Consider the following 144,179-nt stretch of genomic DNA (forward strand, 5'->3'; position numbering starts at 1 on the left):
AGAATCTCTATACCCTGTGTAACCTCAAAAGGTCCTTGCCACTTGCAGAGTAATTTGGAGGCGGACAATAGGAGTAATACCAGGACCTTATCTCCCGGTTCGAATATTCACAATTGCGCTCCCCTGTTATATCCCCTGTTATATCTGATGCTCTTGAGCCTGAAGCAAATGTTCACATACAAAGTGAGTGTAGCTTTTCTCGCTGGTCCAACATGTATTGAATTTCATTTTTAGTTTGGCTTGGACTCCAAGCCATGCCTCCCAAGTTATCTTTAACAGGTCCAAAATGACAAGGGGCCTTCGCCAATACAATAACTCAAAGGGGGAAAACCCTATGGAGGCATGGGGAATCTCTCTTATGGCAAATAACAGGGGGCCAATTAGCTTATCCCAATTTTGGATATTGGAGGAAACAAACTTGCCGCTCCACTAGCCCATCGCTTTGAGGGTGGTCAGCGCTGGTTCTAATAGACCTGACGTCAAACAATTTGTAGAGATCTTTCAGTGTCTGTGACATGTGCCTTGATCAGTAAGAATCAAAAAGAAAAAAGAAACTGCGCCTCCGCTCTCTGACAACAACGGTAGGAGGCGCAACACCCACTAGTCCACCGGCCAGTTGCACACCCTGGCCGTCTGTTTTACAAGTTCCAGGAACACCTCCAGGTCGTCCTCCGGCCCCACCTTCTGTAGTCTGATGTGGGCCAGGGGTAGGGTCAAGGTAGGGACCAGTTGTTCTTTCAATCAGCACCTCCGTTATGAGGACTTATGACAGCCTGTGATGCCAAGATAGCCTAGGTTGCCTGCTGCTGACTGTCCTGTAGGCTGTGGAGAGCTTGATGCTGTGATACCTGCATCAGCACTAACTGCTCCACCATTTGAACTAGTGGAGAAGGTTCCATCCTCTGAGTTCTCTTCCATCCTGGGTTTGGGCACCAAAATGTCACATGCAGTGACACAAGCCTGGGCAGACAGAAATGATGGACACAGGGAGGTAGGAAGAATGTCAGTTTTCACTGTTTTATTTACAATGCAGAGTGGGGAAGGGAGAGAACATATTATAAAAAAGTCTCCAACTTTAACCCTCACGGGATTGAGGTCAAAATAACAAACTAAAATTAAAAAACTAAAAAAAAGGCAAACCACATTTTTCAGCTCTGTAGCTTCTCCAGTCTTTAGTATATACTACTCTACCTCTCATACAGCAGTTTCCCGGTCTCATCCTCCCACCGTGGAAAGAAGCACACATTTATAAGCCCCTAAACTGATTCCTAATGTAGTCCATGTTTACTTAACCAGTTGGCATGGTCCTCGGATTACCCTGACTCCTTAACGTACACCGAGCCCCACTTGCCACAACCACCTTCAGCAGCAATAATTGCAACCAAAAGCTTCCTATAATTTGATGTTTGTTTTTTTACACCACTGTGGAAGAATCTTAGCCCACCAAGTTTTGCAGAACTGATTTAATTCTGACAAATTTGTAGGTTTTCGAGTATTAACTACTTTTTTCAGGTTCAGCTAGATCAACATCAATCAGAACTTTGACCACTCAAATTCTATATTTTATCACTCGTTGGGCCACTCAAAAATGTAGAAATAAAATAGTTATGTTTCAGCCATTCAGATGTGAACTTGTTTTGGATTATAATCTTGCTACATAACCCAATTACACTTCCGCTTCAGCTGACATTAGCAGCTGACATTCAGCTGACTGGACATTGTCCTTCATTTTGGCAGAGAGCAGAATTCACGGTAATTAAATTGTGACAAATCAGCAAAGCATCTCCATATCATCACACCGCCACCGTGTTTTGACTGTTGGTATGGTGTTAACCATTATGTCACTATGTAAAAATGCTCTACAGCAGACATAATGAGACCTGCATTGTCCAAAAAGTTCAATTTTTGACTCATCTATCCATAGAACATTGGGGATCATTCAGGTGTTTTTATGGTTTGTTTTTTTCAAAATGTGAGATGAGCGTCAATGTTTCTCTTGGTTAGCCTGCCACTCACCCATGAATCCCATTTTGCCCAGTCTCTTTCTCAGAGTCTTGAAAACTGACCATTGGCTGAGGATAGATAGGCCTGAAGGTCTTTTGATGTTCTTCTGGGATCTTTTGTGACTTCCTGGATGAGTTGCTGCTGGGCCCTTGGAGAAATTCTGGTGGGCTGGCCACTTCTTGGAAGAATCACCATTGTTCCAAGTGTGATACGGGCATTCTGTATATGGGGCACCTTAGTGGTAGAGCTTGGTAGGAAGGTAGCTTAGCCTAGTTTCATAACTGAATGATCAGAGTTAGCCACTTCAGGGAGAGAACATCAACTGAAACTGAGTTAAAGCTTTGGGACAGAAACAACATTTTATTCTGTACACTGATAATTATACAGTGCTAACCGTCTCCTTCTTTGTTTCTTTTTCCTCCCCCACCCACCCTGTTCCTCCTCTTGTTCAAGCCCATGCTTCGACACATCCTGAAGCTGTAGATGCATCAGCCCGCCCCTTTGACTTGTATATTCTACATCCCTACTTTCTACTTTACCTGCCGACTTTAATACCTCAACTGTTACACTCTCAATGTATTGGATTTGCTTGACAGATGTCTTACATTTCTGTTCTACATTTATACCTTGCCGGATACAGGTGGATGGGCTCCCCTTCTATAGCTGCATTCATCCCGAGATTTCTTCCCATTGTGGAGTTTTTTCTCACCACCATTTTAGGGTTTTTCTCCCCACTGGATAGTTCCAAAGCAGTTCATGCTTGTCAACCTACCAATTTTTCTGAGTTCTGCAAAGACGAGTGGGCTATTTCCTCCACAGTGATGTGAAAGACAGATATCATCAAATTATAGGATGGGTTTAGTTGCAATTATTTGCATCTAAAGGTGATGCAACCACTTATTACATTTAAGGAGGGAATTACTTTTTCACAAGGGTGATTTGGGTGTTTGATAGCATTTCCATAAAATACATTTTTATATATTTTTATTTTTTAATATATTTTTAACATTGCTTTGTGTTTACTTAGTTTCCCTTGTCTAATACAACATTTTGTCTAAAGATCTGAAATCTTTCAGAGTGACAAATACACAATATGCAACAGAGGAAATCAGGAAGGGAGCAAAAAGTTTTCCATGGCACTGTACAATCAAAAATTATTTAAAAAAATGTTTAATAAAAATGCACACCGCTTTATATCCCTCACTGAAATGCATCATTATATACAAGATGCATCATGATTCGCACTGAAATCATACACATTTCACAGCATTCGTTCCATATCTCACACAGCACATAACGAAGCCGCTGATTCAATAACCTTTGCTGTTGTGCATCACACCATTTCTGCAAAATTGACTTGACATTTCTGAGCTAATTTGAATCCATTTCACTGAGTGGAAATCACTCGCCCATGTGGGCCCCATGAGCAAAAGAAGCGGATAAAATGGAAGCAAGCCGCCCTCTGTCATCCACCCTTCCATTTCTCAGAAAACTTTATTGACTCCTGCGAAAAAAAAATCAGTGGAAATCAAGATGTGATGATGTTGGTGAGGTGCACAGGCTCACTGGGGCTCAAAGCTGCCGGTACGGCTAGTACCTCTTGGGATTCTATAGCCTCATCCATGTCTTTTTGAAAATGATGTGTCTCTAAACAGTGACTGTGGCTCAGCCTTTCAGTATATGATATTATCCGGCTTTTTGCTATACCAGCTAAAAGTATAAACTCCAAATTAATTGTGCTGTCCTGGTAGACACAACTGTGCCATTTATTTTTAGTTGTTCTCTGAAAAAACACATACCCTTATGTCAGTGGATTTCTTATAATAGAATTCCTTTTTCCAATCTTACAATTGCCTCAGTGCCTTTCAATGAATATATCCATGATTTACACAGATATCTTACCAGATATAATCAGAATTTCTTGCTTGTAGAGGGATGTTATGTTTGTCATACAAACAAATAAATAAAATACATTTCCGAAATAAGCTTCATTTCTGTAACATTTCAGTTGCAGTGCACTTTGCTGACACAAAAACAACTGAAAGCAGCTCCTTGCATAAGGCATCATAATAAATTTAATGAGCTTTACAACAGATGTGTTTCACTGGTTTAGAAAACAACGAGGACTGTGAGTCAGTCACCACTTTTGATTCCTTTACTCCGGAGAAAATAGGTGTAAGCCACAGGGTGCAAGGCTGTGCTGAATCAAGGCGTGATCTAGATATGGTTGTGTGTGTGTGTGTGTGTGTGTGTGTGCGTGTGTGTGTGTGAGAGAGAGAGAGAGAGAGAGAGAGATGAAGTTGTGACAGTCTCGTGAGCCGAGTCCTGGCCAGTGAGGTGTGATGTGTTTTGGGCACACGGCTCCATTTAATTGGCACTGACTGTGTGACGCAGCATGCGCAGCGACCCAGAGAACCCCAACACTGTGTGTCACTGACCCCCTCCCCTCCACATCTCCCACCTCCCTCACTCCCCTCCTCTCCACACCCCGCCTCCCCTCCCAACCCACCTCCCTACCCCCGTACCCAGCCCCGCCTCCCGTGTATGGAGGAAAATCAAAGTACAGACCAACAGAAGTCCCCCAGACTGTGTACAGAAGCCTCTGCGCCACATACGGGTGAAGTGGATAAAAGTAACTGATGGAAAAGACCGTGCCCACTTCACCAGCAGGGACCCCACTTGTGCTGGCGTTCGGCCCTTTGTCTCGAACAGATGGAAATGGGGCTAGCGAAAGAGAGAGAGAGAGTGAGAGAGAGGGCAAGAAAGAAGGAGAAAGAGAGGAGAAAAGAGACAGAAAAGAGAGTCAATCTGTTCTAAATAACTTGCGCATTGAAACCAGTGTGCTCCTTAGAATTTGTCAGCCCATGTGTTTCCCAGTCCCATTCATTCACAGGCTGGGACCATCTGTAGCCTATGGGGGTCCAGGGGAGGGCCCATCATATGGGAGTGCATAATGCACTTATGCTCATGTTCAAATATTGCTTATACGGGTTTAGCCGTTTGGAAAGGTTTGTACATTTTACATTCACTGGAAGCAGACACATTTTGAGCAACAGGGGTATTTTTAAATACACAATAGATATTATTATATGAATTTTGATTCATTTGAAAGATTTTTTATTTTAATTGATTTATCTTTTTTGTTGTCCTAAAGTATTAAGTTAGAACTAAGTACCGTGCATTAACTGGATAATGTAGCGCTTTTATCTGGCTTATTTGATTATATTTATGACGAACGAAAGCGCAGAATGTGCAGATTTATAAATAAATAAAATATATATATATTTAAAAAAACATAAATCGCGTGTCTACGGCGAGGAATCCATCCATCCGTAGACCCCGGCTGAATGACCCCTAGGCCGAACCTTGCACATTTTGCACAGTGGTTGTATTAAATACATAAAAAAAACTGATCAAGAAAAATTGCCTGCAGTACAGTTGCCGCACGTGCCCGTATTTGTTGGCGTGCTTGTTGAGAACTTGAATTTGACTAGACTTCAGTGTTTAGCAGATTTATTTCGCTACTGTTAAATGGAAGCGGCAGCATTACTAAAGCCCCATACAAGCTCGACGAAAATGTCAATGTCTTGTTTACGAAGGGTATGCCCTTACTATGACCATTAACTAAGCGCAACTGCCGAAAACTTCTGTGCACGGCAAGTTGCTTATGAGGTGTTGTACGGCTGCCCTCTGTTGGACGCCAAGAAAAACGTATAAATAATAGTTAGTTTATGGTATATTCAATAAAATTAGAATATCAGATTATGATAGTTCAAAATAATAATAATAATAATAATAATAATAATAATAATAATAATAATAATAAGAAGAAGAAGAAGAAGAAGAAGAAGAAGAAGAAGAAGAAGAAGAAGAATTGTGCACGAGAAATTTAAAAAACATCACACAAAACTAAAATATGTGTGCACAGAGATATTAGAACAGAGATAAACGGAATCCCTGGAAATATACTGCAATACATAGACATAGACCCAAGGGGGCGTATTATCCTTGTATATAAGGAATTGTAAGTAGATCGCACTCTTTGCTACAATAGAAGTGATTCTGCATTTAATACATTATTAATCAATCAATAAAACGTGTATTATATACCGTATTTCTACAAAGAATTTGTTACAATACACTTCACAGCATACCCTGGCCTAAAATCTCCCAAAGCAATCCAATGGCGACAGTGACAAAGACATGTAAGAAGAATTCTTAGAGGAAACCAGACTGAGTAGGTGGGATGGGGGTGCATTCTCCTTTGGCTGGCTCGGGGTGTGGGTTCACAAGTACTAAGTCAGTGAGTTCTGGATAGGTTGTATGAAGCATTCCAAGGTAGTGGTCCAGGATGGGGTGGCAGGCTGGGGTGGGGGATACACAAGGGGACAGACCGCAGACTTGGGGGGTGACTCTGGAAAGGGGGGAATTTCTCCACTGGTGAGAGTGGTAAACAAAGAAAAGGGAGTTAGGGGAGAGCTATATGGCTAGCAAACGAAGATACAGAGAGGAGTGTGGGCAACATCGACACTTACCAAGGGGGTTTCCTACAGCAGCAAAACTACTAGGTCAGACGCAGAGAATCCACAAAGGCATAAGCAGGGCAAGAAACCTACCCACCACCCAAGAGCCTGTCTGTGAAAAAGAGGTCAGAACTGTTGAGATCTGACATAAGTAAAGTTTGTTACCCCATAATACACAAAGCGTGTTTCTCCAGCACTCTATCTAGACTGTAAAGGTGCGTTTTTAATATGGACTTAAATATGGAGACTATGTTTGATTACCTCAGATGTTTCACGAGGTGATTATACAAATGTAAGGGTTTTTTGACAATGCACAAGATACGAAAGACAGAATGTGCCGTTATTGTACCTACAGTGGGCTCAAGAATTATTGGCACACTTGATAAATATGCACAGAGAATGCTGTAAACTAAGAAATAATACAGTTGTTGACAAACATGTGCGAAGTGCTTTATTAATGATTCAATGGATTCAAAGTTCAAAAATTATTCCAAAAAATATATATTTCCCCCAAAAAGAGATTCCACAATTATTGCACCGCTGGTTTAATATAGTCTCACCATTCCTCCAAGCAGAACTTTTCAGAATCATTGATACCCTTGGGATACCCCCTCCTCAGTTCAGACCACAGGGTTTTTATGGAATTTAAGTGAAAATGCCTGTTGAAGAACATAGTTGCTGTTTTTACTTGACCATTTCTGTGTGTATTTTGATGTGTGTTTGGAGTCATTGTCCTCCTGGACAATCTACCTACCACCAAGTCTCAGCTTCCTGGAAGAGGCAGACCAGATTCAGATTTTCGGCCAAGATTTCCTGGACTTTGTTGACTTCATTGTGCCATTGATCTTAAATAATGACCCTAGACCACTGACAGCAAAACATTTTCAAAACATCAATGAAACATGTCGATGGTGTGTATATCCAAAATATTCAATTGATGTTTTGATCTCATCTGACCATAGCACTCTCTTCCAGTCATAATTCCAATGAGGTTTGGCAAACTACAGATGCTTGGTTTTGTTTATTGCACAAGATGCATCTTCTACCTGGCAAGTTTGCAACCATTCCATGTTTGCAACCAACCATGTTTTATAATTGCCCTTACAGTGCTAAGTGGTATGTTTACCCGTTTGTATTTTTTTGTACCCAGTACCATTGACAAAGGGATTTAGCATGCTTGTTACCTCATTTCTATACTCTAGTAAAGCAGGAAGAGATGGAATGACACAATATAGTTCCCTTTGACCAAGATTAACTATCCGTCCATCCATCCATTATCTGAACCCGCTTATCCTGAACAGGGTCGCAGGGGGGCTGAAGCCTATCCCAGCATACATTGGGCGAAAGGCAGGAATACACCCTGGACAGGTCGCCAGTCCATCGCAGGGCACACACACCATTCACTCACACACTCATACCTACGGGCAATTTAGACTCTCCAATCAGCCTAACCTGCATATCTTTGGACTGTGGGAGGAAACCGGAGTACCCGGAGGAAACCCACGCAGACATGGGGAGAACATGCAAACTCCGCACAGAGAGGCCCCGGCCGACGGGGATTCGAACCCAGGACCTCCTTGCTGTGAGGTGCAAGATTAACTAAATTAAGTAAAAAATGATTTTATTTACAGAGATTACTAAATAAAAAGCATTGAAACATGAGAGTAAATGTATTGAAATAAAAGTAAATCATTTCCCCATATGTTTCAACATAAAATATAGATCATTATCCATGTTGTTTATTATATGCAACCTTTTTTTATTTTTCTTAAGGGTGCCAATATTTCTGGAGCCCACTGTATTTCATACAAGAATAAAACATGGATTAATGCCGTTGCTTAGCCTGAATGATCTGTTCTTCCCCAGCTTACCTACAAAAAATCATCAGACCCTACACCCCTGCCAGACCTCTTCGTTCAGCCTCCAAAGGCCGCTTGGCACCTCCCCCTCTCCGAACCTCCACCTCACGCTCACGACTACTGTCTGTTCTGGCTCCATGGTGGTGGAACGAACTCCCCGTTGAGGTCAGAACTGTAGAATCTCTCCCCACCCTCAAGCGCAAACTGAAGACGCACCTCTTCAAGCAGCACCTATCCCCATCCCTCCCTACCTCCCTGTGAACCTTAATTGTTGTCTTTGTGATTTACGTTGTGTTTCGGTATTTTTAGTTGGCTAGGTAAGCCGTATTTGGATAGTTAAGTTTGGTCACTTCTGCTTTTTTGTTGTTTATTTGTCGTTTAATTTGAAAAAAAAAAAAAAAAATGTATTATTTTTTTTTTAAATAGGCCCTGGTCCTTATCTTTGTTGTACGGGTAGCAATTGAAATTGTACTTCCCTCTATGGTCTTTCAGCACACTTATCCCTGGTTATGGGTATGCACTTTGTTGTACGTCGCTCTGGATAAGAGCGTCTGCCAAATGCCAATAATTTAATGTAATGTAATGTTCTTGTGGGTAAAATTCTGTTTTAATTTCCCAAGAATTCAATGATCTGCATATGGTATATAATCTTGGATAGTATTCATCAATGAAGCCCTCAGCTAACACAAAAACGGCAGGTTACCAAACATAGATTTCTCTCAGATCCAGTGAAGCAATTAAGTAGTGCACAAAACATGGCCACTGTGGTGTGATTTGGCAATTACACACAGAAATGCACTGAACTGCTGTGTGAATTAGACATTAGGAGTTCAGTTTTGGCACACACACACACACACACACGGTTCTCTGTGTGCATGAGTGGGGAGGGGGAGTGAGCAACAGACAGGACCCGATCTTTGACTTTGCTTACATGGGTTGGTGCTCACTGTCAATACTGTACATCCTTATGTCTGTTCCACACATATGGGCAAGCACAAACACGCATAAAATATCAAGATACAATGTGAAAGAGCATTATTGTGTATATTGTGATGCAGGACTGTGGGTGACCACTGGTCACATGGTTAACAGATCAGCAAAACTAAATGGAAAGGTTGGCTTGCAGCCATGCATTAACCAAAAATGTCAAACAGAAAGAGAATGAAACAAAAAAAGGCCAATCTGGCAATCCGAAAGTTCAGATAATTCACAAAACTGCATAAGACATAATCACCCTTCCGCATTGCCCGTGTACGCACACACAACAGCTGCCCCCCAAAAACCCAACCACCCCTAGGCCTGGCCTCTTATATAACCCAAGAAATAGGTATTTGGCCACAGCTACTGTGATTTCAAGGAATCACAGCTGTGGCCATACCAGTAGGTGGGGCTAGTGCTGCCCCCGGTTTACCTTCCTACCTTTTCAAATATGGTCTCAAGGAATCACTGTGCAAGTTTTATTTTTATTTTTTATTTTAATCTGGATATGATTAAGCACAATTTTAACGATATTCACCATCTTCACGCTTTTAAATTTCAGTGACCAGATTTTCATACTTTCAGCAATGACCTGTTACTCCATAAATGAACAAAGTGATTATGAAGTTAATTAAATTAAAGTCCAATTAAGACAAACAAAACAACAACTTATGTGTTCTAATACATTAGAAACAAACAAAAGAAATTGCATCACATTACACAATTAATTCAGACAAACTTAACAGACTCCTGCACTAGCTGTCTTTTTCCTCCAAGGTAAATCTGTCTTCTCTGAGTCTTGTTAATTCTATTTTATATTAGCAATCCGCCAAGGGGCAAATGCAGGTGGCTATAAAGGGAATGGGAGATGAGTGTGTTGTTCTGAGAACATTACAGTAGATAGAGAGGCTCTGTGCATTATTACCCATCCAGACAGGTGAGCCTTCAGATAAACATTTATTTACATTCCCTGGGCAGGCACCTGTGAGCCCGCTGCCACTCATAACTGACTCACTTTAACTACACTCCCCTATCTCTGAGGGACAAGTCTGATAGGAGCCTGATTTCAAACACTGATTCTTTTTTCTTACACTGTATTAAAGTAAACGCACATCTAGCAGTAAGTGCCTTCCCCTTTAACTGTCTTTGTTGTGTAATACAGCTACTACATGATGTGAACATCAATGGCCAGCGAGACCAAAAATTGGATCACATGCTAATAGGTAAAAAATAGTTCATAATCATATTAATACCTGAATTTCTCAAACCATCATGTGCAGGCCAGTGTGTCTGTGTCTACATGTTTGTTGGCTTGTGTGTGTGTGAGAGAGAGAGAGAAAGGTAGAGAGATGGTGTGTAGATGTGTGCCTCTGTGATAGTGTCTGCTTGTGTGTGTATGTGTGTGTCTGTGAGTGTGTGTGTGTGTGTGTGTTGTGCATGTGCGTGTGTCTGTGCATGTGTGTGTGTGTGTGTGTGTGTTTGTGCATGTGCCTGTGCGTGTGTGTGTGTGTGTGTTTGTGCATGTGTGTGTGTGTGTGTGTGTGTGTGTGTTTGTGCATGTGCATGGGTGTGTGTGTGTGTTTGTGCATGTGCCTGTGCGTGTGCATGTGCGTGTGCATGTTTTGGGGACGGGTGGTCTGCTGACTCCTTCATCTTGTGCAGGTCCTGCCCCTCTCTCCCCCATATCCAGCCCCGCAGCTGGGTTTCTTTCGCCCCATTAAATGAGCCTCCTCTCGATCCTCTCCACCATCACCACATGCCCTGTCATGCTCGCACTGGCTGGGACACCGTCCAGCAGTTTCAGTATGCGGGAGCTCTCGTTGCCTCTCATTGCCTGTCAGCCCACTCCGACTCAGGCAGCTAACATGTGCTGCCTCTCCCTTTTACTGCATCATTTCAGCCCGTTGCTCCACCAGCAAAAAAAAAAAACAGCAATTAAAAAATCCTGATTCCATTCGATGTCAGGGCACCAGTGTCACCAGCGTAGTAGTTGGGGAAATTAATTTACTCTGCAAGTCAGATTTTAATTTCAAATGTCACTGCTGCTGCACCCTAGAAGCATGGCTTTTAACCACACTCACTTCAGTAAATATCCTTCTGTCTCATAGCGATATAGAAACGCATATGTACATTTCATAAAACAAAAACATTCTGAGAACCAATGTGGAAAATAAATGGCAATAATGAACACAGCAGTCTGAGCAGCACAAGTACTTTATTATCTGTCAAGTCCACAACAACCCAGACACTGCCCCTCTATATTTTACCCAGCAGGTTAATGGATGGGGGACGGATCAGATTTGTGCCTGGATAGTAACTGTTTATGGCCAAGGTCATGGAGGGAGAGAGCCTGACCTTGTTTGATTATAATTTCTTGTCACGACAGCAAAACAATTGGGGAGATTTATTTATTCATTCATTCATTTATTAATAAATTCATTCATTTATTTTGCAGGCAAATGTGAAACCAAGCCAATAAAAATGTAATTTTATCGAATAAAAGTGTTCACCTGCTCAGGGATTACATATGAAAACAAGCTTGGTAGCTACACCTGGCACTTTAACCTGCATTTGCGAAAATGTTGATTAGTGTGCATTATCCGTGTCAAAAAAAGATGGGATAGTCTGCAACATGAATATATGGTTAAATCCTGTTGACAGCTAACCCCCCCTCCTGGAACTAATGAATCAACAATTCTGCCTTCCGTTTTCTGTTCGAGCCGCCGGTGCCACTTCAAAGTGCTGGCATACGGCTTTCGTACTGTCTCTGAACTTGATAGCACTTTAAATCAAATCACAATACGCATTGACAGTGGTTGGAGATTCATCGCGACATCGCGGTGATAATTACGACAATGAAATTGGAATCATCAGCGTAAAATCTAGGCGTCGCTGACAAATCACAGCATAGCGTCTATAACCGCAATGGTTACATTTTATAGGCTACTCCGTCCATCAGTCCAGATGCGTTGTTCTTGTTCATATGCACTTAAAGGAAGTTGTCTATACCTCAATATTAAGAATATCCTTTCCATCTACCTCACTCACCATTGGGACTTTTAAGAACAAAGGTATCGGGTAAAATTGTGTTGAAATCCACATTTACCCCCAAATTTCAATTAAACGTATACGCACCCAGACCTGGGATTAAATGCTAAATGGGGATTCACACCCCTTTATCAAAAATCAAACTCTATAGCCTAAACAAGACAGAATAAAACAGAATCCTGAGGGATGAGCACAGGAATGACAGGGTGAAATTAATTACAGTGACAATAATCCACATTGAATAGGCGATTCCGTAATTGTGGCGCGGTAAACCCTACGCGGTTTCCCCCTAGCGCGACTGGCCCGCACTACACCCTTCTGCTGCCACTTCAACAGCACTGCATGTGCTGCCCCCTCTGATTTCTCCCGAACGAGGGATTCCTACGGCTGCTTTCCGGGTTAGTTTATATCCTGCGCGCTTAAAGCTGCTCAATGTAAATTATAGCTATACGTGAAATACATCTATGGGAATGTTGGCGTCGTAAGAGTAGGTTTTCTCAAGGATTCGCAAGTTTCCGCAGAGCGTATGTGTTTTACGATCGGTAAGTAGACTATCGGTTATTTTCTGTCAGTGTGAAAGCAAGCCCGTTCTTTACAATGTGTGAGAGTAAAGTTCTTAGCCAGGTTCTGCTTCATGGTTTCCCCTTGGTCTACAGGCGTTTCGTTCTGCTTTTGTTTCTCATTTAGCCTCTATTTCTCTTTGACATTTTAAATTGAACTTTCCAAACGACCTCAGAGTAAAAACAATCTCATCTGTGGTTTAAAGCTACGGTTTTATTATTTTGAATTGAACGGTTCATGCTGAACATATTTGAATTTGTGTGGTACACTCTAAATTTCTCCACACTAAAATAAACGGCTTCAATGTAATAACTTACTGCAAATAGCTACAGGCTACGCCTCAGTTAAATCTAAATAAAAATACAATGTTTCTGTTTTGAATGCTCGCCATTGTGAGTGTTGGTCTGATTTTACCTTATTTTTGATGCACGAAGGAATGCACTAGCCACAGTTCTGAAACGTGCACTTCGCTGGGTTATTTCTCAGCCTGTGATGTTCGTGCAGAGCTACACTCGGGTATAGCTAGTGTTTGCCCATTTGCTGTGGATCTACATAATAATTTCAACACGCAGGACTACATTCGTAAGGTGAAGCGTTGTAGCATGTTGCAGTTCAATGCCTGCATTTCTCCGGCTGGAGAGCTGCGTATGTCTCCCTTTGAACATGGTGCCATTGTTTTATAGGCGTCTTTCCTTCGCCTTTACCGGTTGGTCTCGGGGGCAGAGTAGGGGGTTCTGTTGTCATACTGTTACTATAGAGCAGATAAGGGCAATAGAGGCCCTACACAGACCAGGGACTTTCCTACTTCGAGACGCCATTTGGGATAGGAAGGCTACAGGTAGGATGGGAGTGATTCAGAATTTTGGAAAATGCACATAGACCTAAATAAAACATGCCGTTTGGTAACCGGCGAGCGGTAATCCGTGATTTGTGTCATTCGTTGCATTTACTGGAAACATCTTTTTGATCCTTCTGTAAAAGTGTTATGATTCAGGCATTTGGCCATCAATAAAGTTAACATTAACCGTGTATGTAATTTTCGTCATCTAGTTAACCGCCTATTTTTAAACCTGAACACCCGTACAAACGTGTGGAAGATAGCCTATGCTTTCTTAGTTCGGAGCACGTTTTTCAAGTTTTGTGAAACGAGAGTATTTTCAAGTGAAGGGTCTGCTCCTTATATTAATACTGTCATGAATGTCAAGTATTACAATACATTTCTGTGTATAATTTGTGCCAACTTCTGCTCTCAATTATTTAATTAGCTAAATTATATCAGACTTGTGTATATGCACCAGCTGCAGCTGCAGACTGCTAGTGTGTCCTAAAGATTTTACTGTGTTCAAGTACAGAAGTGAACCAACATAGTTTCTAGAGCTGTCAGAAAAATAAATTAAGGTAATTGGTTCGAACAAAAACCCCTGCTTTAAAGCAGTCAGCTCAAACTCAGTGCTGTAGAGGGTGGTTTCTTCCTTCATCAAATCTGGATTATTTAATTAGTTCAATTATTTTCTGAATTAGGACTGTTGGTTTGCACATAATTTATATGAAGTGAAATGTGTTATTTGTGTTGTCTAAATAACAACTGTTGCTTATATTCTGTGCTTGAATGCAATTACATGCATATGGGTGGATGAGTAATTGGAATAAATTAAGGTAGCACTAATTGGTTGGAATGAAAACCTACATACACATGGCCATTTGTTGCAATGCATTTCAGACCACTGCTTTAAAGGGTTAAAAAAAGGTCAAGAGCACTTCTCTATTTAGGCTGCAGTGTAAGCTATTGTATGACCAGTTTCATATACAATACCCCTACTCCTGTTGTGTCAAGGTCTAATAGCTCTTTTTATTTGTTGAATTTTTTCACCATTTTTTCACCCTCTATGTTCATTTGAATTTGAGGAATTGGTTCATTTGTATCTGACACATATTTGGTGAAAATGCTGTTATGAATTTATATTGTTCATAGTTTATAAAGACATTTGTCCTCCAATGATACATTTTGGTGCTAGCTATTTGCTTGTTGCTGTTAGACATCGTTGTGTGAATTGTCACATTCCATTGTGATGACAGAATTAAGATACACCACTTAACAAAGAAATGAAATCCAGTAAAATAATACAAATAAATAGATAGGTTTTGCTTTCAGCATTTTTTGTGGGGAGGAGGGCAGGAAGTCTATTGCAGTTCTAATTGAGTTAATGAACCCGTCTAATTTTAACCTCTCCCGCTGCTCTGGGTTCTGCTTCATTGAGTATCATTTGATGGAAAGAAAGCCTAATGACTGTGCCAGAACTGAGCGAAAAACAGCGTTTTCTGTGAAGGCACGTCAAGCCACATCACACGTCCGTTTCTGTCAGCACATGCTGCCAAGGATGTGCCCCCCCCCCCCCTAAGAAAACCCTCTGTCCGTGTGTAAACGTCTTCCTGGCTTTTTACTTCCCTCCCTTTGGGGGGGGTCTGCCGGAGAAATTGTTCTGGGGAATCAGTGGATTATGAAATGACTCTTTGTAAAACATGTGCATCCAGTTAATGAAGAGAATGAGGTTGACGGAAGAAGGGGGGGAAACAAGGCTGTCAGCAGTCCTGGTGGCATGAATTATTCAACACTGTCATTTCGTACCTTTTTGTCTGCGCTAAAATCGTCATTCATAACACTAAGAGAATATTATTGAAGGTAATATCAGCCTTATGCTTTTGTGTCAGCGGCACTGAAACTCCACAGCGCCTTCTGTTCTAAATAGTCTGCACATGATATTTCCCGCGTCTTAAACTGTGGTTAAAAGTGCAAAGCTAGTCTTTAACGGGTTTAGTCTGTGACTTGCAACTCGCTGGCAGATCATTTTCTCCTACAAGATCCTATACCCACCGACCCCTTCACACAGTTAGATAAAACGATCACTTTATCTTTTATCCTTCGACAGTCTGACTGACAGGTTGCATGGCAGACTTTTCTCTACATAAATATGCATGAAGGGACACACACACACACACATTTATTTTGTTATCAGTTATCTTTTAAAGTCTTCCTGTGTCGATAAAAGGCCTGCAAATTACAGTGGTCTGCAAAGCACCCAGAGTGTAGCGTAGTGTTACAGGACGGACAACACGCACAGCCTGCTCACTCTGAAGTGTTAGCAAATAGCAATTAATTCTAGGGTCATTTTCAGCTCTGCCTCTACAAGGCTAGGCCATCAATTGGTTTACCTGCTCTATGTACGGTAGGCAGATTGTTGGTAATGAGATGGTTGGTTGGTGTTGTGTTCCATACCATTATTTTTTAATTTGTTTGTGGGTATTTTTCCCTCATGCTGAGTGAGGATGACCACACTCCCACTTTTCCTTTCTCTGTGAAGCGTTCCGGCAGGGCGTGGGTGTGTTTGTCGTTGTTACAGCGTCTGTTGCGTGTTCGGTGGGGGGGTTTGCTTTCATCACTGAGGCAGTTTGGCACGCTGCGGTCTCCAGTGCCGTCAGGAGCCGAGTCAGGGGGTGGGGGGCTGAGTTCACGCCAGGCTGAGATTAAATTCACTGATAAGCATGTTCACAGAAGGACTGACCACCACTTGACCCCGGCCGCTTGGCATCATGGTCGGTTTGAGGTGAGCACAAGCATAAACACGGTGCTGAATGGCTTTTTGTCACCAGACTAACACAGAGACGCCGGCGCTGCTTAGAAACCTGTCTGGTGCAGAGGACAGATGCTTGACCTTGTGTGGGGTGGAGGCCGCGGGCGGATGTGGGGAATGGAAGGAAATGGAAGGAAATGGGCAGTCGCCCTCCAATGATTTTTATGATTCATCCAGGAGGCTATGACTGCTCTAAACGCACTCCTTGTGTTTCTCAGTTCAATTTCTCTGAGCGATTCCCAAAGATTGTGTTCAGCACAAAGAAATTGGACTTGGGTGTCTGGAAAGATTCTGTCACTGTTGTTGATACTGGAGTTCTGCTGATTTGTAGTGCATACTGGATTCTGCATTGTTCACACAAGGGGTCCATGGCTGTTAGAAAAGCAATACCTGGTTCAAGAGTAACTCACCCCCCCCCCCCCCCCCTCTTCCACACATGGAGACAAAGACACAGACAGACAGGCAGACAGACACAAACACGCACACAGGCACACACACACACACAGCTTGTCGGGGTTTCACAACTGAAACCTTTTTCCTGAACCAAAAAGGAATGACAAATGTTTTTTTTCTCTTAGAAATGATTTGTAGAAATCTAGTGCTGTCAATGCAATATGTATGTAGTGTACATTTAATTATAAACAATTTGTGTGAGTGTAATCTGAAAGGTGATATATATTCACCCAGGGAATTATGGGTATCCAATTGAGCAGAAAGCCCAGTGTCGGCAGTTTGTCCATGTGACTGAAAGCAGAGATCTACTCCTCAAGTAGAAAGCTTCTCTCACCATTATTGTTTGCACTGCCTCCATAGATACACGTTTGGTAAGAGGGTATCTGAAAATGTCACTGGCTTAGATAAAGGTCAATGGCATCATGGGTAATCACACATTAATGCACGGTTCAGCGCATCATCAGCTTCCCATCAACTGGTGTAAAATCCCTCTCCCTGTGGCCACAAGCTTCCTCGCTGTCACTTGAGCTAAAAGAGGAGCGAGATGGCTGAACATCCTGGACAAATGCTGATTCGGAAAACAAGCCCGGGAGGAAATTGTCCACTCGATGATTGCCCCTATTGAAACTCTTAAGAGAGGCCATTTTATGATGGCCCCATATCTTCTGGACTTTCTCTGGTCTTCTGGGCCATGTCTTCTAATCCTCACTGGTTTTTAAGCATTTGCTGACCACAAAATGTGTAAGTGTCAAGTCAACTCTAAATAGAGTTTATTTGAGTCAAGTATAGAGACTGCGTATATACGTTATTATATTTGAAGTACATTTAAATTCCTAGGCCTCTAGTTGGAACCCCCTGGGCGCACACACACACACACACACACACACACACTCACACACACACACACTCACACACACACAGAATCAGTAGGTACAGTGATGGAATGCAAACACGATTGATGGGATGATACCAGGGGATAGTCCGTAGTCAGGGGAGCAGAACTCTGTGAAACCATTCATTTCTAAATAAACAAACGTCCATCACGTAAAGCAGTCACCTGTGGCGAGGGATGGATTATTTCTGCTATACGTGTGACAGAGCACCCATGCCCTGCAATCATAGGCAGTCACAGACGTGTGCTCTCATTACCTTTTAAAAATGAAATGGGTAGTTTCTTGTGTGAACTACATAGACATGGGTGTACAGAGGCACATGCACTGCACATCTGGATGAGTGGGTGCATCTGGGGTAAGCCCTTCTTTCGAACGACGTGGCTGTGGGCTTGTTTTGAAAGTAAACCGAAGGCTAGCCCTGGGGGAGAACTTTAAATACCCTGGCTGTTGACCACTGAGTTCACCAATTTGTCAGCTTTTCTTAAAAGATTTTTTGTTTTGTATCGAGAGACTCACTTACTTGATAAAGACCAGTCTGGGATAGGTGCTTGGAGAACATGTAGCTTAAGCAGTCATTAACAGGAATGAATTTGAATGCTGTTTTGAGGATGGGAAGAAGGAATATACAGACCTATGTACTGCTACCACAGTGTGGGAACAGAAGAGCTGAGGGGCTATGGACCTGCACTCAGAGAGCAGCCCTTGTCAGCTCATGGGTCCTCTGAACTGACTCAAAGGAATATGCTCTACGTGTAAAGCAAGAAAAAGAGATTGTTCAATAATTCATCTGTAACTGAATTTGGTTGAATTTAGTTTTTCCTGTAAGGGGGGTTTATATCAGGTGTGTGTGTGTGTGTGTGTGTGTGTGTGTGTGTGTGTGTGTGTGTGTGTGTGTGCGCATTTTGTCTGTATGCGTGCTTGTATATGAAGTGTATACCGAGTAACCTTTCAGTCATACTGTAGCTGTGATGGTGGAGTTTTGCAATATAGTCCTGACTTAAGTCATGGAGGGGTCTCAGTGTGTAGACACCAGCACAGAGTGGGTGAATGGTAATGTACCTTAGGAGTCTAGGTAAGACATAAATGTGCTCCTGATAGATACCCTGTCCACATTTTGCCCTGAAGATTACACTTATTTCACCACCACTCAAAAAGCATTACATTATTAATTGCAAACAATTTCTGGACTTTGGTAGTGATGCGTATAACACACCATGTGTTTCAAACCATGTAAATCCTCTTTTTAATTTGAGCGTGATTTAGCATCTCCTTGGTATGCAACTAGATGAGGCCTGGCGGTCCAGAGCTCCAGTATGCCAGAGCCCTCATTTGGGCCCAAAGCTGTGATCCTGTTCCTTGGAGCCAGATCCCAAAGATCCTTGATGGGTTTAAATTCCAGGGACTGTGATGGCCAACTCCATCAATTTGTAGTTATACTACACAACCGTCCTTTCAAAGTTTTGTGTCTGTGGATTCATTCTTTTTTCAGAGGTGTATCTGCAGATTATGGCATACGTTTACGTCCAGTGGATGTGTGGCGGAAAATGTGTGACTATTGGTGCAAGACCACAGCAGCCAAGAATCAGCCATTCAATATTTATTGTTTTGTAGTGCCTTTTACAGGCAAGAGTAATGTTCCATTAGCACTCTTTGGAATGTGTTGCGATCGCACTCTCCGGAGTGTGTACCGATCACACTCTTCAGAGTGTTCTACACCATTGTATCTGGCCTGCAGCTTTCATGGTAGATCAGTGGTCAGCTTTGCTTTCTTTTTTTATTAGTTTTCCTCTTGTTATCCAGGAACAGGGAAGTGATGTCACGCTCTTGCTGTTTCCAAGGCAATGGGGTGCCCCTGAGAATAGCTGGTGCATGCTGTTGTTAAAATCTGATGGGAAGGGTTGTGGTTTGGGTCTGGGGCTTTGGAGAACTTGAGTGCATGTAGATATTTTAATTCTGGATTTTGCTGATGAAGGTTTTGGGTTGTGGAGGGAATGCCCTTAAATGTATAAATTGCATTGAACATCCCAAAGTCAATGTACAAGGCAATTTATTGGTTTCTGTCATGTCTTTAAAGGGACCATTCATTTTCTTTAAAATATTTTTGTAGTTTTCTGTGTGTTTTCAGTTCACCCAAACTGGTTTTGTGAGCAATGAAGAATAGATACTTTATATAGTATGTAAAGAATAGTTTCTGTAAACCTGCTGGCTTTATAGTGGCTGGAAACTTCAGAAACTTTAGACAGTATAAAATAAATTGTACATTGTACACAAAATGGGCCAATGTATAGGTAAATAAAAAGGTCAAACACTCAATCTGAAATGATAAATGCGGCAAAAGATTTTTGAGGCTTTCTGTGGGACTAAGGGCGTCAGAACAAAAAATGTTCATCTTAACTGTTTTGTCCGTCATACTTGGATCTGAATTTGTTCAATATTTACATTTGTTGCACAATCTAAAAATATGCTCAGCTAAGTCCGGCATAGGTGATGTGTGTTCACGTTGATACATGTTTTATTTGTTGACATTAATCATATCCCCTAAAGCAGTAGTTCCAAAACCAGATGTAACTGTCCTTCACCCAGTTGGTGAAATATGTGTAATAAGTCTGACCGTGCACACATATTAACAGACGTAACCATAAGACCAGGTGTACATACGGCTGGTGCAACCAGCCTCAGTGCTGCTACTGAATGATTTTTAGACTGCCCAGTGCTTAAAGGTGTGGAGCCAGGTACTTGATTGACCAGAGGAGGCACTCTAATGCAATCACTCCTGAAATTTGTTAATGGAAAAGCCCTCATTCCTCACTTCCTGTGCGTGTTGTGTGTGGTGTGTGTGATGTGTGTGTGGTGTGTGAGTTGTGTGTTTTCTGTGTTGTGTATGGTGTGTGCATTGTGTGTGTTTTCTGTGTTTTCTGTGTTGTGTATGGTGTGTGCATTGTGTGTGTTTTCTGTGTTGTGTATGGTGTGTGCGTTGTGTGCCTTGTGTGTGTTTTCTGTGTTGTGTATGGTGTGTGCGTTGTGTGTGTTTTCTGTGTTGTGTATGGTGTGTGCGTTGTGTGTGTTTTCTGTGTTGTGTGTGGTGTGTGCGTTGTGTGTGTTTTCTGTGTTGTGTATGGTGTGTGCGTTGTGCGTGTGTGGGCTATTTTAAAAGGGGAATGGGACGATGCAGGGCCTGCTCCGGACTGTCCGTACATTTCTGCTCTATGTCTCCATGGCACCCCGAGGGCCCGTTGCTGTGGCGGATTCATGTCGTATTGTTGTGCACCCGTGTGCATAATCTTAATCTTGTTATTTCAGTGGGCTTGGATATCTTTTGCCCCCTGCCCCCTCGCTCTTGCTCACTCACTCTCTCACTCTCGCTCTCTTTCTCTCTCATGCTAAAGCAACAGCTATCAAGCATTTTACGCTCCATTTCAGGATGTCCTCAATACTACGTCTTTTTTTCCCGCGCATCCTTCCTTTCGTTCTTTTTCTGCCGTTACTCATAGATGCGCACCGTATATCAGCCCTCTGGTCTCCTCTGAGTGCTGGCTGAACTCTACATTTTTTGAGTGTATAAGTAGGAGGCCTTTTTAAAATTGATTAGATGTGCCTGCCTGACCATTCTTCTAGCTGTGCCTGACCCCTCAGTAACAAAAGTTTTATAAGACCGGAGATGGTCTGTGTGGTTCCGTAGAGAGCCAGAAATACCCAGAAAGAATGCATTTTTTTCAGGAGACGGCAGAATGAAACCACAGTAGAACTCCTGTGTAAACCCTGGAATCGGAACAATGCGTTTTATGTCTCGGGTTGCCGTGACGATACCCATCTGTGTACTTTTTTTTTTTTTTTTTTTTTTTTCGAAAACCTGCCTGAATCTCATTTGGTGGGTCTACGTCAAGCTCTGCTGTCCAGACGTGGTTGTGATACAACTGGGCTGGAATGCAGCTAGTGGTGATTACCAGTTGATAAGGGTGAGCAGAGGATGGAGGTGGGGGAGGGGTGCTTTACGTTTGCCTAACCATTAGCATAGCTTCCTTTCAGGCACTGGGATTTGATTAATGACTCACAGAGGGTAGTTTATCCCTGAGATATATTAACTTAATGATGATATTAATGAGTCATAAAACAGGCAAGTGTTTAGACAGTATATGCTGTTAAGGATGAATGTTGAATGGGGATTTCTGGTGTTTGGTTTTAGTGATATTTCCTATATCCTTCCTATATCCTCCTCCTGACTACTGATCTTCGGTCAGCGGTCTGAACTCTGTACTCTGTGGTCCATTTCTTGCTGTGTTCAGCTTCTGTTTTTCTAATAGATGCATTTTATCTGTGGAGCATGTGACCTGTTTAGTCCTCGCTTGGGTGGGAGTTAGGGGTGAGGTCGGTAAGGGTGTGAGTGTGTGAGTGTGTGACTGTGTGAGTGTGTGACTGTGTGACTGTGTGACTGTGTGACTGTGTGACTGTGTGAGTGTGTGACTGTGTGACTGTGTGACTGTGTGACTGTGTGACTGTGTGACTGTGTGACTGTGTGCCTCTGCTTGGCACTTACCCAGGGCTCACTGGGGAGAACCAGGGAGGGGCACTGTGGGCAGCATCTGGTACACTTCGCTCTAGAGAGATATGGAACGGTTTCAAGGATTACAACAATGCCATCCCCCTTTGTTTTATTTAGCTTTGTTTTCCCTCTCCACTGAACAAGGATAACTGGAAAATGGGCTGAAAGCACTGGAATGGGAAAGGATGTTTGTCTCTGATGCAGTTGGGTTGGAATGTGACCACATGTCATAGTTCTTCCCTGTCAAGAAGATCTGTTCTTAAGGAGCCGTCATCAAGTCACTCTCGGCACAGCCCTGAGCACCTGTAGCATTGTTCCAGTGACTGCGTGCAGGTCTGACATGTTGTGGTCCAACAGTGTGTGCCCTGGGGGTTTGTTTGGTGGGTCGTCAGGGTAAATGGTGGCCTCTCGCAACCCCCAAAAAAACACGCTCGGGCAAGACTGAGGCAGCCATCTCTCACAACCATACAAATCCCCCCCCCCCCCTCCCATAAGCACAGGGGTTTGGTTACCCATGACACTTTTGGTTGAGGCCGGGTCAGTTCAGTCCACTTTTGGACCACGTCGTCACAGAGTGTAATGAGATTTGGCTTGCTGATTTGATTTTATAAGAACCCCCTGGAAATGAAATTACATTTGTGTGATTGTTAATCTGGCATTATGGACTAACAATATTTGGACATATTAGCAGGACTCCATGACTTTAAATTCAGTTACTACAGATCATAGTGAAATTATTTGGATATTATTTTAAATTATATCTTTTCCAGTTCTATATTTTATGTTCACCCCCAAAATTGGTGAGCAAGCTGTGAGAGATTGTTATCTTGAAAATTGATCTGCAAAAATATATTTAAAAATGGATCATGTTGAGCCGCGGTGGTGCAACAGGCTAAGATGCAGCAGACTTGCAGTTGCAGTTTGCTGCAGTTGCACACCGGGGACCGGGGTTCGATTCTCGGTTCTGCCAAAAGCCAAGTTTGGCCGGCTCACGTGGGGCAGCAATAATTGGCTCGCTGCTCCAGAGGGAGGGACTTGGCAGGGTTATTAGATCGCCGCACAATAAGCACCTCGGGCGCCTCGGAATCACGGCAACGGGCACGACACGAGACGGCTTGAAGAAGGCGTGTCGCTCTCATTTGGGCCGCCGAGGGACGGGGTACGGGTGGTACATCTAATACGACTACCTCCAATTGAATCAGACGAGGTACAATTGGCTACCAAATTGGGAGAAAAATTGAAAAATCTGGAAAAAAATTTTAATAAAAAAAATGGATCATGTTTTCCAAGGTTAGGTTATACTGTCATCAGCACTCCCAGAAAATGCAATATTGAGTTTTTTAGTCATTGCTGAGATACCACTTCAGATAATTAATGATATCACATCATTAATTTCTCACAGTGCTGTTGTACATTAGTTAATGATTAATGCTAGCAGAGCCGGGCATAGTAGTCAGGCGCAAGCGAAATTACAACGCCTTCTTGATGGGCCATTTAAAATGATACAAGATACATTTCTCCATGACCTATAGTGATGGAGATATGGCAAGTGAAAGTCGTGGAGTCAGGCTAATTAGGCCAAAATAATTGTTTCTCCTGACAAATTTTTCTGTTGACATCAATGGAAAAAAATATTCAGGAGAAACAATTTTCGTATCTACTACATATCCGGCAGCAGCAGCATGGTGGTTTGAGTGTCTTTTGACACCTCAGAACCTTGATGACTTTTTAGCCAACAAATGTGTTCCATACTGTATCAGCATAATGTATAGTTGAATCTAGTCAACCCCCCCAATTCCCATATAGCATAGCATGCAAAGGATATGCAACAAAATACTGAACATGACTACTTTCATTCACATAACATTGCTGTGTCCCAAAATGGGGGGGTCTATGTATAAGCACTGCTGGAATTTCTACATGGTGAAACCAAAATGTATAGAAAGATGCCCTTTATTAAAATCGGTCAATGTGCACTTTAACCACATGTGATTTTTAAAAATAACAAATCTCAAATTAATGAATTATCGGTCTTTGTAGCAAACATTATGGAGGGCATTGCAAGCATCCAAGACGTGTGTAATTTTGGCTGCAGGGGTTTCTTATAAGACAAAATGATCTCATTGAAATCTGTGATGATGCGGTCCAAAAGTGTTGAATTGACTCAGACATACCCTTATGTATGTATCTCTCACTGCATTCCTCCTGTGTGAATATAGTGGAAAAAATACAAAAGCTTAAAAGAAAAAGGCCAAGACTCAACCTATACTTGTCCTTAACTTTTCCCTGGATTCAATAAGATATTAGCCAACCCTGTTTGTGAAGGTAAAAGTGACACTTAAGACAAAGTCATAGATAGATGTTGGTTGACTCCGGGTCACAGTACCTCGAGAGATAACAGCAGTTTATTTGCCACTGGAAAGTAACTTGTGAAAGCTGTTTGTCGTGTATTATACTGTACATGCTGTATATCCTCCATTAGAGGATAGTCTTTTATAAGCCTCTGCATCCAACCCACTGGAAACTGCCAGGGTGATGAACCCAGAGCATGTGCTGGTTTTTATTTTCATCTTAACTCATCTCTATCTGTATCCCTCTCTGCTTTCCTGTGAATAAAGTGAAAAAATACAAAAGAACAGAAGGTTGTCTACTCTTCTTAAACAAAAAAAATAAAAAGACACTTGTCCTTAGTTTCCCTTATCCTCCTCTGCATCCAACCCATAGAAAACTGCTGGGTTGATGAACCCATATTGTCTGCTGGTTTTTATTTTTATCTTAAAATCACTTGTCAATTCAGCCGATACAGGTTCAGCTTTGTTAATCGATCATTCATGTGCTTAGTAACAATGAAAACCAGCAGGACTCCGTAGGCCTCCAGAACCAGGACTAGGTACAGCTGAGGTCACAGAGCAGTCATGGCAAAAATAATGGAAAACCTGAAGAAAGTGGAGGAAATTGGAGAGTTAAAAAAAAGTTCATTAAAAATAGCTCTAGCGAATTCGCTTTAGCTAATCAACTATATTATGGTCAATCAAGTTATTTGGCTATATAACTAAGATATGATAGTCGACCACAAACGATGAAACTGTTACTTACAGTTTGAGACAAATCAAGGTTTAGCTAAACATGCATGATTGTAGCTGCCGAAATTGCTCTCCAGACAAGCGATCACTGAAAGTCTGTATACTATTGCTCATTATACAAGCGAATACTACATATCTAGTTATAAAATGATACCAGTGCGTTATCAGTAGCTACAAGCTACTAGCTATTAGCTATTAGTTAGCTTGCTGAATTGACAAATATCCACCTACAGTCAGGTCCATAAATATTGGGACATCGACACAATTCTCATCTTTTTGGCTCTATGCACCACCACAATGGATTTGAAATGAAACAAACAAGATGTGCTTTAACTGCAGACTTTCAGCTTTAATTAGAGGGTATTTACATCCAAATCAGGTGAACGGTGTAGAAATTACAACAGTTTGTATATGTGCCTCCCACTTTTTAAGGGACCAAAAGTAATGGGACAAACTAACAATCATAAATCAAACTTTCACTTTTAATACTTGGTTGCAAATCCTTTGCAATCAATTACAGCCTGAAGTCTGGAAAGCATAGACGTCACCAGACGCTGGGTTTCATCCCTGGTGATGCTCTGCCAGGCCTCTACTGCAACTGTCTTCAGTTCCTGCTTGTTCTTGGGGCATTTTCCCTTTAGTTTTGTCTTCAGCAAGTGAAATGCCTGTTCAATTGGATTCAGGTCAGGTGATTGACTTGGCCATTGCATAACATTCCACTTCTTTGCCTTAAAAAACTCTTTGGTTGCTTTCGCGGTATGCTTCGGGTCATTGTCCATCTGCACTGTGAAGCGCTGTCCAATGAGTTCTGAAGCATTTGGCTGAATATGAGCAGATAATATTTCCCGAAACACTTCAGAATTCATCCTGCTGCTTTTGTCAGCAGTCACATCATCAATAAATACAAGGGAACCAGTTCCATTGGCAGCCATACATGCCCACGCCATTACACTACCACCACCATGCTTCACTGATGAGGTGGTATGTTTTGGATCATGAGCAGTTCCTTCTCCATACTCTTCTCTTCCCATCATTCTGGTACAAGTTGATCTTTGTCTCATCTGTCCATAGGATGTTGTTCCAGAACTGTAAAGGCTTTTTTAGATGTTTTTGGCAAACTCTAATCTGGTCTTCCTGTTTTTGAGGCTCACCAATGGTTTACATCTTGTGGTGAACCCTCTGTATTCACTCTGGTGAAGTCTTCTCTTGATTGTTGACTTTGACACACATACACCTACCTCCTGGAGAGTGTTCTTGATCTGGCCAACTGTTGTGAAGGGGTTTTTCTTCACCAGGGAAAGAATTCTTCTGTCATCCACCACAGTTGTTTTCCGTGGTCTTCCGGGTCTTTTGGTGTTACTGAGCGTTCTTTCTTTTTAAGAATGTTCCAAACAGTTGATTTGGCCACACCTAATGTTTTTGCTATCTCTCTGATGGGTTTGTTTTGATTTTTCAGCCTAATGATGGCTTGCTTCACTGATAGTGACAGCTCTTTGGATCTCATATTGAGAGTTGACAGCAACAGATTCCAAATGCAAATAGCACACTTGAAATGAACTCTAGACCTTGTATCTGCTCCTTGTAAATGAGGTAATGAGGGAATAACACACACCTGGCCATGGAACAGCTGAGCAGCCAATTGTCCCATTACTTTTGGTCCCTTAAAAAGTGGGAGGCACTTATAGAAACTGTTGTAATTCCTACACCGTTCACCTGATTTGGATGTAAATACCCTCAAATTAAAGCTGAAAGTCTGCAGTTAAAGCATATCTTGTTCGTTTCATTTCAAATCCATTGTGGTGGTGTATAGAGCCAAAAAGAGGAGAATTGTGTCGATGTCCCAATATTTATGGACCTGACTGTATAAAGGAACAACGCCTTCACAATTATGTTGCAACGCTCGCTACTATGTTTGTATTGTCTCAGGTGGATATTTGTAAATTCGTTGAGCTAACTATGGCTAATTTGCTTGTTGCTACGGATAGCAAACTGGTATTGTTTTTTAACTAGATATGTAGTCTTGGATAATAAGCAATAGTATACAGAGTTTCAGTGATTGCTTGTCTGGAGTGCTCGGTTTGGTCTTTGATGGAGTGCCTCTTATCACTGAATGTTACTGTAACGGGGAAGGGGTGCTGGGCATCAAACTTTTTGCATAACATCTCATTTCAATTACAGACAAAAGTGAAAATCTTGATCCCAGTGTGTTTAAGAATCTGTATAGGCCTACCTTGTCACACTTCACTTCTACTTGCATTTGTCAGTATTGTTACAATCTGTATGCCTATACAAATAACACTGTAGACTACATTAAGGTTGATTGTTATCATCCTGCCTAAAATCACAGAAAGCACTAAAAACAATGGAAAACATGGAATTGTAAAAAATGGGGGAAGTCACAGAAATTGGAAAAAAGATGGGAAAACTAATGGAACTCACAGAAAATCACAGAATCCGTGACAAACACCCAGCCTTTACCATAGGTCAACGCTGTACTCATTTGCTGCACTGTATTCCCAGTCAACCTCTATAATGTACAGGTATGGTGAAGATTGAATATGGAGGTGCGGAAATTGTATTTCTGCTGGGATTAACATTGAACCTGCATTCTGGTCCACTGCTCTTATTGTGTGTGGGCTGTGGAGATGTCGCTTTTGTAATGTCTCCCTTGGGAGAGTTGTGGAAGGAGCTTTCTCAACCGAGGACAAATAGTGAACTGAACCTCAAGGTTTTGTGCAGACGCACTCAGGCCTTATGAACATGAATTGTTTGGCCCACGTTTGTTTTTTCTAATCCGCTCACAAGCGTCTATTTGTCCTCGTCTTAAAGCCATTGCTCCCGTTCTTTTCGTTTCCTGCAGACGACGGTTCCCTGCTTTGTGCGTGTGTCTCTGGGGGGCTGTTGAATCCTTTCCGGGGAATCTCTTCTCACAAGGGACCGGGCTTCCAGTCCCCACTGTTCTCAAAGCCGTACATCACCTGCAGTCTCATGCTCCCCCCACACAGGCCCTTTGTGTGCACGGTCTGTCATTCTACGGGCGTCCTGCTGTTTCTGTTTTCTAAAGACGTCAGCTCGTACTTTGGTGGCCCGCTACGTGTGAAGGAAGCCGATGCAGGAATGGGGCCTTTTTTGTTTGACATTTTCCCACTGCACTGCAAAAAAAAAAACCCACACAAACAACTCTGAACAAGTCCAGAAGCTTCAGAGGGACACAGAGGAGCGCTCCAGCTTTTATTCCAAACCCTGTGAGCTCAAAAACGTCTCTTGGTGAAATGCTGTTTGTATTTTTTTGTGGAATGAAGCATTGGGGGGTCTGCTGGGGCTATGAGCGTGTGTCTGACTCTCTAATCCTTTACATTAGAGTGTGTCTGTGCTCAGCTCCATCACCCAAGAGTTCACAGCAAAGTGTTTCAGGATTTAGCTTTCTGCCACACCCTCCTTTATCAACCCTTTTCCTCTACAGATCAGCACACCATTATAGATCAGGACACTGCTCTATAGATCAGCGCTCTGCAATACAGATCAGCACACTGCTCTACAGATCAGCTCACTGCGCTACAGATCAGCTCACGGCACTCCCGTTCAGAAAGAACACTGCTCTACAGATGAGCACATAGCATTACAGAACCGTAAAATGCACTACATTATTTTGCACTACACTCCACTCCTGTACTGGACGTTGCTGCTCCACTACATTGAAGCTTTGCCGGGAGAGCAGCACTGCAGATGTAACTGTCAGAGCTCTACACAGTGCGCATATGACGGGTGAGATTTGTTTCTCTGTTCCACGCGTCTGACAGAGGATCCTTCAGGAAGGTGGAACCGGCTCTGTATCACAGCGTGAAATCGCATTTCTTGTGTCAAAGGAGCTAGTGAGCGGGGCAGAGAGAGAGGTTGTTTTTTTATATATTTTATAGGGGGTTGGTAGGATGTTAGGAGTCCTACTGTTCTTGTAGTTGTATAATTCTTTTGGGCGAGGGAACATTGATATTCTACATGACGGCAGGGCTGTTAAAATCAAAAGCAGGAGCTGCTCCTGTTCTGGGATGTGTAGGGCACCTTTATATGGTAGCAGGATTGAAGTATTTCTACAGTAGCAGGGTACATGACTTGGGGAGATCGGTTTTACTCTGCACTGGATTGTATTTAGGCGGGAACACTCTCCTCTCTCTCTCTCTCTCTCTCTCTCTCTCTCTCTCTCTCTCTCTCTCTCTCTCTCTCTCTCTCTCTCTCTCTCTCTCTCTCTCTCTCTCTCTCTCTCTCTCTCTCTCTCTCTCTCTCTCTCTCTCTCTCTCTCTCTCTCTCTCTCTCTCTCTCTCTCTCTCTCTCGGGCGGTGAATGTCATGACCAGTGATCACTGTGTTATTGAAAATGCATCCGGTCTAATAATAAACTCCAGGAAAATCGGGCGTGTCCAGAGGATTGTTCCGGGGCAGTCCGCGATGTCGGCGCCTCTTCATTAGCAGTCGTTAACTTCTGTCTGATGAAGTGACTCGACTGGCCATCACTGTCCCTGATACAGCTCCAGGCTTACGGCCAAAACACATCATCCGTGAAAAACTGCAGTGGGAAATGCGAAACATCCTAGGAGATTCAGGGAGGAGGCCGACCACAGGATTTACATAATTTTGGCATGAGAAATTTTAATCTCAGTGACCAGTGGGTCATTAATAAGCGTTATACTATTTGGATAATCCTTCAGAGCCACTAGAAGAGGCAGGCAGACGTGCCACCTAACCAAACGCATAGGGACGTCCGTAGAGATGGAAGGTCATGGAAAGTGCTTAAAAGTCAGGGATAGCTGCCTAATTAAAAAGCCTTATTAATGCATCCTTACTTTTGCTACAGTTATGTCACTCATGATAAGTCTTGAAATATCAGGGTGGTCATCGTGCTGGGGTTTACTAGTTTTATGTCAGTCATAAGAGTGATGCCCTATAGCCAATTTTTGCCATGACCATTGTGCCAAAAATAAAACCTCATACACATCCATTATCAGTTCATGGAAAATAACCTTTCAGTGGACTTAAAAATAATAAGGAACACAGGGCAATGGACAAATGTGCTGTGCTAGGAACGTTTCCCTTAATTTCAGGGAATGCTCCGGGGACCCATCATGTTACTGGGGCTGCCTGTATGTGTTGATGTGCATCTGCTGTCCATCTTTCTTCCTTTTCCTTTTCCAACCAGAAACAAATAAAAAAAACTACAAGATGCAGAACATACGGTCACACTGACCTCTGCCTCCATCGCTTTTGAACCGAGCCAGCCCATGTGCCACTCAGCCTTGTGGCTGCAGCTCACAGGGTTTTCTGTTCATCCGTGAGCTAGGGCTGCCCTGAGCTTTCCTCTCGTTCTGACACCATTATGTCATCTGTTAATGAAAAGTCTGGCCTTTTCCAGAGGCACCATGGGGTGGTTGAGGGACTAAACCAGTTCTGGTAGCAGATTTAACAGCACTGACCAGGGCGCATATCTCTCACATGGTAGCTCTTAGATGCTAAGACGAGCAGATTTTTCTCTGGTCATTCAGTTTTACATCTCAAAAGTGCATAAGCTTATCCACGCTGGTGCTTTAATTGTGATCCTGCAGAAATGACTTGTTTCTGGTGCCTGTGATTATAGATGTTTTTCAGTTGTTCTTGAAGAATGAAATATTCCTTCGCAAAATGAATGCAAACCCCCTCTGCGTATACCATGCAAGTTTGGTCCATATTGCTAAAATGGTGGATGCGACGTGGACACATCATTTATGCTACAATTGTTCAAGATGCCAAAACACCAGCAAAGTGTTCTACGTCTGGCACTTAGGTTGTCATTGTCGAGTGGCTCCTGGAGAGCACTTCTGATATGAGTTTTATTTGATGAAGTCCCTCATTCCACTTCCTGTCCTCTCCCCACCAGCTCTGGCTCTCTTCTGTTTTACCTCGGGATCAGACTTAATAATAATAATAATTATAATAATAATAATAATTATTATTATTATTATAATATTAAACTTATTACACGCCTTTCATTGAGTGAACAATCTCAAAGCACTACATACAATATAATAGAGACAGGAAGATCAATAGATTTTATTTTCAAAAAATGATTGAAAAGCAAATAATAATAAAACAACAGTTTTAATTAAACACATTCCTAAAAAGATGTGTTTTAAGCGCAGATTAAAAATTGTTCAGAGTCTGATGAGCTCTTATACCCCATTCTGACCAATGATCTGTGCATCCATCCAGGGTAAGATGGCAGCTGTGTGGAGTCCAAACTCTGTAGAAGGAACAGGGTTTGCTCATTTCCGCTTGTACAGCACGGAGTCACCTGACCTTCCTTCTCATACGCAGCAGGGAATGGCAGTTGGCAGAACAAGACTGCATGTATGATGTGTGGAGCGTTCTGGCGGGAGCATAATGGGCTAGCATCACAGTTCCACAAAACACACATGTAATGTCAATTTGGTTTACAAAGAAGGACGTATTTAGAAGTACCTGCATAAATAGTGGAGTTAAGCATGCAGGCATCGTGTTGGTGTTTCTGCAGGTGTCTGCAGGTATTGTGTGGGTGGGTAAAGTGCTAATATTGGTCTGACCTATGTGGTGTGTACATGAGGAAGAAATTTCCCACAAATGCCAGCTGTTCGCTAAATGGCCGCCTACACACCTCTGTTTGACCGGTGATTTTTTTTTTTGTTTTTGTTTTTTCAGCAAAAATTATGTTAACGGAACAATTTGTCTCCCCCCTAGCCGGCTACTTCTCGCAACTGGCTGGCTGCTCAAAAATTTTGGGAACACCCTGAAGAACATTATTCCGCTCTTTCTGCAGCAGGGGAATGAGATCACACAGAAGTTGAAGGGGGTCTACCCTTCTGCTGCTGTAGCCTATCCACTTAGGAGGTTTGACACATTGTGTGTTCAGAGTTGCTCTTCTGCATACCACTGTTGTAATGTGTGGTTATTTGCGTCCACTGACCTCTCTCATTAACAAAAAATTGTTTTACGGAGAACTGCTGCTCAATGGATGTTTCCCAGGAGTTCCCAGGATACTCAAACTGCCCTGTCTGGCAACAACAATCATTCCACAGTCAAAGTCACTTAGATCACATTTCTTCCCCATTCTGACATTTGGCCTGAAAAACAGCTGAACCTCTTGCCCATGTCTGTTCGTATGCATTTAGTTTCTGCCACATGGTTGGTTGATTACATATTTGCATTAACAAGCTGGTGTACTGGTCTACCTGTGGGGTTAAGTGAGTGTATAATTTGCCACCCCTTCTCCATTTTGACAGGTTGATGTTTTCTCACGGGGAGCCTCCAGGGTTGAGTGCAACGTAGAACCCTAGCAGCACACTCTCCGCCAATCTCCTTCCGGAGCTCCGCCCCCCGCCGATAAGACCGCCCACAAGCTCCCCCTGCGTCTGCCAGGCGCCAGGCCCAGCGACAGACACGCCCTCGGCCAATCGTGGGGCAGGACGGCATCACCATGGACACGGAGTCAACCTACTCTGGCTATTCTTATTATTCTGGCCGATCTAAGGGTTCACACCGCCATGGGTAAGTCCCTCTCCTGACCTTTTCCATCACCTCTCCTTCTCCCTTTCTCTCAGTCTGTCTCATACTCTCTCTCCCTCTGTCTTTCTCCCCCTCCCAATCTCACTCTCAGTCTGCATCTCTGTCTGGCAGTGTTGTAATTTGTCTATCATTAGCAGAATTACGATGGCAGACAGGTTCAGGAAAGGAGCACAACACTCTGAAGTTGTCATGGCGACGATGCTTCCGTTTGTTAAGCTTTGTGGTCAGCACTGCTGGCTGCCACACACCTGTCCGTAGATGTCCCCTCCAGCCAATCGTGAGCGGGTTCTACCACACGGGGCTGGTTGACACACAGCGACACCCCAAACCCCGGATGTAGCCCCTCTCCTCTCACTTGTTGGAAAGTCAGCAGTTGCACTTGATTGGTCACCACCCCCTCCCCTCTTACCAGAGAGTGTGGATAGATTTTGGTGAGGGACCGGAGTGTGTGCAGTTCAAACTTTATATCGAGTAACAGTGGGGTTGGACCGCTCTCTCTACAGCTACTGTTTCAAGGTCACTCTCGAACCCTCTAATACCACTGGCAGAGGACGTCTGGTCCCCACACCACAGACCCTGGTCCTCACATCACCACAGAAACAGAGGAAGTGTCTGGTTTCCCTGCAGAGTCTCTGGTGTACCTCGATCCCGAGAACAAATGGAATTATGTCCAGGGCTTGCGATGGGGTGGAGGTGGGGGGGTTCAGGGTAATCCATTTAGTTGGACGGTGACATGCACGAGTAAGAGCCTCTAGGTTTGCATTGTGAACTAATTTGTGGGCCAGAGGGACTCACACACACACACACTGTCTTCTGTTTGAAGCTGCTGTCTACTTCTGGGTTTTCCACTTTTATTCCTTTATTCCTTTTTTTAATGTATTCTTGGGGGAAATGAAGTGAGATTACAGGTTTGCCCACATGCTGCACGTCAAAAGAAATGCTTTCTTGGCCATTTCACATCAGTGAACAGCAAACGGGAATAATTCAAACACTCACTTTCCATGCTCATAGTGCTGTAGTAATGTGTTTATCTTAGCACACTGCTTTTACATGGAAAAGCGTCACAAACGTGCTGATACAGAAGGGTATGTCAGCTTAATTCAGCTCTGATGTCGTTATAACCAACCCCTTTAGGCCTAAGGATGTGTGTGTCTCAGGTCTGGTTGTCAAAATGGTACGGTGTAACAAATATTCACTGCCTGTCAAAAGTTTAGGGACAGTGACACGTTTTTTTTGAATGTGTACTACAGTACTTTGAAACAATGAATATGAGGTTAAAGTGCAGCCTGTCAGCTTTAATCTGAGGGGATTTGCATCCATATTGAGTGATCCTTGTAGAACGTACTGGCCTTTTTATAAATAGTCATTTCAGGGGACCGAATGTAATTGGACTAATTAACATAATCTTAAAGTCATATTTAGTATCTGCCTGCAAATCCTTTGCATTCAGTGACTGCCTGTAATTGATTGACATCACCAGACGCTGGATATCTTCACTGCTGGTGTTCCTGTTTGTCATGGGGTCTATTTGCTGTCAATCATGTTTCCAGCAGGAAACACTGGGTCAGGACAGGTGATTGACTTGACCCGTCAAGAACATTCGACTAAAACACCTTGGTTGCTTTAGCAGTATGTTTGGGTCACTGCCCGTCAAAAGTTTAATATTCATCGAATTGCTATTTTTTCATGTATTTTTCTTTTTTACAGACTCTAACCTCTCCTGTTCTTGAGGCAAGCCACAGAAAAGCTAACTTTGGATGTATCAGAATGAATTGTTTTGTACATTGCTAAGAAGAAAGAATGCACTGGTGAGCATCGTGACAACCTTGTAGACCATGGAAGACCACTGTAGATTGACTTTTAATTGTGATAATATCATTTGTTTGCATCTTGCAGCAAACCCTCTGAGATCATGCAGGTGTAGTCTTCACTTTATCGTAGTCTTTGAAACATCTATACTACATCTGTTGCCAAAGGGTTTAAAAGTCAATCTACAGTGGTCTTCCATGGTCTACAAGGTTGTTACAATGCTCACCAGTGCATTCTTTCTTCTTGGCAATATACAAAACAATTGATTCTGATGCATCCAACATGTTAGCTCTGTCTCTGATCGACTTATTCAGATTTTTCTGTGGCTTGTTTACTGGCATTGTTGAGAGACATACTCCAAATGCGAATGCCACACAATCAAATCTCGACCTACAGCATTCTTAGCTTTCTTGTGCATAAACGAATGATGCAGGCACACAGTTGGCCAAGAAACAGCTGAGCAGCCAATTGCCCAATTAATTTACTCCTGTAAAATGGGGGACTATTCACTATATACAAATGGCTGTAATTCCTAATTCCTACCTATTCACTCACATGAAAGCTGACAGTCTGCATTTTATCCTCAAATCCAATGTGCTGGAATACAGAGCCAAAGCAACAAAAAAAAGAATTCACTCTCCGCAAACTTCTAATGGACAGTGTTTGTGTACATGGAGCATGTACAAGCAAGGCTTAAACAAGAGCAAGGCAGCATATCCCATTTAAACAGCAGGAAGGTGTGTTGACTCATCTCTGCTGCAGGAAACCCTGTCTGGCCAGCTCAGTCTTCAGGTGCCTAGGGCTGTATTATCTTCTCTCCATATTTACTGCAGTTTGATTATGTTATGGACATGCGAGCATAAAGGAAAACTTACAGGAAGCGTGGATGTTTTCATTTTTGGAGGCTTTCCAAACAATGTTTTCTCTCTTTAAATGGGGGAGGCTGCTAGACTGTCACTAGTTTTATGTTGAACAGAGCTTATGTGTGTGTATGTGTGTGTATGTGTGTGTGTGTGTGTGTGGGCCCGGGGCGTGGGTGTGCATCTGTATTGATCTCCTCTAGATGCTCTTCAGCCCAAGTCCTTGTCAGGCTGATAAGGTCACACTCTCTGGGATGTGTAGTTCACTGTGAAACCGGCTGCACATCGCAGATGCCTTTGAAGAACAGTCTGAATCGTTTCATTCGGCTCCTGTGGGTATGCTAGGAAGAAAGAATATGTGTGATAGAGGAGCTTTTTGCATTGTGAGAAATAGCATGTAAAAATGTCAAATATTCACATGCATATTTCTGTTCACGGGCATACGAATGCCTGATTAACTGGATTTTAAAAAGTGGGGTTATGCGCTAGAACCCTCAGTGAGAGGTCTCGTGAACGTCTGCATTGTATTGATAATTATTGGATACTGAAATGGCACATTAGCTGGTGCTCAAGTGGAAAATTAGGTCTTGATTTTTTGAATGCCAATGAACTATCGTTGGACTAGCCGTGAATGGGGGCTCAAACAAATTAACGAAGTGTGCTCTGTTGTAATCCCTTTTTCTGGAACAGCTAGGGCAGAGGAGGTCCCAGTGCCCTACCCTCTGCATAGACTGAGCAGCGGCTTTGAATCCATTTGGATAACTTCCACCGTGTTCTGGCTTTTCTGTGTGTGTGTCTATGTCTGTGTGTGTTTGTGGGTGTGTGTCTATGTCTGTGTGTGTGTGTGTGTGTGGGGGGGGGTGTGTGCGTGTGTGCGTGTGTGCGTGTGTGCGTGTGTGCATGTGTGCGTGCGTGCGTGTGTGCGTGCGTGCGTGTACGTTCAGTGTTCAACTGCGTGATAGACTGACTCACTCAGCTGACTAAGTGTTGTGCTTTGTGCGTTTCGCCTGACAGCAGCATTATCAGTTGGGGAAGACAGATTAGGCTGAAGCCCCTCACAGATAATGGGCTCGTGTTCACACCTTTCACTCGCTAAACGCCAGCTTTCTCACACTCCCTTTGTGCGACAAAGCTAACGGCCTGTGTTGCGATTGGCTGCCAGAAAGGAAGTGGTGCACTCTGTATACATCCCATCCAGGACATTTTGTAGAATGTCTAATCATTAAAACCAGGTTAAGATAAGATATTCCTTTATTGATCTCCTGAGGGGAAATTCACACGACACAGGCACAGCAGCATAACAGTACATTTAAGAAAGAAAAACGGCTACATAATGGTAATAAATAAAGTGTAGTAAGAAATTGTATATCCAGTGCTTAGTGCCATGATGAAGTGCAAAACTAATAATAATAAATAAATAGACAAAGTGACGTGGTTGTAGGAAAGTGGCATATGCATTGTCCATGAGTTATGTACTATCAATGTACAGCAATAAAGTGATTGAACTGTTACGGAGAATGTGGGGGAAGAGGGCTGTTATGGAACTGATGGCTGCTTAGGTGGATTACTTCTATGTTTTAGAGTCAGTTCCTATCTGTCCTTGGCAGGGTAGAATTTTGAGTGTGGAGTATGACGCCATGAAGATATTTAGAAGTTTGTTACTTTTTCTGTTACAGGGACAGTAAAATATGGACATTTTGGATGATGGGTTAGTTCTAGGTTTGAGGAGCACAGTGTGATCCCCGGCTGGGAACTAGAGCAGCGATTAGAGGGGCAGTGATCTGGCGCCGAAAGTCCGAGTGGGGCTCGGGCTCCCCATCCCGCAGGTGTACAGAGGAGGAGATTTCCGCTCTGCAACCCGATACGGACGAGTGCCTGCTTCGCAAATAAAGGGCGGTATTGTAATGTTTGAGGGCCTGTGCCATGGAGGGGTGTCTGCAGGATGTCGTGCCTGCCTAGGTATGTCGGTTACCTGATGGTCTCGCACCAAGCCAAAATTTTCCATACCCTCCCCCCTGCAGAGAAAAATTTTTAGACCTTGTGCTTTCAAAAAAGAGAGAAATGCTTTCCAAAATGACATGTCTTGTGTGCCTAAAAAATGTGGTGTCGAGAGAGAGAGAGCGAGAGAGCGAGAGAGCGAGAGAGAGAGAGAGAGAGAGAGAGAGCTATTGAGTAGTATAACACTCTCGCTCCGTCTGACCCAAAGGAGTGTGCTTAAAATGTTGTACACTGAGACGCTGGTTCAGTTCTGAAGCATTTAGCATTAGTGTTCACTGTTTTTTTGTTTTGTTTTGCTTTAAACAATCCTCCATCTCTCCCTTTTCTCCCAACATTCTCTGAATGTGCCACTGTGGCACACCCACCCAAATAGCTTTGCAGCGAAAGTGCTGCGAGCACAGATCAGATGAGAGGCGTATCTCTCTCAATGACACCGGATGAAACAGGATGTGCTGTATGGCCTGTTCCCTTCATTACATATTCTTATGTTGTTCTAATAGCTTTTAAAACACTACTCCACACAGCATTCTAAACACTACTCCACATAACATTCTAAACACTGCGCCACATAACATTCTAAACACTGCGCCACATAACATTCTAAACACTGCGCCACATAACATTCTAAACACTACTCCACACAGCATTCTAAACACTACTCCACATAACATTCTAAACTCTACTCCACACAGCATTCTAAACACTACTCCACATAACATTCTAAACACTGCTCCACATAACATTCTAAACACTACTCCACATAACATTCTAAACACTACTCCACACAGCATTCTAAACACTGCTCCACATAACATTCTAAACACTACTCCACACAGCATTCTAAAGACTGCTCCACAGAATATTCTAGACACTGCTCCACACACCATTATGAACACTACTCCACACAGCATTCTAAACACTACTCCACATAACATTCTAAACTCTACTCCACATAACATTCTAAACACTGCGCCACATAACATTCTAAACACTACTCCACACAGCATTCTAAACACTACTCCACATAACATTCTAAACTCTACTCCACATAACATTCTAAACACTGCTCCACATAACATTCTAAACACTACTCCACACAGCATTCTAAACACTGCTCCACATAACATTCTAAACACTACTCCACACAGCATTCTAAAGACTGCTCCACAGAATATTCTAGACACTGCTCCACACACCATTATGAACACTACTCCACACAGCATTCTAAACACTACTCCACATAACATTCTAAACACTACTCCACACAGCATTCTAAAGACTGCTCCACAGAATATTCTAGACACTGCTCCACACAGCATTATGAACACTACTCCACACAGCATTCTAAACACTACTCCACATAACATTCTAAACACTACTCCACACAGCATTCTAAACACTACTCCACACAGCATTCTAAACACTACTCCACACAGCATTCTAAACACTACTCCACATAACATTCTAAACACTACTCCACACAGCATTCTAAAGACTACTCCACAGAACATTCTAAACACTACTCCACACAGCATTCTAAACACTACTCCACACAGCATTCTAAACACTACTCCACATAACATTCTAAACACTACTCCACACAGCATTCTAAAGACTACTCCACAGAACATTCTAAACACTACTCCACACAGCATTCTAAACACTACTCCACAGAACATTCTAAACACTACTCCACACAGCATTCTAAACACTACTCCACACAGCATTCTAAACACTACTCCACACAGCATTCTAAACACTACTCCACATAACATTCTAAACACTACTCCACACAGCATTCTAAAGACTACTCCACAGAACATTCTAAACACTACTCCACACAGCATTCTAAACACTACTCCACATAACATTCTAAACACTACTCCACACAGCATTCTAAACACTGCTCCACATAACATTCTAAACACTACTCCACACAGCATTCTAAAGACTGCTCCACAGAATATTCTAGACACTGCTCCACACACCATTATGAACACTACTCCACACAGCATTCTAAACACTACTCCACATAACATTCTAAACTCTACTCCACATAACATTCTAAACACTGCGCCACATAACATTCTAAACTCTACTCCACATAACATTCTAAACACTGCTCCACATAACATTCTAAACACTACTCCACACAGCATTCTAAACACTGCTCCACATAACATTCTAAACACTACTCCACACAGCATTCTAAAGACTGCTCCACAGAATATTCTAGACACTGCTCCACACACCATTATGAACACTACTCCACACAGCATTCTAAACACTACTCCACATAACATTCTAAACACTACTCCACACAGCATTCTAAAGACTGCTCCACAGAATATTCTAGACACTGCTCCACACAGCATTCTAAACACTACTCCACATAACATTCTAAACACTACTCCACACAGCATTCTAAACACTACTCCACACAGCATTCTAAACACTACTCCACATAACATTCTAAACACTACTCCACACAGCATTCTAAAGACTACTCCACAGAACATTCTAAACACTACTCCACACAGCATTCTAAACACTACTCCACACAGCATTCTAAACACTACTCCACATAACATTCTAAACACTACTCCACACAGCATTCTAAAGACTACTCCACAGAACATTCTAAACACTACTCCACACAGCATTCTAAACACTACTCCACATAACATTCTAAACACTACTCCACATAACATTCTAAACACTGCGCCACATAACATTCTAAACACTACTCCACAGAACTTTATAACTGCCGCTCTGCAGCCCCACTTATAGTATCATAACCTCTTTTGCACTCTTTTATAACCGCCCTTTCAGTCTGTGTCATAATCATTTTCATAACCACTGCTCCACTGTCATTCATGTTAAGGGATGAGTGCACATAGCCGAGCATCGCAGAGGGCCTTGGGGGATGTGTTCTGAATGGTGACCCTGATCACTAGTCCCCCATATATACCCAATCACTACTGACTAACTGTGCCCAGTCTGTTATCATCATTATTTCAATTATCATAGCTAAAATAACAGCAGTCAGTATAATGGCACTCATAATTTATTCTTAGCTCTTGCTCACATATATTAACTCCACTTGTGTGGTTTCACTGTGTTGCGGACATGTAGCTGACGATTGGGCTGATGCTGTTAATGTGTAGCACAAATAACCACACATTACAACAGTGGTATACAGAAGAGCATCACTGAACACACAACGCATCAACCTCTTAAGTGGATAGACTACAGCAAAATAAATCTAATAAATACCTAATTAAGGTAATAAATACTCATAAATAAAGTGCTCACTCATTTCCAGGCTCCCAGCATCTTAAAATGTCAGTGTTCCATTTTATTGTTGAGTGTAGTGCAGGCGTGGCCCTGTTTTTCTGTTTATTTATTTTTTTTCTGTTTTTTTTATGTCTTATTTTTATGAAATCTGGCTCGTCATTCATTTATTTTATTTTTTTGGTTGGGTCGACTGGTCACATGACAACAGTCTCTGATTCATCCTTATTCCCAATCATCCTGAAGGAAGGGTTGCCTTTCCCAGTGGGAGTGGTATTTTAACAGTTAGCCAGCATGTGGTTGCCAGATAGCTCTCAACGGGGAACAGTGAGCAAAGCTACCTTTTAAGAAGTAGTTAACTGGCAGCCTTTTTTTTTTGTTTTGCATTACCACAAACCTGTATTTGCACATGGCTCTTTGCTTCCCTGGTCTCCATCGAATAAGGCCATTGAAAACCTGCCCTTAAGCACGAGTGGTCCCTTTGATCTCATTTTAATTGGGTGCTAGTTTGGTTCATTATTACTTTATCTGTGTTATCTAAGGGTACGGGCAGGTATTCAGATTCACTGTGTCTGTACGGTGTACACACTCATGCAGTAAATTAAGTGATCAATCAATCATTCAGGCGAGCAAGTGGCTAGCAACTGAAAATTGCCACAGAGAGGATCACTAATCTGGGAACCAATCAAGTTGATGAGCTTAAATATACACAGTTTTATTTCTTAACCTCCTCAGACCCGGGAGAAAAAAATATTAAAGTGTCTTGGACAGTCAGTGAAAATAATTTCAATTTTAATTGAATGTCCCTTAGGCATACTATATAGAGCTCAGGGGAAGCCTAAATATAATGTCCGCATTTAAGGACACCGGATCTCAGGAGGTTAAGGGCAGGTGTGTCAGTTTGATAGGAAGTTATCATTGTCAGAATGCTCTGAGGATAGCCCAAACCATCCGAGAGTTTCAGAGGGCGAAAAGCAGCAGCTTTCTCACACTCAGCTGGAGGGGAGTGAGAGAGGGGAGTGTGTGCTCACACATGGGGGAGGAGAGAGGAGAGGGGAAGTGTGTGCTCACACAGAGGGAGGGAGTGATGACCCCTGGGAACCAGGATTGGATTTCCCCGTGCCTCAGGCATGGCCTGCTGCTCCCAGCTGTTGCCCTCTAGCAGTTAGTGTAGTGCCCCTCCCAGGAGAGCTCTGTGGAGAAACAGTGGCTCCAGAAAGTATTCAGGCCCCTTCACTTTTTGCACAATTTATTGTGTTGTAGATTTCATTTTAAATTGATAAAATTGCCAAATAGTTTTTGCCCATCAGTCTACACTCAGTAACCCATAATGACAAATTTGAAACATGTTTTTGGAAATGTTTGCAAATGTATAAAAAATACAGCCTTGAGTCTCTACAAGCTTTGCACACCTGGATTTGTTTATCCCATTCTTTCTGGCAGATCCTCTCAGACTCTGTGGGATTGGATGAGAAGCGTCTGTGAGCTGCCATCTTCAGGTCTCCCCACAGATGTTCTGCGGGGTTTAAGTCTGGGCTTTGGCCACTGGAGGCTCAACCCACTCCAGCGGTGTCTTGGCTGTATGCTTCTTCAGGTCATTGTCAGGCAATTTTAATCCATTTAAAATTAAATCTGCGAAACAATACATAGTGCAAAAAGTGACAGGGTCTGAAAACTTTCTGAAGCCTGTGTCTGCCGGTGTCTGCGTGATTTCATTACCCCGTTCACGTCAGATTCCCCTCTCGCTTCCACAGAGTGAGGGCAGAGATGTGTAGCTGTTCCCTACTCCGTTGGCCCAGCTCCCCATTTCTGTTCTTCCCAGTTCTGCAAAGAAACTCATCATTCTGATACCACGGAGCCCGCAAACTCACAATGGGAAGGACCCCAACAAAGCAACAAAGCCTTTTTGTGGAATATATGGAATATATGTAGTTATTATATTAATGTTATGGTCTGCGAGACATTCTGTACCCCACCCCCCTCCACCACCAATTCTTTCACCCCTAGGGAAAATGGCAAAATTCTCTCCCAACAAAAATATAATTTGTTCCAGTCTTGAAATTTTATTATTGCTTTACAAAAGACTCGCGAGATAATGAGTAGGAGACAAAGTGAGTGGGGATGCAATCATGTTTTAATAAAACATTATCTGCCTCCTGTATAGAATATAAAGAACATGGTTCTCAGTCGTGAAATTACTTGGCTTGAAAGAAAAGGGGTATTCTTACTTCCTGTCTTTTCTGAAAGATTGTCATTTAACCCATGAAAAATAGTATTGTGGATTTAGACACGCTTCTGATTAGATGATTTTATCTGAAGCGACATGCAGGATTATGAATGCATACATTGCTTCAGTATATATAGTCCCCTGGATTTCAAACCCCCAACTTTTGCATTGTTTGGGCAGTGCTCTACCAACTGAGCCATAGGACTACATGTAGCATTTTGCAGCATATATTCAGCCTTTTTTTGCTCAAGGTTTTTTTGTGAGAAGACCCAAAAGCTCCTGACAAGCTGGTTGGTACTTTGCATGGCAGCCAATCGCCCTTGGTGTGGGAGTGTGTGTATGAATCGGTGAATGAGAAGCATCAATTGTACAGTGCTTTCGATAAAGGCGCTATATAAATGCCAACCATTTACCATTTACAAAATTAACCTCTCCCCTTCATCACCGATGCTTCTAGAAGGACAGGCCCAGAGCGTGACCGCAGTGCTTGATGGTAGCCTCTAATGTCGGAGGCCTGAAGGGCACGGCGTCAGTGGGGAGGCTGATGGCTTTGTGTGGGCTCTGCGGGTGAAGACGCGAGATTAGCCGTGGAAGAGGCCCTTTGTGGCTGAGCGAGGCCCCGCTCAGACTGTTCCAGGGCCTGTAATAGAGCTGTAATGGGCAGGGAAGCAGTGGTGAAATCCCTGTAAGTCTGGGTGGGATTAGGGTCTTGGGCCGGGGACGTGGGTCAGAGTCGGGCGGCTTTGTACACGAGGCTCATGGGGGGGGGGGTGAGTGGAGGGGCCAGTGGGGGACGTGGCCTGTGAATCCGCCCTGCTCCAGCTATCTGGCCCGGCCTCATTGACGCAGGGCAAAAAACAGGCCTGTGTGGAGACTGCTGACAAAACGCAATGCTGGGGAATAGGGGCCGCTAAGCTAGAGTGACTTTGTCTGGATCAGGCTTACCGGCCAACAGGATTTTCAGCTTTGTGCTTGTTTGTGTGTGTGTGTACGTGTGTATGTGTGTGTACATGCATGCATCTATGTGTATATGTAAACATGTATGTATGTATGTATGTATGTATATGTGTTTGTTTGTTGTTTGTGCTGGGCTAAGCTCTGCCAGCCGCTTGCTGTGGGAAAATTAAAAAGAGAAAAACAACAGAGCATAACAACCCCAGAGGGATTAGGGTCGCGGTGACTGCCGGGGATCATTCAGGCTGCCCAGTTCATTCCAGATGCTTCTCTCTGCGTTGCGAGAGATCCAGAGAGATTTGCTCTGACCAGCGACGCTACTAGCGAGGATGAGGATGATGATGCTGCCCTGCTCTTCCTCTGGTGTGCTCTGAGCGTTGCCATGGCTGCCGAACCCGGCTCACCCCCCCTGTGTGCGTGCATGTGTTTCAGAGAGCGCAGCCGCGACCGGCACAAGTCCCGCAGTAAAGAAAGCAGCCGTTCAGAGAAGTCTGTCACTATCAACGCCCCGCCCGCCGAACCGCTGCTGGGAGACCCGTCCACACCCCGGGAGGAGGTCCAGGTGGGTTCCCCCGAAACGCCACTGCACTCCGCCCCCCCCCCACCCGCTCACCTTCCCTCCCTCCTGGCCCCTCTGCGACCAAACATCTGTTCTGCTCTTTAACACTCTCAGTCCCAAGCCCGATACGAAATGGCTCCACCAAAATCCCAGGTTCTTTTTGGCTTAGGTTGAGAAAGATTTGTAGGGTTTTAATTGGTGCTCAAACAGCAGTGTAGCAGTCATTTTGATTGGTTGGAAAGGTTTAAGTTCAAGTGTGCCATTGGCATGTTACGGTAGTTATGTCTTGGGACTGAGAGGGTTATACCTAAAAATTGCTCTCAGCAGCTTAAAAAATTGTGGTTCAAAATCCTGCCACTGTATTGGTTATTCCTCAACCTCATTCTGCTGTGTATTCAGACCTGGTTCAAATATGTAATTGTTTTGTTTTATTCTACCTTTACCCTCTTTGCTTTCTACTTATTTTCTACACTGGCAAATTAAATCATGCAGACGCCTGCAAATATCTCCACAGAATGTTGCTGGATAATGATGATTTCACATGGCCCTGTTTCACGTTCTATTTGGCGACTATCGTAGTCCTGTTTTGGCATTTAGAGTGTTCAATGTTAGTTTTCTTTCATATTATGTTGTATTATATTACACATCTCAAGCTAATAAAGTATTCTGAATACATCTGAGAGATGGGCTGAGCGAAAAGAAGGGAGGGAGAGAAGGGAGGGGGAGAGGAGTGAGGTAAAGGTGGGGAGAGAGACCTGATGAGATGTGATGCGCGCACCTGGGTGCAGTCACATGACCACTCAGCTCTCTTATAGGACAGGTCCCAAGAGGAGCCGACGATGCCTTTCCTCGCCTGAGTGAAGCATGCAGCTATTGGCTTCAATGCGCCAAGCTCTGTCTGCATAAGCATGCTGCAATACCAGGTCTGACTGAGGATTGAGGCTTCCCCTCTATTTCTCTCATTCGGTCTTCTGAGGTGCGGCATGTAAAGAATTGCACTAGTTTGACTCACCTCTCATTCACGTGAGTACTACTGAGTACGTCAGTACTGCTTCCAGGTTTACCAGTGAATGCTTTGTACAGTGGTTGCGGTAATATTCCCTGAAAGGGCAAGAAACTCAGTGATTCGGCACAAGTGGTGCTTTCAGCTGAAATGTCGCAGGTGTTGGTGAATGGAGTGGTAGTTTCAGCCGAAATCTCCCAGGTGTTGGTGACCAAGTGCAGAGCAGGCCTGGCCAAGTGCAGGTGACCCGCTGTACGCCCATTGCCATGGTTACACATTCTGAAGACCTGAGACGGGCGTGGCTCTGGCTCTACAGGCTGGCACGTCCCCTCCTGCACACACACTGCTGTTTGAAGTGAGCATTAATATTCCAATTTGGGGATGGGCTATGGGGAGTCTCTGCAATTTCAAGCCCCTGTGTGGGCTCTGGAATTAGTTTTTGTTTTTGATCTCCGCCCCTTCTGCTATTGAGGTTCTGTTCCCATGTGAGAGTGTGTGATTCTGTTCTGACTGTTGGTTTGAGGTTTTAAGGTGTTAAGGTGTTTGAGGTGTTAACTTCTCTCCTTCATAAAGCCGTAATTGACCGAACATGAACTAAAACCTGGAAGACGGAAATCAGAATGAGTTGTCTGGAGTGCAAAGCAATGTGGTTCTGTGGCTTCCTGTGCATTACCTCTAAAAACATCGTAATCATTATCACCACCATTATTGGAGTTGTTGGAGATGCTGGTTCTTGCTTGTGTTTTCATAATGGTCACAAGCGATTATACTATGTGCTCTAAGGGCAGGGATGCACAAGTGGAGGTTCTGCAATCAATAGCCCATATTTGCTGCTCATAAGACCCTATTTTGTTATAGCAAATGTATGCCGCAACCAGTTTCCCACATTCGTGGAAGTCAGTGAGGTCATAATGTAACATTTCAGTTACTGTATAGCAAATATTTCGACTTGAATTATTTAGCTTTTTTTTGCATAATGTGTAGCAAAATATTTTGACTTTATTCATTATTTAGCAGAGAATTTGAGTCTCTACAGCCTAGGTTTTCAACCAGAGGTCCACAGACTTACTGCTGTAGGAGGTCCATGATTGCAACTTCTTTTAAAAGTGATTCTTTTTCATTCAAGATGGCCATCTCCAGGATGCCTTTGAGCCTGGGTTGGGGGTCCATGGATCAGAAAAGGCTGAAAATCACTCGGCTTGTAATTGAGTCATTAATATTTTGAATAATTCATGAATAAGGTTCAGAAATGCATTACATTTTCATAACATTTACTGTATCGGTAGCACATTAAATGCAACGCCTCTTTACGTTTACATGTGTTCGTCTCTATGACATTAATGATGTCGTCATATCAACCGTAACGTGCCGTATGTTTTACTTCAGTGTTGATGTTCGCCCTTCTAATCTGACTAACATGTTTCTCCTGCTCAGATACTCACCCAGCTGTACTGCCCTTCATCCTCTGCCTTCACACGACACACACACTGTAATCACTCCTCAGACATGGCACACTCAACCATTACAGGGCAGTGCACACACACCTGCAAGTGTAGCACAGGGAGCTGTTGTACATGCAGTGTGGTCGTTTGGGCCTAAGTGCAATGTAGCACCATTGGGGGAGGGAGACCTGCAGGCAAAACACAGAGACCAACAAACACACACACAAACGCACACACGCAGACACACAGGCATGCAGACATAGACACACAAACACACATACACAGCCATAACACTTTAATTATCCAAGGTTCTGAGTTTAATATCAATGCGCACAACCACAGCGACTCAATATGTTCATGATACTGTTCAAAGGTGGCATAAATGGAAATATGTTTGTGGTGCCTTTTCTTGATCTTGTTTTCTGCTCAGAGAGACTGCTGAATTCTCAAGCTGCAAATGCTATTCATAAATTCTGGACCTATTCATCACCACTATTTAACTGGCTGCTGTTGTATAATTCATGGCTCTGTGGCATAGGCTGTTCGACAGTATATCCAAACTTCAGTCCTGAGGTTCAGGGCCCTGCAAGCACTCATGTGTTTTCACTTGTGGAATAAACTCATGAAACTTTAATACTTAATATAAAGAGCTTAATGTCTTTGTAGATTAGTTGTCTTTGAGTAGCTTGTTTGGATTTTATTCCTTGCCTCTTAACCTCCTGAAATCTGCGTCCTCAAACATTATAGGACATTATGGACATTATATTTAGGATTCCCTGAGCTCTATATGGGTCATTTCATGTCAAATCCGATAAAGTTGTTGTTGCACCGTCTCAGATTTAGTTCAACCTTGTCTACATCATGAATGGGTCCCAAGGCCAAGGCCTGTAAATTTCTGTTAAAATCCTATGTTTTCAGATTTTTTCAGCCCATTTTTATAACCTCAAAAACGCCTTATTTGGGAAGCCATCAATATCTTAACAAGTATTATTCCTAGTCTCACCGAACTTTGTAGGATGGGAGAAAAACATGTTTTCTGTATGCCAAAAGCATTAAAAGCCTGTACTGCATGCCATTTTATTTTGATAAGGTTCTATATATTTTTTGCATGAAATTCCTAAAAGTGCTAAACTCTAGTTCTCTACCACCAATGAACATGAATATAAATAACCTTGTTAGTGAATAAAGCAAGGTTGGTAGCATATTTTGGTCATTTTCATAGGACCAAAATGGTGTATGGGGTAGCTTGTAGGAACATGAAATTGCTTGATGTATGGTACAAACTGCAAATGTCCTTCCATTTTTGCTTCATACAAAAATAGACACAGATTTGAGAGATATTTTAGCTATGGCAGAAAAACATCCATTTCAGGATTACAATTTATTGCCTCAGTATCTCCATGATTATTGAATGTCATGGGAATCATAAGAAATAAAGGATAAACATTTTTTCAGTGTTTTCATTGGAATAGAGGGCATTTCAGGTGGGAATTGAGTCTTCGGTAAGGTCCTGGATATTGAAAATGAGTAAAATATTTCGATAAAACCTCTAAGTGGTATTCTAAATGGCCCTCTCAAGCTCCAGTGGGAGTATCTAAATGTGGTTCCACATAAAAGGTTGGGTGTGTTTGTACATGTAATCATACAGTGTGCATGTTAGAAAGCTGTTTGTATATAAGCGATAATACACTATGGACGAGTCACTTATTAGGAAATAATTGCCCGACAGGGTGGTGCTACTGCCCTACGTGAAGTGGAGGTCCGTTTACCACCCTGAAGGAGTGGTAAATGTCCTAATCATGGAGATACTGATGCAATGGACGTTTTTCTGCCATTGGTAAAATATCTCTCAAATCTGTGTCTTTTTGTATGAAGGAAAAACCGAAGGGCATTGGCACTTTGTACCGTTAATAACCATACATTTGGTCCTATGAAAATGACAAAAATATGCTACTTGTGTCTTGTTTTATTCATAATATCTTCTTGTCCATTGGTGGTAGAGATCTCAAATATTGGCAGAAAATGTATAAAAGATTGCTTTTGCAGAAAAATTTTTGATTGGTATCATATTGGTGCCGAAATGTGGGTTTGTAGTACCCTCAATATCATCTTCGTTTTGGATATATAGGGTCTTATTCAAAATCAATAGGCATGCAGTGCAAACAGTTTAGTCATACTGAGAACACGTTTGTCTTCTGTCCTACAAAGTTGGATGATGCTAGGAGAATATATGGAATAATACTTTTGAAGATGCTAATGTCCAAACATGGCTTCCCAGATAAAGCATTTTTGAAAGTGTAAAAATAAAAAAATATCAAGGGCCAAAAGAAAAAAGCATTGGAATTGAACAAAAATATTCTACAGGCCTTGGTTTTGGCACCCATTATATATACAAACTTTGAACACAATCTGAGATAATGCTGCAACCACTTCTTATTTGACTCTGAATGACCCATATAGTATTTCTCTGAACATAATGGACAGTTATTTTACATGTAATAAAATATGTTATCACTGCAACATGTTTTCTTCGAGGAGTTTTCAACTAGCACACTCAGTTTATGTATGTAATAAGTCTGTTAGCCCGTTTGATTTACCCTGATTTACAATGGTGGATATTTCAAGAAGATATTTCAGTTACTCCAGAGGGTATCATGTACAGCCACATTACGTTTCCAAAGGCTGTGAAAATGAACAGATACATTGTACAGCATTTATTCACAATTCTAAAAATAAAAGTTTTATATTGTTTTATATTGTGCCAGTGGTACTTTCCTTCTCAGTTCTGAGGTAGTGTAAGCTCTTCACTACAACAATCCCTGTAGTTATGTTGATATTGAGAGCAGTGCTGTTTCCTAGAATTCAGTTGTCTCATGTTGCATGCGCTGTAGGAAATGGTTATAACCGAAAATAAGATTTAATATTATTTTATATACACAATATATATGTACACAAACAACCTCTTGGGGCACAATATCACTATGCATTGCATTGGAGTTGCTTAGTGTATTTTCTTGCTTTAGACTGTGAACAAATGCTTTATTATTAAAGAAACTTTTGGCACTTTGTTGGTGAATGATTTAACCTTTAGAATGGAGCTTGTTTTTATGTAATTATATCTGTAATTAGTGTAACATAATCTGTAATTAGACCTAATAGATGACCTAAGAGCTTTAAAAAAAGCACTTGATTTACAGGATTCCTGAGGAATTCACACTCGTGAGTACAATGTCCTTTCAAATGGCAGCAGGAGGAAAGAGGATATTTATAAGCCCATTGAACACGCACAATTTAATGTGAAATTAGCACAAAATGTGCTGGCAGCAGGGGTTATGTGTCATTTCAACCTGAAGGAAACTGAAGACCACAGTTCATGTGTGAAAAATAGTCCAAGTAGGGAGTAGTGTGAAATTCATTCTGAGAACCAATTTACGGTCTGTTCGTCACACAATTTGAACCTCTGTGACCAGTCTCTTCATTCCACCACTTGAATACCACAGTGCACTATTGTATACAATGTTATTAGAATATAGGTAACTAACTATGGTGTCATGTTGATCAGGATGTTATTGGAATGTAGGTAATTCTTTCAATTTTCTTGTTTACTTGAAGTTCACTCCCATCACCCTTGTGAGAGAATAGTTTGTCCCCCCACGTTGTTTGAGGGCCATTAAATACCCCTCCTCCATCAGTCCCCCCTACCCTCTAAAGAAGCTCAACAGCACTAGTAGGGCTTTAAAGCAGGTGCAGCCCTGTTGGATCTGACGCAGTGTTGCGGGGCAGGCCTGCCCTGTTCCCCCATTCACATTGGTTAAAGCACAGTTTTCCGGGCAGAGCCAGCCTGTTGTTTTTTTATTCCCCCCCCCCATCCTCAGCTGTCTGTCACAGAGTAGCGCTAGCGTGGTAGCGAAAATAGCTCACGAGGCACAGCGGGGCGGCAAACCGCCAATCACGTATGAAATGGTGCTGATCCCGGCCGCGGCTGAAAGATGCGCGGAAGCCGGCTTTGAACCCCGCGCCGCAGGACGTTACGCTAATGTGGCCGTCTAATCAGCGCTATTCAGTTTGAAATGGAGACCTTCCCCTCAGAGATGAAATCCAGCGTGAAAGGCCAATTTTCTTTTTCTTTTCATGATTTCTCAAATTTTTGCATTAAAAAAAAATTCTGAATCTGTGTCTAATTGTATTTTGCCGTTAATAGGACCAATTAAATCAGAAATTTAATTGTCTTGGTTTGAGCTGGTTTGTCCTGTCATTCCCCCCCCTTAACTCTATAATTGGCGCTTGAGACGGGCCCGTGCCCAAACCTCTAATTTGTCACCTTTAGGGCCATCCTGTACTCATGGTGAGTCTTTTATAGCCGCTCTGTGATCATACCTAGAGCCTTTTACTGGCTGAGTCACTCTATAGAGCCAAGCCTGTGATTATGCCTAGAACCTTTTACTGGTCAAGGCTGCTCTATAGAGCCCATCCTACTACTCCAACTATTATTCTTCCACACCTACAGTCTTCATCATCTTCATCAAACGATTGCAATCTTGATTGAGCAATTTGCATGAAAGTGGAGGCAAGCAACCCATTCACACCTGACTATCAGCAGACCTACCTGTTTCCTATTGGCTGGCAGGGGATTTTTGTGACAAAAAATGGCGCAAACGTTTGGTATATTTTTACAGATCATTTTTATTAAAAAACAATTTAATTTCAATAATAGTAATGGAAAGAGGATTTCACTGTTGGCGTGATGTATAGAAGTCTGAATGCCTGATGTGCCTGACAGTCCACTGTTAAATCAAATCTGTACAGCTCTTCAGTAGGTGACTCGGTTGCAGCTGGACACTGCAGGCTTGTGTTTCATGAGTGTTGTAATGGTGGGGCTGTTTCAGGGGTGGGGTGCAGACATGGATAGACTGGGATGAGACGGAGGAGACCGGGAGGAGACGGTCTCCAGTGTTTTTTGTAAGATCCCGGGCCAGCCAATCAGTGCCTGCTTCGCTGACGCACTGCCCTGTGTTGGTAGCTGAGAAGTGAAAGTGGTGCGGAGCGAGACGAGATGAAAGGAAAGCGGTAATGTGCAGGGCAGGTCAGGCTAAGAGAAAGAGACAGCCTGGGGCTGCTTCAGGAGATGGCAGGATGGATGGATGGAGAGGGAAACATCTGCTCGGGGCACTGAGGAGCAAGTAACAAACGTGCGCCCAGCTGCCCTTAATTGGCTTATCTCTCTCTCTGCCACTCTCTCCCCCCCCCTCTCTCAGTCTCTCCCTCTCCCTATCAAAGGGACACATCTGTTTGTTGAATAGAAGCCCCCCCCCCCCAATCCCCCTCCCCTAGCTTCGTAGCTCAGCCGTCCCGTCCCATGTGACCACAGCTATCGGTATCGCTACACTTTTCGTTCCTTTACTGTACCGTCATAACGGAATCGCCGTTTGGTTTTTCACGTCAAAGCCGCGCCTGAATCTCTGCGTGTTTGGCGAGGGGGGGGAAGAGCAATGCCGCAGCCCTACTGAGAACATGACACATAAGGGCAAGGGTAGAGAAGGACCTGGCTAGCTAGTCTTTTTTTTTTTTTTTTTTTTTTTGGAGCTTGATACAACGCTCATGGAGCTACCTGCCCCCAGAGGACCTGGAGAGGGGATTATGGAGGCACCAGGAGAGGTGGTTATGGGAGCACCAGGGGAGGGGGTTACTGAGAAACCCGCCCTCTCGGAAACTCCGATTAATCAGCCTGGGCAGCGGCAGGTAAGCCGGGGGAAGGCCGGCCGTCCGTCCAACGGGAGCGAGCTCCCTCGCCGGACGCCATCTGGCGCCGTCTCTCTCCGCGTAGCAGCAGCGGTGTAGCGCTTCCCATAAATGACCTCGCCTTCATTTTAACTGAAATACATGGGTTTTTTTAAGAAAAAAAAAAGTCTATGAGCGAGTGTGGGACAGCGCTAATGGACTGCTGCTGCTGCTTTAGTTTCGCTGGAGAGCCGGAGGTTGACAGCCGCTGTATCGAGTGCCAATATTTCAGGCACTTGTCGGGTCTGCGAGGGGGAAATTGCTGTGGAACGGCAGTAATGGGAAACATGCTTTTGTTCTTGCGGGGGACGCGGAGCGGTTAAAGTGTAGTGGCTGCTTGAGAGCATTCCGCAGCAGCGTTTAATCGCCGGAGAAATGCTGCACTTTGGAAATGGCCTTTGTGCCGTCTTCTAAATCTATACATTGTTCCACTTCTCAGACCCCTCACACATATGCATACATGCACACACTCACACCTCTGTTTAACATAAAGCTAATGACTCACACGCTCAGTGCCCTGTCTCTTGTTGATACAAATACTCCGTTGTTGCTCTATAATTGTGTCCTGTGCTTTAATTAGATGGTGTAATGAATAATGTTTTATTAAATGTGATACAGTGTTAAATATTGTACAGTATAGTGAATTCAGATTTAACAGTGTAGTTTTTTAATGTTGTTTTAGTTGTGGTGTATTGTACAATCTTGTTCAAAATTTGATGCGATGTTCAGATTGATATGCTATTGGATAAGGTGCAGTGTTCAGTATGGTATGTGCTGTGCGTGTTATCGTAGAGCCCTCTTCTTTAGCACATACAATTATTGGCACCCTCAATAAAAAAACGGCTGCATATAATAAACAACACGGATAATGAGCTAAATTTATGTTTGAGCATACAGGAAAACTATATACTCTTATTTCAATACACTTGGTAATCTATCTTTTTTTCCTGAAAACCACAGATGCTGAAATTATTGCCACCCCTAGCAGTTATTGTAAATAAAAAGAAAATTAAATTGGCCATACAATTTTATCATAAATTCTGTTAATATCAGTCTAAAGGAAATAATTTGTGTCATTCCATCACATCCTGTTTCACTAGAGTATAAAAAATAGGTAACAACCATGCAAAATCCCTTTATCAACCATCAGCATGGGAAAAGTCAAATAACTCTCCGTTCAGAAGACACAGATGATAATTGACCATCATATACCGCTTAACACTGTAAAGGTAACAATAAAAAGGCATAAAACATATGGAATGGTTGCAAACTTGCCAGGAAGAGGACGGTAAGGAAGATGGTGAGGGAGGTGATAAGTAACCCAAGGATCCCAGTTTAAGAATTGCAGAGATTGGTTGTGTCTTGAGGTCAAGAGGAAAAATAACATAAAATGGCACCTCCATACCAACAAACTCTTTGGAAGGGTGGCACGAAGACAGCCCTTCCTGAGAAAAATAAACAAACCAGGCATCTTGAGTTTGCCAAACCAAAGAGACCGAATTAGATTTTTTTTGGCCGTACACATGTCTGGCTGCAAAATGGAATGCATACGAGAAGAAGCACCTCATACCTACTGTCAAATATGGCTGTGGGTCATTGATGTTTTCCCATGACAAACCTGTGGTTTGAACTGAAAGGTGGGTATCCCAAGGATATCAATAATTCTGAAAAGTTCTGCATGGACGAATGGTCAAAAATCCTTCAACATGTGTTCTTTAACTTATCACAGATTATAGGAAAAGACTCATGGCTGTCACCTTTGCACAGAGTAAACCAGGGCCAATAATTGTGTAACCTGTTTTTCGGGGAAAATATAATTTTATTTGAAAAATTTCAGGATTTTTGCTGATTCCATTGAATCATTAGTAAAACGCAACTCTATTGTTTTTTAGTTTAGTACACCATGTTCTGCGCATATTTGTCAAGGATGCCTATAATTCTGGAGCCCACTGTAGTAGGCCAGTTTGGAGAGGTGATGGGTGTCCCAGTCGGTCCCTCAGGGGAAAGCTAACGGGATGCTTTGAGCTGTTGGGCCGCCGCCCATTCACACCCGAGTTTAGCTCTCCCAGCACTCCTGCCCCCCTCCATGCTCTCCTGCCTCCCAAATTGCCTGTCCCAGGAGTCCACAGAGAGCATCTGTTGGCCCTTAGAGCGAGACGGGCCGTCTGGATTCGTCTAATTGTTTGTCACAAACAAACAAGCAAAGTGGCAGACGAGCAAGCAAACAAACATACAACAAAGAGACCAACGAAGAGGACCGGAAGACCCCCGGGCAAAGTGACGGGACATCCTCTCCTGTCTGTACTGCTGCTCTGATTATACGCTGTACCAGCATTGGAAAATGGCAAGGGTGGACACTGATGCTGATAAGCACTTTTGTCTTGTTGAGTAATGGGTTATCTCCGATCACAGCCATATCCGGCTCTTTGTAATTAAAGGCTGCTTTCTCACGCCCACTTCTTCTCTATCTCTCTGTGTACGCACGCTCACACATTCTAGTATCCACACACGTAGTCACGCATGCTCTCACTCGCTCGTAAACATGCACACATGAACACACACACTTATATTCACAGTCATTCATACTCTCCCATGTGACGAGTTTGTGGGGAGATTGTGGTTTGGTTGCCGGTTGTCAGGAGGCTATACAGAGGTTGTTTTTTGGACTTTTGCAGAGGTTGTCGGGAGGTTGAGAAGGTTTGAGGTGTAAGTCTCACAGTGTTCAGATTTCACTGCATCATTCATTGCCAGGACACAGAATGAGCCTATTCCCCAGCTAATGAAATGTACTGATGTGTGTGTGTGTGTCTGTGTCTGAGAGGGGGAGTAACATATACAGTGTATGAGTGATGAGGTGGTTATGTCATAAGTAACCCCTCAGGTGAAAAAGGCACTTCCTGTCAGTGAGTGCTTGTGCCTTGTTCTGAAAGCCATTCATACCATAGGCTATAATACCTGCTGCAACACCAACATTTATCCTCACTCTCTAACCTGTGCCCAACTGGCTACCCAGACTTTTTTTTTTTATCTTCCATTACCACTAAAACATTTCCTTTCAAAGTAAAGTTCAGGGTATGACGGTATCAGGGGGTGGAAAGGCTACCTGCACGTGTTGCATGCAGTTCTTTCACTCGATTAGAAACACAGTGGGCTCCATATAATTAATGAGATTACATTTTAATAACATTTGAACTGGCTTTGTGAAGAAATAAAGGGTGATGAAGTCACTTCTACCAACATTATTGGGTCTTGGTTTTTTCTCACTCTAATTGGTGTAGCAAAGCAGAGCTTTTTTGGGGGTTTTTCTGGTACACAACAGGTAATTGGTTCCATGGTAAGACATGAGGTAAACTGTGGACTTTTAGAGGGAAGATTATCTGACTGGACAGTAAATTGCAGTTCACTGCAGTCACAGTTTACCCTTTTGGCAATCTACAACAAGAAGGAGTAACAATAGGCTGAAGGTATGCCAATACTTCAGTGAAAAATGCTTCTTGCTGTATAATGAAATAAACAAGAGGAATTATTGTGTATTTAAGCCGCATCATTTTACTATCGATATCTGTGACCAAGTAAGGAATAAATATACAGTCTTACTATTGGTTTTACACATGGAGATTCAGTGGTCATTAATGACTTGGACACATTTTAGACACAAACACACACATGGGAAGCGGGGATAGGCATTTCCATTGGCCGCACATAGCGCCCCAGTTGTTATTCTTCCTGTGGTAAAATATGACTGCACAGTAAATTGCAGTTGACTGCAGTCGTAATTCACACTCTGATCTTACTTTTGGTATTCTGCTTGACAAAATAATGTTCATATCTAGACACTAATGAAACCTGGCATGTTCAAATCTGCAACCGAGTCTGACATTATAAAATCAGGAGAGATTTGCGTTTTTCCTGCATTAGTGTCAGCTATATATTCTCAATGGGCATTGTGCAAAGGGTCTGGCAGTGTGCTCTTAATGTGAAGTTAATCCGTGAGATTGAAGCACTTGAAGTAATTGAAAATGATCAGATGTAAGAGGTTTTAGGTGTGTGTGTGTGTGGGGCCGATAGACTGCCCTTTCATTGGGCCCTGTGTGTCTATGTCTGAAGTTCTGAGCTTCTTGCGATGAAGAACGAAATCTCATTCTGTCCAATTTTGGCTGCTAATGTGAGATCAGTCCTCTCCCGTGAGCCTCGTTTGTTTAAAGCGGCATGAAGAGTAGCCATAGTTTAATGAGCCAATTTAATATAAATCCATCCATTTCACTGCACTTCTCCTGTTCCTCTGCATCTCCCATCCCTCTCTACCTGACATGTCCCCCTCTGTTCTCTCCCTCCCTTCCAATCTCCCTCCTGTTTCCTCTCTCCCTCCTGTGGCATGTCTCTCTCTCTCTCTCTCTCTCTCTCACACTCTCTCTCTCTCTCTCTGACTAATTAGGATGACGGGTCCAGACCAACTCTCTTCCCTTCCTTTTTCCTTCTCCCGCTTGCCTTCCCTCCTCCCTCCTTCCATCTTTAATTAGGATTACTCTCTCAGACTGACAGTATCGCTGTGCATCGCTGTGAACCGCTCGCTTCAGAGAGGAGCCTCCTGTTCGCTTCGCAGTGCTTTGTTCTTGTAGGTAAACGGCACAGGCACACAGAAAGCTGGGCTTTAGTGCGGCACACTCAGCATCACAATGTACTGTAAAGTGGGACAGTATGCAAAATGGGATTCTACTTTCAGAGAATGCATGAGGCTTTGTGCAGGGCTGTGTTTGTAGCGTTGGAAGTTGTGAGAGGGTGCAGCGGCTGCTGGGGGGTTTTTACTGAGAGGGACCAGGGCTACTCAACTCCCATGTTCAGTGGGCCACAGTGTCTGCAGGTATTTTCTCCAACCATAGACCATAACACCTGATTTCACATGGAGCTTACTCCCTGAACCAAGGAGGTAAAGTAATTACACGTTTGGAGCAGATACAGGCCTAGCGGCCCACAGGACCTGGAGTTGAGTAGCGCTGCATTGGAGGTAGCCTGCCGGTACAGGGGTGTTTTGGCTGCATTACCAGGTATTGTGTATTCTAGTGTATTTTGTATGTGTATTTTGTGTTGTGGCGGCAAGGCCAGAGCTGGGCTGTTGAGCAGGACTGTCTGCCGCTCTTGCTGTTCATGTTCTGAATGTAAAGGAAGCGGACGAGGGTGGAGCGCAGCAGGTCCTGAAGGCCGTCCTCGCGCTTGTTCACGCGCCTTTCTTCTGCTCCATCCTGCAGTTTCATTCTGCCGTTCTCAAACGACGTTGCACCGCAGTGCGGGGTACAGAGGCACTCTGCTTTGTGCCTTCACTCTGGGGGAGCTCCTGTACACAGCTGCGTGTGGGGGGATTACGTCTGAGGACACGGGTTCACCTCGGGTCTCCGTTAAACGTTTGGCAAGGGGTTTGGCTGACGGGTTTAAATAGCTCTCCCTCTCTTTCTCTCTCCCTCTCCCTCTCTCTCTCTTTTCACCTAATTTCTCAAATAAGTGCGAGCCAGGCAGAGATTAGGTCGTGTGCGGGTTATTTAAACCTCCCAGGCGCCCGTCGCGTGTGTCTGTGCATTAAGCGTTCGGCTGGAGCACAGGGCTTTCTCTCGACGGCAGTACCGACACCTAGATATCGCTGTTCTCTGTGGAGCACAGCCTAAAAGAAGCGTTTTCTCTCCCACTCTGACCTCCTGAACGTCTCTTGAAGGGCGGGATTGTGGGGTGCAGGTGAAACCATGTTTGTCCAAGTTCTTGCTCATCCTCTCTGAAACCCAGGAGTGGACAGACTGACCATCTCTCTTTCCTGTTGAAGGAGGCCACGGCCCCATGGGTCACTAATGTTGCTCTTCCTCAACTTAAGAACTACTTGAGTTAACCGCCATCTTGATGTCAGTGAGCTCATTCCTCTTTTATAAGCCATTAAGCTCTTGGATCCTTTTAGTTTCGAGTGAAGCTGATGACCACCATTGTATTTATTTGGGCGGCCCTAGTGGAGGTTGGGGTGGGTGTGGGAGGGTGGAGGTACCTCAACAGGCCAGGGAGGTGCTGTCTGTTTTAGGAAAGTCCCTGGTTTGTTTTGGCAAAAGTGCAGTGGAGGGGATGGAAGATATGGTGGTGCAGCCTGGCCCATTGCTCCTGGTGGGGTTCTGATTGGGTGGGAGGGTCACCTGACCAGTACAGGTTGACACTGTCACTAAGGACAGTAAGGGATTTAGATCACTTCTTTCCTTCGTGCTTTTCAAGCTCTTTGGTCCTAAAGACCCATGCAGTAATGCTGATATAGGAAGCTGTGCTAGTTTCTCTGAGTGCGTGTTACATGGCCAATAGTTTCAAGGGTTTTGAGGGTGATCTACACATGTATAACCTCTGATGGCATAACATAACTGTATAAGCTGCTTTGGAGTTACTTGAAGTGTATGTTATTGCTTTAGACCAGGAACCCTTGAATGCCCTGATTTCTACCATTGCAAAGCAGGCAAATTCACAGAAACTCTTTTAAGTATTTAAAACATCCTTCAATGTACACAATAACTGCCTGGCCAAATAGAAAACATGCCCCAAGTCTGAAATAATATTAAATACTGCATAAAAGGAACAATCTCTTTGAGGGCTGAAATTGAATCAATTTTAATTCAGTCAATTCGGGAAATGAATTGAAATTCGATCCATAAATATAGCAATAGTCTTAGGGCATTTTTTGATTCGCGCATTGAATTAAAATTCCTTTCCTTATTTGGACCGGACTGAGGCTGACCTGACCCAGCCTTGTGACTTGGTGACCTGCTGTGTGTCAGACTGCACTGGCCCTCAGCTGCTCCAGGTCTCAAACCACCACAGCTGCTCTAGGTCTCAAACCTCCACGTGACTGTGTTCGCAGACGGACGATAGATGGCTGTAGTTGTTTAGAACGTGGACGGGTCGTGGATGTGGGGAGTTATGAATGTTGTTGTTCCAGCTAACCCCCCCCCCCACACACACACACACGCACGCACGCACGCACGCACACACACACACATACACATACACACACACACACACACACACACACACACACACAGTGGGCACTCAGGGAGCTCACAGTGCTCAATGATTAGTGGAGGAAGGGGATTTTTGGACAAGATGGCACACCCCTCCCCTTATGTCTGTCTACCAATCAGTCTGTTTGTCTGTCTGTCTGTCCTTCATCTATCTGTCTGTCAGCCTGCCTGTCTGTCATCTGTTTGCACAATTTATCTGTTTGTTGATTAGTCATCTATTTGCCTATCAACCTGTCCAACTGTCAGTTATCCATATAGCTCTGGCATTATTCTGTCTAGTCAGCCTGTCCATCTGTCATGTACGTTTCAGTCATCTCATCAGTCTTTCATCTATCTGTCCAGCTATCTCATCCCTCTGTAATTAATCTATCTGTCTAACTGCCTGCTTCACTCATTTATTCATTCATTTATTTATGAGTAGTTTTAGAACCCATAGTCCTGTCATCATCCGATCCAAAGAACATAAAGAGAGTAAATGTTAAGCTTTAATGATGGCTACCGGGCGTTTGTTTGGTTGTGATCTTTCTCCTAACATTAGCGGTGAGGCTACTTGTTTTGTTTGGGTCCTTATCAGTACGTGTTATTCTTAATCAAGATTGCAGTGAAAAGATTACCTTTTGGTTATGTAAGTGCTCTGGCTCAATTTCTGAGGCCCTGGTTCCAGCTCGGTCCTCAGTCTGTGGGTGTGGCCTCGGGGCAGGTGAAGCGGTCACCCTGGATGTGCCCTTGAGCACTCTGGGAGATGTAGGCGGGGAGGGAGGCCACGTTAGTTCTGTGCTGCACATGCTCGTTCATCGCCCTGCGGTTACCAAGGCCATTTCCTCTGTGCCATGGGTGATATTTCTTTGAGCCGTGAAAACAATTGGCTTGGAGATCATCCTCCTGGCGTTTGCCCTCTTTGTTGGGATGCGTTGCGCCACGTGCTCCCCCCCCCCCCTCACCCGTCAACCCTCCTCGTCTCTCAGCCCCGTTCCCCCCGTTTCCCCCCCGCTCAGGGCGTTCTCTGGTGTGGACGCGGTGGGAAAACCACCTCATCAGCAGCGCTAGCTGTTTTAGGAGCCACCACTCTTCCTCATCTGCGCGGCCCATCGCACAGGCGTCAGGGAAATTAGTCTCCGTTTCAGCCCTTTCTTCTTCCCTCTCTCTTCTTCCCTCTGTCCTTTCTCCCCCCTCTCTCTCTTCTTCTCCCCTCTCTCCTCCCCCGCCCCGCACACAAACTGTTCCTTCCGATTCGACGAACCCATTTCCTCACCCAAGCGGTTTTCTTCAGAAGAAGGTCAAACTTTCTCATGTGAGCTTGATGTAGCGATAGCATTCCTGCTTCCCTGAAACACCTCATCAGCACCGGGACAATGGAGAGGAAGTGAGCTGAGCCGGACAGGAAAAGGCTGATTTTTCCCTAACGCTTCCTGATTGCACGGCAGTAGCCGTGAAGGATACTGGAACGTTGACCTTTGAACCGCTGATGACCTCATCGGGGGCCCAGAGTGCATATTCACACACAGGCGTGAGAAAGTCAGAGCCTGCAATTTTCAAAGGTGTGCTGTTATATTGTTCACACCCAGCATTCCCAAAATGTGTGCGCTAAGCACCATAGCTGCAGCTAGAGCGCTACATAAATGCAAAAATGCTACGTTGGTGAAAGGTGTCATCCTGGTGTACAGTATGCCTCTGGTGTTCTGTCACTTATGCTTCTTAATTCACAGAATTTACCGAGTGACAACGCACAGATGTTTACCTTCAGCAGCCAGGCCGAATACGAATCCAGCTTGTTATTATTATTTTTAAAAACAGGTGATTTGTCTTTGATGGATCCTGATAGTGTGACGTACGGCTCTAAGCCGGTGTGCGCTCGCACGTTTCAGGGCTTTGTTTAATTTGAGCTGACTGGTAAGTGTCGAACAATGAGCGTTTCGCTGACTGGTTTTCTTCCATCTCCCCTTCCTCCTGTGTTTACCTCATCGCAATGCAGACGAAAACAGACAAAGACGCGCACGCAGGCAGCCAGGCAGGCAGCCAGGCAACCGCAGGGAGATTAAGCATTTCATATCTCAATACGATTATTTTTTTCCTTTATTCAAATATTCACTCCCCCCCAAGAGCTTTTTAGAACTTTATTCCCCGGCTTGGATCGAACAATTCAGGCTTTCATCAAAAAAAAAAAAATTTCACTGACTGTGTCCATCAACAAGAAAAACACAATTAGAATTTTAAAAGAGGATGAGAGGATTTGAACCCGATGGTTCAAAGACGGTAAATAAGTAAGGAAAGGAATAAATAAGCAGATGACAATAAATGCTTTGCCGCATCTCTACGTACATTAATCCACGCAGGCTTTTTAATCTGACCCTGAGCACTTTTACGCGCTCATTTCTTGGCAGTGCGGATAACACATCGAGCTGTTGTGCATTTGGGGGATGGGGTTGATCATTATTCACAGGGTGCGTTTAACTCCAGCGCACAGGCCATCACTCCAATGTTATATTCTCTCATTGTATGTAGCCTGTATGTCTGTCTGTGGTCCCGTCTTTCTCCGTGCGAGTCTCACTGGTGTTTGGTCTGTCTGGCACTCAGCTGACAGTCTGAAAGTCTGCTGCACTGGACCAGGCACCTGTGAAAATCACACTAATGAGCAGCACAGGCAGACAGAGCAGGGGCCGTAGCAATCTCAAACTACTTTATAAAAGGCAAAAACAAAGCGCATTTAAAACAAACCAGTGCACTCATATGGACGATATCTGTATCATGCAGTGAGTCACCTTTGATAGCCACACACCCATAGCAATGTGTTTTAACGTCGCGTCGTGTACGTCCATCTCGCCCGTCTCCCAGGACGACAACTGGGGCGAGACGACGACGGCGGTGACGGGCACCTCAGAGCACAGCCTGTCCCAGGAGGACATCGTACGCATCAGCAAGGACCCGGAGGACGGCGTGGGGCGGGGCTGCCGCCGGTACCTGGGCGCAGCCGCGGGGGTGCTCCTGGGCCTGCTGGTGCTGCTCACGCCCCTGGCCTTCCTGGTCCTGCCTCACGTGCTGTGGCCCGAGCAGCTGGAGGCCTGCGGCACGGCCTGCGAGGGCCTCTTCATCTCCGTGGCCTTCAAGCTGCTCATCCTCCTCATCGCCGTGTGGGCGCTGTTCCTGCGGCCGCCGCACGCGGGCCTGCCGCGCGTCTTCGTGTTCCGGGCGCTGCTGGCCGTGCTGGTGCTGCTGTTCGTCGTGTCCTACTGGCTCTTCTACGGCGTGCGCATCCTGGACACACAGGTACGGGGACGTTTTATTGCTGTGTGTGTGTCTGTGTGTGTGTGTGTTTTTTAGTGTGTGTGGGGGTGTGTGTCCTGGACACGCAGGTACGGGGACTTTTTTTGCTGTGTGTGTGTGTGTGTGTGTGTGTGTGTGTGGGGGTGTGCGTGCGTGTGTGTGTGTGTGTGTGTGTGGGGGGGGGGGGTGTGTGTGTTAAGAGAGAGTGTGTGTGTTTTGGTGTGTGTGTGTGTGTGTGTGTGTGGTTTAGTGTATGTGTGGGTGTTAAGAGTATGTGTGTCTGTGTGTGTGTGTGTGTGTGTGTGTGTGTGTGTGTGTGTGCATCTACATCCTGGACACACAGGTACGGTGCCCCGGGGAGGGGGCTTGAGACTGAGGACTCGCTGACAGGGTGGGAGTGTTTGTGTGGGTGTTTAAAGAGTGTGTGTGATTGCTTGTTTGTGTGTGATTTGCGTGGCTGTGTGTGCATACGTGCATGCATTAGCATCTGTGTTAATTCTCTCCCTCTCCCTCTTTCCTCAGGATAAGAACTACCAGGGCATCGTGCAGTATGCCGTGTCACTGGTTGACGCTCTGCTGTTCATCCACTACCTAGCCATCGTACTCCTGGAGCTGAGACAGCTGCAGCCCTGCTTCTCTGTGTGCGTCACACGCTCCACCGACGGAGAGATACGCCACTATAACCTGGGACAACTCAGGTGAGATACAGCACTGTAACCTGGGACAGCTCAAGTTTGATACAGAACTATAACCTCTGATAGCTCAGGTGAGTTACAACACCACTTTTTATTAAATGAAATGGCTATTCTGAAGGATCTCGTCTTGGGATACCCTTTGAAAAGGAATATTCCATTCTTCTCCCTGGAGGCAGGCTTCAGCTGTGTTTATAGGAAGCCCCATCAGTCCCTAGAGGTTTGTGCTGCCTCTGAATATCCGTGCTGGGACCAAAATGAGTCGACAGCACATGTGAGTTGTGTTAGTGGAGTTAAGGAAGGTCACACATTCGACACAGTGGACCCTGGTTGGAAGAACATGACATAACTTCAGCGTTTCTGGGTTATCTTCCATCGTGGGGATGCTACGCTACGTTCCCATCTGGCAGGCTGAAGAGTGGCTCTGACCTTTTGTGTTATGGTAATTTTGGTAGCTGTCGGTCCCAAACTTTGGCGGTATGTGTTGTAGCAGTAATTCCAGTAGCTGTGGGCCCTGGGCTTGCGTGATGGTGGGTCGTGTTATGGTAATTCTGGACTGTGCTGCATGTGGGTGCTGATCTTGACAGGAAGCTTATATTGCACCATCACTCTGAACACACCCGTCTGAATCAACACAGAGCAACTACAGCAGTGCTGCTCGTATACCTGCAGACACTGCTGCCCGTAGGATGCAGAGTTCAGTAGCACTGAACTACAGCTGAGGGCCACAGATGTGACGGTTGAGCTTTTCCAGCCTGCTAGGTCCTGACAATCTGTAATTCCCAACTGACAAATCGACTCAGGGAGTCGGCACGCATTCAGATTCAATTTGTGTGTTTTTTTTTTTTTTGTTTGTTTCAGTTATTTAATATTTCATCAAACATTACAAGGGGATCCTGACACGCCAAAGCCGCTAGAAATGGATAAATCTCATCAGATACGAGTTAGAAATTAATAAATCTTATCAGTGGCGAGCTAGATTTCATCAGCGGTCCGTAAAACTGCGTGCATGTGGCTTTGGATCGGTACAAATGTGATTGTATTTGTGTGTGTGGATATTTCTGTTTGTATGTGTTTATATTTGTGAATGAGTGCCGGTTTGTGTGCATCTCTACTTTCTTCAATTTAGAAGTGGAAAAACAGCAGGTGGTGAATGCTGTACACACACATACATGCACTCTCACAAAATTGGGTTACACGCACACACACATACACACACATACATAAATATAGATACTAACATGCAAATGCACGTACAGTCACGCATGCGCATACATGCATATTCATGATTGCATAATTTCCATGTTCAGAGGCTATATTTCTCCCAGGCTACAGCACAGCAGTTAGTGTTAGGGTTTGGTGGGGATGCTTTTAGGCCTTATGAGTTTTTCCTGTGGTAAGAAATTAGTCCTTGAACACTCCAGGTGTATTGTGGGGGCTGTAGTGCTTTGAGGTTGTGTGTGTTTGTGTTTGTCTTGTGCTGGACCTCCCTGTATGAAGCCTTTTCTTTCTTTTCACTTCGTCTGTCTGTTTTGGGGAGGAGATTCATTGGTTGACGGAGGTGGTCATACCGTGCCACACGGTGCACAGCAGACATTACAGTACATTAGCTGACATCCCAACCTTGCAGAAATGATGACTGGGAGTCTGTCCGGAGAAAGTTGCGACAGGATAGTGCACATTTCTAAACTCCAGTTCTGCCTGTGGTGCGGACCGCTGATTTGTGGGAGATTTCTGGATTTAGACAATCAGAGCTGCATTACCAATTAGGGCTGTCGCTGCTTGCAGTGGTTTAGGGAGAACCCAGGTCTGTCACCTCGGGTGGTTTCTTTCTTACCCCACCCTTCTTAAAGGGGTAGTCCACCCAAAAATATATTTTCCATGTTGTCTTTTTAACCAGGTTAGATTGCTTTTTTTTTTTTCAAACAATGCTGACATTTTTTATTGAAATAGTCATTTGTCATCTTGTAAGCCCCAGGCTTAATAAATTACCTTTATTACTACATTATTAAAAGCACTGAATTATGTATTATATACTATAGTACAGACTATTTTGACTCATTAGTCCAATGACACATTGGACACACAACTTTTTTTTTTTTTTTCTTAACTCAATTCTGAGAGTTTCTGGGGCTATTTTACAATACAGAGCATCTGTTTCCTAGGTATTATTCTTGGTCACGCCCTTAATGGATTTTCAGGGGAATGTTTGGGCTTCAGTAGTGGGGAGATTATCTGCTGGGTCTGTATAATCAGTGGCCGAGTCCTGTGCGTTTTGCAGGTCAAGCACAATTATCATCTCCCATCCTTTAAAAAACATTTGTGTGTAATGCATCGTGCCTTTCGCTTAATTTACGCTTTACTCGATGCTAATAGATTCATGTCCCAGAATGCATTGCGCTAGGGTGACTAGGGTAGCCGGTTCCCAACCACTATACAAATCCCCCCCTCCCCCCTGTGGGATGTAGCATGCGTAGTCCCATCTCCTGGAATATTTATCAATTGTGGCTGTATCTTCTCATTAATTTCCTTTATGATTAAAAGTGTCAGAGAAATAAGGCTAGCCTGTCGTGGGTGCATTAGCATGATGTGCTGTTTATGGTGATGTTTAGCTGTGGTTAATGTGAGGTCAGGTGTGGAGTTTTGTGTGTGAAAGTCCTCTGCTATCTGAATGCTCACCCGAAGGTCACCACACCACACTTCCTGGTTAGGACACCAGTCTTCTACACTGTCTCATCAATGTGTCTCTCCCTTCCTCTATCACTGTCCCATATTGGCAAATTGGTTCCTTTCAGCACAGCATGGTACAGTAGTAGTAGAGTCCATTGTAACAGCATCAAGTTTACCCCCCCCACACACACACGCACACGCACACGCACACACACACACACACACTCTCACACCCACACAATTATCTTGCTAAGGATGATATCAGCAGTAAAGTACTATAAATGAATAACACGCTGATGTATCTCTTTCTCCTCCCAGTATCCAGAGAGCTGCCCTGAGCATCCTGGAGAACTACTACCGGGACTTCCCTGTCCATAACCCCGCGCTGCTGACCGCCTCCAAATCCCGCGCTGCCAAACACCTGGCCGGTCTCAAGGTGTACAACGTGGACGGTGAGCCCAGCCTCGACCGCTGTCTGTGGGGCTACTGAGGGTGACAGGAAGCTGGTAGTTTAGCACTGACCTGTTTTGGCCAGGGCCTGTTTTATTCTCCCTCACAGCAAAACAGTTAGTGTTAAATCGCTTCTAACAGTACTTTTATAGGTCCAATAGGGGCAATATATCTTCTGTCAGAGTCCTTCATTTAGTTTGCTGTACAGTCTTGCAGTCACTCAGTACTACTACAAATGAGCACACACTCCAGTAGTATTCAGTGATTATTAGTCATGGGAGAGTTCCACTGTCAAGTGACTGATTCTGACCAATCACGATGGGGCTGCTTGGTGGGTCAAGGTCAAGGTGGTGTTGAAGGATGGTCGGGTGCCTGAGTCTTCCTGTATCGGGAGCCTGAGTCTGCCTGAGTCTTCCTGTGTCAGGAGCCTGAGTCTGCCTGTGTCGGGTGCCTGAGTCTGCCTGTGTCGGGTGCCTGAGTCTGCCTGTGTCGGGTGCCTGAGTCTGCCTGTGTCAGGTGCCTGAGTCTGCCTGTGTCGGGTGCCTGAGTCTGCCTGTGTCGGGTGCCTGAGTCTGCCTGTGTCAGGTGCCTGAGTCTGCCTGTGTCGGGTGCCTGAGTCTGCCTGTGTCGGGTGCCTGAGTCTGCCTGTGTCAGGTGCCTGAGTCTGCCTGAGTCTGCCTGTGTCAGGTGCCTGAGTCTGCCTGTGTCAGGTGCCTGAGTCTGCCTGTGTCAGGTGCCTGAGTCTGCCTGAGTCTACCTGTGTCGGGTGCCTGAGTCTGCCTGTGTCAGGTGCCTGAGTCTGCCTGTGTCAGGTGCCTGAGTCTGCCTGTATCGGGTGCCTGAGTCTGCCTGTGTCGGGTGCCTGAGTCTGCCTGTGTCAGGTGCCTGAGTCTGCCTGTGTCGGGTGCCTGAGTCTGCCTGTGTCGGGTGCCTGAGTCCGCCTGTGTCGGGTGCCTGAGTCTGCCTGTGTCGGGTGCCTGAGTCTGCCTGAGTCTGCCTGTGTCGGGTGCCTGAGTCTGCCTGTGTCGGGTGCCTGAGTCTGCCTGTGTCGGGTGCCTGAGTCTGCCTGTATCGGGTGCCTGAGTCTGCCTGAGTCTGCCTGTGTCGGGTGCCTGAGTCTGCCTGTGTCGGGTGCCTGAGTCTGCCTGAGTCTACCTGTGTCGGGTGCCTGAGTCTACCTGTGTCGGGTGCCTGAGTCTGCCTGTGTCGGGTGCCTGAGTCTGCCTGTGTCGGGTGCCTGAGTCTGCCTGTGTCGGGTGCCTGAGTCTGCCTGTATCGGGTGCCTGAGTCTACCTGTGTCAGGTGCCTGAGTCTGCCTGTGTCGGGTGCCTGAGTCTGCCTGTGTCGGGTGCCTGAGTCTGCCTGTGTCGGGTGCCTGAGTCTGCCTGTGTCGGGTGCAGATGGTGAAAAAAGCAGCGGCTGTCTGGGTGTGCTTCAGAGAGCTCATCTGTGTGCTCATCTGCACTGTCCCGAATCAGGGACAGACTAACTGGCCAAACCATTCAAATTTAATTTCAGCTTTTTTTTGTGGCAAAGAGGCTTTTTGGCGCTGGGTCATGTTGTTTGTCATTCTGACCTTCTTTATCATACCATGAGCTCTGCCAACAGCTTACTGCTGTTTACTGTCTGACATCTGTCCTGGCTGTGCTCCGCGCTGTTTAAATGGGGGGTTGAGATTCATTTTAGAAACCCTAAGACTGTGAAATGTGTCCGTTTTTCTTTGGTTTCCTGTATTTCATTTGCAGACCTGCCTTTGTTGACATGACCGTGTGCAGTCGTATCAGTGTATACAGTACGTGTGCGAGTGTTTAAATGTTTGAATGTGTGTGTGCAAGATTGTGTCTTCTGTGTGTTTGTGCATGTGTGAATGCATGTGCCTTTGTTTGTGCTTATGCACCGGTGCGTTTGTGTGAGTGTGCGCACAAGTTTATGCGCATGTGTGTCTGTATTTGTGTCTGTATCTGTGATGATTCCTCTGCAGTGCTCACACAGTTAACTTCTTGACTTGGTGGCAGTAGTGCTCCCAACTAGCAAAAATGTAGAGCGTCAACAAATATTTATAGTAGACCAATAATGAAATAGTAGGAAAATGTCGGACAGTTGATAACCTGATTGCTGGGGAGGCACGTGCAGCAACAGGCAAAATAGTGATGACTTTCTACTTTAAACTGTGTAGGACAGGGCCGATACTTGACCTTGCACAAGTCTTACAAATTTTAATTTCCAGGTCACATTGTTTAAATTATGGTTGCATATGCAACCAAAACTGTTGCATTTAGAGCACCTGTGTGTGTGTGTGTGTGTGTGTGTGTGTGTGTCTGTTTGTGAGTGTATCTGTGTGAGTGTCCATATTACATTACATTTTATTTAACAGATTTTATTTAGCACTTTTATCCCAAGTGACGTACAAAACAGTGCATATCAAGGTCATACAATAAACAACCGAACACGTCAGATAAGGTACAATTCATATAGACAAACGGAGAGATTGCACACAGCTCCGCCGAATGTCAGGCCTCAGCAGGCAGCCGGGCATGGCCGATGGCTGAAGTAGAGGAGGAGGATGAGGAAGAGGAGAAAGTCGTAAAATTAATGCGGTCATTAATAAAGTACTGCTAAACTCTGCTTACGTTGCAGAGCCCTGAGTTTTGAAATACAGGAGTGTGCATAAGGTGATTTAATCTGCACCATTAATTAGGAGCTAAAAAAAAAGGCCCAAGGGGGTTGGAACCTTCCCAGGATTCAGTGCTTGACAACAGCATGGAAAGGAGACTACTAGACCCAGCAGAACCTAAATTGAGCATCTTGATGGCAGCAATAACTGGGTCTTTGATCCCCATGGTCCCTGGTGAACAGTTGGAGTGGGCGGGTGAGAAGGGGGGGGGGGGGGGGGTCAGGGCAGCAGGGTGGAGAGAACACACCACAGTTACATTCGGGGGTGTTGGTGTCAGGGCCATCATTAATTCATGGCAAAGTCTGTGGGCTTCCAATCAGAGCCGGTGAGCTCCTCCCCTCCTCCGGGATTTCGTCTCCGAAAGTTTCGACATCTTTGTAGAGGGGGAAGGGGGTTAAGGTGGGTGAAGGTTCTGTTTAATAATTGAAGATTCTGAATCTTTGAATAGCCACATTTCCATACCGAGGTGCGTCGCGGTGGAGAGCGGCTTATTGTTCCCGCTGCAGGGGAGTCGGCTCGTGTTCCTCTCCCTTTTTTGTTCTTCATTGAAATTCCCTTGGAGATTCCCCAGAGGGGCTTTTGAGGAAGTCGATGCCGTTTATGAAAGGCCAGCCTCTTGCCCTCTGGGGAGGCTTCTCTCTGTTTGAGAGTGTGTGTCACCGACTTCCATCTTCTCTCCCTTCTCTGTTTGAGAGTGTGTCACCCACTTCCATGTTCTCTGCACTTCTCTCATTTCATTCTGTGAATCCGTCTCTGAGTCATTTCTATTCACTTCATGCGCTGCATTCGCCGTGACATACAGTTGCCGAAGTATGTATAATCACTTAGAAACTAAATTAGAGGTCAGAGTGTTCCGGCTTGCTACTGCGGACCGTGGCTGTAGCGTTGGCCTGAGATGGGAGGTGTTCTGACCGATGTGATGATGCTGTCTCATTGCGCCCCAGCGTCTGCTTGCTAAAGCTGCGCATGAAGTGTCTTCCTGTGACTCACGTCTGTGCGAGATTGGCCTGGGGGCCTGCGGTGTGAGGGAAAGCAGATGGCGACACCACATGCTTGTCTACACACGCTTACTGCAATGGCAGGGACAAAATGGAGGGGAAGGCATAAAAACCACGCTTGTCGATATTGCCCATCATCCTCTTGATGGTGTGTAAACCAGACCTGAGAGAAATACTTTTCTACGCTTTAGTGAGCTTGTCTGGTGCATTGGAACCTATGAAAGGATTAGGTATTTGACCCAGGTCTGGTGTAAACTCCAGATTTAATTTGCATTGGAAAGCTTGGATTTGAGAAAGCAACCGCAGCTCCAGACTTGTGAAACGCATGGGAAACACTGGGAGAGTCTCCACCTCACTTAGGCACTGTGATCCCCCCCCCCCCCCCCCCCTTCCTCGCAGGCCTCTGAATGAGTGTGTGATTAATTTCTCTCTCAATGCCTCAGGTTACTGACACCGAGTAATATGGCGACACGATGAACTCGAAAATGCTTTGTCTCAAGGGCCCCTCTCCTCTCCTTCTAGCCACTCAGATTGAAATGCAATGGGTTGGGCCCGGGTTGGGGTTAAATCGATACCTCACCACCAACTCATGCACGCTGCTTCAGAGTCGCACAGGCCTGAAAGGGAAGGAGGGAGAGCGAGAGACGCCCTTGAGACTAAGTGTATTATGGTTCACCCTATACTGACCGCCATACATTCTGCCAGTCAGTGGTATGAAGAACACCTGGGGCTCTCCCTGTGGTGAAATTTCCTCTGGAAATGCTACCCCAGTAAAACCATTCTCAGTCTATGACTGTACAGCTCTATGCGTTTAACCAGCAAGCCCTGACTGTAGTCTAGATGGACGAATTTACTGCCTGCATTACCTTCCTTGTTCTTTCAGATGTATTTATGCTAAATCTAATGCAGTTAAATGCAGAATTAGTCGGATTTGTGTGTGTGTGTGTGTGTGTGTGTGTGTGTGTGTGTGTGTGTTCAACAATACTATAATATCTACTGATGATTAAGGCTGCATATTTGTCATGGGTGTCACGGATTTTTGCAAATCTCCATAATTTCCTCCATTCCTTTCTGTGATTTTTCAAGAGTTTTGTATGAACTCAACCTTCACGTAACCTACAGTGTTATTTGCATAGGCATATGCATTTTAACGAAAAGCTATTGCCAAATGCTGGGTGAAACAAAGTGCTGCAATGCGGAGATATTCTAGAATGCGCTGTGTTCAAGTTTCCGTCATTCTCAGATGTTTGACTGCTCCTGTGAACAGTGTTGATGCCCAGCTCTCCTTCCCTTATTATTCAGTGGCAAGAGGCACTCCTTCAAAGACCAAACGCAGTAAAAGGGATATTGTAGTAGTGCAGTTTGTGCATGCTGTATTTCTAACAACGTTCTGTTAAATTAAAGGCATCCATGATGGACCAAATTCCATATATGTATATATATATATATATATACAGTGGGCTCAATAATTATTGGCACCCCTCACCAGCAATGCACAAACAAGGCTTAAAAAAAAAAGAATAATATAATTATTGAGAAAGGTAATACACCAACATGTGCCAAATGCTGTACTTTATTAATGTTTCAATGGAAACAACCAAAATCATAACAATCATTTAATAAAAAATAAATTTCAAGGTTTCAGAATTATTGGCACCCTTCACCTAGTACTTAGTGCAACCACCTCTGGCAAGGATAACAGCATGGAGTCTCTTCCTGTAATTTTTGACAAGATTAAGGAACACATTTGGAGGGATTTTGGACCATTCCTCTTTGCATATCCTTTCAAGATCCTTCACGTTCTTGGGTTTGTGCTTATCAACTGACCTCTTCAACTCAGCCCACAGGTTTTTGATTGGATTGAGGTCTGGTAACTGAGATGGCCATTGCAGAACGTTGATTTTGTTGTCACGGAACCATTTCTGTGTGGATCTTGAGGTGTGTTTTGGGTCATTGTCTTGTTGGAAAGTCCACCTACGACCAAGTCCCAGACTTTTGGCAGAGGGAACCAGATTTTCAGCCAAAATTGCCGGAATACTTGCTGGAATTCATTATGCCATCAATTCTAACTAGTGCCCCTGGACCTCTGGAATTAAAACATCCCCAAAACATGACTGACCCCCCACCATATTTCACTGTGGGTATGAGGTGCTTCTCCTTGTATGCATCTCTGTTCCTACGTCAAACATACCGATGCTGTATCTGACCAAAACGTTCAATTTTGGTCTCATCTCTATATATATATATATAGAGTAGTTATAACCACATCAGGTTATATCTCAGAAACGGCAGAACAGTGTCTAGAGTTTGCAGAGAATAGTGCAAAAATCAGAGGAGAAGAGCCAGACTGGTCAGAGCTGACAGGAAGGTAATACTAATGCGAATAACCGTGCATTACAACAGTGGTATGCATAAAAGCATCTCTGAACACACAACATGCCAAACCTTTAAGTGGATAGGCTACAGCAGCAGAAGACTTAATAAGTCTAAAGAAATAAGTCCTAATAAAGTGCTCACTGAGTGTGTGTGTGTGTGTGTGTGTGTGTGTGTGTGTGTGTGTGTATATATATATATATAAAAAAAATTCTTTTTTTTGCCGTGACTGCTTCGTGACTTCAGCCGATATTTTCCGGGACAAACACCCAGCCTTCCTCATGATACATATAAAACATGTATTTGTCCAGTGCAGCAGGGATAGTGATATTCACTGGAAGTAACAGTGTTTAATTTGTTGTGACGTAAGTGGAAAGTGTATTCTACTGTAAGCTTCATGTATCAAGTTGACCCACCTGGACCCCTCCCATTACCACCCTAAGCCCCCCTTCCCATTTTGTGATCCGTTGCTTTATAGTCTGTTATTATAGCAGCGTATCATCCTTCAGTGCACTGTGATGGTGTTTGCAGTTTGCTGCACAAGTTAATAAATTGTGATTACGGTTTAATCTGAAATATGACCTGCTTTAATCCCCAATACAAGGATTTGTTCAGTTATAAATGGATACGAGTTGTAAGCAGTGTTTGTGTCGTGTGTGCCTGCGTGCGTGCATTCATGTATCAGTTTTAAATTTTGCATGTGTGGGTGTGTGTGTGTGTGTGTGTGTGTGGGTCGATAAGAGGACACTGATATATTAAAAACCTCAAACTAATCCAATCCAGACCTTGATTGTGGGTGATTGGTGGTGAGAAGGGCATGTGGAAATGAGCTACGATGGCGAGTGGGCGGGGTTGAATTATTCGCTCCCCTTGACCTTGATACTCACCCCCCTCCCCCCCCAACCTATATCCAAATGAGCTCCAGCAGACACCACAGACCCTGTAATTAAGAGGAAAGGTTGATGACCCTGCAGTGTGAAGCTGGATACCTGGTCAGGCGTGAGGGATAGGGGGCTAGAAGCAGCAGAAATGTGGGAATGTGAGACTTTAATCAAAGGGCGGCTCAGGAGGTTCAGGAGTCTAAAATGACCATTCAACAGAAATGCGCTGGGAGAATTGCGGGGATTACTGTGTTATCACTGTTAAGAACATTACAATCCAAAGAAATCAAATTTGATTCTGGGGAAAATAATAGCAGTTGGAATCAGCACTGAACGCGTATTGGATAATATTTTGTATTGGGTGACCTGAATTATTTATGTATTTATTTATTTATTTATTTTAAAGAAATTATTCTATGCATGACTGTTGGTTACATGTAGAGCAGAGCCGACCCCCTGAGTAGGAGAAATGGACCAGTCTGCTGCCCTCTACTTCTCCTAACCTTGCCTTGTAGTGTTCAGCCTGGGCAGTCCCAGAAAGCAGACACCTTTGTTTTTTCAGAACTGATCATTCAAACTGTCACAAGGCACAACAGTTAGAGTGAACTATGGGTCAATCATTCCAGTGTGCACAATCTTAAAGGTGACCATTCAGCATTTAGATAAGTAAAATACTCAGTGTCTGTAAGAATTATCAGACTATAAATTCTAGCAATTAAATTATTTTTTGAACTTTTTTATTTATTTTATTTACCGTGAAAGTCAGAGCTCTTGAATTTCCAGGGCGCCGCTATATTTGCAAGTTTGCAAAGCATCTTGGGAGCGTGACATCACATGGTTTCTTGCCGTTTCTGCATTACAAGTGTCAATTTGGAGTCACAAGCGAGACAGATACTGCACGTAAAAAAGTACCAAAGTATATTGTGAAGTGGTACATATTTTACCTTACCAGTTTGAGCCTGAATATTTTTCTGGTAGTGCTTCAGAAAGCGAATTAGACACGAATCAGAATGAAGTGACTCGTACAGGGAATGCAGATTGGTGCCATTGTGCTTCTTGTTTGCCGATGCCAACTTCACTTGAAAGCGTTTGTTGCCAGGAGCTACACTTTATTTCAAAACACAATTGGAGATTAGTAAAGCTGTTATTTGATTCAAAATTCTTGATACTGTCTTTATTCTGATGAAGAACGATCCTGTCGCTCAACTAAGGTTCTGCTGGGTCTTGTAGGGTCTAGTTGGGTATAGTAGTACCCCTTCCAGAATAATCTGAATTCCAGAGGTCTTCTTTAAGAACAAAGGGGGCGTGGTTTGGCCTGGACTTTAGAAGAGGGGGAAGTTGGAATGTACCAATCACAGGGTAGTGTTTCCAGGACAGTGGAGAAGCATCTGAAGAAACGTCAGAGTACAGTAAGCTGTGTTATTTGGATGTGAGCTATAATGAGTAACTGGAAAATGGTAAATGTCACAGGGTTCAACGCAAGGTGATGCAAATGTGAAGCATTCATGCCTACTGAAAAAGCCACAGCCCTACACTGTACCTTGATCATGAGTTCAATTGTTTGTTGTTCACTCAACAAGCCTATTTCTCCATTGGGCTCCTTTCATGTTTGAAAGCAAATATAAAATATACCCGCTCATATATTGATGTTTAGTCTATGCTACACTTTTCTTCTTTTTTTTTTTCCATAATTTTTTCTGACCTTTTCCCCCTAGTACACAGCTGGTTGATATTTTTTCCCTTTGCACCCTGTTTTGGCAACAGCCCAAGCGATTTTCATTGGTTTCTCCACAGAGGAACGTAACTACCCTGCATGTTCTTCATTGTACATGTTTCTAGGCATGTGACCAAGGACACAAACGAGCACGAGCAGTGAACTAAATATCGCCCTGTGTTTCTATTTGCGGCGCTGTCTCTGTATATTATACACTCTAAGGTCTGTGCTCCCGGCGCTGATTCGCTTCCCGTAATGCCGCTCTCTATCAGGCCCCGGGAACAATGGAACGGGTCAGTCGCGTGCCATGATCGCGGCAGCCGCCCGCCGCAGGGACTCCAGTCATAACGAGCTCTACTACGAAGAGGCTGACCACGAGAGGCGTGTCCGCAAGCGCAGAGCCAGGTGAGGGAAGAGACGGCGTCCGCTCGTCTTACACACGGTCTCACTGCTGCTGTCGCTAACACTGCTTTATCTCGCACTCTCTTCCAATGTTATTCAATTCAATTACGTTTTATTTCTATACTTTTTACAGAACACGCGATTTGGCACTTTACAGAGTAATGTAAGGGCAAACGCCAGACCTGAATCCCAAAATTAATAGTAATATAATGGTACTAATAATAATAACTTGATTTGCATATCACTTTTCGAGCATACAGCACTTTACAGCAATTAACACAAATACCATAAAAATAGACACAATGCAACAAAACCTAAGACGGTGCTTAAGCTCAAATAAAACTATAAAATCGATAAACTTATACATACAATTTAAAAGAAAAAATAAGAGAGAAAAAAACAGTATCAGGTACATGAGGTTAAAAACTTTATGGTAGGGAGAAAAATACAGTAAGCTGTGTTATTCGGATGTGAGCTATAATGAGTAACTGGAAACTGGTAAATGTCACAGAGTTCGACGCAAGGTGCCTGTAAATATGAAGCATTCATGCCTACTGAAGAAGCCACAGATCTACCTTGACCAAGGGTTCAGTGGGGCTGGCCCTCTGAGTTTGGGTGCCAATCCAAATGCCGAAGTAGTTTGTGGTTGAGTGACGTATTCACACGGCCAATGGTGGCCACTGTGTCTCTGCCAAGGGACTAGCTTTCCTGCTGTCAGTCGCCCCCTAGTGATACCTATATATTTGTTCAAAAAAAGGCTCTTTCCCCATTGGATTTTTTTCATGTTTGAAAGCAAATTAAAAATATATCAGCTCATATATTTATGTTAAATCTATGATCCATTTTTTCCCCAAACTTTTTTCCCCTAGTGCACAGAGAAAACTGCTCTGATGTAAAAGTTTTGCACCAGTTTGGTAAACTCCCCAATGGTATCAATAGGAAGAACCAGGCTTTAGAGTGGGGGAGCCCATCCTCCACTGGCCGGCAAGGTATAGTGGTAAATGGATATAACACAATTGCAATAAGAAATCATTATGTTGTCATGCCGGTAAAGTAATGTTGAATTAATATAGAATTAAACTGAATTTACTCGTTTGGCAGACACTTCAGTCCAAAGCATCCAGGTCATTATGGGAAGCAAGGACAATAGTGAATAACAGTGAGGGTGACTATATTCATAAGAGTGTGGTATGCTCGATAAAACTCTTATAGGGATTTAGCACAAGTAACAATCTGTTCTCCCAAATGTATCTTTAAGCAGTTTGTGTCGGTTTTTAAATTTTCTGCATGATTACTGCCCTCTTTCACTGCCGCGGTGTAGTTTCGACACTGCAGACTAACACTTGACCTCTGATTCTTTGTTTCCCCTGGAAGTCCACCAGGCTGTTCAGCTGAACCCCTTGAGATTCTTTCCTCACACGTCATCACTGTTCAGAAGAACACAGTCGGCAAAGCAGTGCATTCTTGGAAAGCCCTTTAGGGGTGGAGCACTTTTTGGAGACTTTATTCAAAAGCTAGAACAACGCTTTATTCCCTTGTTTATCTCACCGTTTTATAATTCCAAATTGTAACTCGAGCAGCTGTAGTAAGAATAATACTAAGAACTGTCAAATAATACTTTTCTCGAGGGCTGGTTTTTCACCTTCCCTTCACCTGTGAGTCAGATGTGAAGACAGTCTGGCCAATCAGTAGCACAAATAACCCGGGAGGGCTGGATTTAGATACCAGGGCCGGAGCTGACGATCCCTGGTGTACAGTGCAAGTGTGTTGTTGCCTAGGCTGGTGGTGGCGGTGGAGGAGGCCTTCACCCACATTAAGAGGATGCAGGAGGAGGAGCAGAAGAAGACTCCTGGGGAGGTGATGGACCCGCGGGAGGCCGCCCAGGCCATCTTCCCCTCCATGGCGCGGGCCTTGCAGAAGTACCTCCGCACCACTAGGCAGCAGCACTGCCACAGCATGGAGAGCATCCAGCAGCACCTGACCTTCTCCATCACCAACAACATGACGCCCAAGGTAACGGATGTGTCACAGAGCCCTGTTCAAAACGCCATACAAGCGTACCGCCCTAAATTTCAGGATGATTTTCATTTAAATGTATTATGCCAAGTAGTATTATGCCAAGTTTGCCGTTTTGAACGGATTCTGTGGACCCGGTGGTGGCCAATGGTGTTCCTGGAGAGCCATGGGTTTTAAAATGTTCCCGTTTTCTTTGTGGGTTCTGCTCTTTTCATGTGTATGCGTGCATGTGTCTGTTTCTCAGGCTGCGTATGCTTCAAAATACCATCGGGGAAGTCTTATTTTAAAATATAAATGTCTCATTCTCCATTCACTTCAATGGGAGCTCCAGTGTTTTGCACTCAACAGGCTTACTTCTGGACATTCTCAAGCTTGGGTCAGCTGAAGGCTTGCTTGCCTGTGTAGTTAAATATGCATGTTTGAGGTCTGTATGTGTTCGTAAATTGTCTGTGTCTATGTCTGCACGTATATAATTTGCTTGTGTCAACATCTTTGTCTTTAATGTGTTGCGTGGCTGCAATTTGCGGTGTCTAATCTGAGTGTGTCTGTAATTTGGAGGTAGCTTAGTTGTAGCTGAGTGGCTGACGAACATGACCTGAAAGGTTGGTGGTTCAAGCCCCAGTGTAGCCTCAATCCAAACATCCAAACAGCTGTTGGGCCCTTGAAAAAAGGCCCTCTTAACCCCACATTGCTCCAGCGGGGGATTGTCTCCTGCTTAGTCTAATCAACTGTAAGTCGCTTTGGATAAAAGTATCGGCTAAATAACAAACAGTGTATTATTGTTATGAATTTGTGGTCTGTACGTGCGTGTGAAATTGAGTAATTTGCGCATATCACAGGCCTTCCTGGAGAGCTACCTGACCCCTGGGCCTACGCTGCAGTACGGGAGGGAGCGCTGGCTGGCCAGGCACTGGACGCTGGTCAGCGAGGACGCGGTCACCAGCGGTCTGAAGGAGGGCTCCACCTTCTTGCTCAAGTGCATAGACTTCAGCTTGGTGGTGACCACCAAGCGCATCCCCTACATCCAGCTCTCCGAGGAGTTCATCGACCCCAAATCGCACAAGTTCGTGCTGCGGCTGCAGTCCGAGACGTCCGTCTAGTGGGCTTCCTTTTTCTACGCTCATTTCATTTTTATTGTTATAGTCTCTTTCATAATAGGGTATATTTTCTTTTCCGTTGTTGCTTTGATTACGAGAGCGGGACGAAGAGGAAAACGTTAACTGTTGAACGAGGACTCAACCCCACAGGGAGTGTGTGTGTCTGTGTCTGTGTCTGTCTGTGTGTGTGCGTGTGCGTGTGCGTGTGTGCGTGCGCGTGTGCGTGTGTGCGTGTGTGCCTGCGTGTGTGTGTGAAACCTGCCTGTCTCAGCATCTGCAGTATCTGAAGAACTTCAGGTGATGCCAGTCTGAAGGACCACTAAAGAGAACAGGCAGACACATCAGCAAAGGAATTTTAGAGGAGAAGGGGAGTTCTAAATGTAATGATTATTATTATTATTATTATTATTATTAGGATTATTATTATTACTACTACTTTTTAAATTGTTCTTAGATTTAACTGAAGCTCTCAAACATGCCATTGTCCCATACATTATGCCTTGCATGTATAAACAATCCTATTTCCTGCACTGTTATAGCAGCGACCACTTTCTTGTGTGGTTCTCCTGCAGTTGTTATGGCAACTGGTTCTGCCAGGTCTGTCTGATTGAACTGCTGATATTAGCGACTACCTTCACTTAGACAACTGTTCAGGTGCATTTTTTTTTTTTTTCAAGCAAAAGTTGACCATTTTTACCAAGAGTGAACTTATGGTTTGTATATGTGTTTGTATATATATATATATACATATATTTATACATATATGTACAAACATATTGTATATGACTCAGTGTAAATATAAATGTATATAACGCTTCTCATTTAATACTCTTTTCATTTTCTACTTTGTCTATCTGCACATGGGAGTTTCTGACCATGTTATTTTGACACTGAGTAGCACACATTCATCACACATTGTTCCTGTCATGTTACCAAATTTGAATCTGGCCTTCATTTTGAGGTAGTGGCCAAAATAGACACTGCATTTTCACAGGATTTCTGGAACATTCTGCTAATGAGGGAATGATGTGTGTTAATGCCCAGTACTGTGCCCAATAATCCTGTTCAAGCTCGGGAAAGCCATGAACGCAAGCAGACTGGTTTTGTGGAAAGTAACAGTCCATTCGAAGCCATTTTGTACATCTTAATGTACAAGTTTACAGCTTATAGACACTCAACCCTGTCATTTTTAAAAGGATTTACCAGAAGGTTGATGCACTGTGGGGGAGAATCTCTGTCGGATTCATAATGGATTCATATTTGTGCCCAAAATTGATCTGCAGATATTATTTATATAAGCCCATACTCATAAATTCATAAAATACGTTTGTGTGTAATGGTGAAGAATTGAAATTGATTTGGGTTTCATCTTTTTTTTCACGCTGCCTTCCAACAGTCCTTGGTGACCAGACCACTCAGACACACCCAACGGTCATTCTGAGGAGCAGCTGTGCCCTCACATGGTTGTGCAGAATGTTCAGGCCTGTCCGTGTCATGCCCTGTACCAGTATTTAAAAGCAATTTTAGCAAATGTACACTTTACATATAGAAATCATTTAAAGGTACAATAGGTAATTTCAGCCTTCTAACAGTCAAGAGAGGAATTGCAGCAACAAACACCCTCAAACCACATCACTGTTTATCCCTCCCCCTTCTTTGTGAACACACTGATGTTGAAACCCCGCCCCAATTGTCTGTGGCAATTAGAACCAATTTTCAACCAATGATCTTGAATTATTATACAGCTATACAATGTTTTGGTACATTGTTACATGTCGGTTTGTCAACTACACATTTTGAAAGCTGAATTTAAGGACTATAAATACAGGCAGAGGGTGAGCTGTGGGCCTCAGGAACACTCAGGTTTTCCTGCTTTCCTGCAGTGATTGGAGTGCAAGTCTCCATGAACCCCCATAATCTGCCCTCAGTCACTGTCCTCTAAGGACTAATCACAAATCACTTGTTCTATGATTGGCTTAATCAGTGTTACTGACAACACTGATTGTGACACCTTCATGAAGGGGTTTCATGAAGAAGGTGGAGAAACAAAATAAACCACAGTGAATTGCACTTCAGCATGGTTCAGTGAGTTCATATATGGACTTTTTTATTTTTAATAATGTTATTATTTTATTTGAACTGTAGATTATACTTCTGTTCTCAGACAATGTGAATCAGAATCAGTGAGAATGATTGCCATTACCTCCAACACACCAGTTTCTATTGTAGAAATACTAAGATGCAAGTCTGGCCCAGATGTGAATGGGGAAAATATATATATATAGTATAAAGAATTTGGTTATATAATGTGCGGCTTTCTGGGGTGTAAGAGCCTAAGTTGGCCTTTATTTCTTAGCATTTCCTAGCACTGGTTGTTTTGCTTTTCAAATGTGGTCCATTGTTGTGTTCTTTCTGACAGCTTTCAACGCACATAAGCCCAGATTGACTTATTGTCGTCCAGAAAGAAATGTGAGGTAAAAGTGAAATGTTGCAAAGCCAGTTCTGAAATACTGTGTTTACCATTTTGCCATGGAGTCTTTTGTATACATGTAAGAAACATGTACACGGGGTAGAGGTTTGCTGCTGCGTTGAAAAAGGGGTGTTAGTATGAGAAGACTATTTTAGAGCCTCAGCATTAACACACACTGGCCTGGTGAAGTGAATAGTGAAGAGTGAGTTGCCTGAGTTACAGTACAAGGAATACACAAACAATTATTCACCAGGAATATTAAACACAACCTTTAAACAACTGTCTCCTATAATGTAATATGGAAAATGTCAGAGCCCAGTTAATACCATCCAGTACAGTGAATTGCAAACAAGAAAATGGTTCATAGCACCATCTAGCAGATATGTCTGGTATTGCTTGAATTAGTACTGGTTCATAATTTGGAGCAATTGGGATCAGCCTGGGTAGGCAATTTGGAGAAAATATGATCGCCATTCAGGAATGTGGAAGACTTTTTTTTAAGACAAACCCCCCCCATCATTTTATACACTTACATTTGAAAATTTATATATTGTCTATTGATGTTCAAAAGTTTTTTTTAATTATTCTTAAAAAAAGTTTTTTGGATACAAATTGTCGTTTGAATTTTTACCGAAAATAGTTGTTTGTCTGTACTTCTCACGCAAAGTGAATATGTGCCTCTGATTCTACACTGTATTTATGTAAAGAGTCCTGTGAACATCCCTCCCCTACACTTAGACCTCACTCAGTTTTTTTCTACCTGACATTGGCATTGTATTGTATCAAACCCATCACATAAATGTTTGTATAAAATAAATATTTGTACAAAGCTTTGTAATTGGTTTTTGGAAAAGGAGTGTCTTTTTTTCCCTCTGTTGAATGAAATGCATTCTGTGTTGTGCCTTTCAGAGCACTAAATTAACCCATCGTTGAGAACCAAAGGTGAGAAAGGACCTTGCCCTCAAAAAGTGTTGTTTTGCAGCAAAATTAATGAATTTGATTTGTGTGGAGCAGGTACAGGTAGCTAATAGGTAACACAATATTAATAAATAATATATTAACAGTAAATGGTTCTGGTGGTTCTGTAATGGTGTGGGGTGGGTTTTCCATGCATGGATTGGGTGCACTCATAACCTTAAAAGCAAGGTTGATTTCAGTGATGTCTGAAGGGGTAGAGTGATCATATTCATCCCATGTCTCTCCAGAGATCATTGCCCATCCACAGAGCACAAGCAGTCAGTAGCAGGTTGAGGAGCCTCACTCTGGCATGGGCTATATGTCTGGGCCTTCTGTCACCTGATCGTAGTGGTTAAGGTAAATGACTGGGACATGCAAGGTCGGTGGTTCTAATCCCGGTGTAGCCACAATAAGATCCGCACAGCCGTTGGGCCCTTGGGCAAGGCCCTTAACCCTGCATTGCTCCAGGGAAGGATTGTCTCCTGCTTAGTCTAATCAACTGTACATCACTCTGGATAAGAGTGTCTGCCAAATACCAATAATTTAATGTAATCTCAATCCAGTCAAGCGTTTATGGGATGTTCGGGGGTGATGCCTGCACTCACAGTAACAATGCAACTGCATCAACTGCATCACCCCCCCCCCCCCCCCCACCCCCAACAAATTGCTTTTACTAATAGTCATTTTCAATGTTTGTTTTGTTTTGGGGTTGTTTTATGGTTTCATAAATGTAAAATGCAGGAGATCAGTGACTCTTGAATGTCCCAGGGAACATTTCTCTTAGTGACAGTAGAGGTTTACCTTAAGATGTGGTTCCGTAGATGAATTTGTTCCATGAGTGATTTATACCGTATGAATTTTCATTCATATCTGATGTACTGAATTTGGTAGGATAACTCAAACCTCTCAGAAATAAAGTTACAGTGGAGTTACAGTTACAAATTTCCCAAATGTACCATCAAAGTACAATAATATTCTATTTGAGTACTAGTACTAGTACTATTTGAGTAAGTAGAAATGAATGATGTATTGCTGGTTAGGGGTAAAATTGTATGTACCTATTGGGTTTTTACCTTTATACGCACTTTTGTATAGGCGCAGTGCCTCAGTACTGAGGCTACCACTTCCTTTCTGTGTGCATCTCTTGTGAACAATTAGGGCCTTGACTAAATTAAAGGAACACCATTACCACTCTACTGCTGCTTGTGGATAAGAATTCATCTGAATTTTAATGGGAGGAGTACCTCAGAGGGGCCTATTGCATCAAAATGGCCTAGTTGGAGCAGTTGACTCTGCCAAGTGTATCAGGGAATTTAGCTTTATAGCGTCAATCAGGGTGAGTGTGATATACTGTATACTGCCACCTCTCAGTCCACATATGACAAGCAACTGAACCAAGTATAGATTTTTTAAAAATGTGTTTTAGCCTGTGTGCTTACAGTTTTGAAAAACTGGCATGATGTTCTATTTTTTCCAAGAATTGTCTGACTGATCTTTCCCTGATCATTTGGAGGGGCATTGTGGGTAAAGTGCATTATGGTACCTTATTATGGTATATAACATCCCCTTAATGTTCCTCTAAATGTCTGTGCTTCTTCGGACACAAAGGAACAGGAGTCGCTGTGGGGACGTTGAGCTTTAGCTAGGCTATGGGCATAGAGAAGATGGTCAGTTGGTTGTCATGGCTTCTGTTGATGGGTCTTTCCATATGCTAGTCCCTGCCTGCCTGCCATATTACACCTAATTAAAATGCAGGGGGAACAGCTGGTCAAACACAGCCCCTTCATTCGGGCCTCCCAACATGACTGCTGACCTCAGTTACACTCCTTGGTTCTGTGCGGTGAAGACGGATGGTTGAATGGACTGTCTGTGTTTGTACTGCCAGCACTGGGTTGCACTGTACCTCCCAGGTGGAATGGCAGAATGGAAACACTGGTAAACCCTTTTCCTGCCTTTTAAAAAATTATCTTTTTACTAGCTCTTTGTCTCAGACTGGCTACTGAAAAAAGATGCATGTCAATAAAAATGAGGGGTGTGAGTGTGGTGTGTTGGAGGTAATGGCACATTAAGGCGTATCTGGTTAATTAGCAGTTAATTACTCCACCATCAATCACACCTGACATGATGCATTGCTCCCTTGACAGTGATACATATATTTTTACCCAGACATCTGTGCAGGCTGTGAGGTGGAGGGCACACAAAGAAACCCTAGTCAGATCCCAGGCTCATGATTGGCTGAAAGATCCTAAGGGGAGTGTCTACTTGGTACACACAGTCCTATTCCTGTCAGACAGTGTATTGTGTCCCTTTGTTCACATCGGTTTGTTGTCTGTTGAGTACATGATTATAACTGTGGCCTTGTCCATTTCTGAATTTCTCATTTATTGAGGTGACAAGACTGCTTTCCTCTGTATGTCAGATAGCCCCGTACCAGAGGGATCAGCTGCTTATGTAAGCCAGCCATTTGTTTGTTTGTATTTGTTTTACCATACGATCAGCGAGGCTCTGGGGCAGCTTAGTGGTGGTGGCTTTATAGGGACTGGCATAGCATTATCTCGGGTCTAGCTGTAATCCGACGCTAACAGTTCCACTGCAGCTTAGAGAAACAAGCTACACCACTAGGTTTGCAAACGATTTATCTTGTATGAGATATTCTTCTCCAGGATCTGAAGGAGTCAAGCACACCAACATTTCATAGTACATACTTGTATGAGCATATGGCCAATAAATTATCTTGAATCCATTGAAGACTATGTTTACAGTACCTTTGCTGGAGTGTCCAGTCACGTTCACTCCTTAACACAGCAATGAGTCACCTCCATGTAACCCTCATCCAGTGTTCTGTGTTCTTTGTCAACAGTTTCTGGGTTCATGTAGGTTTGAGGATAATTCTGTAGTTATTGATCTCCTGTATTCAAGTATCAGTGATTCTGGCAGGGGCAGGGGCTCCTCATTATACATTGCAGTTATTTTCCAAAAAAACATGGAATGGATAACAACCAGTTTGATACTGTAAGGTAAAAAGGAGAGAGAGGTTCTACATTGTCCCTTAAGACAACCAGTGAACACTATCCTAGCCTAAGCTAAGTTCTTATACAGTCCCATATCAAGACTAGTCCAACTTATAATCACATTATAGTAGCTAGGGCCGAATTTAATTAATATAGTAAAAAGAAATACCGGATTGGTGTAAACAGCTAGCAAGCTGGCTTTTTGATACATCCCTTGGTTAACCAGCATGCTAAGTGAGTCTGGCAGGGGTTGGGTGGGTGAAGACAATGAAGAAAACTGATTTGAAACCTCACTTTGTCCCTCAGACAGTAAACCCACAGCCAAAAGCACTTTTCATATTTTTCTGGTCGCTTGTAACATTACACCCCTGTCCAGCTTCGCAAGCGAATATCAACCCCTGCTGAAAAAGAAAAAACAGTTGGCAGCTGGTTGACCAGTTAGACCAGCTCCATACTCAATATGGTTAGAAGTTTGTTAGAAGTCCAAAATTACATATTGTACCTTTAAGTGTTATATGGATTTCACCTAGATATTAGAGTTCATTTTAAAGAAGGAGCATTTACTGTTAAACAGGCAGTCATAGTAAATTCATGTATGCTTGTAGTGATATAGGCACATGTAGGAATGTCATGAATATACATGTACAAGGATATACATTTTATCTACATAATTAAGCCCAGTGCTGCTGAATTATTCACTTGTGTTTTAATAATTCAGCGTTAAGAGGCTCAGAGTCCAGAACAGAGGAGGAGCGCTAGTTCTGTAAATGAGGACTATGACCTCGCTAATGAGCCCCTGCCAGCACTCAATATCACCACCCAATGCATCTGCACACAAACATGTACTCTTAAACACACACGCTCATGCACACATGTGTATGCACATGCATGCACATGCAGACACATACACACACGCACATATGCACACACGTGCATGGGGTGACATTAGCTCTGGAGGTAAGAGCGGTCGTCTGGCAACCCTCTGGCTGCCAGACCACTGGGGGTGTCGAAGTGTCCCTGAGCAAGACACCTAATCCCCGATTGCTCCCGGCGAGCTGGTCGGTGCCTTGCATGGCAGCCTTTCCCTGTTGGTGTGTGAGTGTGTGTGACTGGGTGAATGAGAGGCATCAATTGTAAAGCGCTATATAAATGCAGTCCTTTACCATGCACACACCTATGCACGCACACACAAACACAAAAGAAGAAAACTTTTTTTGACCACGTATGTACATCACAATCAAACCAGGCCTTGTTCAAACACCTCTGGATTGCACCTGGGCCCTGGGTAATGTTCTAATATTGTACTACTGTATGTCTATGCATGCAATACTACACGTACTGTACTATATGAATCAGATAAATGAGCCACATTGAAATGTTCACTGAAGGTTTCATTTCCTTCGTTAGTGACATTCACATGCTAATGTTTTGATCCATTTTTGAGTTCATTGTGTTTTTCAATAGCTTTAAGACTATTTCAGTGGAGTAAAATGTAAATAATTCCTGTGCTGACATAACTTTTATTTATAAATCAAAGCATTTGAAGAAACGTGTTGATGTGGGATATTTTTATTCCATTGAAACAGTCTCAGAAAACTAGAAACTAATATTACAGTGTTTGGGGATTTCCTTCTCTCTGCTCCCCATTCAATGTGGAGTGACAGAGTGTGTATCTATTATTTTCTTCAATTTCATGGGTCCTTTCATGAAAGGTGTGTAATTTGCAATACTTTCACCTAGTGTTATGTTTGTATTTCTTAAAAGAAATCGAACTGTTATTTCACACATCAGCAATATCTACATAGCTATATCTAACTGAAATAGAATATAATGCAGCAATACTCAAAAGCAGCAGTAAAGCAGCAGTCCGTTGATGTGGGTTACAGTGTCCTCACTCAATGCTTCCATCTCACAGGGAGATGGTGACCCAGATCCAGTATAGCTCCACTGTCCTTTGTCCTTCACCCTGATTGACTAATTTATCCAAGTGTTACTTTCCTTTTTAAACTTACACAATGACAAGAACATGGCTGCAACTGAAATTAGTTGGTAAAAAATAAAGGTTAGGTTGATTGGTCTGTGGAGTAAGGCACATGTTTATTCAGAGCTATCCAATTTCACCACAATTAAGAGCTTTAAAATGTAATCTTTGTGTCCAGGATGCTTCCATTTGATTACAGTGGGTGCAAAACCTTATGAGCCAGACTTCAGTCTTAGTGTGGGTGATTTCAGTGACAGGACAGAGCATAGAAAATTAGCAATAAGCCACAGCAATATGCACATATAATGCAATACCCTAGGCATAAATATATGTAATGCAATATAACATGTAATGCAGTCCTTTTGGCATCAGTGCAGGAGTTTATACGTTTTTTGTTGTTGTTGTTGAATTTAAAAATCTTTTTTATCATCATTAAATTATTCTACAATAAATTAGGCACAATCAATAAAATGAATAAGTTTGCACTCATTAAGATTATCTACTGTAGGTATTAGACATTAAACTTCTTACTCCTGTTTGTATTTATCTTCACCCCGGTGTAAAATCTAGCTATGACGAGCTTGAAATTACCAGCAACCAGCTGGTTCAAAACATAGCTTGAGCTGGTCAAACCATGTTCAGTATGGAGTTGGTCTGAACTGGTCAACCAGCTACCAGCTGTTTCAAAACCTAGCTTGAGCTGTTTTTTTTCAGTAGGGCAATCCCCAGTGTGCACCCGCCTACGATGGTAATTTAATGTGAGACTAATAGTTAACTAATCTCTTTAGCTGATCTGCAACTCTTGCAAATATATCAAACTGATTAGATTTTATCACAAGTCATAGCTCGTGTAGTGTGTGACCCCCTTTTACCATAGCCTGTGACCACCAAAGTTTGGTGTGTTTATTTTAATAATTCATATTTTAATTTTTTTTTTTTTTTATTGATAAGTGGAGGGCACTTGCTTTTGCTGTTTTGGAGAGTGTGAGAAAAACTAGTTGAAACACCATGGAGTTCCTCCATCTTTGTTTACAATGCAACAAAAATCAAACCCTGTGCAGTATCAGGCAAGGGAGAGTGTAGTTGGGATTTTTATAGTAATTCTCAGGCAGTGCCCATGGAAATCCCACATTATACTGTAAAATATCTACAAATATCAGAATCATAAATAAGTTTCTCATTTAAAGGCAATGAATATGGAGTGCCTTTCTAGCCCTGGGAAATCTCCCTGCGGTCTTTAAGCCCTAAACATGGCACAAGCACAAACACATCTGTCGCAAAAGCAGCTAGTGGTTTTTCATGTTTTTTTGTAAGCGTTTTGCTTTATGCATACTTAAAATAGGATAAATTCCGTTTAAACTTAAGTCATTTCTAAATCATAAATCTAAAGCAAACTTGCTTTACAAACTTAAACCTAAGCAAACTTTAACTTTAAACCTGAAGACAACTATGCACAAAATGTACAAAATTCTGAAAAAAATCATACATTCGGTATTATATTTCTGGTATTTCTTCAGCGAAATCGAGGCTCCGGTTAAGTGCAGATTTAAGTTGCGTTTTAACTTTAACTTCATGATCTCCTAATTTGGAATGCCAAGTTTCATTTGTATGCCCACCTCATTACTACGACATCCTCTGTCAACCAAAAAGAGTGCACATTAACACACACATCCTCCAAAGTACAGCCAGCTCTTTTTACTATGAAGTCTATTAACTGAGTCGGACAGTCCCTGTGCTGTAGGACTGTACCACCTACGCAGCTGGCACAGGCAGAATGCAGGCACTCGATTGGCCAGAGGAGTTGTTATGGTGTGCTGACATGAGAAAACTGCCAAATTAAACCTTTCCCTTCCAGAGTAATGCAATGGCCAAACGTGCATCTCATCGGTCAGAACTCCTGACGACAGTCAGGACTGGGAGGGCCAGGGTTTGATTCAAGATGGTGGGGCACATGAAGAACACCGGCTTTACCTGGATGTACCACCCGTGAGGCTCAGTTTATAGATTACCATCATCTTCATCCTCATCATCATTGTCATCATCGAAATCAGTAATGTCATCGTCGTCATCGTCATCATCATCAGCAGGGACGACGATGTCATCGTCGTCGTCTTCCGTGTTCACCTTCCCGGACAGCACGTCCTCGATCCAGTCCTCCAGCTCCTCCGCACTGGGAAGATCCTCATCGTCCGGCATGTGGAGCCACACACTGTCTGCCTGTAGGTCATATAGAGGTCATGCTGGAGTCTAAGGTTACTTAAAAGCCTATGGTCGTTGCCAGATCACCTCATTTATTTTTTTATTTAACTTTTCCTAAATTTGGCACCCAATATGGGGTTAAGTAATGTGTGTTCAATTCCCACCCTAATTTGGGTTCATCCAATTACTATTTGAAGCTGCGTTCATGAGCAATTCCCAGAGCCGATTCAGGAGAGCGAAGACATCCACGATTCTCCTCCAAAACACGTGGTGTCGCCAACCTGCTTCTTCCCACACTGCCCACAGCTTAGCTTGCATAGAGCTTGAAGACCTTTCATATGCGGCTTTGGCATACAGTCCACGGGTGCCCAATCCACCAGCAGGGGGCGCTAGATTGATGAAAGGCAGACCCCTAACCAACTGAACCCTCCCACACCTTGGGCAATGCATGACCTACGGAATTACTGCTCACAGTCAGCACTGGCATGGTCGGATTCAACAGAATGAGCCACCCAAGAGCACCTACAGCACTTAATTTACAATAGACTTCAGGCCATATTGACTCGGCCAACCCATTGACATAAAAGCTTATTTTGTGATCCAGTTTCAGCTGGATTTTTGGCTTACATCTGTCACATTCACCACACCAATCTGAGGCTTGAAGAGGTCCACCCTGAAGGTCTTCTCCCAGTATGTAGTCAGCTATTTTAAAGAGGCAAATATGATGCAATCACATAACAGTATTTACAGTATTGATACAGTATTTGCATTTCAAATTGTGAATTATGCTGACTAAACGGAGAAAGGTGTTACTTCCTGTAGAGGGGCTGAGAAACATCCAGTAATTAATCAATATGGAAGTGTAATATACCATACGAGTTCAACATATCTAAAAACAATTCTAAAATACTAAAATAGTCTAAACTAGTCTGCAATACTGATCTTTTGATCATAACTTCTCTCACCAGTGGGAAATTGTCTGGGTCGATCCACACAATGCTCAGATCTGGGTTATGGGTGTTGTCCCTCGCCACCTCCTTCAAGATCTCAAGGAACTCAAAACCATCTGGAATATCACATTTGTAGGCAGGTTTCAAGCAAATCTTGTCATTGTAGTTTGGAATGCTTAGGGCCTGTAGACTGCACACAACCAGCAGAGGCAGACTGCAAGAGCCCAGTTCTACTGCACAGCTCTGAGGAGGCAAGGACATCTGCGCTGACTGAAACACGACCTACCATACAGTACCTGTATGATGCAACGACCAATAGCCATGGTCACTGACATGGTAGTAGTATGGCTGGGATTGGATTCTAGGCTGTGGGATGGGTGTAACTGAGTTGTGCTTTAGCTACATTCAGCACCTCTGAGAACAATTTCTGTTGACAGTTTCTGAGCCTAGCGCAGATGGCGTTTTGAAGAAGTGAAGTGTCCCTTGAGCATATCTTTCATAGTGACTCACCAGGATCTTCCTCTTCAGCAAAAGCGACAATGTGGATTCCTTCCATGTCATCCTCCTGTGGGTATGAGAAGCCATTAACATCTCAAACTGTTTCAAGTAGAGTGACTTTGGGCTGCCTTTTCATCGGTTTCTACCTGTTTCTATCTGCCCCACTAACAACAAACCTGAGGTAACACTATGGCGAATCACACACAGGCTGATGAGGAAGCGCTTATTTAGCCATCAACAACACACTTTATTGCCAGGACATGTTTTAACCAGGAATGGGTCCTCGTAACAATTTCTATATAATACAGTGTTTGTTGGTTTTTTCATTAAAATTAATATGTGTGAGCTACTTTGTGTGTGTGTTTACTTCTGAAATAGATTTTTGAATGACGCAAACAGGAAAATCTAGAGAGAAAGGTCAGCTCACCCAGGTCTCAAACATGTCTTCAGCTCGCAGCTTTCGCAGTGTTGGCCTGGAAAAACACACAGTATAGAATCTGACTAGCATATGAACAGAGTCAAAATGACATTATCCAAAGTCAAAAATGCAAGTTACCGAAATTTCCAAGTTCTTACATCAGAGCGTTATATTTCCCCATGGAAGTGAACTAGAACTGAATGAACCTTAGAAATTTTTCTCCCTGCAAAAACTTTACTGTTTTCTTTTCTGATTATTTTTGTATTCTATATCATTATTTTATATGAGCTATTTCACATTTCTCATTTTTTCTCCCTTCTGCCAGTCCTCAGAATGCGTTAGCCTGTTTTATTGCTTTGTTGCAGAATCCACATTATGGGTTAGCTCAGGAGGTTTCCCTGGCATGCTCACAGTGTCACACGTGTGCAGTTGGGGTGTTTATTTGGACACTGACATTCTAGGACATTACCTTCTGTGAATTTTGACAAACTCCACAATATCTTCCTCCAAGTGAGGCTTTCCTGGGATGGTCATTGGTTCATCCATGAAGGGCTCATAGAAGTCCACCTCATTCATCTTCAGTGTCAACTCTTTAGCAACCTGCCATGAATAGAACAGTCAGTTACTGAGAGAGAGAGCTCACACCTTCCTTGAGTCATAGGGAGAGACCATACCTTTGAGTCTGTCCTCAGTTTACTACAAAGCGAGACCATACGTTTGAGTCTTTCTGAAGTCCACAGATACGATACCTTTTAGTTTACATTTGAAAAAGAAATGGGTGAATTATACACACATTGTGCTTTTGCACCATCTACTGTATGTAATGACTGCTGCACAAGCACTCACCCCTTTATCAAAGGTGCCGAAAAACTTAATATAGGGCTGGAAGTGTTCAGCTGCCTCCTGAAACGCTCTGAAGTCTGAGAGAGAGAGAGAGAGAGAGAGAGAGAGAGAGAGAGAGGCAGAGAGAGGGAGAGAGAGAGGGGGGGCAGGAGGAGGAGAGGAAAGCAGATAAAGGAAGTGAGATGAGAATGACAGTGAGAGGAAAAGATTTAATTTAATTTTCAGTCAGGTCAGGATTCTCTGTGGAAAGCCAACAGAGTGGGAAATGGGACACGGTCAGCCATGAGACCTCTGTGTGTGTCTCATACAAGTATGAATGGAGCCATACACCACTTTGTTAGGTACACCTGTACGACAGTTTGTTAATGCAAATATCTAATCAGCCGATCATTTGGCAGCAACTCAATGCATACAAGCACACAGACAAGGTCACAATGTTTATTCCTTTTTCAGACCAAACAGAATGGGGAAGAAATGTGACCTAATGACTTTGACCGTGCAATGATTTTTGAGACCAATATGTCAAAGAAAATATGGCAAATAAATACATAATAAAGTGGTCACTGATTGTATATCCGTTCCACAGCTCTTGTGAATTAGTTCATATGAGGCTGTAAAATGGCTGCCTGGCCTGTTATCATGAGGGAGAAAACAGACTGGTGTGGCCAGTCACCACTGTTTTCACCCCACAGTTCACCAGCTGAGCTGCACAGTCTCTGGTTCAGAGGTGGTGCTCAGTTGACTATAAGAGCTATAAGAGCTGCTATTGAGTAGAGACACAGGAACAAGCTCTATTAAAACTAGCCAATGTTATAATCCTCCCTCACATTCAGAATCTTCGCCCTTGAAGAAGCCAATGAGCCTTGTTTCCTCCTCCATGCGGTCAAAGGCACGCAGCTCCAAGGCATTACTGATGAGCTCCACTGGGTCTTCCAGCAGCTAGAGGACACAATAGAGCACACACAGGAGACTGTAATATCAGTTCCTCCCAAAAACGGGGTAATTCCAATCGCTTATTTTTCTCATCTCTTTTCTTTTTCTGTCTATTATATCTACTCCATGTTCCACCCATCGAGAGAGGCTTGGAAAAGTGGCAAGAGAAAGAAATTAAGAAAGGGAAATTGAGAAAACGGGAATTAGGCAAATGGAATGTCCTTGCTCCTTCAAACATCACCTCGAAGCCAGTTACAGACGTGACATAATGGGGAGAGGTGGTCGATCATACATACGTCAGGCTTTCTGGAAAACAACTTTTACGCTGATTTTATCTTGGTCAAAGGAAAGATTGGGAGTTCCTTCTAGCTTCTAGCTCCTAGAAGGAACATTTCATGGGTTGCAATGGGTTGCAATGGGTTGCAATACAGATGGTGGATCTCGATCAGTATCTGGGTCAGGAGCAAGAAAAAGAGGAGAAAAATAAGTGATTGGAATGAGCCCAGTACTGTCTCTCTGTAGTACTGTGTGTGGCCTGTAGGGTATATGTGAGTCACTGTCTCTCCTGTAGTTCTGTGTGCACTGCAGGTAGTAAAATAATCACTGGTACGACTAACAATTTCCAAATTAGGCAGAAACAAGGAAAGGTCCTGTTGCTGTTTGCAAAAAGAAAAGGCTGATGACTGACAAGCTAATGAAGGCCTTTGGCTGCAATGTGCACTGAAGGTGGGTGTACTTCTGAATCTGTGATTACAAGCTGGGGGGAAAACTGTTTGTTTTACAGGTGCCAACTTTCCTTCTCTTTCAGAATCAACATGCCAATGTCAGCAGTAGGTTAGTACATCTAGCATAGTGGTAAATAGTAAATGGACTGCATTTATATAGCGCTTTTATCCAAAGTGCTTTATAATTGATGCCTTCACACACACATTCACATACACTCACGCACCAATGGCGATAGGCTGCCATGCTGTACTGTACAAAACGGCTCTTTGGGAGCAATCGCAGGTTAGGTGTCTTGCTCAGGGTCACCACGACACACCAGGGCGGGGGATTGAACCGGCAAATCAACAAATATAGAAATCAACTCACAATAGTGTGAGTATTTTGCCACCCACTATTGTCTGCAGAAACAGACAATAGTGGGTGGCAAAATACTCACACTATTGTCTGTCAGTGGGAGTATTGTCTGTTAAATAACTTGCATCCTCCCTGTCCATCACCAAATTAAAGATGTACAGATGAAACAGCAAGCAACTGATGGGAAAAAGAGAAGTATCCACCCATTTTGCATTTCTCCCTGAACCTCCTCTTGTTGAACCAAACTCCCACCCCCGACCCCAACAAACTCACATCCAGCAGGAACTCCACCAGCGTATCGGCAGAGAGCTCTCCATCAAACTCGATGACTCGCTCATTTTTGAAGATGTACACGCTGGCCTCCTCCTCCAGACCTGGGGAACCAAAGCAAGGTCTTTAGAGTTCCACAGGGATGCAGACATAAGCACTGCTGAGCCTCAAAGTCTGCCTGTGTTTTTCTTTTACTCAAATGGGTTCCATTTTTTGGATTTAATGCTACCTCAAGAGGTACTAGACATTCCAGTATAAGGATTTTTTGTGATCTGCTGCTTATTTAAAAATATTGAAATACATTTCACCTAGATTTAATCAATATGTCCTTTCCTTTGACTTTTACATAAATTGTGGTGTTTGATTCAATTTTGGCTAGTACATTTTGTTGGTTGGTGAATTTCTCAAACTACATCTTAATGACAAGCTAACAAATTCTGATTGAGCCCTGGCCAGTGAGTTCTGATCTATGGCCCCGTTAGTTTAAAATAAATAAGAAAATATTTTTAGAGAACAAATTCAAGAAAATGTTTAATCCAAGACTTCTCTGTGCCATTGCTACCTGAGCGTACCCAGTTTTTTAGCAACCTTCGCGTCCTCTTGAGAGTCAACCATCCCAAACCCGATGTCTTTGTCTTCCAGGACTTGTGCGGCCAGCTGGGGATGGAAAACATGCCATGAGGTATCAGGCACTCACTAGCCATTACAGAACATTCCTACAACGTTCCCACAATGTTGGAGCCATGCTGTTCTGCTCTGTCTCCTTTTTTGTCTATGGACACACACTCCCAGAGTAAACTGTTCAGTGTTAAATCAACTCATACATAGTACATGTAATCCTCACTGGACTCAAATGCACTCTGTTATAGTAACTTTTACCGTACAGATATATCTCTTCCCAGCTTATATAAGACAGTGATATGACATACTCATGCAGTATATAGTATTTCATTTTAAATTATTCAGATATTTTCTGGTTGGATGGCTCATACGTTTCACAAAAAATGGGAATTTCACCAGAAGGCCCCAGGCAAGGAAAATAAAACAGTATCTGCAAATACAATGCAAGCGAGTTCATTTTAAAATCCTCTTTCTGCATTTCTATTAAAAGTGTTGAGAAGAATCCAATTTTGTTTTCACATAGACTAGTGTTAATATTTTCATTCTAATCAGCTGTTACACATCAAATATCACTGCACCTTTTGTGTTGGGGCTGCATTTACCATTGTTTATTGGATCCGGCTCATGATTCTCAGTCAGCAGGTGGAAACAATTTCCGATTCAATTCTGGGTATGATTTAATAAGAATCCTTCTGTAATATATTCATATGTGATAAGGCAGCAGAAAGACACCGTGGAGTGGACCAAGATCATTGGATTTGGCTGACTGGGAATAAAAGAGAGATGGGAGGAATTGGGACGGCGGTGAAACAGTTTCACAGCGATCTGTTCCAAGAATAGAAGCAGAGTGCAATTCCCTCTGCTGTGTCAACAGAGAGAACAGACCTGCCAGTCAAACCCTGAAGAGCCATCATAAGACTAGTGCTCTAGTATGAACAAAGGGATTGTCCAACGCTCACGCCTGCTAAAAATAAGAAGAAAAAGGAACAAGAAAGTAAGACTTTTAAGCCCCGAAGTATTTGAAACCCTTAAGAGTAAGTCCTTATTAAAGTTTTATTTCAGCTCATTGTTTGGGCTCATTAATCCAAATTAATATGAATTTAATGTTCATTTAAAACTGACTATTTCACTAAGCTCAAGCGCAATATAAATAATAGTAACATGATAAACAAAAGAGAAGGGGGAAAAATAGAGAAATTACAAAAAAGAAAATAAATAAATAAAATAATTATTAATAAAGTTCAGTCCTCGAATGATTCTCCAGAACACCAGAAACATTTTGTATTTGGTCTACTCAAGACAGTAGCTGTGAATTTTGCTCAGCAGTCCACACGCTCAGGTCTCTAAGTCAGCAAAAAACAGTGAGTGGAGGCTCAGGTGGGTGTGCGGACCTGAGTGAGCCTGGTCCGGTCTGGACACAGACATTCAGCATCAAGAGTAGTGCAGGGTGGGCAAAAACAGCCACACCAAGCTGCTGTCTCTTTTCTTCAGTTCAAGTTCTCTCCATTAGCAAACACCACTGAGGCTCAATCTCCATGCAGTCTCACATTAAAATTAAAGTCCTTTTATCAGACAGTGAGCAGGTGGTGGTTGGAAAAAGAGTTTTGAAAGAACATACTCTCACAGGTTGAGCTGAAGGAATAGACGGCAGACATGCCTTTTCCATAAACAACCTCCTGCCTGGATTCTTTGCTGTGCTAAGTCAATTTTCTGTGGCCAACCCCTTAGTAAAATGCAGTGAAACACGTGTTGCATAATTAAAATTACATTCATTGTTAATATTACATTACATTAATGGTATTTGGCAGACACTCCTATCCAGAGCGAGGTACAGTTGATTAGGCTAAGCAGGAGACAATCCTCCCCTGGGGCAATACAGGGTTAAGGGCCTTGCTCAAGGGCCGAACAGCTGTGTGCATCTTATTGTGGGGGATCGAACCACCGACTTTGTGGGTCCCAGTCATGTACCTTAACCACTACGCTACAAGACGCAAGTGCCTTTACCCAAAGCACTGTACAATTGATGCTTCTCATTCACCCATTCATACACACACACCCAGGGTGGGATCAAACCGGCAACCCTCCAACTGCCAGACAAATGCTCTTACCACCTGAGTCAATTATTAAGTGCATATTAACAGGCTCAGTGGTCAGTTTGACTGGTGGCAGCATCTGTGTAAATTATGATATACCAATTAAGTTGCCTTTTTCCACATGCTGTATCCCGCAAGCAAACTCACTCTTTCCACAACCCATCAGTGGGTTCTGTTCCGCACTTTTACACATCCCAGTTACAATTCTTCTTGGGTAACTACACCTGTCAGAACAGCGGACCAAGCCTTTTCAGCATCTGCCCCACCCAGCCCTCCTGCATAAGCCTCTCGATCAGAGTCACTTAGCTCAGATTTCTTCACCAAGCTTACTGCTGCATTTTGCAATTGATGTTGCAACAATTTTGCTGTTGTCTCAGTATAGGCATCCCCTCCCCCAAGAGAGTTCATCATGAGCCTTTAATGTTTATCACTCATTGTTTTACTTTAATTGTGCAACAGCTGTAGCTAGCAACCTTGTGTGATCCACTTTACTACAGATTAGTTCTGTATTTGTACTGAATTTGTCATTCACAGCTCAGTAAGTTACATACAACCAGTTGCACTGGTTTAAACAGTTAAACAAGTTCCTGTTATTTCAGAGAACCTAACCTAGCCTAAACTGGAGATTATTTCACTGCAGGATATGCTTAATTTACATTTTCCAGCTGGGAACAACAGTTGAGACAACCCCCTGTCTTGGTTGAAAGCTTGTATTTCCATAAGAATGAGAATCTGATTGCATTATGGCCGTGACATCAACAGCACACTTAGAGATAGTTATGTATTATTGTGCTACCTCCTTGTGGTTGTACCTGGAAAATGTTCTTGCGGCGCGAAAATTTGCAGTTTCATTGTTAAACGATGGCAAGTGGAAAACATGAAGAATGGAAGTAATGAGCTCCAAACATGGAGGTGAAACCTCACAGAGGGAAGCACTCCAGCACAGTCTATGACTTCAAAGGTGTTTCAGTTCAAAGAAGATTCTGTTTACTAAAACCTCCCTGCAACCACACAACTGAACTCCTTACATTTCAATATATGCAAAATGAACATCTACAGTGACCTCTATATTGTAAAATAAGCCCATATTTCTGTAAACATATACATAAAAGATGGGTGACTGCCATATTTACAGTGACAAAGCCAGTACAAGCATATGATGCTATAAATAAAGACAGGCAGACTTCACATAAATAACCCCTGGCTGGATCTCACACCACAGAGCACCTGGCCTTGGGAACAAACAGGAGCCCCTGAGTCACTGTGGTGTTTCTGTGCAACTCCATCACATCAAATTACATTCGCCAGATAAATAAGATCAGCAGGAATGGCTCTTAAAGGCTTGAAATTAGGAGCGTACATTTGGGGTTCCGGATGATCTCTCCAAAGATCAGGGTCCCCTCTGAGTGAGGGAAATTGCAGCAGAGTAGTCATGTTAGGAGCTGAGAATACCCAAACTCCCACCTGTGTGAGGATTCTGCCAATGTTGTTTACTGTAACTGGGGCTGGAGAAGTAAGCAGTTTTATATACAGTAATTCAGGTTAATGTGCTCAGACTAATCTGTAGGGGTTACCCTTTGCTGTCACACAATCCCTATATCTGTCTCTACCCTCCCTGCCCCTCACCCACACTCTTATTTGCCCCTGCCTCACATATCTACCCCTCTTCTGGTATCTGCTTGTATCACTACCCCTGGCACACACTCTTACATCAAGCCCCCAATATCTATCCCTACCTTTCTTGCACTATCAGCTCCTGTCCCTACACACACCCCATATACACTCAGTGAGCACTTTATTAGGTATTCATTAGACTTATTTCTAGACTAATTGGTTCGGCTGCTGTAGCCTATCCACTTAAGAGGTTTGACACGTTCTGTGTTTTTTTGTTTTTTGCACCATTCTCTGGATATAAAGACTTTTGTGCATGAAACTCTCAGGAGATCAGCAGTTTCTGAGATGCTCAAACCACCCTGTCTGGTAACAACAATCACAGTCTAAGTCACTTAGATCACATTTCTTCCCCATTCTCACATTTGGTCTGAAAAACAGCTGAACCTCTTGACCATGTCTGCATGCTTTTATGTATTTAGTTGCTTGATTCATTAATTAAATATTTGCATTAACAAACTGCTGTACAGGTCTACCTAATAAAGTGGTCAGTGAGTGTATACCTATACTCCTCCTGATGTATCTGCCCCTGTCCCTCCTACCCTTGTGATTAACCCCTCGTATATCAGCCCTCCTCGCCCTTACCTCCAGCACCAGCTGGGCCATCTGATACTGCTTCTGCAGCTCCTTGTTGAAGCCCAGGGGCTCGTGGTAGAGAAGGCACAGCATGTCGTACCTCTTCAGGGCCTTCTTGTAGTTCTTCTCGTTGATGTTGATGACCCGTTCTTTTCCGTCGAAGCTGGGGAACTCCAGGCCCTCCTCAGCCTGGCTGAGAGAGGCTAGGAACGGGACCAGGCAGGGCAGGACACAGAGCCACAGGGCCTTCATGTTTTCCTCCAAAACCAGCTCCGGGGAGGAGGGAGAGGTACACCCCTAAGCCAAGAGGGAGTTGGGGGAATACTGTACCCAGTAAGTACAGTGGCAAAAAAACAAAAGTAATTTTAAAAACTGGAACCTGGAGCTGTACTTCCTCCTGATTTTATACTTCTGTTTCTGTTTCCACTCCTCCCAGCTGCTGAAGACAAACAGCCTCTCTCCCTGTCTTTCTCTCTCTCTCCATCACTCTCTCTCATATCCCCCTCTCTCTCTCCCTCCCTCACTCTCTCTCTCTCTCACATCCCACTCTCTCTCTCCCGCCCCCTTCCTCTTGTTTGATGTGTGACAAGGAGAGAAGACGGGAAGAGACAGAAGAGACAGGCAGGAATGAAGACGTGGGCATGCAGGTGCTGGACTCTCCTCTCCCTGCTTCTCACTCATACTCATGCCAGTTGCAAGTCCTGGGTGGCACAGTGAAAGACGAATCAACACCACTGTCACAAACCTCCTTCATCCTTCCTTCCCTTTCCATCATATCTCACTCTTCCTTTACATCTTGCAAGTTTATTCATTGAACTTTTTCATCAATGTCAAGAGCATCTTCACCTTCCTAAACTTCTTCTTTCACCCCCGTCTCTGTTTGAAGGAATAATAGTATCACACACACATACACTTCATTTTATTAGTGCACTTTTGGTATTTCTAGCCAAAGAAACTGCCCTTGAGTCTGCAAAGCTCTGGATATGCAGCCCACTTCTTAGACAAAGACAAAAAAGACACAAAAACCCTATTTGAGATTCACAGAGGTTGAGTGCAGACACTGTAAATAGATTTTACCACTGGGGATTGGGAGGAGGCTGGAGGGGTGGGCGCTGATAATTAGTGCCTTAATTAGAATGTGACAGTACGGCAGTTCAGCAGCACCCAAACTCTATGTCCTGAAATTAATGCATCTGAACAAAGACGTGGGTGACTGCTTGAAACTAGTGATTAAGGACTACAACAACAAAAGCATTTTAAATAACAATAGACTCCTAAGGTGGGCAATTAAAAATGATGTAACAATTATGTGCAGAATCAGGGAAGAAAACTGATTAATGTAAGCTGGGATTTAGGCTACTGCGACCGCACTAGTAGGGCTAATACAGTACATACACTGCAGATGTCAATCTTGTCAGTCTTTAAAGACATACTTCTGTTTAATCCAAATAAACTATAATACTGCCCATTAGGGGTGTGAATGGTTAACCGGTTAACCGAAACTGATTTGTAACCGGTTACAAAAAATTGATAACCGATAGCCGTAAACTCAGTTTAATATAAATGCATGTTCATCACTAGGCATATTATTGCAGTTCTAAACTATTCTAAACTGGCAATCAACAAGCTTCAATAGTTTGAGCAAGCAATCTGGCCATTTCAGGGGGTTTAAAATGCAAACACCACATGAAATGAATGCTACAGTATTAGTTATCAAATCATTTCTGTAGCTGTTGGTTGATTTAAGGCTTATTGTAAAGCTATGTGGTTTCTAAAGGTTCACAGAATGGAGTTGAATGCTACAGTACTAAAGTTGTCAAATATTTTTTGTGTGTTTTAAATCTGTAGATGTTAGTTCACTTATGGCTAATTCTATGGCGTTTCTTCATCCGTGTTTATTTGTTGACACACAAATTCAAACTAACGGCAAATTCAAACTGAACTTCGCTTTCCACTGTGTGGTATCTACATAAAAATAAATAAAGCAATACATTATCATTAGGCTATTTATCCATTGGATATTGAAAGTGATATAACGCGATATAAAATGCATGCCAATCAAGTCTATAAGGCAGAAGCCATAGGGACAAGGGATGAAAACATTCATTCATTCATTCATTCATTCATTATCTTAACCCGCTTATCCTGAACAGGGTCGCAGGGAGCTCGAGTCTATCCCAGCATACATTGGGCGAAAGGCAGGAATACACCCTGGACAGGTCGCCAGTCCATCGCAGGGCGCACACACCATTCACTCACACACTCATAACTACGGGCAATTTAGACTCTCCAATCAGCCTAACCTGCATGTCTTTGGACTGTGGGAGGAAACCGGAGTACCCGGAGGAACCCCACGCAGACACAGGGAGAACATGCAAACTCTGCACAGAGAGGCCCCGGCCGACGGGGATTCAAAGCCAGGACCTCCTTGCTGTGAGGTGGCAGCGCTACCCACTGCACCATCCGTGCCGCCGGGGATGAAAACATGAAGAATTTTTAAAAATGACACACCTAAACTACAGGGATTTCTGCAACTGCACAATGTCAATGTAAATGTTAATATTTAATTTGGCAGTTAGGCTGACTTACCATTATCTGACTAAATTTCTCAGTAATTCAGTAAAAAAATAATAATAATAAATAAAAGATACGACCCCTAGCGGTCATAAGCAGTATCGGTTAACTGGTTAACCGTTTAAAAATTGGGATGGTAACCAGTTACAAAAACTGATGATTTGTCACATCCCTACTGCCCATGAGTCATCTTGACATAATTTAAAAATGTGAATAGCAGAAATGCATGTCTACTAGACTAAACTTGGAGGACATGGAGTGATGTGGCAGCTGGCATATTATATATATTATACACTCACCGAGCACTTAATTAGGTATTGACAGTTGTGGTCAAAGGTTTACATACACTTGTAAAGAACATGTATATCATTCCAGTCTTGAGTTTCCAATGATTTCTACAACTCTTATTTTTCTGTGATGGAACGACAAACATCTTTGTCACAAAAAAACATTAATTTTGCTTCTTTTATAAATGCATTATAGGTCTTCTGGAAATATGACAGAATCTGCTGGGTCAAAAATATACATACAGCAACCATTTTGATGAGGTAGAAAGTTGTGTCAATCAAATCTGCTGGATGCCATGGCCTCTTAACTTCTTGTGAGTGATTTGATTGACTACAGCTGCTGACTTTGCTGAGGTCATTTAAATAGCCCATTTGATACACTCATTGGACTCAGCCACAATGGGAAAGTCTAAGGAGCTCAGCACAGATTGGAAAAAGCAAATCATGGACAAAGCAGCTACAGGTCCCAAGATCAACTGTGCAAACAAATGTAATTATAAAATGCATGGCATAGTTGTGTCACTGCCACGATCAGGAAGAAAATGTAAGTTATCACCTGCTGATAAGAGAAAATTGGTTAGGATGGTCAAAACTAAACCAAGAACCACCAAAAAGCAAGTCTGCAATGAAATAGAAGCTGGTGGAACACAGGTGTCAGTGTCCACAGTCAAGTGTGTCTTACATCGCCATGGGCTGAGAGGCTGCCGTGCAAGAAGGAAGCCCTTGCATCAGAAGTGGCACCTTAAAGCTCGACTGAAGTTTGCTGCTGATCACATGGACAAAGAAAAGGCCTCATGGAAAAAAGTTAATCTGTGGTCAGATGAAACAAAAATTGAGCTATTTGGCCACAATGACCGGAAATATGTTTGGAGGAGAGGCCTTTAACCCCAAGAACACCATACCTACTGTCAGGCATGGTGGTGGAAGTATTACGCTCTGGGCCTGTTTTGCTGCCAGTGGAACTGGTGCTTTACAGAAAGTAAATGGAATAATGAAGAAGGAGGATTACCTAGAAATTCACAAAAACATTCCGAAAACCTAAAATCATCAGTCAGACACAGTTGGGTGTTCAAACAGGACAATGACCCCAAACACACATCAAAAGTAGTAAAGAAATGATTAACTCAGGTTAGAATTAAGGTTTTAGAATGGTCTTCCCAAAGTCCTGACTTAAACCCCATCGAGAACATGTGGACTTTGCTGAAGAAACAAGTCTGTGCCAGAAAGCCAACAAATTTAGTTGAACTGCACCAATTCTGTCAAGAGGAGTTGTCAAAGATTCAACCAGAAGCCTGCCAGAAGCTTGTGGATGGCTACAAAAAGCGCCTAACTGAGGTGAAAATGGCTGTATGTATTAGCATTGCTGTATGTATTTTGTCACATTTTTGGTCACATTTTCAGAAGATCCATAATAAATTCATAAAAAAATATATATACATATACAGTGCATCCGGAAAGTATTCACAGTGCTTCACTTTTCCCACATTTTGTTACGTTACAGCCTTATTCCAAAATGGAATAAATTCATTTTTTTCCTCAGAATTCTACACACAACACCCCATAATGACAACATGAAAGAAGTTTCAAATAAATATTTGCTAATTTATTAAAAATAAAAAAACTAAGAAATCACATGTACATAAGTATTCACAGCCTTTGCCATGAAGCTCAAAATTGAGCTCAGTTGCATCCTGTTTCCACTGATCAACCTTGAGATGTTTCTACAGCTTAATTGGAGTCCACCTGTGGTAAATTCAGTTGATTGGACATGATTTGGAAAGGCACACACCTGTCTTTATAAGGTCCCACAGTTGACAGTGCATGTCGGAGCACAAACCAAGCATGAAGTCAAAGGAATTGTCTGTAGACCTCCAAGACAGGATTGCCTTGAGGCACAAATCTGGGGAAGGGTACAGAAAAATTTCTGCTGCTTTGAAGGTCCCAATGAGCACAGTGGCCTCCATCATCCGTAAATGGAAGAAGTTCGGAACCACCAGGACTCTTCCTAGAGCTGGCCGCCTGTCTAAACTGAGCAATCGGGGGAGAAGGGCCTTAGTCAGGGAGGTGACCAAGAACCCGATGGCCACTCTGTCAGAGTTCCAGCGTTCCTCTGTGGAGAGAGGAGAACCTTCCAGAAGGACAACCATCTCTGCAGCAATCCACCAATCAGGCCTGTATGGTAGAGTGGCCAGACGGAAGCCACTCCTTAGTAAAAGGCACATGGCAGCCCACCTGGAGTTTGCCAAAAGGCACCTGAAGGACTCTCAGACCATGACAAACAAAATTCTCTGGTCTGATGAGACAAAGATTTAACTCTTTGGTGTGAATGCCAGGCGTCATGTTTGGAGGAAACCAGGCACCGCTCATCACCTGGCCAATACCATCCCTACAGTGAAGCATGGTGGTGGCAGTATCATGCTGCGGGGATGTTTTTCAGCAGCAGGAACTGGGAGACTAGTCAGGATTGAGGGAAAGATGAATGCAGCAATGTACAGAGATATCCTGGATGAAAACCTGCTCCAGAGCGCTCTTGACCTCAGACTGGGGCGACGGTTCATCTTTCAGCAGGACAACGACCCTAAGCACACAGCCAAGATATCAAAGGAGTGGCTTCAGGACAACTCTGTGAATGTCCTTGAGTGGCCCAGCCAGAGCCCAGACTTGAATCCGATTGAACATCTCTGGAGAGATCTGAAAATGGCTGTGCACCGACACTCCCCATCCAACCTGATGGAGCTTGAGAGGTGCTGCAAAGAGGAATGGGAGAAAATGCCCAAAGATAGGTGTGCCAAGCTTGTGGCATCATATTCAAAAAGACTTGAGGCTGTAATTGCTGCCAAAGGTGCATCAACAAAGTATTGAGCAAAGGCTGTGAATACTTATGTACATGTGATTTCTTAGTTTTTTATTTTTAATAAATTTGCAAAAACTTCTAAACCTTCTTTCATGTTGTCATTATGGGGTGTTGTGTGTAGAATTTTGAGACAAAAAAATGAATTTATTCCATTTTGGAATAAGGCTGTAACATAACAAAATGTGGGAAAAGTGAATCGCTGTGAATACTTTCCGGATGCACTGTACATGTTCTTTACAACTGTATGTAAACTTTTGATTACAACTGTATTATTTTTTTAGACTTCTACTGCTGTAGACTTCGAGTTCCACTTCGAGTTATGATGCTTTGTGTATGGGAGATATGGGTCAATATCAATAGCAGAATTATTTTAATTCAGTAGGTGGCGGTAATGCACATCTTGGTTTTAAACCACAAAACTTAAGAAGAAGAATAAGATCATGTAAAATATTTTACTGCGTGTCTTTCATTGACATTACGGTAACGTTTCTTCCCGCTGAGGAAAACTTTTCAGACCTGACTAGCAGCTGGTCGAGTGGATAGTTCAGTTTGTTATAATCTAACGAAAATGGAAGCGTTTGCGTGGCTAACGTTACTGCTGCCCGTTCTGACGCTACATTTTTGTGGGGTCAGTTTCAGCGTGGCGGAGACAGGTAACATCATCTTGCAGACGTGACTGTTAAAGTAGAACAGTCATTTTTGATTGCTAATACCGTGGCCACAAAGCGTGACCGTAGCTAAGTGCTACCCATTCATTGAGATAGCTAATGTTGTTGGCTAGCAAACAATATCATTAGCCGAGTATGCGGTGGATGGATGCCGACAATCTCGACAGCACGAATAGTTTGCTAGCTTGTAAGCTGACTAACAGCTACAGAAATGATCCATGCGTTGAAATAAAACAAAACTATTTTGAAGTTATTTTCAAATAACTACTTGGTCTAAATGAATGTTGGAACTGCTTTGCATGTAGCTTAGAAAATAATTGGAAAACCCAATACCTTTACTCGCTGTCTAATTGAATTGCTGCTCAATGAGTTCATAGGCTATGTTAGTAAAATAAAACGTATGGTTCAGGACGTTGTACTGTTGCACTTCTCTCTCCCTGAGAGGACACGATACATTTAGCCCACACGATTTCTCCGCATCCTTTTATCATTTATAAATGTTTTTTGTTTTTTTTAACTGATCACTATCCAGTGTATGTTTCCTCCGACATTGGGCTGATAATGGGTTTATTTTTGCCTGGTCGTTACGAACTGTCAAATGACATTGAACTGTCATTTGAAATGGGCTCACCGCACTACATTCCTATCCACATAATCAGAAAAACCCTCAAGATTACACTAATAGCGCTTCTGTTCACAGGCGGAAGGTGGGAAAAGTACATCGGCAAGATCACGCAAGCCACGCGGACATACAGACCTTGCAGTCCTCACAACTGCAGCTGCCACCTCAGGTGATTGGTGGTGATACCGGATGTGCCAGGCTTTTGGGAATTGTTGTATTTTACATTTTTGTCCAACATTCAATAGAGTAAGCTGGGTTAATTTTCCACTTTAATAATAATACATGTCTAGCATTTAGGGGTGTCCTGTTTACTTGGGCTATCTTTCAGAGTGGTGATCTGTTATAATGAGATAATCTATTAAAGACTGGCCTGGATTCAGAACTAACCTTACAAACCTTAAAGATCCTGCTTGCCTACTTGATAAAAGAATGGCAGTGGGCCACTCTTCATTAATGTTAGCATCTGTCCAGCTTTCCTACCCACCCGCCGTTACACAAACATCTGTGCGTTTGTGCGGCAGGGTCCTGCAGGATGACTTGTGGACATTTCGGGACGGGGTGTCGGAGGAGGTGATGGGGGATACGGTTCGTCGGGGTGTAGGAACGCACTACCAGGTCATCGAGCACAAGCTGTACCGAGAGCAGAGCTGCATGTTCCCTGCACGGTAAAGACCAGTGAATATGTGCTCATTTTGACCCGCCATTACATCCTCATAGTCATACCCCACCACTCTACTGCAGTTATCTCCTTCCCTCTGTGGCCATTTTGATTCCTGCCCTCATTGTGCTCATGTACATTACATTGCATTACATGACAGTCATTTAGCAGATGCTCTTATTCAGAGCGATGTGCAATAAAGTGCAAATCATAACTAGGGACAAGTGCGTTGAAGACCCTAGAGGACCCATTTAGTTTCCATTTCTCTGTCCATGGGCCATTTGTTTCCCATTCCTGTAACATTCCTATAATGCTGTTTGTGTCACACTGTTTTGCTTCCTCTTCTCTTGCAGTGTGTAGTACTGGTTCTCAGCTACTCGGTGTAGCAGTACTTGATTTCATCTGAATGTTTTTGATCGTTCCCGGACGCCTCACCCCACCCTGTCCCACTGTCCCTGCACAGGTGCGGTGGGGTGGAGCACTTCATCCTGCAGGTGATGGACAGGTTGCCAGATGTGGAGATGGTGATTAATGTGAGGGACTACCCTCAGGTACCCCACTGGGTGCAGCCAGTGCTGCCTGTCTTCTCCTTTAGTAAGGTCAGTATGTGCACGCATGTAAAAGCACTGTATATTCACATACTCACAATCAGATATGCGCAAACATAATGCATGGCACACACACATGAACACACTATACATTTATATACGCACAATGAGATGCAAACATTCAGTTGTGGTATAAATACACTGCTGTTTCATGACTGGCCCTAGACTCCTGATTACCAGGATATCATGTACCCTGCCTGGACCTTCTGGGAGGGGGGCCCGGCGGTGTGGCCCATATACCCAACAGGACTGGGTCGATGGGACCTGATGCGGGACGACCTGAAAAAGTATGTACTTTATCCGTTAGAACAGCCGTTCTCTGCAATTCCATTTCTCACAAGCTGTTAATAACTTATGATTTGAGGGAATATGTTAAGCTACATTATGTCAGAAATAGCTGTGCAGAAGTCTCTATTTCTCATTGTGCTGTATTCCAGACGATGACATAGAGAGGTAAAAATGTTTTTAAATGATCAAATTAAAGACTACGGTGAATCAGCTGGCTCCTGATTGGTTAAAGTCTGGACACTTTGCCCTTAAAACTAAACGTTTGGGAGATAATAAAGAATTTGAGGACAGCAAATGATAGGCCAAACCTGTGTTGTATTAACATGTTTAATTAAAAAAATTAATGAAAGAACTTAAACGTGTTCAACGACCTAAATTAAGCAAGAAATTGACTGGAGCAAAAACCAACTTACGAACACATGGAGCAGAAACGCACATACTGTGTTTAGCCTTTTACATATCTCAAAATTGATGTTAAAGCAGGGCGCATTTAAACAGAATGTTGAAAATACAGGTGACTGTCTTACAAGATCTTATTTTCACTGATACTATCAAAACGCACAGTCCCCAAATAAATCCACAAAAATGTGAATTTAAACAAGCATTTTGGAACTCCGTGAACTAGTGACATCACAACAATAGCTGTGACGGCCCACCTTGTAGCTGGAACAAATCCAAGCGCTCGGCACAGACAGACAGCTGGGTAGCTTCAACAGTTAGTTGAAGCTACCCAGCCAATCAGAACAGAGGTTCGTTGATGTCAAAGAACATAAAAGACACAGTCAGTAAAGCAGCCTGTTCTTGCTAAAGCTTATGAGAGGCTCTGGAGAATGGACATTTAAAACTGCATCGAAGGCGTTTTTGGAACTTTGGAACTACCACACAAATGCCTTCTTCCATCCATCCATCCATTATCTGAACCCGCTTATCCTGAACAGGGTCGCAGGGGGGCTGGAGCCTATCCCAGCATACATTGGGCGAAAGGCAGGAATACACCCTGGACAGGTCGCCAGTCCATCACAGGGCACACACCATTCACTCACACACACACTCATACCTACGGGCAATTTAGACTCTCCAATCAGCCTAACCTGCATGTCTTTGGACTGTGGGAGGAAACCGGAGTACCCGGAGGAAACCCACGCAGACACGGGGAGAACATGCAAACTCCGCACAGAGAGGCCCCGGCCGACGGGGATTCGAACCCAGGACCTCCTTGCTGTGAGGCGGCAGTGGTACCCGCAGCACCATCCGTGCCGCCACAAATGCCTTCTTATAGACCTAAAATAAAATACTGGAAAATACACAATATGGGACCTTTAAGGATATTTAGTCTCATTTATTTGAGTGTACATTGTAGACATCCTATTAGTTGATGTTTATAGCAATGATCAGTAACACAAGCGAAATACTGGGGCAAAAAAATACACTGCATTCTATAAATGCACATATTCAATTTTTTTGCCATGGCTGATGACCCAGACTTGAACCACAACAAAATAATTGCACCTGTTTCTTTGAGTCAATTGTTTTTCCAGTATCTGACATTTGAGATATATTGATCACAATATTTACACAACCATTAATAGCTTTTAAAGCGAAAGCGCTTAATTTGAAGGAAGATCGAAAATGAGATGCCATGCTTGCTCAATATGAGTAAATGAAAGCAGAAATTGCACCTAGGGTTTATTTTTTTTGATAAGGTGGCTTATTTGTTTTTATCAGAATGCCAAAACATTATTTATATTTCATTGCACTAATGTCGCTGTTTCATCCCGCTTATTTTACTAGTGTCATATAAAAATTGTGAACGACATACATTTATTGTGTGTTGGCATATTATGGCGTGAATTAGTGTTAAATACAGATTTCTAAAGATGCAGCATTCTATGGGCTAGTGTGACCATGGTGACAGTGATGTCATTGTAACAGATCTCAAGGCTGTTTTTCTGTCCTGAAGGTCAGCGACTAAGTGGCCCTGGGGGAAGAAGGAGTCCAGAGGATTCTTCAGAGGCTCCAGGTCTCACACACACACACACACACACACACACACACACACACACACACACACACTCTCTCTCTCTCTCTCTCTCTCTCTCTCTCTCTCTCTCTCTCTCTCTCTCTCTCTCTCTCTCTCTCTCTCTCTCTCTCTCTCTCTCTCTCTCTCTCTCTCTCTCTCTCCCCCCTCCCTCTCCCTCTCTCTCTCTCTCTCTCGGCATACTGGGCATACTGACATAGTTGGTTGACAACAGCTGTACTAGATTTGGTTAAACTGGGCACTGTGTGATTATTGTTTAGTAACTTTCATGTTTGCTCAGCTTTGCTGAGGTAGGTAATTGGACTCAAGACAAACTACACATTACTGATGCAACTATGGAAAAGACTGTAGTTCAGTGGTCCCCAAGCACTGGGAGCATTTGCTACTGGACTTCAAGGACATGATAATAATTTGGAAAAAATTATCTTGTCAGGAAAAATTGTTGTATTGATGTTAGATTTTTAGGTTCATGTGTTAAGTGATGTTGGGTACAAATTTGGTGTGATACTGGGTTTAAGCCTGTTCCTTGTCTCTTGTTACCTTTGATCGCAGGACCAGCCCAGAGAGGGATCCTCTAATCCTGCTATCCAGAGAGGCACCAGAACTTGTGGATGCAGAATACACCAAGAACCAGGCCTGGAAGTCTGAGAAGGTAAGCCTGGGGTTACTGCTGGGTACTGATCTTGCCCCTTTGCCTTACTACAGAGATTGCAATAGCCCCCATTGTGAGCCAGTTCAACTCTTGTTCAAACCCGATTATTCGCCCTCAGCTTCCACTTACTGCTCCTACCTGCCTCTTGTAAGACCTGAAAGGGTTCACACTGCTACACAAGGGGTGATGCACTCTCATTGGTCTTAAAGTGCCTGTAAGGTGCTTTTATCATCACCTTATCTATTTGTGTCATTGTAAATGGTAAGTGGACATTTATGTAGTGCTATTATCCAAAGTGCTCAACACTAGAAAGGCCAGAGCCAACACCATCAAGTGTTTGGAATTTAAAATTAAAATTACTCCAACACTGCTAATGCAGTGCTCTCCTCCTTCCACAACTTGCATGCAATAGCGGGAGCAGACGACAAGAGAAGCATGCAGAATTTTTATTTATTTATTTACTTATTTACTTATTAAAAAATATTTAATATTATACTTCTTTAGCTACTTTTCCATTTTGTCTTTTGTCTTGTTTCACACATTTTAGCATTTTTCTCAGTCTGCCCGTAATGTGTCTTGACACATTTCTCTCTCTGCCTATACAACAAAAGCGCTATCATTTAGAACACAAATATGTTATATTTGTTTTATTGTATTTATTTACCAGGGACAGTGCACATTAATCAACATTTTCAGTTTCCGCATCAATATAAATGTAGAGTTAGCTAATGAGCTCATTTTCATCTGTAGTCCCTAACCTGCATGTCTGGTTTCATAACCTTTAAAAAATCAGGTTGCTGTGTATGCCAAAACCAATGCTGTAATGCTGGACAAGCCTGATGCCACTGGGCAGTATGCTTGGAGGTTGTAAGTAGTAAAAAAACAGCATTAGTAGTGTTAAGGGGTCTGTGTGTCAGCCAATGGTAATGGGTTTACTCCAGCGGTGCACAACTCCGGTCTGCGAGCTGGTTTTTGTTCCTGCCAATTTCCTTAATAATTTTTCTGACAGCTCTAGAAATTACATTGGTTCGCTCCTGTACTTGAACACAGTAAAATCTTGCAGTCTGCAGCCGTAGCTGGTGCATATACAAATGTCTGATTAAGACATTATTTATCTAAATATTTAAGAGCAGAAGTTGGCGCAAAATTCTGAACTGGATCGGCCCTTGCTGTGCACCCCTGGTGTATTCGCAGTCCTGTTCGACAAGGTAACTGACAGCACCCCCCAGTGTAAGGTCAAATGTGTTTCTGAAGAGGAGCCTCATATCCCTCTCCTTCTCTACCCCACCACCCCCTTCCCCCACACTCAGGACACACTCGGGAAGCCCCCAGCCAAAGAGATCCCGTTGGTGGATCACTGCAGATACAAGTGAGAAGACCCAAAGATCACCTGCCTCCCAGCTTTCACAATGGAAGCCTTCCCTGTTAAAGAAGTAACATGGTGGTTGGTCACACTTTAGAGGTTTTTATATGCAATTTGCACAAGAGGACATTGAAGATGAAAGTATTAAATATGTATTAATTTAGTTTTACATTTACCATCCTATTTTCAACCGGTTGAGAATGTTCTCCTAGTAGTACGTCACACGAGGATAACCACTCCCCTTATCCCTCCGTTATAACTCATAACCCACAGTTTGTGCCGCTGGCCTACAGGAAAGTGGGGGCATGTCATAGCTAATTGACTGAACTTTTGGATGTAATTTGGATAAAATTTAGGCTTAGAAAAATAAGCTTTAAAATATATTGAAATGACTGAATAATAAACATGCACATTTATTTTATTGCTGCCTAAAGACAACTGGCAAGTGTCACATTCAACCACCACGTTACGCCTTTAATACCTGGATTTATGCGATACAGTGCCACTGTTATATATGCATGTGTCCTACACCAGGTACCTATTTAACTTCCGGGGCGTAGCAGCCAGTTTCCGCTTTAAACACCTGTTCCTGTGTGGGTCACTGGTGTTCCACGTGGGGGAGGAGTGGTTGGAGTTCTTTTATCCCCAGCTGAGACCCTGGGTTCACTACATCCCCGTCAAGCAGGACCTGTCTGACCTCAGGTAAACTCACCTGTGCTGAACTTTGCCCACCACCAAAACCAGACCTCTCCTGTCCCGTTTCAGTTATAACCTTCAACTGTTACCTGGTATTAGTGGATATCGGTGTGCAAGCTAAATATTTACCACAATAAAGACTAGTTTTAGGCTGCCGGTTTGCATCTATTATATAAGATGAGTACTATTCCAATGTGACTTAATTTTAAATGCTGGGTGTTAGCCTGCATTTATTGTAACTAAAGTAAGAACATGATATTATTTTCATCAACTCGATATGCGGCTGCTTAATGCTTGGTTTCCCAGTGTTTGGTTTTGTAGTTTTATCAATCACCTGTTAGCCAAGTTTACGCAACATTGCTGTTTACAGATTGTGATGGCAAGTCATTTCGACTGTGATTAAGAAAGTAAAAAAAGAAAAAGTGCTATGGGTCAGTTTCACCCAAATGGAACACAAGGGTTAAATGGGTCTACTGTCCCTACTTCCATTCATTTGATTTAAACTTACCTGCTCACACTCAAAGAACAAGCTTAAATTGCATGGGACTCACTGGGACCTTTCCATTGTCCTGGTAAATGTACAGTATACTGCCTATACTTGTAGTTGTGGGCTAGGCAGAATGCTGTGTATCCCTTCCATCAGGCAGTCTGGTATTGAATTTGAGGTCTTTTCAGGACCCTTCCCCCAGGTTTAATCACCATGACGATGTGTGTATCTGTATGTCCAGGGAACTTCTCCAGTTTGTGAAAGAAAATGACGACATTGCACAAGAAGTGGCCAAAAGGTAATAGCCGCTATGCACAAAATCCTTCTCCACCGTTTCCTCCTGTGATCTGCAGTTGCTGAAATTGCATTATCACTGATACAAAACTGTTGATAAAGAAGGTGGAGTGGGATAACTATGTATTCAAATCTTTCATTCTCATTAAAACATTTTAAAAGTTGTCGGTCCAGACTGTTCACCATCATGGGTTGTAACGCGATGAATAGCTACTACCTGGCTGCTTGCCATTGTTGACACAGATGGGTCAAAGCTAACAGCCATAGGCAGGTGATGTATTTGGGAGTCTTTCTGTGTAAAGATATAAATAAGCAGGGAGTTGGGAAGGCTTGAATGTCACTTAACAAACCACTTCCTCTCCCATCCCCCAGGGGTCAGGATTTTATCCTGGAGCACTTGCGCATGGAGGACGTGTCCTGCTACTGGGAGAAGCTGCTGACCAAGTTCAGCCATCTGCTGAAGTATCGACCCAAGAGGAGGCCCGGTTACAGCCAAATCACCCCCAAACCTGAAAAATGGGAACTGTGACCTGATGCCACACGCCTCACATACTGTAGATCTCTCTCCAGGAAAATGTCTCGCTCAGTAGTCCTCTCTCCCCAGACTATACGTCCAGTGTAAATCCCTCTTAAGGCTATAGTGTACTGTAGATCTCCTTCCTGCCTACATGGTCACAGGGATTTGATTATAATTCTTCAATACTCCAGATGCAACTTTAGATGCAAAACCAAAAAATAAAATTGATTTAGTATTTTTTCATTTGCAAAATTCAATTCAATATTTGCAGTAGTACAATTTACTTTGGTGCTAGAAATGTCAGTGTGCAGATATTTCTAACAAATTCATTGTCTCTTATGGCAAGTATTTGAAAGTCTGTGGACCACTTATGTGAAGTAATGACTACATTAATAGCCTAGTATTGGCTATATGCACACACAGGTACTGCCTATTTTTAAAGTAAGGTTTCTGAAACCACGCAACCCCCCCACCCCGGTGGTTTTGTGATCTACCAAGTGTGTGTCTGTGTCTCTGTGTGTCTGTGTTTAAGGAAAGGATGCTAGGAACACTAAATCATTTTATTTCCATAAACAGATTGGGTGTGAAAGGGAAAAAGTCACTGTGCAATAATTGGTAACAAGGTATGTTATGGTTAAAATGGTTTGTTACAGTACTGAGCGTATAGCCAGCTGGAATGTAAAAACAGGAAAATGTGACTACTGGACTTGGGTAGAGTTGTACAGTATCTGAATTGTTCCGTAATCATGATTTTTCAAACTTTGGTGTAGCCTCAGAAAAGCTGAGCAAGAGTTGTTTGCTGATACTATGAAGATAAAATGGGAAAAGGAGGGGGGTATTGGTACTGTCTAATTGAAGTATTGAATATGTTGTAGTATTCCTAGTGTAATTGTTTGTAATGTTCCTGGTGACTTAGACTTGCTGTTACATCACGATTGGCCTTCTGTGGCCAGTCATGTCTGGGTGCACTCAGATTTCAGAATACTTTATTGTGTATTAACCCAAAAGCAAGTGGAATGGCCAAAGCTCCTGTATGAAGCTGGTTAAAATGGCGAATTGTGGCAAACATTCACAGTTGGTGTCACCGGTGTTGCTGTCTTTCTTAACTCTGCATTGCAACAGTTAAGAATGAAATTTGCTGCTCTTTTTAAAATATGTATGTTGGGAGTAAATGTCACCAATCTTGGAGTATAATACAGAAAGGTTGTGTGTTTTTAATCAAGATGCCAAAAAATTAAAACCAACAACAACGTGCTTAATTTGTTTACAGTTTATCTGAATTTTAAAATGTTGTCTTTTTTCCCAAGGATTTGATTGTAAATTGTCACATTGAGTTATATTTCTTGTCATTAAAGCACATTTTTCTAAACTATTGCTGTCTGATTCACTTACTACTTAGTTTTTCCCACTCATAAGTAATGTCTCATCTCATATGGAGTATTTGTTGAAATGTTGCTGTGGTTGTGGTTTGCATCAACTATGTTGTCCGACACATGCTCTGTCTGAATGAAGATGTGTTGGAAGGGTCTTTTCATAATGTATTTGCCTTGTGCCCTTAACTAAATCAAGTAACACTGTTTACATATTTGCATTCTGGCCATTTATACAGTTTGGTATTTTTGCCTAGGCACTTCAGGTTAAGTGCACTAGAAAGTACCCCACCTAGAATTTGGACCCGCACCTGTTAAGGAGCCCCTCATTATCTACATGCTGCAACTAATGTCATTTACTTCAAGGATTGTGGGAAAAGCCAGCAACCAGGGTATCTGCGGCATAATTTAGTTCCATTTTACTGGCCATAAGCTGCATATCGGAGCCAAAAATCAATGGCAAGGTAGCCTTTTTACCTATAAATCAACAATCTTTTTAAATCAACAATTCTTTAGTAATTTATCTTATTTAACTTGTGCCAGCTGGTTGGTGGTCCTTTTTGCCTGTGAAATTAGCCTGCCATTGCATGGTTACTTTTCTGTATGATGAGGTTTCAGCAGCTTTGAGTTGTCATAAAGGCGGAGGCATTATCACTTGTGCTCTTTAATTGACCAAACACTGCCTTATGACCAGCCAAAGTCTTTGTTTCCTTTTATCTTCAAATTTGGCCCATCATTGCAAGGACTGTAATAAAATGCCTATAATGAGTATTTTAGACCATAAATACATAATAACAAAAACTTCTGTCTATTGTCTATGTGACTTTTAGCTGATGCATGTCCCTTGCTAAATTTCCCAGTCCACGTGAACGCACCTTTCAATTAACAAATTTATAAAGACTCAGGCAAAGTTGGACTATTTTTGAGTGTACTTTCTTTTAGTATTTGAGTGTAAACATTAAGAAGGCGGTTTCAGAAACGACCTCGTATCGTACTTGTGTTCATGGTCCTCCACCACAAGGGGGTGATGTAAAAGTCCAACGATGCTTGTGTTCCAACATTTATTCAAATGTGTTCGGTGACATTGTGGTGAGCAGGAGCTGAGCAGGTGAAGGGAACCTTTTGCAAAACAGGTAACAACGGGACGTTTGGCATTACCAAAACTAGATCTCAAATCACACTCTAAAACTGACATAACTGTATTTTGAGAATAGACCCTGTCAAATGCCTACGGTAACGTCATGACATCTGACAGGGTCAAAGACGGAGCTCAATTGAACGTGCATGTTCTTACAGTCACACAAACACCGGCAGGCTGTGCTTTCCAAAACGAACATTCAACTAACTTAAACGCGAATTTGCTAGCCAGGTATCTCGTAAGTTCGCGGTGTCCTTACACGTTTTCGCAATGCACAATGAGCTAATGAGCTAGCGAGCAAACAGCTGGGGCTCTGCTTGTGATATGTAACTAGCAAGATGTATTGTTACTGTTTAGTTGATAGATCCCTGGCTACCATGTCAGAAATTATGGCTGATATAACAGGGCAGGGAATTAACAAATCCATTGTGAATTTAATTTATCAGACCGCTTTATGACATCCGTATTCTACTGCTTTGTGTTGTCTGAGGTAACTTACATGCTCTAATGAGCATGTCCTTGATTTGATGTGACATTGCCGTTATTCACGAAAGTTGCTTCAGTAAATCAAGAAATGAGGAGTGCGCTGCGTGCCAAGTTAAGTGTTTTCCTACGCTTGCATTTCGTACATTTATACACAAAATTGCCTTGAAGTCTCTAATATTTTCCTGAAAAATAGAATTTGGCTGGCGTTATTGTCCAAATTCATGTGTGATGTTGCATTTGAATACAAAAAAATATATTTGTTGCCCAGGCACAGGTATGAATACTATTGTGGATATTCCCATACATCCATGATGTATACACTGAGCAGCAGCCACTGTGTTTTTCTATATGCTTGACTCCGGTCCTTTTTTCTTTCCACTACCTAAAGAGAAGGCAGTGATGCACAATGCGTTTCACATGGCCACCAGAACACTCGCCCCAAGGCGGTGGGGTACATCAGAGCCCCCACGGCATGCTGGGAAGGCTTATTTGTCTCACAGTTCCCCCGGTCCACGCTGCCGACAGCACCGTCCCCGACTCGACCCGAGTACCCGCATCCTTCCCTTTGATTGTGGGAAAGCCGCACCTCCCAGAAACAGGCTGGGGCCGCATCAGAGACCTGTTCGATAGAAAGTGAGTACGGGTTGACCATGAGGCCCTGCTGGTTCGGAATTAAAGGCATGTGTTTAGGTTCTGGTTCTGGGTGTTGGACCAATGAAGTTGTGATGGAGTCTTTGGTATTGGCGTTTCTCACAGTGAGATGCAACAGTATCCGGAGGAAGTCACTAATGTTTTGAAGAGTGGGCTGATGGCAGCGGTGGTGGGCATGTTGTACGGAGGAATGCCAGCGGCTCGCCATGCTAGGCAGAGGTTCATTGAGCAGAGCCAAGCAGAGATCTACCGGAGCCGCGTCGAGGCAGTGGTGAGTATGTCCAATGCGTGTATATTACTTATTTAATGGATGACTGACGAGTGTTGACTGTTGCTCAGGTATTTCCCTTTGCACAATTAATCTCACAAAAGAGCAGTTGAAAATGGGGGAAATCAACACAAAAACAGCTGCTTCTGTAAAATGGCAATGCGTATGTAAATGCCATTGAATAAAAGCTGATTGTGTTAAAGAACATCCGAAACAGTAGCCTCATTGGATTTGTCATTTGACAGATATCGGCTTTTTAAAAGTGTTGGGGTTGGTACCCAAGAAGTCACTTGCGAGTGGAAATTGGGGTTTGTATCAAATTTGGAAAGTATGTGTTATTGTGAATTTTGAATTAAGGTTCTCTATGAAGTGATCAAAACATGCCAAGACATAGCAGTAACAACTATATTTATTGTACACAAGTAGGCCTATTATACCTTTTGAAGTGCTCAAAGTTTAGTTTTGATCGGGAACTGTGTCCACCTTACCTTACCCTTCTTGTTTGAATATCTAACAGTTTTTGGTAATTTTCTGGCCGGACCCAAATTTGGCATTGTATAATTTTTGAATAAATTATCTATTTGACTTCATTCTGCGTGTGGCTGTTCCTAACTAAAATATCTACTAGTCTTTGAAGTTTGGAATTCATACACCAGGTTGTGCTGATATTTTGAAGATTCAGCATTTTTGAATGACCATAACGTTTTTGTCTGAGCAGTATAGTGAAATTGTTCATAATCAGAAAATCTGTCAGAGGACACTTTCATATTGTTCCCTGCCTTAATGCCAAAGATATGATGCTGAAAAATCGACACAAACCCCAATTTCCACTGGCAAAAGGAAAGGTATCCACCCCCCCACCCCCCTTTTTTTAAGAGTCAATATCTCCCGAACAACAATCCAGTGAGGCTAATGTTTTGCATGTACACTATTGAATATGAAAAGAACATCGACACAAAGTTTGAGCAAAATTGGAGTGGTCACACCTCACACCTCTGGTCGATTTTTTTTCCAATTATAATTATTATTATCTAACAAAAATAACAAATTTCACTCTACCATAGTTTTGTAGGGCTTATATGTCTTTGTGTGACAGTACATATATTAGTGTGTGCGTGTGTATGTACACATGTTCATGTGTATGTCCATGTGTGTTTGTCTGGCTGTGTGTGTGTGTGTGTGTGTGTGTTTACATGTATGCTCATGTTTGTTTGTCTGGCCGTGTGTGTTAGTTTGTCTGTGTGGTGTTGTGTGTTTGTGTACATGTATGTATGTTTTTGTGTATGTCCATCTGTGATTGTTTTCCCACTTACTGTACTTGGTTTCTTGTCCCCAGAGATCAGCCCACAACGCTGCAATCCGAGGATTTGTGCGCTTTGGCTGGAGGTGGAGCTGGAGGGTGGCGGCCTTTGTCACTTTATTCAAGTGAGCTACACTTAACAGTGATATCAACACTGAGTCTGCTCTCCAGTGTGAGATCAGCACTGACTCCGCTCTCCAGTGCGAGATCAGCACTGACTCAACTGTCCAATGTGATATCAGCACTGACTTCTCTCTCCAGAGTGATATCAGCACTGACTTTATTTCAAGCCATTGTAACATAAAGGGTGTACATTCAATACAAGTGGGGCACTGCCAATCATATGCTTTAGTAAGGCATTTAACCCAAATTACTTCAGTACATATCCAGCTGTATAAATTGTATGTAACCTGCATAAGCCACTGTGGGGATAGATGCTAAATATTGTGATGTAAGTGTTAAAGATGACCCTCTCCTGTGTGATGTTGGCACTGACTCCTCTCCCTTACCTGTGTGGTCATAGCACTGTGAGCACTGGAATGACCGTGTACAGAGACAAGCATGCTATCAGCCACTTTGTCGCTGCAGGGGGTGAGTCACACACCACATATCGTCATTGTAGATTACAGATTATGAATAGGTGTGTTTTATTGTCGATTTGCATTTCTGTGCCGGCATTGCTTATTGATTACTGACGGCTGGATCTTCCTGTCTTCAGCGTTCACAGGGGCCATGTTCAGGCTGAACATGGGGCTCGCAGCGATGCTGGCGGGGACCACGATCGGAGCGTTCCTGGGGTGAGCGTGAGCCGTGACACACCGGCGTGTGTGCTGTGAAAGAGCCGCCAGCCCAGTAACTTCCTGCTGCCCTGTTTATCGACAGCTGTCAGTCAGAACAGACTGTTTTTCAGTCAGGCTGACATTTGGTCTGAAAAACAGCTGCAACTCTTGACCACATCTGCATGCCTTTATGCATTTAGTTGCTGCCACACGATTGGCTGATTAAATATTTTGTCATTAACAAGCTATCGTACGTTTCTACCTTATAAAGTGATCACTGAGTGTAAATATTTTTAAAAAAGTAAAAAAATCTTTAAAATACTTAAACAAAATGACAATTGTAAATAAATGAATTCAAATGAATTCATTCAAATATCTTCAAGTATATACATACATTAGATTAGTTAGTGTTCTCTTTATGTCCCTCATCCTCTCTCTCCCTCCCTCCCTCCCTCCCATGTGTCCGTGGGCTCATGTGTTTTCAAAGCAGATGAGGCTCAGGGTCCAGGGTAGCAGCTGTGGTGTTATTTTTATTTTTGTAGGTCTCATTATTCTCTTTTTCCATCTCCACCCGCAGTCCTCCATCTGACCCTGTTCCATACCTGTGTGTGTGTGTGTGTGTGTGTGTGTGTGTGTGTGTGTGTGTGTGTGTGTGTGTGTGTGTGTGTGTGTGTGTGTGTGTGTGTGTGTGTGTGTGTGTGGGGGCGCGCGCGCGTGTGTGTGGGGGCGTAGGGGGCACAGAGCATATTCCCTGCCTTACTGCCCAGGCACCAGGACTGCAGCGTGTGCACAGGCCTTAACACACATCCAGGTGTAATTGGGGCAGGCTAAAAACAAGTATCACCCAGTCACATGCAGCATTTCTGTCCAAAGCAGTTGTTTAATTTCCCCATGGGTGTCACACTCATACCTGGTGACACTTTAGGCTGTTTTTGCCCTAACAGGATTAGCCGTGAGAAGGGGTTCTGAGCACTGGCAATTTTGTTTTGCTCTGATTTAAAAGATGTCTCCATGGAAACAAACTTGGTAACCCATTTCATTGCACTGTTAACCCAGAGACCATTTCATTGCACTGTGTTAAAGCTTGTGAATCAGAGATCCCAGGTTCATATGTGAAAATGTTAGCTGTGTACATTATTCTTACATTATAAAGATAAAAATATGTTACTGTGATGTTAATGCAGGTTGCCGGCTGGGGGATTTATCATGGCCATGCAGAAGCTGACGGGAGAGACCATCCTCGAGAGAAGGAGAAGGGAACGTAAAGAACTGTACGATCTGAAGATGGCAGAATGGTATGGTCCTGGATGACTTCAGACTTATTCACTGCTTGTTCAGACATTTGGTTAGAATTTCTTCAGTTTAGGAGCTTTCATCCAATGAGGGACAACATCAGCAACTTCACTGTCACTTCCCTAAACTGCTTTCTACAACAAAAGGAGAAAAGCTTCTTATGATGAAATTGGTCTTCATGTTAAATGATAATCCACTTAACAATTTTGTTCTGTTTCAGGAAATGACACACTGTCGTGCTTGTTCTGTGTCCATGGAAGTCCTCTAAAAGTATGCTATTTTCCTACTGGCTGTACCCACAGGAACACCCGTCTACAGGTGACGGAGGAGCTGATTGGTGAGATGGTTGCAACTGGACAGAAACACGACTTTGAGTCTGACCTGCAGAAGATCGAGGAGCTGTTGAGTTTGCCCAGGAATGAGGACAGTGTCAGGGACTCAGACAGCCAATGACACAGATGACAACCATTGTTGCCTGAAAAGAACATGCACAGACACACTGCTGAGCTCTTATCATTGGTGATTTGCAGCTTTTTTAATATCGTCCCCAATCAGTTGAAAGGGAATTGAGTCACCATTACCATGGAATATTGGCAGAAAGCAGTGACTTTTCAGCTGTTATTTGCTGGTGGGAGATATGGAGCAGTTACAGGGCTGTCTGATCGGTACATAGTTGGGCCGTGCACTTTGGTTTATTCCCACTGTCCAGTTCCATATCGTGACTCATAGACCCAAGACACTTCAGGGGAGAAACCACCCCTGTCTCTCTTCCTAGTATTTGTCCAATCAGGCATCAGATTCCGTCCACTTGAATGGCCATCTGTTTGTCTGTCTGATGAAACTGTCCAATCCAAACCCTGGACCGGAGCCACACGTGAATGGTGATGCTGGAGAATTGTAGTCCAGCTACAGGGATTAGTCTCAGTTTTCACAGTGTAAATAAACCAGGCATTGTTTAGGTGCTGTAGACCGAAGATGCAGTGGTTATGCATCCATACAATAAAACACACAGCAGGGCACTATGTTCAAACTTGCCTGTCAGCTGTTGTGCATGTAAGACCATGAGTGTGTGGCTTAATTTGATATTGTGGTATAAGAATAGTAAAATTTGCATATTTGTTTTTATATTCAACTAATACAGTTGCCACATCTGTGCTAGTTTAACTGACAGTGTTGTAACTAAGCACACATGCCCGTGCATTTGGGATGTGCAGTGACAACATTATGTGTATCTTAAGCCATTTCAACCAACGGAATTCTGTATTAGGATGGAATACAGAAAAAGGCATGATTCACTGACAAAAAACATCTGTCTTAAGTCTTGTAATGAGACTTAAAATCTTATTTTTTTCTCTGAAGTAGAAAATAGTGGGTTCCAGAAATATTGGCACCCTTGATAAATATGCACAAAAATACTGTAAATGAAAAAAGAATGCCTTTGAAATAATGTGTTGTGTGCTTTATTAATTATACAATGGAATCAACCAAAGTCATACATTTTTCAAATAAATAAATATATTCCCCCAAAAAACAGGTTTCACAATTATCGGTTTAATACTTTGTACAAACACCCCTGTTTAAGATGACAGCCATGAGTATTTTCCTATAATTTGTTATAAATTTAGAGAGCACATTTGGAGGGATTTTTGGCCATTCTTCCATCAGAATCATTGATCTGCCCTTATGGGCCCCCATTTACAGTTTAGGCCACAGTTTAGACCCAAGACCTTTAGGTTTCTTGATGGGATTAAATCTAGAGACTGAGATGGCATTAAAAAACACTGATGTTATTTTCACTTAACCATTTCTGTGTGGTTTTTGGATGTTTGGTTTTGTTTATTGTGCTCAGTAAGTGCTGTCTTCATGCCACCCTTCCAAAGAGTTTGTTGGTGTGGTGGTGCCATTTTATGTCTTCTTTTTGAGACTTGTAAGTACAATTTTATTGACAATTTTGAATTTTATTTTATTTGAATAATTGTAAGGGTGCCTATGGTTTTCAGAAAAAAAAGAGAAAAATGAAAGGAAATAAAAGTATATGCAGTCCGTAAGTATTTGCACAGTGCTACTATGTCTGTTATTTTAGCTCAATAATATTCATTGTTTCATTTCAAATCCAATGTGCTGCACTACAGAGCCAGAATAACAGAAATTGTACCACTGACTGCACTGTTGTTTCTCCATATGTGTGAAACCAACATATAGATTATTATCTGTGTTGTTTATTATATGCTTTCTTTTTTTCTTCATTTTTATTTAGGGTGCCAAAAATTCTGGAGCTGATTATATCCGCTTGCTTTGTTACCATTTGCTCGATAAGTGACATTTTCTCACCATATCGTACCACAGCAAATCTTGTAAAGAGTCAAACCATCTAACCTCATTTTTTTAAATGTAAGAAATACAGAAGTAATAAATTACAGCACAAATCAACACAGGGCAGAAATCTGCTTTTGCAATTTTCACCCTGATTACACTGCTGCCCACACCCCAAAAGTGGTGTCATTACAAGTGTTTTGCCTTGGCTCTCAGTTAAAAAATGCCTGCTTTTGGTGTGGCCCACATGGAAACCTAGTTAAGATTTTCAACCCATAGGGAGCGCTGCAACAGTAGTTTTCGGCCCTGTTTCAACCTACTCTCTAAATTGGAAGCTGAACGTATTGCACGGAAAATTAGCTACTGTGTATTAAAAATAGCAACAGTGGTATATATTTTGTTTTGTTTTGTATATTTTTTGTGTGTACGTGCATGCATGTGTACTGTGTGTGTCTGCATGTACATGCGTGTCTGCAGCAGACCTGCCCTTGGCTCCTACTACTACTTTCTGGAATTTAGGAAAACCTAATGATGTGCAATATGCATAAGCAAAGGGAAACCTTAATATTTTATACACATATCTGGCTTCCCTTTGTCTTATTTAGGAAAAGCTCTCTGAATACCTACTGTATATTGAAATTAATAACATGCATAACAAAGGGGTCTAGGGTCTGCTGAAATAATGGGCAGCCAGACTTTTTATCTGTGTTCTTCTGACACGTCCATCCTAGGAGGTAGACACACTGCTCACCTGGGAATCTTGCATATAGTGTTTATGTGCTATCAAGTTGCGACTTTAACCTGACAATTTTGCTTACCAGGAGACCGGTTAAGCAGATTCTCCCTGAATGTCCCTTTGGACTTCCCTTAATCCTGCAATCCTGAGTGAGCCTTCCCCACTCCACAATACCCCTAGTTTGCCCAAATAAGGTTTGCCCTGCAAGACAGCTGATAACCAAGAAGAGACTTTGTACGACTGGAGTGCTCTTCTGATTGATCACTACAGTGTATATTGCATATTCCCCTGTATGAGTCAAAGGTGATAACCTCACTTTTCATATGAACTTCATCCATAAAACCTGTTGATACAGCGCTGTCAATAGTGTAATGCATCTGTTGAGAAACGTGTGGATTTATTATTGTGTGAGCCAGCACGTCTCTGTACTCCCTCCCTTCTCCTGAAATAATCTAATAATCATTCTCAGCCACCAAGGCTACAGGTGAGGGCTTTCAAGGTTGCCTCCATCAGAATCATCTTCAACCCACTGCCCCAGGAAATGGATCAGAAAGACAATTATAAAGCAAGACCCAGCCTGCTGGTACCCACAGATTCCCTCTGCCATTGGGAGAAGATGAACCCATTGCTTGCCTGGGGGTGTGGGCGGTATCGGTGAATACGACCGGTGACCTAAAATGTCAAATCCTCTCATACACCTCATTCTGAAAAGAATGTAGATTTGGTCTGAGTATCAATGCTCCTGCAGCGCACAGGTTTTGGCAACAATGTTGTTAAAAATGCAGCCATCACTTTGTAACTTTCCATGTCATTTCACATTTTCACCACTAGGCGGCAAAAGACATTTAATTGTTCTTTGTTTCACCCTGCAAAATGTGATGAGAGCAAGTTCTAGCAAATCTTCCCTGAGAACAAATGTTGGAGCTGAATACTAAAACGACATATTTGTGTAAGATAAGCACACACACTAACTTCACATCCAAATTAGCCTCTAAGTAGTTGGTTATATTCCTCAAAGATGAACTGTGGTTTTCCCAGTATTCAAAAACAACATTCTCTGTCATGGAAAATTTGGTTGGGCTTAATTACTCTTAGCACAAAATATTCCCCTTATGCTAATATATCTTTATATTCTTTCAGATACATATTTTTCATCAAGTGTGCCCAGTGAAAAATACTTTTAATATTTTAAAAAATATGTTTTTGCTCTATGAGTGGAATATTTTACAGTTGAATGATAAGCCCTACAATGTGGGAGTAATTAATGGTAAATAATAGCTGCCACATGCCAGATGAGATGGCCGTTACACAGGGCTGGCTCCCTCCAGCTCCTGCAGTGGCCAGGCCTGGTGGATAAACTTGAGTATGTGTAAAATGCAACCTGTCATGTTTGGTCCTTGGTGGATATCGCTGTGTAGGCAACATCCGGCATTCAGAAGCATGCGTTCAAACCCTTGTTTGTTCAGCATAGAGGAGGCTATGTTTGGTCCCTGCAGGATAGCGGTGTGTCTGTCTGGTGTGCAGGTGGCCGTGTGCAGTCCCCAGCCAGCCCTGCTGGATAGAGACATGTAGGCTTGGTGCACTCGTGTGATTACCAAGCATGCTCATAAGAAGGGCCAACACGTTTGACCTCTGTACGAGACGAATACACAGCCAGTCAGGGGGACAAAGACATTGTGCAGCCGCCAGAAACTTTTATGGACTGTTGCTTTATGGCTTGGGCAGGGCCACTCACAGCAACATGGGCGGTAAAACAGGGGTTAACATTTCCCCAGAGTTTTCCCTAGGGCTGTGCGAATCTCTACAGGTTAGCACGCAGGGGACCCAAATATATAATGCATTATAACTTCAGGTGCAGTATGTTTAGCAGTATTCAAACGTGAATGGTAAGTGGTTGGCATTTATATAGCGCCCTTAACCAGAGCACTGTACAATTGATGCTTTTCATTCATCTGTTCACAAGTAAGGGTTACTGCCAGACAACTGTGAGCCAATGCCAATTACCTCTTGAGCCAATGTTGCCCCTATATGTGCTGCTGAAGACATTTGTGTAGTGCCAGATGAGGTCATGAATTAAAAACATTCAGTAAAACAGGAATATCCAGCTTGAGTCTATAACGCCAATAATAAAAAATTGTTTAAGCTGAAAGGCACAAACACACTCATCTACAGCCACAAATATTCAACTAATGTAGGACATGCCTAAACTCGAAAATGGGCTCTATTCTGTTCAGCTGAAGAGATAATCCCTTTCAAAAATTCTGTAAAAGATAAGTATGTTCATTTAAAAACTGAACACATTTTGTTATCTATTTGGGCTGGTCCTGCTATATTTACCTCCTGTACAGCAAGGTACTGAACAGCATTGGCCTATTTTCATGGGCTTTATTCCATTTTTACCCTTACTTTTAGAAGACAATGCTTCTCAATACAGAATGAAAACATCAACCACATCAGAGTAAACACATCTCTGTGCTATGTGTTATTTACATTAAGAGATCATGTCTGACTGCCATGTCACTGCTATCTACTGACACTCCTGGCCGAGTGATTGCTTACCTGTATTTGTAATAATAATAAATATTTGTATTATTATTATAGTGTAAAACCTTACCTTGAAGATGTGTACAGTAATCAGAACACATTGACTGTCTTTTCTGTAATCCCAGTAATAAGGCTGTCAGAAATGGGAAGATACTGGGAAATTAATTAACTGGGATTAAAATGATGACACAAGTTCCATTGCTGCCAGGATGTAGAACTGTCTTTGATGGAATTTGCACAAGCTGAAAACAGACTTAATTTGGAGTTTGGCGTAAGACTTGGCGTGCTGTGAAAGCCGAAATTGCATTGCCAAATGTTGGGCAATTTTATTTCATTTATTCATTTTTAATGTCCATCCATCCATCCATTATCTGAACCCACTTATCCTGAACAGGGTCGCAGGGGGGCTGCAGCCTATCCCAGCATACATTGGGCGAAAGGCAGGAATACATCCTGGACAGGCCGCCAGTCCATCGCAGTCATTTTTAATGTATTTATTTATTTGTTTGTTTGGAAAACAGTATTGGTTTAAGTTTTTTTTATTGTTCATTGATGTGTCAGCATTTAAGTCCACTGCTAGTGAAACTATCAAACAGTGACATAACCCCTGACAGAAGACATTAATTCAATACCACAATATCACCACAGCCTTTAGACCAGCAAGTTACAATGCTTTAGCATCCAGTATTACTATAACTGAGACAAGGCTCACATAAGCAAATTATACAGCATCTGTCAGCAGCTTCAATGTCACAATCCAAATACCCAGGTCATGCAGATCATTTTCCATCCATTTACCCCACATTTATAGAATCATACATGAATATCAGCTTGCACTTTTTATTTGTGAGCCCTGCAAATTTTCTTTTAATAGATTTGAGCAGGCCTTGTGCTCAAGTTTCTTGAAGCAATTCCTTCCACTAATGTGATTTGACAATATAGTTTACATTTGATTTACATTTGATTACATTTACATTCAGAGTGAAATTCAACCTAAGTGAAATTCTTGAAACTGTCATTTTTTTTAGACCTGCCATGGCGAGCAATTAACAAGCAAAAGATTGGTACAGTAAGTGACAGAGAAAATTTAATATTGGAGAGTGCAATCATAAAGTTTGTCATTTTTCATTTGGACTGCCTTTTTGTTACTTACTGTAGCTATTTCAATCGGCTGTCTTGGCCAATGCCCCTGTAGTTAACATAGAGGAAATGGGGTACATCTGTCAAATTGGGGACATTGCAGACCATCTTTGAGATGGGTTGGTGCTTGAACACATGCCTTTGCAGAAAAGATCCAAGTGAAATATGAAGGCAGACCTAAGCCCATGCTTGACCTGGCTAAACTTGTTTAGGGAATGGGGTTTTCCATCATTTAGTGTTGAGTGGACTGGCTAATGTAGAGTCATTTGGCTGACAAGCCCTGTGCTTGGACAAAATACAGTTTTGATGACATGAAAACCTTGGAGAGGGTTGTGAGTTGACATAGGAAATCTCAAGATGATGTAAGTAATGTTGTCAAGTTTAATCTTTAGATGAGGAGGCTAAGCTACAGATAGTGAAATAGGGTCATATTAGAGAGAATGATTGACATCGTCTCATTATTCAGGAGGCAAGAGCTTAGCTTTGAGGGTGCAGCAGGTATGCAAGGTAGCACCCAGGGCTACATACACAGTCCCAATCTTGTCCTGAGGCATGGAGTAAAGTGAATACCAAGCATCAGGGTGTTCTTTGCCATTTTGTGGATATTCCTGCTCTGCTTTGGCCTTGCCTCCTAAATTTTGTAAAATTTTGTAAACGCTGGTTCTCATCAACTGGATTCAGATACCAGGGATCTAATGGTTTGCATCTTGCAGTGTAGGCTCTGTGGTTCTGTTTGTGAAGTTTTCTATGGACAGTTATCACTGACACATCCACATCCACCTCCTGAAAGTGTTTCTTATCTGTCAGACATTTGTTTGGAGGTCTTTCTTCATTATATAGAGAAATATTTGGTCAACTGTAGAGGTTTCCCTTGGCCTACTAGGTCAACTACTTTTGCAATTACTGAGCTCACTGATGCTCTCTTTCTTCTTAATGATGTTCAAAACAGTTGATTTTGGTAAGCCTACAATTTGACCTATGTCTCTCTTTGTTATTTCTCAGCCTCATAATGGCTTCTTTGACTTTCATTTGTACAAGTCTGGTCCTCATAACAACAAATGCTGATAACAGACTCTAAAGGCAATCAAAAGCCTAGAGTCAAGACTTGATACTGAAGGCTCTCTTAGACCCACACTAAGGGAGCAACACACCTGGCTAATCAGAAAAACATGTGAAGCCATTTGTCCCAAACATTATGATGCCCTGAAATGGATGACTATGTATTAAAATGTTATAATTTCTACATAAAACTTTCTCAATAAAATCTGAGAATGTGCACTTTGACCACATATGAATTGTTTGATCAAAAAAACCTGCAGAGTACAGAGACAAATCAAGAAAAAAAAGTATTTTTCCCAATGCATATGGAGCTCACTGTAAGTTCTTATAGCCCGTGAAAGCCATGAAAACACAAAGATTGGTTCAACAACCATCCATTGCTGAACAACATGCACAAAGTGCCCTGGGCAAACTTAAACAGTCCCTCACCCAATACTATTAGGCAGCCGTGGCAGGTAGCTTGCAGGGAAGACCATGCGGACTACAGAATGAGTGGTGGACAAACAGGGCAGATAAAATCCAAATTTATGCTAATACAAGTTATATGCATTCTAAACTCTAAGAAAAACAGTCTATGGGCCAAATAAACTGCTGTACTGCTGTTTATGATGACTGTGTTCTTGCTGCTTGTTCTCTGCAGGACCTTCAATTCATCCTTGCTGTGGTTATCAGAACAGAAGTGGTTTGCCAGTGCAGTTCCAGAACCCTAAACCCTCTCCTCACCATTGACCACAAATAACTCCTAACTGCCCAATCATTAAAATATCCAGGCAGTAGCCACTCTGAGGACTGCAGCATTGATTATGAAATCCAAAACCGGATCAAGCAAGCATCAGCTGCATGTGGGAGACTCCGGCACTGGGTCTTTCAAAACAAAAATTTCCATCCGCTCACCAAGGTTGCTGTCTATCAAGCTGTCCGCATCACGACCCTCCTCTACAGCTGTGAAACCTGAATCACATCAAGTCCCTAGAGTGCTTCCATGTAAGGTGCATCCTGGGACTCGCCAGGCATGATTGTGTGCCTCATACTGAAATAACTGTAAAGACCAACTGCAGAATTATTGAGGCCTGGATCACCCAGCACCAGGCTTGGGCCTGTCATCAGGATGCCCCATAATTGACTGCCCCGTAGTGTGTTATATGGCCAGTTGCATCATGGCTGATGCTCAGCGGGAGGGCAGAAGATATAAAGTCCAGCTGAAGGCTTCTTTAACAAACTGCAACATTAGAACGGAGGACCTGGAGGATGCTGCTGCTGGCCACAACACCTGGAGGCAGCAATTCCTTGGTAGGACTCGGATGCTGGAGGAGAAACAGACTGCTATGAGACTGCAAAAGCAGCTTACACATGCTCCACCTGCAATACAACTTGTGCTTCGAGGAACTATGGTTCAAATAACTCGCTTTTAAATTACATCATCATGAAATTGACATCATCATCAGATTTGATGGATAACGATAAGTGCATGGCTGTGTGTACAGGCCCAAATGGTTTGAGCATTTACAGTTCAAGTGATAGCCTTATAAATCCAGATTGTATAGTTTGGAATGCACTTTGTCCTTTACGTGTACAAACACGATAAACAAGATAAGTTGGGGTTTTGTTTGTCAGACAGTTTTGTACATTGATAGAAATGACGAGCATCACATTTGCTAAATGGTAATAACATGCCAAGTTACTGTAATGACGTGCAAGAAGTCTGATTATCCGTATAATGATGAGGAAAAGTCATTGCTGATGATAAGCGAAACGTGGTTTACGTCCACTATGGCATTAAACTGCTGACCCTGTCAGACAAGTGGGAAGTCTTTGCAACAGCAGAGTACTCCCAGTGCACACAGAGCAGAAACACTCAGGGAAAACTCGAGATTTTTTTATTTATAAACCAAAAGAAAAACAAGAATCTACTCCAGCCATTCTATTTTTGAACAGGAAACAAATTCCAATGTTGTGTGTGAATACTTTGTGCCAGAAACAACATGAACAGTCACAGATGAAGGAAAACAATCTAAAATGTAGATAAAAAACGACCTATACGTACAGCAGATCCTCAGTGAGATGAAGCCCATAGTTATGTACAGACTGGATCAATGGAACAGGATTTATACAACCAGACCTGATCAATGGAACAGGATTTATACAACGGATAGGTCCGGTCCATTGTCTCTTTTGGTCAGTTTGTGTTCCAGCCGTGCCAATATCCACTATACATGCACGGCTAAATGGAATGTTCCCACATCTTTTAATATTACTTCGTAGATCACCATTATCTACATTGTTACCAAAGTTATCATCATTTCGCCGCTAGTGGCCTACCAATGTAAAACAAAATGATGAAGCGTTATTGAATGAAAACCTGTGGTATATCGTGGATATTGTCATTAAAGAAAGACAAGAAAAACTGTAAATGAATATATTTCTATGGAACTATGTTCTATGGGAAATGTATTCTTCTGCTGAACAGTAGTTTATACAGTCAGCTAGCACAGCTGGAACGCAAACTGACCAATAGAGACAAAGGGCCGGAACTATCCATTGTATAATGCTAGCTAACGTTTGCAATACCATTGCTTAGCAACCAATAAACTACTGTTCAGCAGAGAAATGCAATTACCATTAAACCTAGTTCCATTAAAAATACATTCATTTAAAGTTTTTCTTGTCTTTTTTGGGGGAAATTTTGAAAGATAAATATGGTAACCGTTGAATAAAAGCATTATGGAACTCGAACCTGTGGTATAGCCCATGGTGGATATTGGCACAGCTAGGGGGTGTAACGGCACTCTGCTTTGCGTAATGTAAATTGTTTGGGAACAATAAAATGAAAAAGTGATTGTATGGTCATGAATTTAGGTACAGTATAAGGTAAAATATATATATATTGGATGATCACCTTTTTGTGTGTGTGTGTGTGTGTGTGTGTGTGTTTTGTGCTGAATTAATTAATGGGTCGAATTTCACCTGCCAACACAAAAGGTGCGTGCAACACATTAGGAAGGTTAAATAGTTCCCCTAGACCACTGACAGCAAAATATCTTCAAAACCTCAATTACCCACCTCCATATTTGACAGTAGGTGTGAGTTGCTTCTCCTCGCATGCATTCAATTTTGCCAGGTCAATGGTGTATAAACAGAAAACATTCAAATTTTGGTCTTATCTGACCAGCACTCAGCACTCTCTTACAGTCATAGTTGCAATTAATTTTATAAACTGGTATGGTTTTGTTTATTGTGCTCAGTAAGGGCTGTCTTCGTGCCACCTTTCCAAAGAGTGTGTTGGTTTGGAAGTTCAATTTTCTGGTTCTTTTTGAGACTTGGTGACCCCAAGATGCAACCAATCTCTGTCATTTTTAACTGTGATCCTTGGGTTCTTCACAACCTCTCTCAAAATAAAAAAATAAAAAGTGAGATTACTTTTGAAGCATGAGAGGAAATCTATATAAATGAAAGTGTGTTGTTGTCCCATATGTCTGAACATTAGAAATAGATTACTTTCTGTGTTGTTTATTATATGTGGCATTTTTTCTTCTTTTTTTTGTTAAGTGTGCAATAATTCTGAAGCCCACTGTAGATATTCTTTCGTGTTGTTATTCATGTATTCAGTCCTAACCAAACCAAAATTTGTATCAATTTCCATTGATTAAAAATACAGTTCCCCCTATAACTGCATGGATCTAAAATCAGCCTTGGGAATCGGTGTTATTGAAAATGGGTTGGCATTATGGATAAAAAATAATTGTATGCTACCTTCTGTGTAAAATGACATGAGTATGAATGCTTGATGTATCAATGGTGTATTTTCAGTTCCTAACAACCCCCATTCCTGAAAGCAGTGTGATAAGTGTGATACCTGCAGGTAAGGGACTGTGATCAGTTGAAACAAAGGCATCCTTTGACAAACAGAACATAGACATTCGGTGTTTCATAAATGCTCGAGGTGCCTTTCCCTGATGTTTTATCATGTATTGTGCTTATTTACAGTATCTGTGTGTACAGTATCTGTATTTATACATATTAAATGTACAACCTCCTGGAAATAAGGCTTAGGTCTGTCAGTTCTTAAATTTGTTTCGTTGTCTTCTCATACCAATACTGAATTCAAAATTGATGCTTGAGATATGCTGATTACATTTCAAATGATGTAACTAATATTTCACAAAACCAGGTCAATGCATTTTGCATCTAAATGCACTTGCATCAATGCATCTCGAGACAGCCCTGTGTGTGTTGTTTGTGTGTGTGGGGGCATGTGTATTATTTCTCAGGGAGCTTATGAATTTTGTATGTGTTCACATGGGCAAGTGGGCTGGGTGTGTGTGTCTGTATAACAGGGTGTGTAGTCATAGGAGGAAGTGGAAAAGTACCAGCAGGTGAGCACTGCTGCTGCACTGACACAATTTTGCCACTGGGGACACACAAGAGCACCTGCACAGTTAACCAGGGGGCAGCAAGGACAAAGGAAGGGAGGGGAAAAAAGAGGACAAAAGGGGGAGGAAAGGAGGAGGAGAAGAAAGGAGGGAAAGATATAAATGAGGGGAAGAGGAGGAATGGAGAAGAGATGCAAACTGGTTGAAGAGGAAGAATGAAAGACCAATAGCCAGCCTGTGTTTCAACATTCTTTTATCATTATTTTTCATCTTACTCTTTTGTTTGGATGAGGCAACATGTCCCCGGGCTGTGGTTCAGATCCGGTTAATTCCTGGCCTGCCTTGAAATAGTGCATAAGTTCCTTAGTTTATTAACTATCCTTGAGTTGAGAATTATGTGTGTGTATGTGTGTGTAACAAATATGTGGCAGCTTGAGAGTTGTGTGTGTGTGTGTACAGTAAACTGCAGGCATTCTTCACTCAATGCCAGGTTTTTCATGGTCTGATGTTGTGGAATATTCCTTGAAGAATGCGTAAGTTATTAATTTACCTGATGTTTTGCAAGAACCAAGATGAACATTGTCGCCATTACCAAGCTTGCTATCACCATCACCTTACTGTTTCCCTTAATTCATTTTTCATATTGAACCCCTCCACATGGGGTAACAGCCTGTGTTGTAAATTAAATTAAACAATACCATGTGATTGGCAGAATGGTTTTCCACTGGGAGAGCCAGGACAGGGGGTGGGGGGAGAGACAGTTAATTCTTTAATTCACACTCCCCATTTCAATCCAACAGCATTCAAATCCTGGAATGGTTTCAATACCTGGAGCTTGCATTTAGCAGAAATTGGTAGCAATGCAGCGTCAACGGCAGCAGCTGCCAAGAACTGGACACCGCTGTATAGGAGTACAGAGGCCGGGTCTGTTAGAAACAGAAGCCGCAAGCTAAGTGATCTCATGTCGAATGGACAAAGAGGTCCACTGTCATGGCCAATGGGAGAGGGGCTGTGTCCTCTGCGTGGTGTTTTGGGAAATGCTTGCATGTTTGCAGTGAGGTGGCATAAGAACTGTCCTAGCGGCCTAAGTTCTGTCTTTAATGGGAAATGGGGCCCGGGTCAGATTTAAAGCTCTAGTCTGTGGCTCAGGATTTGCTGTGCGAATCACATGCACCTTTGCCAATAAGCCTGCTAAACAAGAATGCTAAACAATTGGCTTACTTCAAAAGCAATAGAAAACAAACATAAAACCTTGGTACAAGTATTAGGAAAATTAGGAAATAATAAATAAATAATAAAAGTTTTCTATTAGATTTTGCTATTGCCAGCATCCTTTTATCCTTTGCATAATTTGCATTCCATTAAAATGATTCACGAAAACCATTGTGCCTACAGCAGAAAGTTCCACCTGCTGGGGGGTGTGGGGGGAGAGGGGATTTCAGTAGTGTTAGTGTTGTTAGCATAAACTAACACATTCACTTCCTCTGGGCCCTCCTCCCTAGTGGAAAATTTTCTAATGACAGTAAGCCAAGTAAAAAAAACACACAACCACAAGGCCATTCCCTGAGGCGTGTCTTATCACTGGAGCTCCAAAAAGTGTTCAAAGAGCGAGATTCCAAGAAGGACAGACATGTTCTGCATTTTCTTGCACAAATACAGGATCTGTCATTTGTGTCTAATGGAAATTAACTTTGACCGGTGCCATGTTGACCCTGTTTCTACAACAGGACATTAAAACTGTTTCCCTGTAACCCCCATACCACCACATTTTACTGCTGATAACACAGTATATTGTGCAAATAGACCTTGACCCTTTGGGACCTAGGGTGAGTTTGACATGTTTTCACTATTCTCAGTTTTGTTACAGATTAAACAGATTTCTTTAATAGATAATCCCTGGTGCAACCCCTCAGATCTATCGTCAACATAAAGACTGTCAGTTCAGGTATATCATCCTACAATTTCTGTGGATTAACCACATTATACAGCCACATCAAGAGGTCATTGCTTCATAATATATAGAAATATCAGCAGCGTACCTGGCAAAAATATGCTCAGAGAGCTGAAAGCTATTTTTCTTTTTTTTTTGACAACACTGCAACCAATTAAACAAGCAATAAATAACTAATGTACAGTAATAATACAGTGCTTTATAGAATAAACAATCATTATACTTTATTATATTATTACACTATATTATAAAACTGAAATAAAAAGGCATTTATAGATGTATTAATATAATAACTACTACTTATTTTTGGCATGAACTGAATGATTACAAGCTACTGAAGCAGGTGACAAACTGCCTACAAAAGATGGTACTGTATTCCCTCCAAAACAATTAATATATTCCAATAGTTATAACGGTAAATTCAATGAGCACTTTATTTGGTATTGATTAGGCTTTTTTTATTTTTTATTATTGGTCTTCCGGTTTGACATGTTGTGTGGTCAGAGATGCTCTTCTGTATACCACTGTTGTAATGTGTGGTTATTTGCTTTACTGTCACTTTCCTGTCAGCTTCAACCAGTCTGGCCATTCACCTCTGACCTCTGAACTGCTGCTCACTTTAGGTTATCGCACCATTTTCTACAATACTCAAATCACCAGCAATCATTCCATGATCAAAGTAACTGAGATCACATTTATTCCCTATTCTGACATTTGGTCTGAACAACAGCTGAACCTCTTGACCATGTCTGCATGCATTTAGTTGCTGCCACATGATTGGCTAATTAAATATTTGCATTAACAAGCTGGTGTAGAGGTCTACCTAATAAATTGATAACCTAGTGTATATAGAAAGAATATATAACTGCTTGTGGGTTAAACCCTTTCTGTGCATAATGTATTTAGGACCACAGTCAACTTCATGCAACAATTTGATTGCTCCTTCCTCCACTTGTCTGTGGACTTCCAGTGGACAGTATATGAATTCCCTTATCACAATATTTCAGTGCTTCTGAAACCCCAACCAGCAGTGAGCTTGCTTCCAGTGAGGGCACTTGAAAATGGTTCACACCTCATGGTCTTATTGCAAGACCATTACCATCACTCACATGCACCTGAACATAATCTAAAAAAATAGCAAATGTGCAGTTTTTGTCTGTCAAATGGTTTAAAGACAAAGCGTATACATATATATGACATATATATATAAGTGAAACAGATGTTTCGGGGAAATTTTTGAAGGCCGGGGTGTCGATTTGACTGATGTCAAATGAGGAGGGGGATGTCAAATGAGGATGCACGCCACTCTGTGAAAATAATATTGATTGGAGGGGAATGGAATATTTAAGGACATTTGATCAACATCCAGAATGACGGCAAATCTCGATTTCCAGGAAGTGGATGGAAAAAGTCTTTGTTGTGAAAATAAAGTATTGCAATTGTACATTTTTTTTGGAATATGTACTTTAAGGCGTGCTCATATGGTTACGAAGAATTGGCTAAATTGAGGACAAAGTGGATTTTGATTTCAGCTTTTTTTTAATAAGCTACAAAAAATTGCTGAATTGTGTCTAAAAATCACAATGTGTGAATTCTGAACTATACTTCAGCCTGTGTCGGTGAACCAATTTGGCAGTTTGGAGGTGTACCAGTTTGGCACTTCTAAGAGGGCTTTTATGAGTCTGGCACCAGTAGCAATATGTCAGCCTCCATGTGCAGGTTGGGGCTGCGTGCAGTCCAAGGTAAACAGCACACAGTACGTGGGGGCTGCTGGCAGCCATGATAGCCCCCTGGCCTGATATTTATAGCTGTGGTTAATGTGTAACAAGCCCGCTGCTACTTACTATTCATGCTGCTTGAACAAGCAATAATCCAGGGTGAGGCTTTGCAGTGCAGCTGCTTTCATGTGTGATCTTCATGGCGATGGGACGGGGTAAGCAGCCACTATGGGAACGGAGATCGGTTCAGTACACAGGCTAAAGGACAAAAAGGTTGTTCAGCTGAGCCTGCAGGATGGTCACATGAACCTTTGTCTTTTTTCTCCTTCAATGTGGCTAGTTATATATGTACACTTAATGTTGTGTTTCAATCAACATAACCTTTAAAAAAAAATCAAGCTATTAGATAACCAAGCTACTATGTATCCCTACAAACAAAGGGTGATTTTTTTAGTGCTGGCCAAAAAACTTTGTAACGATATCCCTGCCAGTTTGTTCACTATTAAAGACATACCCACCCAACAAGAAATCACAATATTCTAGTTCCTGTCTCACCAGCCCTGTTTATTTGGTCTTGTTTGTCCTTTTATGCATATCCTGTTCTACATCCTTTGTAAATACAGTCGCTTCAAAAAGTATTGGAACAGCAAGGCCAATTTTTTTGTTTTTGAAATACACTGAATACATTTGGTGTTGAGATAAAAAGATGAACATGAACCTGTGGAGATTGTTTGTGATGTCACAGATATTTCTTCATAGCTCTCACAATGTTTGTCACCAATTGCTGTTGTTTTCCTTGGTCGTCCTGTTCGATGTCTGTTGCTCAGTATACCAGTGGTTTAGTTATTTTTCAGGAAATTCCAAGTTGTACAAGCTATCCCAAATTCCCCTCTTTTCTAAGCTTAAAATTGCCTTGCTTTTTTGAAATGTTGGTCTTCATGTTGGTTTATCTTTTCGAACACAAATGCAGTATTCACATGCAGAACCCATGGCTGAAACCAAGAGTAGACATTCAGAACTATTTATTTATGTGCCAATACAGAATATTGCTACCTTAGGCGGATTGAGCCCCCAACCCTACAGTCCCTACACTCATGCATCCCATGAAGCTTTGCGTTATTAACCCAGAACAACCCAATGTAGAGGTGTGGATTGTGTATTATTGCTCTACAAGCATTATATAAAAATGAGATATGATTCTGATGACAATCAAGGTAAGGACTCAAAAAGATCCCAAATGCTTGATTAGAGAGCACATTCTTAGGAGAAACAGGGGTTGTGAGAGCAGTGAGCTTTGGGCGGGTGGGTATCTCAGAGCGAAATACTCATGGAATTTTCCACTTTCCCATAAAATATTCACCATTGCTACTTTAATGTCACTGAGGTCTCACTGAACCTTCGCTAAATTGTCTCAGCTCACTAAATAATGTTTTTCCACTTTTTTCTTTCCTTCTGTTTTGCTTCCATGAAGAGCCAAGCTCTGCAGTGCCTGCTCTGTCCGCTTAATGGCTTTTGGGGTGGGAGGGGTGGAGTTCAGCTGCCAAACCTGCAATACCACAGGCAAAGGAGAAAAGAAACATTCTGGGTTAGAAACTTGCATTTGTTTGTTGAAGCAGAACCACAGAACATATTGTTTTGCTGCGTTGTTTATGGCATGGTGCTCTACAGCATTGTTATGATCAGGATGCAGGTGGTGCAGCATTCCAAAGCTTGGTTCTGTGAAGAATGGAGAATTCTGGGTTGGCATTTCTATCAAATGCCAATTTCTTTATGGCCAGGGGACAGGGTTGTAGCGGTGTTTCCTCAGCAGTACGCAGGGAATTTATAATAAACAGCATACAAATGGCTGGCAAATTGGGAAAAAATGGGAATAAATCTGAAACTTACTAAACTAGTGGTATCCAACCCTGTCATTGGAGATCAACCATCCTGTAGACTTTCGTTCTAATCCTAACAAAGCATACCTCATTCAACAGCAATAGATTTTTTTGAGCTGCTAATCAGCAGTCAGGTGTGCCAAATTAGGGTTGAAATGAAAACTTACAGGATGGTAGGTCTCCAAGAAGAGGGACTATTGCGCGTATCACTGTCTTTGTGAAAGTCGCTTTTATGACATTTTATTGTATTCCTCAGCATGCTTCAGTGTGAAGCCCTTTGCAATGCTTTAGTGCACTCTGAAAAACATGGATAATATCCAACCATACTTGATTCCTCCACAACCTGAATTTAACCTAACCTAATTTTTGCCAGTTAATGGCATTACACTTAAACAAATTCAGTTCTGTCTTTAGTCATTCTGTGAAACAGGATCTGACACAGAGAGAGCAAGATAGTGTACATTTAAAGTGCATTTATTCTGTTAGTCAACAGACATCACATTCCAGACCAACAAGAAAACAACAGAGAGAATGCCAAAATGGAGAGTGAGAGAGTGAGAGAGATAGAGAGAGATTGCACTGCTGAAGAGTAGAACAGCAGAACTCCCTTGTCTGTGACAAGCTGCTTGCGGCTGCGCTAATTTAAAAGGGGCTGACCCGAGTACTTTTCCACTCGCTCCTCCAGCAGATGAGCTCCATCTTATCTCCATAGATACGGAGACGCAGGGCCAGGACTCCGTCTGCTTTGTCTCACCTATTGATCTAGCAGCATGGTGGCCTGTCACACAGCAAACAGACACCTCTTTTTACAGTATGCAAAAGCCATTTTCATTATTTCAGCCCGTGTCCTTCTATGTGGTCAAATACTGCACAAACCCCTGCCTTCCTGCACAAACACAGACAATCCACCATGCGTGTGAAGACAGTTTTCGAAAAGTACATATAAATATAGGAGGAAAAATGCAGTTTTTAGTATTGTATTGTGTTTTGTATTTGGTAAATTAACTGAATTTTTATTTCTCTTTTATCCAAAGCACTATTACAATTAATGTCTCTGATTCACCCATATATACACACAAACATCGAAAGGCTGACATGCAAGGTGCCAATCAGCTTCTTGGGACCAATTTAGGGTTATGTGTCTTGCTCTGGGATACTTCGGCACACCCAGGGAGGAGGATCGAACCAGCAACTCTACAACTTCCAGAAGACCGTGCTTACTGCCTAAGCCTCTATGCATTGCTTAGGTACGATTAGAGATTTGACAGGGTAGAACAATATGTACAGTACAGTACTTCCCTTTTTGGTTTAACCATTTTTACCCTCTGTCCTCCATGTTCTGTTACTTATCACTCAGCTCTCCTGCCACTGGCTAGTGGTGGAGATTAAAGGTGTTAAAGCAAGACGAGAAACGTTTGGATCAGAAGTGGTAAGGTTCTCCAGTGTGTTATTTTATCCTGGAAAAAAACAGGATGTTGTCTGTTGTCTGTAACCTGATGCTGTGGTCTGGTAGCCTGGAAGAGGTGCCAGGCGGACTGCAAGGTGATGAACAAGCTGTCAAGAAAGGCATGGCCACAGTATAGGAGAGAGTGTGCCCAAAAGTCTATGAGGTGCATCCAACTTTCTAACAATCTAAACATTACACACCTTAATCTTTGTTTAACATTTGTTCTCACTTGTGACTTTATGTCTTCCCTAGCAATACAGGCATATGATAGCTATATTTGCCCTGATGCCTGTTTCACATCCCTCACAGAAAGCATGTTCTGTTTTAAGGCAGCTACCACACTGAAGTTCACTGCGAGTTGAACGGTGGGTTGGCCTGAACTATAGCTGTACTGGCGGAAGCCCTTGTTATTGAAGTCAATTAGTCACTCTTTCCCCAAAATAGACCACGAATCCCCTACTGCTATTGTAGCTGGGGTAAATATTTCTTTTTGGCATTCAAAAGCTTTTCCGTGGAATAATTCTGCAATTTGAAGAATCCCGGCAAAGCCAGACCAGGATTTAAACAGCACGCGGGGTGGCATTCACGGAATGCGTTGAGCCAGTGTTTGCATTATGCCCTGGGTCATACTTGATCACATTGCTGAGGTTCACATCATATTTGGCATGTTGCTGTTTTCCCCATAGTCTCTCAGGCACAAAAACCAACTTGACAAGTTAAATTCTCAAATGGCTGAGCGCAAACCCTCTGAATGCTGGAATAAGTTGCTGATTTCATTTAATCGTGTAAGGGATTGTCCCATCCTGGCTGTTGTGACAGTGTATAATGCTGTTTCCCAGCTTCATTCCTGGTGGTTGGGGGTTGGTGTCAGGAATGCTATGTGTTGTTGTTTTTCTGATTCCATCTTTTTGAAATTTCTTTTGGTTGAGTTGTTAAGTACTTTATTGAACTGTACATCACTTAATGAGAATTTTCTGTTTGGTTTTTGTTAAACAATTACACGGTAATTGACATTATAACTGCTGGATATTAGGGTGGTAAAGCCCAATAGAGATACATAATAGAGAATGATCAGAGTTATTTCCTCCTAAGGAAATAACAATAAAGCATATATGTCAGTCTATTGTGTAGATGTATTGTACTTTGCCACTCTAATTTCCTGCATGTCGGTTTCTGTGGAATTGCCTATTCTGGCATTTTTTAAATGTGTTTGCTCTAATGGATGAACTCGAAGTAAAGGACATTCTATCCATGTGGAAATTGCAGGCTAGTTAGTGACAGCGGCATGAATCCCATTTTGAAAAAGGAAGCCTTTTGAAAAATCATTCAATGCAACCTACCGTTATTTGTGCAACAAATTATGCTTTACAGAGATAGCTTCTGATTGTAACCAAATAATGTTACATAAAAACATTAAAATGAAATAAAAATAACAGCATATATCTTTCACAAAACAATTTGTGGTAGAATGTGCAGAAATAAGATCTGTGTCCAATTAATAGCTTGAAGAAGCTAATTAGCTCAGGAACAGTATGTAACGCCCTTGGGACAGGGGTTGGATACACAAGTACATTGGATCCAGATGACAGTTTGGGCTCTGCTGTGTCTGTGAACAGGTTTTTATGAGAGTTTTCAGAGGGGCAAGGTTTGAGATGAGGTTTCAGGAAGTTTCTGGAAGTAAGCATGCCATCACCAAGAATTTCAGATGACCTTTCTCCCTTCACTTTCTCCATCGGATGCCACCTGGCGAATGCCAAAACCACATTCACAACCCTCATCCTTCTCCATATTTGCCTGCTGGTCTTGGTTACCATGGGGCGACATTGGATCAGGTGGTAAGAGCAGTCGTCTGGCAGTCCAAGGGTTGCCAGTTGGATCCTGACCTGGGTGTGTTAAAGTGTCCCAGCCAGTCACTTGCTTCTGACGAGCTGGTCGGGGCCTTGCATGGCAGCCAATCGGCGTTGGTGTGTGAGTGTGTGTGTGAATGGGTGAATGAGAAGCATCAATAGTACAGCGCTTTGGATAAAGGCGCTATATATATATGCCTACCACTTACCATGTGACCTGCATGACCTGTGTAACCCGAACCGGGGGATCTGTTTTGCTCTGCGGCGTAATGCATATAGCAGTGGGATTAACCCCGAGCATGAGGCTAAATCACTGTACATTTCAGTAAGTGGAGGCAAGGGACAATTAATATGGAGGGAGACACTACAAGATATATTGCCATCCTGCTGAGAGCAGCTGCATATGTTTTCACTCTCTCTCTCATCTTCTTTTTGTCTGGCTTTTTCTCGTTGCCATGGCAACCTTCGGGACACGTACCATTACACGGCGGTGTAGTGCCCAGTGAATTTCCATCTCTGAGCCATGGGGCATTTCTGTGGTCTGCATCTGCCTTTTTGTGGCTGTTTTCCTCTCCTCCCCTCCTCTCCTCAGCAGCAGGCCATGCGAGGTGAAGGACAACATGCCCATTGTTTGTGGCAGCAGGAGAACAGCCTCGCAGCCCTAACGTCCGCCCAATACATCATTCATCAATCAGCTTTCTTCATCACATGCCTCGGAGCAGAAGTCAGAAATAGATGCTTTGTTTTCTATTTTAATAATCGTCATTATTGTCGATTATGAATGCTATTATCATATCATTCATATATTTGATGGGATAGCTCAGAAACACTGTAAGTGCATCTTAAATGTGGTGGTATAGAGGTTCTCATGGGACCTGCACATCATTAGCGATAACAAGGCCACTGAGGAATTTGCAAGCTGCAGTTGACTCATCGCCAATGATGTTTTACAGTGCTATGCACTGCACCAGTCAGAATAACTATGCAGGTGTGTCTCCCAGTGTCAACCCAGTTACTCGTCAGGGATTCCAGTACAGTGCTTTCCCTGGGATTACACATTTCAGGTTCATAACGAGATTAACCTCAGAACATCACTAAACTACCAAATCATCGTCCATTATGCCAAGCCACTAAGGCCCTGTTTAGACGACAACATTTTCTCAAAAACTGAAAAGTTTTTCCCTTGCATTTCCACAAATGGCTCGCTGGCCAATTGTGTGTGAATACTATGCTAACCTTGTGGCAGTGGGGAGGCTGATGAGTGGTGAATGTCAGTGTCAACAACTCTGCCAGGGATATTTTTACCTCAACAAACTTAGCGCTGGTTCTGTTCACAAATGGATGCTTATTATGGGCCTGTCTGGGCAGGGTGTGGTTTTGTGTGGGGTGATGA

General features: G+C 42.8%; 5 protein-coding genes across 6 annotated transcripts in view; 3 read left to right on the plus strand and 2 right to left on the minus strand.

Moving 5' to 3' along the window:
• The first annotated feature begins 12,792 nt into the window (after window positions 1–12,792).
• Window positions 12,793–82,634, plus strand: LOC133124110 (vang-like protein 1). The gene is made up of 9 exons (XM_061235009.1): window positions 12,793–12,954; window positions 32,854–33,118; window positions 44,711–44,840; window positions 62,927–63,358; window positions 63,878–64,053; window positions 67,036–67,169; window positions 76,080–76,212; window positions 77,988–78,222; window positions 79,065–82,634. Exons 2-9 carry the CDS (start codon window positions 33,048–33,050, stop codon window positions 79,323–79,325), a joined length of 1,572 nt encoding a protein of 523 aa, XP_061090993.1. The 5' UTR covers window positions 12,793–12,954; window positions 32,854–33,047; the 3' UTR covers window positions 79,326–82,634.
• Window positions 82,635–89,627: 6,993 nt separating this feature from the next.
• LOC133124395 (calsequestrin-2-like) lies at window positions 89,628–107,080 on the minus strand. The gene is made up of 12 exons (XM_061235563.1): window positions 107,034–107,080; window positions 99,903–100,217; window positions 95,505–95,589; window positions 94,936–95,036; window positions 93,477–93,588; window positions 92,653–92,726; window positions 92,276–92,406; window positions 91,816–91,861; window positions 91,401–91,455; window positions 90,906–91,006; window positions 90,568–90,642; window positions 89,628–89,958 (listed from the first exon to the last, which is right to left on the minus strand). Exons 2-12 carry the CDS (start codon window positions 100,143–100,145, stop codon window positions 89,740–89,742), a joined length of 1,242 nt encoding a protein of 413 aa, XP_061091547.1. The 5' UTR covers window positions 100,146–100,217; window positions 107,034–107,080; the 3' UTR covers window positions 89,628–89,739.
• poglut1 (protein O-glucosyltransferase 1) lies at window positions 106,078–115,868 on the plus strand. Of its 2 annotated transcripts, XM_061235564.1 has the most exons (11): window positions 106,078–106,261; window positions 106,977–107,067; window positions 107,420–107,563; window positions 108,020–108,155; window positions 108,330–108,451; window positions 110,413–110,472; window positions 111,043–111,142; window positions 112,453–112,511; window positions 113,040–113,207; window positions 113,930–113,986; window positions 114,355–115,868. In XM_061235564.1, the coding sequence occupies exons 1-11, from the start codon at window positions 106,177–106,179 to the stop codon at window positions 114,509–114,511; spliced, it is 1,179 nt and encodes a 392-aa protein (XP_061091548.1). In that variant the 5' UTR covers window positions 106,078–106,176; the 3' UTR covers window positions 114,512–115,868. The 2 variants fall into 2 exon arrangements, with proteins under 2 accessions (XP_061091548.1, XP_061091549.1); XM_061235565.1 differs by lacking the exon at window positions 113,040–113,207.
• A 1,003-nt stretch (window positions 115,869–116,871) lies between these two features.
• timmdc1 (translocase of inner mitochondrial membrane domain containing 1) lies at window positions 116,872–124,214 on the plus strand. The gene is made up of 8 exons (XM_061235499.1): window positions 116,872–117,002; window positions 117,882–118,126; window positions 118,250–118,415; window positions 119,749–119,837; window positions 120,236–120,303; window positions 120,431–120,509; window positions 121,676–121,786; window positions 122,087–124,214. Exons 2-8 carry the CDS (start codon window positions 117,900–117,902, stop codon window positions 122,235–122,237), a joined length of 891 nt encoding a protein of 296 aa, XP_061091483.1. The 5' UTR covers window positions 116,872–117,002; window positions 117,882–117,899; the 3' UTR covers window positions 122,238–124,214.
• Window positions 124,215–138,620: 14,406 nt separating this feature from the next.
• slc5a3b (solute carrier family 5 member 3b) overlaps window positions 138,621–144,179 on the minus strand; it is a 23,645-nt gene continuing 18,086 nt past the window's right edge. The window contains exons 2-3 of the transcript XR_009708272.1: window positions 140,150–140,270; window positions 138,621–139,161 (exon numbers count right to left, since the gene is read on the minus strand). The gene's annotated coding sequence lies outside the window, so the exon portion shown is untranslated. The remainder of the gene's footprint in view (window positions 139,162–140,149; window positions 140,271–144,179) is intronic.

Source organism: Conger conger, chromosome 3 (assembly GCF_963514075.1).
Source record: "Conger conger chromosome 3, fConCon1.1, whole genome shotgun sequence".
NCBI lineage: Eukaryota > Metazoa > Chordata > Actinopteri > Anguilliformes > Congridae > Conger > Conger conger.

Excerpts from the sequence above, each read along its gene's own strand:
- LOC133124110 (XM_061235009.1), top strand. The coding sequence starts at position 33,048 with ATGGACACGGAGTCAACCTACTCTGGCTATTCTTATTATTCTGGCCGA. Across the intron at positions 67,170-76,079 it reads CAAGGTGTACAACGTGGACG|GCCCCGGGAACAATGGAACG; the intron begins GTGAGCCCAGCC and ends GCTCTCTATCAG. Across the intron at positions 78,223-79,064 it reads CCAACAACATGACGCCCAAG|GCCTTCCTGGAGAGCTACCT; the intron begins GTAACGGATGTG and ends CGCATATCACAG.
- LOC133124395 (XM_061235563.1), bottom strand. The coding sequence starts at position 100,145 with ATGAAGGCCCTGTGGCTCTGTGTCCTGCCCTGCCTGGTCCCGTTCCTA. Across the intron at positions 95,037-95,504 it reads GAAGGTTGCTAAAAAACTGG|GTCTGGAGGAGGAGGCCAGC; the intron begins GTACGCTCAGGT and ends TTGGTTCCCCAG. Across the intron at positions 90,643-90,905 it reads ACCCAGACAATTTCCCACTG|CTGACTACATACTGGGAGAA; the intron begins GTGAGAGAAGTT and ends TCTTTAAAATAG.
- poglut1 (XM_061235564.1), top strand. The coding sequence starts at position 106,177 with ATGGAAGCGTTTGCGTGGCTAACGTTACTGCTGCCCGTTCTGACGCTA. Across the intron at positions 107,068-107,419 it reads AACTGCAGCTGCCACCTCAG|GGTCCTGCAGGATGACTTGT; the intron begins GTGATTGGTGGT and ends TTTGTGCGGCAG. Across the intron at positions 113,208-113,929 it reads CAGGACCTGTCTGACCTCAG|GGAACTTCTCCAGTTTGTGA; the intron begins GTAAACTCACCT and ends CTGTATGTCCAG.
- timmdc1 (XM_061235499.1), top strand. The coding sequence starts at position 117,900 with ATGCGTTTCACATGGCCACCAGAACACTCGCCCCAAGGCGGTGGGGTA. Across the intron at positions 118,127-118,249 it reads AGAGACCTGTTCGATAGAAA|TGAGATGCAACAGTATCCGG; the intron begins GTGAGTACGGGT and ends CGTTTCTCACAG. Across the intron at positions 118,416-119,748 it reads GGAGCCGCGTCGAGGCAGTG|AGATCAGCCCACAACGCTGC; the intron begins GTGAGTATGTCC and ends TCTTGTCCCCAG.